The sequence below is a fragment of the Numenius arquata genome, chromosome 4, assembly GCF_964106895.1.
Source record: "Numenius arquata chromosome 4, bNumArq3.hap1.1, whole genome shotgun sequence".
Lineage (NCBI taxonomy): Eukaryota > Metazoa > Chordata > Aves > Charadriiformes > Scolopacidae > Numenius > Numenius arquata.
The window spans coordinates 30,597,057-30,741,235 of NC_133579.1; the positions used below are offsets into that span (position 1 = coordinate 30,597,057).

The following is a 144,179-nucleotide window of genomic DNA, read 5'->3' on the forward strand; positions in this document are numbered from 1 at the left end:
TAGATGAAATGCAATAATGACTCTGCATTGGCAGTGCTATGATGAAGGCTTTGCATAAACAAAATTGTTTTCTTCACTCTAGGTAGAAGGAAGGTTTTTATGCACAGTACTTGTAGTACTTGGAATTCATTCACTTCATCAGGGAAGACTGTATTAGCCCTGGGAAAATTATAATGAAAGAGATGTAAGAGGTTGTTAGAATGATGTTTTGTGTTGAAGACAGAGGTTTGCTTATCAAGGTTTATCAAGTGTTTTGAAGAATGAAGTAACAGATAGCTAGTCATCACTCTGGACCCACAGATATTTACTCCAAGCAGAAACGTTGATTTTCTAGACAGGTAGCAGGCTAGTAGCTACTTCAGTGTAGCTACCGTATAGCACTGGAGTGTACAATTGTGTCCCTACTGACAGCGCATTGTGAACCTATTAGTACATCTGAGAGCCATCTAAATGCAAATAGGATGTGAGTTTGTCAGTGACTAAAAACAGTCTTCCAGGCAACAGTCTTAGTAATTAGAAGCCATCTGGTATCATGAAAGAGTACAATATTTTCAATATATCCACAGGCCAAAAGGATGCATTTTATCTGCTACAATAATAGAAACACCTATGCTTATATATTAGAGCTCTGACAATTAGTATGCAAAGTCAAATCCATCTTGCTATTTTTCCTCTGGGTCACTCCTGGAAAAGAAATAAATAAGAAGTCTGGAAGAGAAAGTTCCATAAACTACAAAGAGGACATTTAAGAACACACACAAACAGATGAGTACCCAACAAAATGAAGGAGCTTTGTTGAAACCTGGTAAGATTATGAAAGACATAAACCAAAAGGTAAGTTTGATAGCTCACCTGTCAGGTCTCCTTACAAAATTATGTTCTGTATTTTTAGTGTGTGGTATGTAGAAGTGGATTCAAAATTAAGTAGTTTATTTAAAACCTCTCTCTTCTCTGGCTCTTAAAAGCTCAGGATTTAAGACTAATACTACAGAGACTGAAATTAAAAAATTCTAGTTTGTCAGTCTAAACCTAAACTACCCATCATCATCTTGTTTCCAAGCTAATATACCCTAGGGAATATATGTAGACACATTATTCTATATTAAAAAAACTTAAAGCATCACACCTTCAGTGCTAGCCTGGGAGATTAAGTGATAGTTCAACACTGACAACAGATAATTTGAAATTTAAATTAACAGTTGCAGTAGTTTTCTTCTTCATCATATTCATGTGACATTTATAGTTTTCAATTTCATTTGGCAGTTTGTAACAGTTGACATCAATATAGAACTTCAGCTCCAGAATTTATTTGTGATAACCATTTATTAAGGATATGGAAGAAAGTAATATTAAGATATTTCATTTTGAGAGTTTCAATAGCTAGAGGAGTAATAGGAGAGGCTCCATGCAAAAGATGCAGTTTTTATGCACAGTGAAACTGTTGAAACATCCAGGTCTGTGTATCTATCAAAATAAAGACATCAGCTTGCATGGGAAAGATTTAACACAGCCAACAATGCAGGTTGCCAGGCTGAATAAATGTCTTCTGCAGATCATCTAAGAGCCTGTACCATGACACTGCTGTGTTTCTGGAACTATATACTATAAAAATTGAAGCTATTCCTACACCTATTCTTACATGTGCCAAAATCCTATCTCTATTTGCTGTTCATATGATTCATGCAAGATCTTCTTTCAAAAATAGAATACATCACAAATACTGAAAATGAGTCACAGAATCACAGAATCATAGAATGATATGGGGTAGGAAGGGACCTCTGGAGATCATCTAGTCTAGCCCCCCTGCCAAAGCAGGTCCACCTAGAACAGGTTACACAGGTTACAGGCGGGTTTTGAACATCTCCAGAGACGGAGACTCCACCACCTCCCTGGGCAGCCTGTTCCAGTGCTCTGCCACCCTCAAAGGGAAGAAGTTCCTCTTCATGTTTAGATGGAACTTCTTATATACAAGTTTGTGCCCATTTCTTCTTGTCCAGTCACTGGGCACCACTGAAAAAAAACAAGCCCCATCCTCTTGACACCCTCCCTTTAAGTATTTATAGGTGTTGATCAGATTCCCCCTCAGCCTTCTCCAAACTAAAAAGACCTAAGTCCCTCAGCCTTTCCTCATAAGGGAGATGCTCCAGGCCCCTAATCATCTTTGTGGTCCTCTGCTGTACCCTCTCCAGCAGTTCCCTGTCCTTCTTGAACTGGGGAGCCCCGAACTGGACACAATACTCCAGATGGGACCTCACCAGGGCAGAGTAGAGGGGCAGGATAACCTCCCTTGACCTGCTGGTCACACTCTTCCTGATGCACCCCACGATGCCATTGGCCTTCTTGGCCACAAGGGCACATTGCTGGCTCATGGTCATCATCACAACAGTGAATAGCAAATGTATCAACTGTGTGTGAAGTTGGTGTCTGTCTGTCTGTGTGTGTGTAGCACATTTCCACAGCTCAGTTAAAGAATGGTATTTTTTCTTGCATAGGTGAATATGGCAACTGATACTCTCTTTCAAGTTCTCAAGACTCAGGATTCCCTACATCCTAGTACTTTGGGATATATCACCTCTGAACAATGAAACTATCCTGGCCTGAGATAAAATAGAACCATTTTTCTTTACAATAATTTTACTTTTCAGTGAAGTCCCTTCTAACTAACTGCACTCTCTGAAATTAATGGCATATTTTTCATATTTTTCTCCTAGCAGACATAAGGCCTGATGTTTATAGTTAATACCAAGTAATGGTACGAGAGAGGCTCTTGCTTATAATTATGGGTATAACAACCAAGGTCAGCTACCTTTGATATGTGCGACTTTGGAGGGTTGGAGATGGAAGAGTGTAAAGGGGTTACACCTGTGGGGAGGAGCAGATAGGACAGGTGACCCAAAACTGACCAACGGGGTGTTCCATCCTGTCTGCATCATGCTCAGTATAAAAGCTGAGGGTTCAAAGCGGTTAGCTTTCTTTTCTTCAGTGACTGGTATCCAAAGAGGACTTTCTCTGTTCATTTGCCTTTGATCCCGTTCTGTGCGTTCCTGAATCCAGTTCTTGAATCCAGTTCCCGTCTGTTGCTGAGTCCAGTTTGAGACTTTCCCAGTGCCTGCCGATGACATGATCATCATCCTGGGAGCTCAATACTGGTTTTGCATATATTTATATTGTCTATATTTCATTGTTTTCTTATTAATATTATTATATTTTATTTTTATTGTTAATAGTTTTCATTTCATAATATATTTCATTAAAGTAGTTTAGTTTCTTTTCAGTCCATAAGTCTCTCTCCCTTATTCTCTCTTCCTTCTTGTTTGGGAAGGGAGAGAATTTAAAGAGAACATCTGTTGTTCACATAGCATCCAGCCCAGCCTAAACCACAACAGAAACTAATTTCCAATGACATAAATCTATTTGAGACCATCAACTGTGACTCAAAATGGTTGTTCCACTTTTCAGGTGTAAACTCACTAGGTTAGGAGGCCTTGATGTGGTTTCTCTTTTAACATGCATCGCTTCTGTACAAAATCAACGTTATCACTCTCTAGTACTCATAAAAATTGTCTCTCCACATTAATAGATTGTTCTATAGCCTTATTTTAATCATTACATGCAATATAAAGAAATCAATACTGTTTGCCAATAACAATGCTTCATTCAATATCCCTGTGTGTAATAGCTATTTAAGTAATTAATTTTCATATCAGTACCCATTTGTTCTCTTTTTGTATATGAGAGGATGGATTATTTTTCTGTATACTTTTGAATCATTGTCCTAAATAAACCTTAATCAATGAGAAAACAAATCTATATAGATATTAGATATCCAATTCCACATAATGTTTCCTTAGTTCTCTTTGTCCACTTGTGCATCAGGATGGTTTTCTAATGTTTAGCCATTTCACCTCTTAGCTAATGCACACACATTGCTTTGATACAAGAAACTAGCAATAAGATAGTCCTGATGTATTTGAAACAGTGATAGTTTCATAGATAGCTACATAGCCAGCATCACTTAAAAGATTCTTAAAAATAAGACTGTAGATAACATAAAGTTCTAGAGATAACATGTAAAGTTTCTCCAGAACACTCTGTCTGAGCTGGAACAATACGCAATTTACCACACCACAGTGGCATACCTGAATGAATTCTTGCATTTCATATTTCTGTGTTATCTCAAAGAAGAAAAGAAAGTTTATTTGGTTTAGGTAGACACCAGAAAAGGAAGTTTTTTGACATCCCTGTGATTTGGTCAACCTGAATCATCACACTCTGTAAAACATATGCATATTACTTTTCAAGCTGAAGATGTAAATCATCATCCTTAATACTAAATACAGTCCTTTTATAACATCTCTCACTCACACAGCTGATCCTCCAATTCCCCATTCATACCTTCAGATGTGTTTTCCTTGCATAACTTTTCCTGCCAAAGCTGTTGAAAGGTTTATCGTTTGTGCCCTTCATAGTTTGTTAGCTCAGCTTTACTGAATTAAAATTTAATAACATAGATGACAGAAATAATTTACACAGTATAAAGGAAAACAATTCCAAAACTTTTCAGCAGTGTTATCATGGCATTTTTTTTCAAGAACATAAAGAGACATACTACCAACATTCTCTTACAAGTTCGGAAAAGAGATTCATTACAGCAGACAATATATTAACGGTTTTAATTGGTATTCTTGCATTAAGTTTAAGAACTATAAATAAGAAAATGATAAACTGAAGAGACTATATCAAATAAACAATTTTTAGGAAACTACAATATAAAACCAACCTTCAAAAACCAGTATCTGAAAGTCAACCTCAAGACAGTATTTACAATTTACATATACAGATTTATAGTTTGGTTGCATTATAAACTACAGTCATGCCAATCTGCCCCACAGAATATAACTTTGCAAAACTTAATAGCGCACCTTTCCAGTGTTCAAAGAGAAATTTTGATGTATACAACATCATAAACTGCATAGGTGAGGTCAAATAGGGTCACATAGTCAAGGGAGATATGAACTATCACAAGTCACCTAGTAAGAAATGTAACTTTTTATAAGAAAACAAATTATCAGGTGAAATAATGATCCCAATTATGATATATTCTTTGATTATAATGTTTCCCATAAAACTTGTGCTAACTGACAAGATTAATGTATTCAACTTGCAATGGGAAAAGAAATTTAGATTAGATATAAAAGCAAGAATTCTTGAGGAGTTCCACTATATCATTCTATTTCCAAAATGGATGTTTCAAGCAGCTCTCTTTCTATTTAAGTCCTGTTGCAGTCAGCCAGGGGCCTCTACCTTTATAGAATTATTGTAGAGGATGGAACCAGCACAGAAGCACCAACAATCTGACCCATACTAATTTTTTAGTAGAAATTATTAGTTTTGTCAAAGATTATGCTAATTACACACTACAGATAATTCTCTTCAGAGGTGCCAGATAGAACAAAAATTTCAGAAGTATTTTATTTCACTGTATGCATCTCATTATGCCTAGGAAATGAGGACAGAAGTTGCTGTTAAAAAATGACAATTTTGGAATGAATAATCTACAAAGTACCAGAAAGTAATTGCTTCAGGCTGTTGGCCAGAAATGGAAGATATGAGCACCCTCACATGGAAAAAGGAAAAGGAGAAGGTATCAGGACTGTCTGGACTTGAAATGTTTCTCAACAACTGTCAGAAATCTTCCAGGCTCCTGCTTCTTCCCTTTGCAAAATACTTCTTTTAGAGCTGTGGAAATTGAAATTGGTAGTGTCCAAGTCCTCTCACTGTTACAATAAGGATTGCTGGAAGTCCAAAGGCTTTCTCAGCCACTTCACTCTTGAACTTCCCGCCTTGATTACAAGCTTTTTGTTGGTCCTGATCACAAGGTTTTAAGGTTCTCTGTTTTAACTGAGGAGGGAAGCTGAAGAAAATCATGTGCTCAAATGTATACATGAATTTTTTAGTTATCATATTTATTCCTTTTGTGTGGAGAGATAGAGGTAGTTTTGGGACATAGTTAAATCATATCTACTTTAAACACCTGCACGAGCATGGTAAGATTTCTGCTACAAAAGCACTACTTGTAAAGGAAATCTTAAGCAACTAGCTTAGACACACAGAGACAGTCCTGCAGATGTGAAAGTCAAACATCCCTAACTTATCAAGACTATGAAGCCAAAAGCCTTGAAGCTTTTGCTCAGGTATTCAGGATTTCAGACTTTTACATGACTTGAAACATAACTTTTTCCTTGGAAAGTATATGCGTTCAAGACGTTGGGGAGGATTTAAATTTTTTCTACTTGCTCTTCAATGTAGGAAAATTCTTTAAAATTAGTCAGAAGAAACAACAGTGACAATAACAACAACAACAAAACAGAAACTTTTTAATCCACTACTATTTGTTCTTTTTAAACAAATCCTTTAATTTCCTTCAAATTTTATAGCATATCTAGATCCCTTATATAGAAGTAGAAATTTTGAAAATGGCCACTCTTTGTAGAAAAAAAATAATGATTTTGTTGTTACTAATAATTTTCTTTAAAGTCATTGTGACAGAAAGTGAACTTCATGAGGTTCACACTGGTCCACTTCTCAAGCCTGTGAAGTCTCTAGTGATATCATTGCTTTTTATTCCTGAATGTCAAGGATTCACATATTAGAGCTCTGGAAGTTTTAAACTTAAATTCTCCCCTTTCCTTTGGGAACTGAGAAATACTCAGAAATTTATCTGCATTGTTTCTCATAGTTTACCAATTTATTATATAAACATAAACCACTGCTTTCTAGATCGAGTATTTCGAATGTGACCATCAATGCTTAGACTTTAAGGGTTTTCTCTACTTTTAAGCTACACTGAGTGCTCCCCATGAGCAGTGAGCCATACTCATGAACGAAGTATGAGTATACTATTGTCTTCAGCATCTTCTAAGATCTCAGAAAATGAGTGCCACTTGCTTACAGCAGACTTTCACCAGGAGTCTATTCATTTTAGGAAGTAAAGGCCTGATCCAAACCCCGCTGAAGTCAATGGAAAAAGACTCCCATTGACTACAATGGGCTCTGGATCATGCCCTAAGTCCAATCTCTTCATTAATGCAGGATTAATATTAAGATGTCTTTCCAGTAGCCTGGAGTACCGTAGGTCCCAGCAATTTCGGCTGAACAGTTTCACTTTAGGTTACCGTACACTGGAATTTGAAAGGTGAAGCTGAGACCATTTTCAGTGACAATAAGACCTTAACTGGGAGCATTTTCAATTCCTAGTTATATTCAATCCCATCAGTTCAGTCCAAATCCTTAGGCATCCTAATAAGAAAACAGTAAGAACAAGTGAAATCAAAGAAATATAAGTTGTTCAGTGCACTCTTCAGAAACATAGTCTAGGCTCTGATTTGATCAATGAACAGATGCACGTTGATGTTTTTGGAGAGATCAGCATGGAGCTTAACTGCACAGAACAAATTAAAAGTTTATAGCACAATTAATTATATAAGCTTTTTGGTTGTATTTCTTTTTAAACTAACAGACAAAGCGAGATACAAGGTTTCTCAAAGTGTTTTTTCAGTTTGCACAACAGGGCTTAATCAGTTCATAAATAATGAAAAGTGGCAGAAAGATATTAACATTATAAACAGCAATAATACCCTTAAGTTCTCAGAACATGTAGATATGAATTGTGAATGTTATATTAGTACAAATTTTGACAGACAGATAATAAATGGATAGAATTACTATAGTGTCATTAAATCAGGTATAAAAAAATAAATGTAATAAAGTCAGTTCCATATAAAATAAAAATTTGAAACAAACATAGGTTGAGATTTTACTGTTTAAAACTTGTATTTCTGATAAATCACTGGACAGATAAGCCATTCCAAAAGATCTCCAGCATTATCCATTGCTCACATTTCATTAAATTGCCATTAGCAGTACTCACTATATTACCTTGGTTATTCATACTGACAAGAATGGCTCCAAAGATGAAACATTTTTATTTTGTAATTGATTACTAATTGTTCCACTAAAAAATATCATGCAGGCTGCCATGCACTTTATAATAAAGATCTTTCCGGAGTTATGTTCTAGCACTAAAAAAAAAAAAAATCTATGCAAGTTTACCATAGTTTCAATATGTTAAGACATCAGCATATTCACTGAACTGTAAGTGCTTGCAGACATTTCACCATTCTCCCACTAAGCCAGTGAAATAGATCAATTTAAGCTAGGTTTTGAGCTCAAGAGCTGTATTTGCCTTCACTTTTATTTCAGATATTTTACTAGAGTCATTTCTGTAATACTGTTTGACCACTCAGATTTAGTTTTAAGCAACTCAAAAATCTGCTCATAACATCTATACTAACAAATTTTAGAAATAAAGGAAACATCTTAAATATTTACATCAAAAAAAAAATGCCAGTTTTCCAAAGGAATAGATTTGGTTTTGCATATGCATAAGTACAAACTTGCTCCTCCAAGGACTCTCCCAAAATATGGAAAACCCTCAGGTTTGAATCTGTGGTATGAATCGCCTCAGACTCATGTATTTCTGTGCAAAACACCTGAATATTATAATGAACTGGTAGGTTTGGATCTCTTTCTTTTCCTTGCTGAATTAAAAAAAAAAAAAAAAAAATCGCATGATTATTTTGCTGTAAAATAAACTTATGACATTTTACAAATCTTGCCAGTTTCTGGGAAAGGAAAATTTACCTTTTTGTACAGCATAACTTTAATCACATCTTAAAGTCACATAGTCATGAGTGGCATCAAGGAACACCTGATTTGAGATAAATGTCTGTGACATTTATTTCTTTTTCTTCTTCATCTAACAAGTTCTGGCCAGATACATAGAATCTAGTAATTAGTAACACAGAAGGTAACCCAGTTGCAAGTCTGTTGAGCAGGTGAAGTACAAGGCCTGTTTTCAGTTTAACTCAGTATCATTTTCCATCCCTTTATTCTTGTTTAAGTTAGTATCTAGTCAGTACTGTTTCAATCAAATTGTAGTCTCTTCAACTTGGTGGAGAAAATGAAAACATCCTATCACCTGGATCAGGTGAAAAAAGAAGAGAATTCATGCAGTTTATATGTCATTGGCTGGAGCCAACATACAGGCAAAATAAAGTTTCACACCTATTTGTTTAAATAAAAGGCATTAATTTGTTTTGATGTGGTTTTCAATTTATCCAAGGATCTCCATTTATCACTTCCAGATGAAAGGTATGACTGTAATCAGCAAATCAATAGACATCAAAGCTCTTTAAGCAAGGTTTAGCAACCGCTTGCTCAAGGCATATATAGCTTGGCTACTAAAATTAGCCTGGATCATTGGATTATAAATAACATCTTGATCTATGGCTCCCATTTCATTTAACTAAACAAGTATTAAATTCCTGCCCTTAGAGTCTCACAGTGACACTGGCCAAAATTCAAACCCTGGAAGTTGTCCAGGGTGCATAGAAAACATTCCCCATTGATTTTCAGACAGAAGGAAAAAGTATTAGTCAAGATAAAATGCTTTGCTAGAGAGGATTCACAGCACTGCTGTATTGAGAAAAATTCTTTCTTGCCCTTAGTACATCTGCAGCAAGGAACTCAAAACATGCAGGAGGACACTCAAACACCCTCATCAGAAGGAAAAGTTAATGTCATGATGACATCCAATACCTTTTTTAAGCTAGTTTTAAGGTCAACAACTCGACAAAAGTATTTGTATATTAAATATAGCATTTTCAGCAATTCTAAGTCTTTCAGTACGCATCTGAGACAGAAATTTCAGATCAGTCTGTAATGTTCCCTAGAGAAATTGATAAACAAGGCCGTAATGAATTCACAAGACAGTTTTGTCATTAGAAAACCTTGTAAGCAGACAACAGTTTAATTCTTACAAGGAGTGGGAATTGCTATCATGCATCTAACACTTTAGACTGTGTAATTTAGGTTTTTAGGATAAAAAGAGTTAGTAGACTTAATTACATTGCACACCATTAGAAATAACTTCTTACTGACGTGGCACGTGAGTAGATTGGATGGGATATTACTTTATCCTTTTCTATGACCCTAAAGTTATTAAATCCAAGTAAAAATTTAATTTTTCATTAGTTTCAGATGCCCTGCAAATGCCTTCAGCTATCATCTTGCATATACCAATATGCTGTGTGTATCTGCACAGAAGAGAGATAACTAATATCCTTTTGGCCTTGCACATAAGGTCTAAGTCAGTAACTGTAGTGCAAAATCTTCACTTAGACTAAAGTTATGATTTTCAAATTTGTACCTGAAAGGAGGGCAAGACAAATTCATTCAAGTATTAGCCAGGCAGTACTACTGGTACATACATTGCAAACCAACAAGTACATGGTCACTAGAAAAAAATCTGAATGAAAATCAAGCCAAATCACTCCCTTTCTCTTCCCCTTCTTCTCTCCACCACTCACGTAAATATCTTCCTTCCTCATGGAAGAACATACCAACATTCATGTATGTTTTTAGAGGTGTTGCTTTGCCCACATTTGCCCATTCACACTCTTATCTGAATCTGTAGTCCCTGGTATCACATTCTTTTCACCCGTATTGTCAATCAATCATAGCAACCAATGCCATGAATTGAATCAAAGAGCATTAGTTTTAGGTGTCACTAATGTAAAATAATAAGAACTGATCTGACACATTTAAAAAGAAGAATGAATGGATAAGAATGTAATGAGGCTTCAGAAATGAAACCAGCTATCAGTAATATTAATCTTGTTTTCACAATGGATGTTCTATGAAATAGAAAAGAGGTTTATCTTCTCTGGAGAGCCTTGATGAGAACAAGGATTCTTATCAATCCAATGCATTTTTTTTTTTTTTTTTTTAATTAAAAGAGGAGAGAGAGTGCATGCTTGCGCTCGTATCCCTTATTCGTCACCTCATTTCCCAATTCATCCTCAGGCAAGCTCATGTGGTAGATAAGGCCTTCACTAGAAAAAAAATCATGTTAATATATTTTCTTTCTTTAGAAAGCATCAAAACTGAAACATATCCTGAAAAGTTTTAAAATAGAACAGCCCCCCTTTACTTATACACAAAGGAACTCTTAATTAAAACTTAATGAAGGACAGACGAAAAAGCAATAACACAATATCAGTGGACAGGTAGATGAGAAGGAAGCATTCAAGCTGAGATATTTAATATTTTAATTGGTTATCTGGAAGAAATAAGAAACTGAGTGTTATCAGTCTGATTCTAACCTTATTAAAGTCAGTGGCAAAAAGCCCAGTGAGTTCAATGGGGCCAAGATGAAGCTCTAATTGAATTAGGAACTGACTTCAGATAAAATATGTTACATTCTTCCCTTCATCTTCTCATTCTAGCAGAAAGAAATGGGAAAGATTTCATGAAATCTTTCACAGAGGCAGGTAATTGAGTTTGTTTTGACCTGGATCAAAAGAAATAAGTACTCATGATGAAAGTAACTTTAACTATGAATTTATTGAAATAACAATGCCGGACACTGAGCTTTCCGATAGAAACAGACTGCCATACTCAAGTGTTTAAAACCTATCCTGCACTAAAACCTGAGGTTTCTAATCACCTTGCTGATAAGGTAGCTCTATTTAAACACAGTAAATATTAAACCATTCTCTGAAAAAAACCCCGCCACATAATTAGTTGAGGGAAAAAGGCACATCCGTTTGTGCTTAGTCCCCTCTGCCAGTCAGCATTTGTTGTAAATTCACATCAGGTGCAAGTTCACACAAAGAATGTAGCCCAAAGAAACCTTCACTCCCTCTTACTTACTGGAGTGTTGCGGCTGGTGAAGGAGCAATAATGACTTATTGGTTGCTACTGGTGAAAGAGCAGTAAAAATAGACCAAGAAAAGACCTCCATTTCCCTTTGCCAACCACAACACCTCAGACACTCATTTCTCCAGCTGATAATGGTTGCTGCCCCCTCGTTGACCTTGGTCATCTGTGAGAGTGACTAAGCTGGGAAGAAGGGAGATTTGGCTAAGGCATATGTTGGGGAGTAGCCCCTCTTCTGTAAGTATCTTCTTCCAGCCTTTGGAAACAGGAGTGTCCAAATTCTACTGGAATAGCAAAACTGAAACATGGGAAGACAGGTGCAATATCAGAGCCTCTCTTCAAGTGGAAAGTTTTAGATAGTGTTACCTAAAGCTGTTAATTCAAGTAACTTAATGGAATTAATGAATTATTCTTAAAATACTTGCCTGCAAGTGCAACACCCTAGTGGTTCTTGCATGGTTCTCTGTTAAATTACCCTCATGAGAGCTATTTCTTTTCTATTTAAAGACACCCATTCATAAGAACAAAAGGTAAAGTGAAGGGAAAGGAGTGAGGAAGAGTCCAACTCCTTGACCCAGTGGCTAGAGACCTTTTCTTTCATGTAGGACACTAAGTTCCATGCCTTCAGGATCGTTTTCATGAGACAGCAATTCTATTGCATGAAAACTAATGCACATAAATAACTATCCAGTAATAAATTAGGAGAATATCAGACAGCTTGAATCTGCCTGTCATAATCTTTTTGATGGCAGCAAAAGAAGTACTTTTACAGAAGAGGGACTTTATTTACAGTGCTTTGGTTTTGGATGTACATTAGGGTGAAGGAGTCCAACCAACTGTAGAAGTTTTCCAGACAAGGCTGTTTCCTTCCCTGCTCTCCCTGAAGTGGCACAGGCTTGGAGGAATGCCAAGTACCCATTGTTCCCTTTGGCTCCTGCTGTACTTATCCCAGTAAGGGTCCAACCTATCCAAGATCCTGAAGCAAGATTCAGTTTTGAAACCTTACACACCTTTGACTAACAGCTTTTAAGGTTCAGTGATTGAAAGACATAAAAAGCAATACCAAAACATAAATAAAGTAAGTGTGGAGCTTCTTTAGTCATGATCTGAGAGAACAGATGTTTTCTAAGTGTCATGACATTTTAGCTAGATCTTTTTTTCTCCCAGAATAAAACACTACCAGCATCTTCAGAAAGAGAACAGATAAATCTTTTTAATTCATGGTCATCATCATAGCAATTGAAATACATTTCATAATGCCAAGCATGAAATGTTCTGGAAATGGATGAAAACCTTCCTTTGTATTTCTCCATCCAACTTCATTGTGCAATATCAGTCCAAATACTTGCAGCATTACCTTGAGCACATTTGCAGTTTTCAGCAATCTAATGACTTCTTATTGCTGACTGGGGACATATAAGCTCTTGTGTTCATAATGGAGTATCCATGTACCTGAGAGATATGCATACAAAGTGATGGAAAGCATGCCACATTAGAATATTGATTGCATATGTCAGCATATGCACTACAATTTAAAGAAATTAGTCAGCATTAAACTCCACTACATGCATGACTAGAGGCAGCGGAGGGATTCATGACTTTTGTTCAAACAAGCTTCTTGCAAATTTTTAATCTAGAATGTATTTCCTGTTGAAAACAAAGGCAAAATGTTTCAATATTCTCATATCATGTTTATTGGATTTATGAATTTTATGAAACTTCAATAACAAGCTAGTGGGAGACTTGCATAAGCATCAGCATTACATGTTATGATCGAAAAGCTGTACCAGCACAGAATTCTCCCCAAACAATACATGACTCAAGCAGTAGATGTAGAGATAAGCATTACTATTATCATGAAAGCAAAAAATCTGGATTAGGCTTTTGTTCTCCCATTCTCCTTCACAATGCTTGCTATCATTTTTGACATCAGCATACAGAAAGAGACAAATTCAAGCTCCTCAGAAATAACTCTGCACTGCCTTTTCACTAAAAGGTGCTTTTCCAGAACGGGGTCCTCGAATGTGTCCTTATATTACATCACTGCATTTTTCCCTGTCAAACAATGCACTACAATTACAGTACTGGCTAGAAACCATAGCTATGCAATGTTTTACTAGGCTCAACAGAAGTTCTATAGCATAGTTCCTGTTTCTAAGTGATCTATAAACTACATAGAACAGAGGAAGGTGTTGGAAATGTCTGGCTAACAGCCTCCAAAAGTATTTGGGAATGTTTAGAGGTCATAATTCTTAGAACTAGATGAAGCAAACATAACCAAAATGTTAGCAGACAATGCCTGACCCATGTCTAAAAACAAACCCCATAAACTCATCAGAAGATCTGCAAATCACCCAAAAAGAACAGAAGTGGCTCCACTCCATAGAATGCTGTACTTTAATTTTATGTATAAGTGTACAATGATTTATTTACTTACCACTGCTGGGGTTTGGGATTTTTTTTTCTTAGCAGCCTCCTTTACTTTCCACTTTCTCTTGTATGTACTTTGAAACTGAGGATAATAAGGACTGTTTTCCCATGGTGAAAATACAACTATGGCATAAACCTAGCTAGTTGGAACTTCAGGTTTTTTTCTCCCCTAACAGTAGAAGAATCCATGTGGTTATAGACTCAAGTTGTTCTTCACATTGACAAAATATATTAGCAGTCTTCAAATGCAAAGATTTTCTTCTTTCTTCTGACCCAGCTGGTCCTCATCACTGAGAAAAGTCAGCTCCAAACTGAACAAACAGTTTCTGAGAGGCTTGGAGAGTTTTAAAATGTTAATAAATGTCAGGGGGGAGTGGGGAGTGGGGTATACAAAAATTTAAATTTTCAGAGCTTCCTGCTCAAGCTTAATGTCATTTGAGTGGTGATGTTCAACAACAAATGCTTCAGATAGGTGTTTATCAATGAACATGTCTGAAGAATGCTAAAGAAAATCTAAACAGAGTAACAGAACATATTTTAAATTAAATTAACTACCCTGTTGTTTCTACTTTGCTAAAATATAGACAGATGCAGACGATACACATATATAGTTAAGGCTTAACTAGACCAAGCTGTCCATCACCCACTAACTTCTGTTATTACCATCATAGCTGGAGGTCGGAATTACGGTGATAACAAAAATAACAGGTGTGTCATGAAGAGCATCACCTCTGAATAATCAGCCCATTTAGTGTGATCAGCAACAGAGGGTGGTATGCCCACCCTCAGAGACTGAATGACAAGATCCTGATTCAGGAACTAGACAAGAGACTCAGTAAGAAATTAAGTTTCCTAGTGTCCTTGTTTGATATTACCCCCTTGGTATGTATCATCTTGAAATCATATGCCTTATAGTAAGGAAACCAAAGGGTGATGTTAAGTTTTGCAGCATTTCAGGGTAGTATTTACTAGGTTCAGTATTGCACATTGTACTTCTAAATACTCACTACCATGATCTACTTCTGTTGCTTCTTAAAGATTGCATTTTATACCTCCTATTAAAATGTTTTGTTCATCATGATGCAGAGATTCTACAGAAAGGAGCCTGTGCAAAGTCTGTCTGACTAATTCTGAGATAGAAGAACCTCTCATTTTCTCAAACCATTAAAAAGGTTCCTAATGTTCCCTTTCTTTTCTCCGTATACTCCAAACAGATGTGTGTTTAAAACTTTATGCTATTTAAAGTTTATGTCCCTGTTGAGATTTCCATAAAAGTTTATGCCTGTTGAGATTTCTGTCTTTGATCAAAGCCAGTTGAATAATAAAATCTTAGACAACTAAAATCACACAGAGCTTCAAGAGTACTTTCTTATTTTTATTTTTATGCATCTTCGATCTAATCATTTTCCAGCAGCACATTAAGTGGTTCAGCTTAAATCTAATGACATCTGATAGCCTTTTTTAAAAAAAGCTGTATATTATGTGTTATCATAGCAAAGATTTTTTTCTTTTTGAGTCCTCACCAGGATACTGAATTGCCAAAGAAATTTTCATCCAATAAACATATCCAGAGTACAAAGTTTGCATTACCAAAGGGGCAGGAGGAGTAAAACTAAGATTTCTAGCTGAATTTAAGAAGAAGCATAGATCTGAAAACCCTAGCATCTGTAATAATAATGTCACATCATCTTTGCTCCCTTCTGCTATGAACTGAAAGTTTTCCATGTTAATATCACTCTCTTTTTCAATCGCCAATGTGATGGTGATAATAACAAATGGAGATGCCATATTCATATAATTTCTAATAATTTAAGGTTTAAGTTATTACTAGCTAACTAACTGTCAATATTTGCCTAGACTGGTGTAGACTTTTCACCAACACACTAAAAGTGAACAGGATCCTTTATGACACTGAAGTTGCTCTCAAATGACAGCAAAAGTCTCTGGGCCTGGATCTTTGCCATGCAACTTAGACAACAGTTGGAAAACATTCCTCCTGCAGGCAAAGCTCCAGTGTACTGTTTCATTACTAAAGGGGTGCCAGACACACTCAGAATATCAAACAAAACTGCCCCATGGGTGTTTTCTACATCAAAACAGTCAGTAAAATGTAGGAGTGAAAAAGTTGGAAAGACATTAAAAATTTCTTCCATTTGGCAAGGAAAACATAAAATGCAGGGACTTGGCTCTGAAAAAAAAGATGACAGTAATTCTTTTTGGCCAGCAAAATCAGTTGTATTTATAATGTCTGTCCCAAAGTAAAGGATATCAGGTCCTTGTTACAGATTTTGTAAATGTTAGATTTATAATTTTAAACTGATATATAAATATAAAATCGTTCGTATTCCTCAGCTGAGCTCCATTTTATGATAAGAAATTTGTCACAAAAATGGGGGTTATGATAGGGTTTGTTTAGTACCATGTATTCATCTGCTAGTCTTGTGACTTAAAAATATTGCATTCATCATCAGGAATATATGCTTACTTTAGATTTCTGGTATTCTCTTTCATTGTTTTACCTCCTTTTCTAACTTACATGGGTCAGTTAAGTATAGAGCATTAAGTTTGCTTTGAATCACAGAATTATCAAACAAAGGGAAAGAGCAGCTCACCTGTATTTTCACTGATGTTGAAAACTCCTCTAGTGCTAAGCAAGAAATGTAGAATGAAGTTCTCCTTCACCAATGTAAATTGTATTCTGTGTTTCACTAAAGACGGTGAAAGCCATTTGTTTTCAACACATTGATTTTAATTAAAATTTTTATTAAACTCAGAAAAAAGCAGGATCTAGAGGGATGATGTGACTACAGCATGAATCAGGCTGAATGAATGCAGTTTTATTAGCAAAACCTCAGGTGAAAGGTGTCTTCATTTACTGTGGCATCCGCAATTTTTTTGGGCAACCTGGGCCAGTGTCTCACCACCCTTACAGTAAAGAATTTCTTCCTAATAATCAAAATCTACCCTCTTTCAGTTTGAAACCATTACCCCTCATCCTATTGCTATATTCCCTGATAAAGAATCCCTCCCCATCTTTCCCATAGGCCCCCGTTAGGCACTGGAAGGCCACTATAAGGTCTCCCTGGAGCCTTATATACAGGCCGAGCATACCCAACTCTCTCAGCCTGTCTTCATGGGAGAGGTGCTCCAGCCCTCTGATCATCTTCGTGGCCCTTCTTTGGACATGCTCCAACAGGTCCATGTTCATTTAACCAGATACATGTATCTAGGATCTGTGCAAAGCCCCCAGCTATTTATTTATTTATTTATTTATTTTACAATGCCTGCAGCAAGTGCCGTAGATGTCTTTGATAAATCCCACTAAATTAAATGCCAAGTAATCACTTTCCAATGAAGCCACCATTTTAGAAATAGTTGAGTGCATTTTCTATGCCTGTTACTGGAGCTGAGGAGGACAGACTGATGAATGGCAAACTTAAAACGTCTATGTAACTAGATATTGCAGAGTTGTCTGCTGCATGTAGCAGCACGAGACTGCCTCTATAGGCCCAGCAAGTCATTGTCTGCCTGCATTTATGCAAGCAGCTGCTAAGTTCTTCCAGAGCTCTGAACAGAATTGGTACTCACAGTTGTGGTATCCTGCTGCCTGGGATAAAGATGTGCTCTTCAGTCTTCCCTGATCTGAGAACGAAGAGATGCAATGCTGCTGCATGGTGTTGGTCAGGCCTGTTACTTCAGTAATGAAATCTGAGAAATCTTTTTCTTTCTGTTTTTATCATGGGCTGCTTAGATTGTCTCTTTACTCCTAGTTACGGTTTGTTGCTTGAAGGGGATAGCAGCTTCCCTTTTTTCCCATAGAACTTGTTGGGAGATTGCAGATCAGCACGACTCCTTTTCCTGGGAAAGAAAATGGAGGGAAGCAGCAACTCCTGCTTCTCCTGGTAGCTGATGTTCTTACCTTGCTGATGATAGCTCTGCCACACCATGGCAGGCTATGCAGCTCAAATGTGTTTTAATGGGCATATGAAGGAGGCTAGGACAGGGATTTATGTTGTCTGGAGTGACATACTAATACAAATACAGCATAGGAGAAAACATAGAAGCACTTGAAACAAAACTCGGTTTGACAATGGTGCAGTTATCACTGGAAGAAGAAAAGGGGTGGAGGGGAGTTTCTCTTCGTGGCACAGTGAGGTATGACTATAGCAGAAGCAGACATGCCAACCCACAGGTAGACGGCCCAGACAACACTGATGCACAGTCATTAAAACACAAATCCAGTATCCCTAATAAGCCCGTACTCCAGTAAATGCATCTTCATAGCATTTGTTGTGCTGCATAAATTAAAGGTAATTAAGACATGCTGTGATGACATGTTTTTGTTTTGCTGTTTGTAGGCAAGGTAGGGTTAAGATGGCTCTGAAGTGAGAGATGGGGAAGAGCCAGGTGGATGCAAAGGTAACACAAGGTCAACGAGCTGATAGGATTTCAGCATTTCCAGTGAACTTGGAGGAGGCACGGGAATGGAGCTGAACTCACTGTGGACAGAAATGGAAGGCAGCAATGATAAAGATGTAAAATGATCATCAAAGAGTAAAAAGAGGTGATGCTAACATAATGATGAGGAAGAACCATGGAGCCATGAGTCCAGGACTTAACATCAAATGTTGAGTCAGGAGCGAGGAGGTAAGAGAGTTCCGGATCAGATACAGGCTTCTGTGTTAAAAAGAGTTTTGAATGGTGCAGTTTTCATCCTTTGTATCACTTAGCTCTTCAGCTGTGCTTCCTCAGCTGGAATATCTTTGTAGTAGCAGGGAGATTGCATGTAAAGTAAAAGACAAGAAAACACAAAAGGCCAACTTCTTGTTTATAGGACAGTGTTCTATAAAGCACAGGTATTACAGCTATCTTTTCGATTTGGGCGCGTACAGTACATTTTTATTTGGTGGCCAAAGAATTTATCTGTCCTAAATGTGTCTGTAAATTTGCGAATGGCTGTGAGCAACAATCCTTCATACTCTTCTTCTAATTAGCATACATTTCTCTATTTCTTTTCTTTGACAGTTTTGTGGTTTTTTTTTTTTTTTTTTGGTTTTAGTGCTTGCAATTTCTTTTGAGAGGAAACCTTCCTACTTTCCGTTATTCCCTCCCATTGATTACATCATTGCTGGGTTCAAGAGAATATCTCCAGCATAAAAATAGAGAAAAATAGAAGGATAAGGTACTAACATTTCTCAGAGGCTTTTTGGTCTTTTTCATCAAGCTGTTTTTAGAATCAGGAAGATAGAAAAGGTTTACACTGGGATAGTTTGCAAAGTGGAATTCTGGAGATTTTTAAATGATACTGCAAAGAAGACGTCACAATCTGAAAAGGACATATTTCCTGGAGCGGAGAAAAATGTTTGGGAGTGGTTGTTCACACTGTCGTCTAAAAAGAAAACTATATACATAACACTACACCCATGGGAGAAAGAAAAAAAAAAAAGCAAAACTATGAACAATGTGTCAATGTACTGTGATAACAAAAACTCATCTTTAAAAGAAATAAGCATACTGTTAACATGGCTATACATCACACACATTGCACCAATCAAACCAAAATGGTCTAGTAACTACCATTCTTAGTTTTAGTTTAAGGCAAACATGATATAAAATGCATGAAGCTAACACTACTAGCTCAGCTGGTAATGTAACAAGCCAAAACCTACTTTCTGTAAAATGGAAAATGTTTAATAGAATAGGTTAAATGTCACTCATTGTACGTGGTCAAATACCAGTTTTGAGTATTCTCTTTATAGCTAATTGAATTTGCGTGAACTTGAAGTTGCTCGAACTAGCTTGTCTGATTGAACTAACTTACGTGAATTGTCTTCTGGTTTTAAAAAAGTGGTTTCATAATTATAAAAAATACTCATAGGAAAGGCAAACTCTTTGCTTTCAGCAACAACCCCTTTTATTTTAATACTTTGAGTTTTATAGATTACATTAAGATATCCTACTATTGTGTGATACCAAACAAAAGTTATCTTTACTGTTAGCAGTATAGTGGACTAGGGTATTATTTACACTGTCAATATACAGAATATAATTACTTAAAATTAAATATTTCAATTATAATCTTTTAATTGGGTTTTAATTTATAGTTGTTTATTTTTTAATGGATAATTTTATAATTTGACCCTGTTCCCTCAGTATACATATACTTTGTCACTTACAATGGGTTTTTGTTTAAGGGTATACCTAATTATTAGACAACATGTTTCTAAAGAAGTTTCCGTGATCAAGTAAGCATTACCATTTTCACTTTGTTTGACCTACTCTATTTACACATTTCTTTTTATGTTTCTTACTCATTTTCCCTCACACAAATAGGTGGGTTTTTTTTCAAAAAGCAAGTACGTGCATGCAGCATAATTATTGATACCCATGTCTTCTCCACTTCAGTTCTCTCAGTCAACACTTGCTTCACTGGAAAAATCATAAAATTGATTTCATTGTGTGCATGTCTAGGAGGGACTAGACCAACTCTATGGTTCAGTGGGATTTAGGCACTTAAATATATAGCAACTTCAAAATCGAAGGCTTCAGCATTTTTCTAGGTGACCAATATAATTCATTCAAAGCTAAATTCCCATATTTAGATTTCTCCTTATATACTTATTTATACACTATTTCCATTAGCAAATATTTATAAATATACATAAATGTGTGTGCATGTATATGCATTTCTTTCAGCAAGTATTTCATTCTTCCTTGATTTTATAATGGATGCATATACACGCATCCATTTTAAGCATAGATGTGGCAAATATCTTAACAAAATATACTTAAGAAAGGATCATGAGATAGGACTTAGAAAGATTAACGAAAATAGCAATGATAAAGTCTATGAACTTGGAAAGAGATATTGATCTGGAAATAAACTATTGGTGCATGTTAAAAATCCATGTAACTAAGAGATGACTCAAGGACTGTAAAGGAGGGAGGACTGTTTTTTGCAGCTAATATATGATAACAAACAAATTAATCAAGCTAAAATCAAATTATGTAAAATATATTGCAAATATAGTGTAGAAAAAAAAGAGACAAAATACCTGAAACAATCCTTCTTCTTCTTTGTGATTCTTAAATGACATTCGTAGAAATTGTTTTGTAGAAAACAGATTTCTAGTATTTTTAATTATGTAAATTATGTACTATGTATTTAAATAGCTTATACAGTTCACCTTATTTCTTATGTCAGTCTCTCAGGTTTTATCTTTTGCCATCTATTTATACTTTGGGAAGATCCATGGAATTCTTCCCACTTTTTCAATAAAACTAGCAAATTTTTTATACAGAAAAAACTAACAACCACGAATGACACAATATGTTTAGGAGGGAACTGGGATTAGTTTTGAAACATAATTTGGAAGATAATTCTTTAAATAGATAACAAAACTATGATTTTAAACATGGTTATTGAGTTCTTAAATGAGGGAGTTTTCCACTTTACATAATTGTGGCTTTTCAGTCTACAATATTTCCTTAATAACTTAACCTGTCAGGTTTGATTTTGGTGCTGGTTACTAATGTTTATAGCTTGAATTATTAATATCATTTTATCTTGCATAAGGAAGTGGTTTATATCTGTATCTCTAAAATTGCCATAACGTTTGTATAACTGATAAAAATCTGCTACTGTGCTACACTGAAGCAAACTTCCTAATAATTGCCATGGAAATAAATTAGGCAAAAGTACAGAATTGAACATAAAGGTTATCACAAACCTTTTAACTGAAATTAAGTGATCAACTTTTTGTGTTATGAATTCATTTAAATCTTGAGATATTAATGTATTTTGCTTTTCAACAAGTGAGGGATGAGAGACAGCTGATTCTCTGATGTATCTAGTTTTCATGTTCCTAGAAGCTACATTTTGAGCTGAATCTTCCGAATTACACGAGATTTATATATTTGGTAAAAGAAAACATTGCCATTAAACTCAAGGTAAGAAATTATTATACATTGTTTTATGTATCTTTATATAAAAAGTTACAAGTAGCAAGCATATGACACAGAAATGGAACAGTAACAGCAATAATTGTGAATGCATGCTTTTTACAATGTATCTAATAAAGGGATTTTTCCAACTCAAATATTCAATAACATACATGCAGATTATTTTCTCAATGTCAAATTCAGTCATATTGCTAGATGCTTATCCAACAAACATTTCTATTGAAGTGACTATGAACAGCTAAATACCTGATTTCAATAAATCGTTCCTGAAATTGGGAATTTAACTTGCAATAAAAAGAAGAGAGAAAAAGAAAAAGAGAAATGACCAATAAGCATAATAACCAAAGTCTTATTGCCTTCTAGTGATTTTACTCAACACTGTTTGCTGAATTTTGTCATGATATGAGAATAGCTGGTCAGAGAGTCCATAAAACCTCTAGCTGGTGTTTCCAAGGACGATAGTTTCACATTTCATTGTAGCATGTTCAAAATCACCCAGGAGCGCACTATTCTCAAGCAGTCTATATAATGAAAACAACGTACATATAACAAAAGTTCAATGTAAATCTTCTTCCACATATCACACAACATACAAATAAATAACAGACATAAAACATATCAACTGAAATAAAACTAAGATAAAAAAAAAAAAAAAGGAAAGGACAGTCTCAGGAGCTAACTTCTTCAAGTTTCCAGCAAATCTCCAAATATATTTAAAAACTAAGGAGCACTTGGTGGCTAGCAAATTACAAAAGAAACATATTATTGTGCAATGGGAATATCTTATCAAGAAAGTAAGATATGTCTGTACTTCTTAGGTTTGGATAAAGGCAATGAAATGAAATTAGAAACATGTCCACTTTCTCTTTCAGACAGCTGAAATGATTCACTATAGGTTTTTCCATTTAGCATTTGCACGACTGCATGAATAGTTGTCTGAAAGCAAAACAAAGTTAAAATATGTTCTGTCTATGAGGAAAAATACAGATAAATATTTACCTAAACTATCTAGAAGCAATAAAAGCATTAATGGATTCTTTCCCAGTAAAGTTGCTCTATACATATATATACATATAAATATGTATATACACATATCTATGTTTTTATATATATACACATATACATATATAACTTAACAGACTAACATCTATCTATAATTTCATTATAAACATCTGAGATTATGTTTATTGAAATTGTTGATAACAAATTATACAGAATAAAAAGCCTAGGAAAAGACTCAAAAGAGGAAGATTAATTTGCAAACATTAACATTAGTGCTACAGAATCTCTAAATTTGTCAGTACTACCACATATTCTTCCCTCCACACTTCACAAGGTTGAAAGAATAAAATGAACTGGAAACGGATAGTTCCAGATCTTCATGGTTTGGGTTAGATTGCGAAGTTTTACATATTGTTTCACATGCTGGGACTCTAAATTCTATTTTCACAAATAAAAAAAATAAGTGAAACACCAGGGCCATGCAAAGCATCCACATTTTTAATGTGTTTGGAATGAAGATTATATTTAGCTAGGGGATGATTATAGTGCTGTCAAGAATAAGGAGTTAATAGATTTTGCTCAGTTTACAATGCCAAAGTGGTCATCTGTCTTTCAGTTTTCCCAGTATTCAAACCTGGCTCTCTCCATACAAGTTGACATATAACTTGAGAACTAACATGCATTTTAGCAATGTAACAAATAAAATGGAAAGCAATAGATGGTTCAATTGTTGTATAGGTATATTTACTTACCTTAAGTTTGTCTCTTAGACCCTAGTTGTGTTGTACTCAGACTCATGTTTGCTTAGAGACCCAATGAGGCAGAACCTGGAATGTTATGGCTATTTCATTCAAAATAATAATGTTTGCATAGAAAAAAAGAAATATATGCATATAGATACTTAATAAACATTATACCATGATAATCTGATAAATATTCATGAAGTAATTTACATTGGCATGCAATTAGATTAAAATAATCTAATAATCTTTTTTTTAAGAGACAAATGCCTTAATGTGCAAAGAAAATATGGAGGGCATGTAAATAGTCACAAGAAGTGCATAAATAATGCATGCAAGAGAAAACACAAATATATATAAAAAGTTTGTGTGGTTTTTTTTTCAAATAAATGGTTCATAAATGTTTCTGATTTTCTTTTTCTTTTACTTGTAAACTTTTAGTCATTCATATTTACAGTCATTCAAAGTGCAATATACAGTAGAAATAGCTTTTATTAAAAATATCATGCTTGACTACTTTTTTATTGAAGATTCCTCTTAACTACATTCTTATATGTAAATATATAAGTATTCTGTGTTCACTATACTGTCTCATGTTCTAATCGAGATATATAAATATGTTAACAGGACAAGTCAAGATACTGTGTTTAATAGTGGAACAGATACAGTAAAGTTTTGCAAATACTGTCATTCATTATATAAAAGATCATGTTTCATGAGAAAAGGGGTTTCCTTACCCCAGGATTGTGTCTCATTATTGTGCCATGCATCAAAATGGATACATGTATCTTTTTATTTATTGATGTATTGATTTAGAGATGTTAGACCAACAGTGGATAACACTCAAGGCCACCTCAATTACAAGGAAACCACAGGTATGTGGCTCTTTCAAAAACTAGATTCACACAAAATCTTCTTTGGTTTTTAAAAAGTTGTACCTGTTCTCTGTTGACCTGTGTGTGTATGCATGTGGGTATGTGTAAAATAGTAAAAGAAAAAGAAAGATAGTATAAAGGTAAAACTGAGATACAGGATCCTTCAGGAAACAGTAGCAGAAATGAGAAAAAGAGAGTCAGGAAGAGAGAGATAATATAATGGTATGTGCTATCAGGAAACAGAAATTTAAACAATAAATAAAGAGGAAAGAAAATATGTCTTTACTGAATAAAGAGTGAATATGGTTGGGCAATCAAGTCCTTACACAATAGTCTTCATCAAAAATCTATTGATACTGACCGCTGAACAGCTTTATCATGTCTGGACAGCCTGTGACTTGTGGTTGGTACCTCTTCAATTTCGTCTATCTCACACGCATCTGCAGCATCTTGTGAGTAGCTATGCTTCATGACAAGGATATTTCTCCTGTTCATGGGCTGAATGAGTGGTTTTACAGGCTGGGGTTGTATTTCTGTCAAGACAGAAGCATCTCTTGTGCTGAGGTTACTACGGCTGCCCTTAATGCTAGACACTTGTGATCCACAGTGATGGTCATGAATGCATTTTGAAGATGATCTCCGCAGTTTATGATAATTTTCAAAGTCATCTGCAACATCAGCAAGGTCAGCTGTAGTCCCTGTCCCTCTGAGGGTGCATAACTCATAATGAGGAGGCTCAAACACCTCCTGGAACACTGTTTGATCAAAGTCTGTTTTCCTTTGGACAAATTTTTTACGAGGCTGCTTGATCTGTACTATAACAGAGATAACAATGAGGATGATCACAATGCAAGAAGACACCCCAATTATAGTCCCACTGGTATTGGTAAGTTGGTCCAATAGGTTAGCTTTTCTTTTTTCTGTGTGACAGGAGAAAAAAAGAACAGCATTAATTGCAGTTCAAAAATAAATGATGGGTTCACAGATTACTGCAAAGCTGAGCCTAGTCTGTGTCTGAGTTCACTTAATCAATCTCACTGACAAAAAGTAAAAAGAAAGAAATCAGGTATATGTGAAAGCCAAATAAACAACACACAGGTCATCCGTGTGCCTATCTACTTGGAAAGTGATTTACTCAGGGTATATTACGGGCTTAATAAGATGAAAGAATTATTTACATTTTTTATAAAAAGCAACCACCATAACAAGCAGATGGCTTTAATGTAACCTCTGAACTCTATTTAGCTACTAAAACCCCCAAGACTGTTACAGATGTTCTCTTCATTATTTTCTGTCTTTTCCAGTAAATATATGCAACTGGGAAATTTGGTCCAATGAAAGGGCAAGACTTTCAGGTTTTAAAAATAAATTCTTTGCATTGGGAACTTCAGTGAAGTCATAATATCTATGAGCTGACTGAGCCTGTTAACAGTATTCAATGAAAAATATAAATCAGGAGAAAACAGAAAAGTTACTCAAATTGAGGTTTCAGAAAGAAAAAAAAAAAAGGTGTGCAAGTTATTTCATTTTTCTTGACCTATTAATTACCACAACTTCTCTAAACACCCATAAAAACCCAAAAGCTGATCCTACCTACTATCTTTTACACAGGGACCTCCAGGAAGTTAGCCAGCAAATTCAACATTGTGAATGAAGGACACCAGAAAATATGCAGTAAAATAATAAAAAAGAAAAATAGTTTCACCCTAGTGTTGTGTATGTTTCTCTGTGATTTGCTTTCAAATGGCTGCAGACATATGAAGTGGTGACTGAGCCTTGTAGAATTACAAGCTGAAAGCATTCACATCAGTCTGTCATAGGCATAGCAAGACTTGACAACTGTGATTAAGTTTCAACACCCAGTTTAGTGTAATTTCTCCTGGCAACCTAAAACATATCAAAAGACTTAATAAAAAGCCTTTGAAATGAAAGTTATTGGCACCAAAACAATAACATCCATCTCTTCTTAATCTCCTAGCTACCAAAAATGAACTTTTCAATACTCCCCATTGCCTACTCTTGTAGATTCACCTGAGCTTTCTCTAACTGACTGACACCGGCTCTGGGGTTGTAGCAGAAAAAGCAACAGAACAGCAAACAATCTTTTTGCTGGAATCAGCAAATCGCCTTTTTCTAGTCAGGAAAAGAACAGAAGATAAATGCATAAGACCCAATAAAAAGATACTTGGCAAATGAAAGATGAAAATCATTCTGGAAATTAAAGAATGGAGAAGGCTTTCTGGTTTTCTCTGTGTTTAATAAGTAAAGAGCAGATAATTATTTCCCAATCGTATTTTTAGTTTCTTTGAAGAATATTATTCCATGCCACAGTTTTTTTGTGTTCTTTTGAAGTATGTTTTCATTTGTGCTTTACCCTATTGCACTGCTTGTCAGGATTTTACAGGCTTCAGCAGACTTATGAGCTGACTGCTAATCCATCTCATTCTGATTTTTTTTTCTTGATTGGTTCCTAAATTTAGCATATCCCATGTTTCCAGGAAAAAATCTGCAGTTGTGGGAGGGGGGAGGGAAGCAAACTGTCTCCCTAGTGTGCAATGTAAGTTAGTTGAACTCTTTTCTCTGAAGACAACACAGATGTTTTTTTTTTTTTTTCCCAGAAACACAGAGCAATATTTAGAAACGATTGTCACCACCTGGTTGGGAACATCAGTCCCTACCTATGAAATAGAGATTATACTTGATTTCCTGTGCTTGTTCCTTGCTCTTCAATTTCACTTGATTATAGGTAGATTTGATTGCTTTCTTACAGTGTTAATTCCACTTCACCTTGGCTTTGTAGCCCACCTGGGCTATTATGGGCATAGCATGCAGCTAAAAGACACCTGCTACCCATATGTTACTCCACTACAAAGGTAACTATGACAAAGGAACAAAAATATTACTTTTAATTACATTTTAGATTGTACGGGAAGCAGAAACCAAGTATCAGAAAGCTTACCAGAAGGACATAACCAGCCAGAAGGACACAGCCAACACAAATCAACAACAAGCAAAACAAATGCAAATACTGAAAGTAAAATTCATCAGTATTTTTACCTCTTTTCATTTTCTCTATTGCTTGATGTATGCTCTCCCTGAATTACTCTTCCTGAGCTTTGACCCATCTGGCACATACTTAACAAGAAACTAAGGATAATATGCTGTATTCCACACAGTCTAAATGACTTGACATTTCCAATTCTACACATTACCTTTGCAGTGATTTTCATCCCAAGGATACACACAATTCTGGAGTCCATTGCAGACCAATGTATTATTAATACACATATTACTGTGGCAAAAGAATGTGTTGGCTTCACAAGGGGCTAAAAACAAGAGAGAAAAAGCTGATATTAAGTAGTAAATCACTCAGCTCTCTGCAACAAACACATCTAGGAGTGATCATGTAATCTGTAATAGGAAAAAGCTATGCATCACAGGTTCCTCGAACATATTTAATATTTGACATGAAGCATTGAGAGCACTCAAGTCACACACTGTTTATTATTCTATCGCAAGAGATTTTCAGTTCTGTCTAAGATGGATGGACTTTTCCACAGTCTGACTCTCATGTTATTTGGCCCCCCAAACGTTGCTGGGGGATCATTGATGGGTTAGCAACAGTTTTAGCCGCAGATCCAAAACACAGCACCCTATGGGCTGCTATGAAAAAAGTTAACTCTATTCCAGCCAGATCAGCTCTATGGGAAATAATTTGTTTCAAAGTTTGTTGCTGAAAGTCCAGTTTTATAAAAAAAGTTGTGTGACAAAGAAAATATGTACTTTCATGCCCATATCAATGGTGCCTGAACTTTTACACACAGAGAAAACAAAATTATTTTAAACCCCTTTGGTTCACAAGAAAGGCTACAGTTAAAAAGTATGCCTTTGATCATAAATGTGAAGATTAAAAAAAACCAACAGTCTTCAGTGTCCCTGAAGCCCACGGTCTAGGAGAATCATGCAGATTAAAGCTGCAGGATGAAGGCTTTACTGAAGGCCATATACTATTACTGTGAAGAAGCAGCTTGGAAGCCATCAGAAGGAATTGTACACACTGCTAAACTGTGCTACTTAACTCGAGTTGGGAAGTCCTTAGGTGTTAGGGCTGTAGAGATACTAGTCCAAAATTATATAAAATAGTAAAGATAAATTACACCTCTCATATTTTTCATTAAAACCAAACCAGAAGACCTTTCTCCATTGAGAAAAAGAGCTACAAACTTTATCAGTATTAAGTCACTAAACAATTAACTGTTTATTTATCTTTTTATCTCAAACAACTCAAAAGCATTATTATAATTATCTTAAGGGAAAGTTAAAAAATAACCTAAGAGACTTAGCTAATCTGAAGGGCGTTATGATGCTCATATTATTGATACTTAGAATTTGATGCTTCATGGCATTTTTTCTCCTCTGCAACTTTAAAAGCAGTTCCTATGACAACATATATGCACAGCGCAGAGACCGGCTCAGAGCAGATGACTTCTTCAGTGGTTTGTTAACTAAGGACAGTACAAAGGATTTATATTGTAGAGCTTAATGACTCCATACATCATGTCAAGAAATGCACTTTTCAATAAATGCTGAAGTTAAGATATCCATAACTGACTATAATGGCTTCTTCAGAGAAGTTATGGCCTGTTAAACAAATAGTATATGCCATCAAAACTTGTACACACCCCCAAATACACAAACATCCACTCAGATATAACAATATATGCAGAAGACTGATCAGACAGACTGGTTCTGCCCACTGTTCAATTTTTTGAAAAATCTGGTATACTACCTCCTAAGAGACACTGTTCAGGTGCTAAATTTGTTACCGGAAAGATTTTTCTTCAAACTGGACAGAAAGAGCAGAACATCATATGTGCATGTTAGCAAGGGAGGGTGTTTTGGGACAGTCCTTGTCTATTGCTGTCATTTGGGGACAGTGAGGGCTGAGCCTGGAGGATACTGTGACATATTATACAGAGGATCACCAGAGGTACTATCATCCTTTCACACTCTAGCTGCAATCCCTGTTTCTGGGAAAGGCGAGGATCTTCGGGCACTGGTTCTTTCCAAGACACTGAAAGATTTTCAGTGCTTGCTCTAAGCAAAAAAGAAACAGAGAAGGAGAAAATTTGTAAAAGGGAAACCTAAGTAGTCCTGAGTAGCCACCCATTCAAAATATGTGGTAATAAGTAGGAAGTGCACAAGAAGAGAAGACCCAAATGACAAATGGAGAAATCACAGGGAGTAACAGGGGACCCGGGGCGGGAAGTGCAGGATTAGGAAAATTTATGCTAATAAAACCATAAAGGAGAAAAAAAAACAACAACAAAACCACTAAAAAACATGCACAGTAACATGAAAAGCCTTAGAAATGAAGTGGTGAGAACAGAGTACTGTGTCTGAGCAGGCAGAACCTCTTAGCTGTATGTCTATGACTTGCTCTTGCCAGGTTAAAATCAGTTTGATTTAATCCTGAATGCAACAACAAAGAAAGGATTAATATTGGAAAAATAACCCCCAATAGGATAGACAACAATTTAAGGGAAGGAAGGACGGTTGTGTGAGGAAGAAATAAAGCAATTTAGAAGTATAGTGGTGCTAAGTAAAAAAAGGAGGAACTAAAGGAAGGTAGTAAAGGAAGTGAAAGGAAGAGGAAGAAAGAGAACTGCACAGCAGAAACAGATGACACAAGGGATTCTGCACTGAAAGGAATGACAAGAGATTTTTATTTCAAATGAAAGTATTAGGAAATGTTTCAGAAATAAGAGAGAAAAAGTAAGAGCAGTACAAAAGACCTTTTTTACAGATTTAAGAAGGGATAGATATGCAAAGTGAGGGCAGGGAGATCTGGAAATGAAAGGGAAAGGAAGAAAAAAGAAATAAAGTTTCAGTTTCTCTAAATTTTGCTGTTGAACTATGGAGGAAAAAGATGGCATGTGAATAAATGTCAAAACTAGATGAATAGCAAGGCAGAGCAATTTCAGAGTAAGTCCAGCAAACTTAGCATGAGAGAAACCCAAAAGTAAGATTCCTAAACCTAATGACAAACAGCCCTCTCTTGTTCATGTTTATAAAATTAGTATGGTCAAGTTCTCTCTATAGTTCCTTGAACCTGGAGTGATTAATCTGGTCAAGAAATCAATATATTTTCCCCACTCTAATGAAGGCTTTTTGTTGGAATGAATGAAAGCATCAAGGGAAGCTGAAAACTTGTCAGTCCCGTTGTACATTGGACGAATTAGGTTTTTTGCCCTTGAAGAGGCACAGCAAAGGGGTTTTGGGATCTTGCATCAAGGACATTCTCGTAATAGCAAAAAGATAAATGAACTGGTAGTAAACGGGGTTCTTTTACAGCAAGATGGATCTGGTCCCGTTTCTTTCCTGAAGCCGTTACAGAACCCAAGATGGGAGTAGAATCAAGCAGACAAAGTATGTGTCAGCAGCACTTGATAGCTTGATCACCTATGACAATGTATCAATATGTAAACTTTTAAACCTAAGGAAAGATTGTGGATGTTTTCACAAAGGAAGCCGCTGCTATTATTATCTTCAATTAGATAAAGCAACACAAATCTCTCCACCCAGCAGAAGCCCTAATCTATCAGTTTACAGTCTTCCTCATGACTGTATAAATGCCTTTTAAATGAGAAAGCAGAGGGAATGCACAGAGCTCTGCCTTGGGCTGGACAAGGAGCCAAGTGAGAGTTTTTGGGTCAGGATTAGTGGTCAGCCCAATGTCGGCCCACAGTTATCAGTATTGTAGTTGATGTCTGTCTGCTATGGACTACCTGATCAGGGACAAGAAGTATATGAAACCTTCTTGAGACAATTGAAAGAAGCCTCACATTTGCAGGCTCTGGACCTTATGGGGGATTTTAACCACCTGATATCTGTGGATATCTGTGGATACACAGCAGGGCACAAGTAATCCAGGAGGTCTCCAGAGTGCGTTGATGATAACTTCCTGATACAAATAATCAAGCTGATGAGGGGAGCTCTGCTGGGCCTCCTACTTTTATAAACAAGGAAGAACTGGTCAGGGATGGGAGTGTCAGGTGCCGCCCTGGCTGCAGTGATCGTGAGAGGGTGGAGTTTAGGATGCTGCAAAGAGGGAATAAGGCAAAAAACAAGATCACTGGCTGGGCCTCACTAGAGCAGATTTCACTGTCGAGGGGTCTGCTTGGAAGAATGCAATGAGAGATGGTCCTGAAAGGATAAGCGTTCCAGGAGAGTTGGTTGACTATGTAAGATCACCTCCTTCAAGCTCAGTAGTTGTCTATCTGGACAAGCAGAAAATGAAGTCAAGGTGGTAGTTAGCCTGCACAGATGAACAATATGCTCCTGACTCAAACCTAAAAAGAACATATACAAGAGGTGACAGCAGGGTCAAAGGATCCCAGCAGAAATATAGGGTCACTGAGCAAAGACGCGGTGATACAGTTAGGAAAGCGGAAGCCTGCTTGGAGTTGAAATTTTTAATGGGTTGTGAAGGGCAACAAAAAAGACTCGTACAGGTATGTCAGCTGCCAAAACAAGGTGGGAGAAAATATGAATCTTATGCTAAATGGGGAAGGTGACTTGGTGACAAAGGACATGGAAATGGCTGAGGTACTGAAGGACAGATACAAGCCCTTGGGCCCTGATGCAATGCCCCCACTAGTTGGCTATTGTCATTATGAGGCTACTTTTGCTTATCTCTGAAAGGTCATGGTGACTGGGGGAGGTTTCCAAGGACTGGAATAAAGCAAATGTCCCCCCATCTTTGAGAAAGGCAAGAAGGAGAATCCTGCGAGCGACAGGTCAGTCAGCCTCATCTCGATCCCTGGGAAGGCGACAGAGCAAATAATCCTAAAAACCATTTCCAAACACATGAAGGACAAGAATGGTGTTGCTTATATTTACTTATGAAAGGAAATCATTCTTGACCAACATGACACCCTTCTACAATTGGATGACTGGCTTGGTAAGTGAGGGGAGAGCAGTGAATGCTGTGTTTCTCTCCTTAAGAAAACCTTTCACCCTTTTTTCCCATAACATTCTCATAGACAAACTTATGAATATGGGCTGGATAAATAGAAAATGAGTTGGACTGAAACTGACTGAACTGCCAAGCTAAAAAAGTTGTGATCAGTAGCATGAAGTCCAGCTGGAGGCTAGTCACTAGTGATGTACCCCAGGGGTCAGTACTGAGGCCAATACTCTTTAACCTCTTAATTGATATCCTGGATGATGGGACAGAGTGTATCCTCAGCAAGTTCGAAGGCAGTGAAAAACTGGGAGGACTGTTCGGGTGGCTGTACAGATCATAGAATCATAGAATCATAAAATGGTTAGAGTTGGAAGGGACTTTAAAGATCATCAAGTTCCAACCCTCCTGCCATGGGCAGAGACACCTCCCACTAGACCAGGTTGCTCAAAGCCCCATCCAGCCTGGCATGATGCCTGATGGGGCATCCACAACTTCCCTGGGCAGCCTGTTCCAGTGTCTCACCACCCTCACAGTAAAGAATTTCTTCCTACTATCTAATCTAAATCTCCCCTCCTCCAATTTAAAACTATTACCCCTCATTCTATATCTACACTCCCTCATAAAGAGTCCCTCCCCATCTCTCCTGTAGGACCCCTTCAGGTACTGGAAGGCTGCTATAAGGCCTCACTGGAGGCTTCTCTTCTTTAGGCTGAACAACCTCAGCGCTCTCAGCCTGTCTTCATAGGAGAGGTGCTCCATCCCTCTGATCATTTTCGTGGCCCTCCACTGGACCTGTTCCAATAGGTCCATGTTCTTTCTATGTTGAGGACTCCAGAGCTGGACACAGTACTCCAGGTGGGGTCTCATGAGAGCAGAGTAGAGGGGCAGAATCACCTCCCGCGACCTGCTGGCTGCACTTCTTTTGATGCAGCCCAGGATGCACGTGGACTTCTGGGCTGCCAGCACACATTGCTAGCTCATGTCAAGCTTCTCATCCATGAGCACTCCCAAGTCCTTCTGCTCAGGGCTGCTCTCCAGCCATTCTCCGCCCAACCTGTATTTGTGCTTGGGATTGCCATGTCCCAGGTGCAGAATGCGGCATGTGGCTTGGTTGAACTTCATGAGGTTTGCATGGGCCCACCTCTCTAGCTTGTCCCGGTCCCTCTGGATGGCATCCCTTCCCTCCAGTGTGTCAACTGCGCCACACAGCTTAGTGTCATTGGCAAACTGGCTGAGGGTGCACTCTATTCCACTGTCAATGTCTCCAACAAAGATGTTAAACAGCACTGGTCCCAGTACCAACCCCTGTGGAACACCACTTGTCACTGGCTTCCACTTGGACATTGAGCCATTGGCTGCAACCCTCTGAGTGGGTGCATCCAGCCAGCTCATTGTTCACTGAGTGGTCCATCCATCAAATCCATGGATTCACCAAGTTCAACGAGTGGTCCATCCAATCTCCATCTCCAATTTTGAGACCAGGATGTCATGTGGGACAGTGTCAAATGCTTTGCATAAGTCCAGGTAGATGACGTCTGTTGCTCTGCCCTTTCTACCAGCGGTGTGGCAATATTGTAAAAGGCCACCAAATTTGTCAGGCACGATTTGCCCTTGGTGAAGCCATGTTGGCTGTCACCAATCACCTCCTTATTTTCCATGTGCCTTAGCAGAGATTCCAGGAGGATTTGCTCCACGATCTTGCCAGGTACAGAGGTGAGACTGACTGTCCTGTAGTTCCCCGAGTCCTCCTTTTTTCCCTTTTTCAAGATGGGGGTTATGTTTCCCCTTTTCCAGTCAGTGGGAACTTCACCAGATTGCCATGACTTCTCAAATATAATGGAAAGCCACCCAGCAACTTCATCCGCCAGCTCCCTCAGGACCTGTGCTTGGATTTCATCAGGTCCCATGGATTTATGCACCTTCAGGTTCCTTAGGTGGTCTCGAACCCGATCTTCTCCTACAGTGGGCAGTTCTTCATTCTCATAGCCCCTGTTTTTGCCTGCTGCAACTTGGGTGATGTGGTTAGAGTCCTTGCCAGTGAAAGTTGTTCAGTAACTCAGCCTTTTCCATATTCTGGGTGACCAGGTCTCCTGTTTCCTTCTGGAGAGGGCCCACATCTTCCATAGTCTTGCCTTTATCCCTGACATATCTATAGAAGTTTTATACAGTTTTATAGATGTGCCTCAATAGGCTGGAGAAACAGGAACTTCAAGTAGATCAATAAAAGGAAATGCAGTCTTGTGCCCAGGGAGGAATAACTTCATGCACCAGTACATAGTGGGGAATAACCATCTGGAAAGCAAGTTTTCAGAAAATGATCTAGTGTGCAATAATCTGACCATGAGCCAGCAATGCGCTTTTGTGGCAAAGATAGCCACCAGTGTCCTGGGCTGCATTAGAAAGGACATTGTCAGCAGGCTGAGAGATGTGATCCTTCCCCTCTACTCAGCACTGATGAGGCCATATCTGCAGTGTTTTGTCCAGTTCTGGGCTCCTCAGCACAAGAGAGACATGGACATACTGGAGTGAGTCTAGCAAAGGGCAACAAAGACCATTAAAGGCTTGGATCATCTTACATATGAGTAGAGTCGGAGAAAGCTGGGACTGTTCGGCCTGGAGAAGAGAAGTGTCAAAGGGGCTCTCATCAATGTGTACAAATACGTGATGGGAGGGAGTGAAGAAGACAGAGCCAGGCTCTTCTCAGCAGTTTCCAGTGACACGACAAGAAGCAACGGGCACTAAATGAAATACAGGAAATTCCCCTTAAACACAAGAAAAAACTTTTACTTTAAGGCTGATCAAACACAGTGCAGGAGCTGGTTTCCCAGAGAGGCTGTGGACTCTCCATCATTGAAGATACTCAAAACCCAATTGGATATGGTCCTGGGCAACCTGCTGTAGCTGACCCTGGTTTGAGCAAGAGGATAGGACTAGACCATATCTCGGAGTCCCGCCCAACCTCAACCCTTCTGTGACTCTCTGAAAAGATGGTTTCATAATTAGATTAAAAGTAACAGCTGGGAACATGCAGTTATGATATTTCTGCTTTGTCCCAAAGCTGCCACGAGTCAAGCTCTACCATGGTACTGGCTTAGAAATAAGTGAGAGAGTATATTCAGCACAATGAACAATCCATATTCCAAGCGAGAAAATTAGAACTATACATATAACCCAATCTGATGTATTTTGATAACTTTAGGTCTTTGATAAGTTGTTGGATTTTTACAGCATGAAGCACTCTAATTTAAATGAAATCACCTTTTAAAGAAAAAAACATTATTAAAGGTTCTTTTTCCAGTTTGGATTTGAAATAATAATTATTTTTATGTACAATAAGTTTATATAAAATAAATCCAAACCAATTTCATTCTACATTATTTTTAATGTTAATATTTTCTTTTTAAAAATTTCTGTACTATGTGTAGGGATACCTTGTATCTTAATATAAAAACAAATTTTATAGTTATTGAATTAATTATAAAGTAACATCTGCTTTGCAACAAGTATTTGTACTGAACTATTTATACTGAACACAAGATGGTGCACTTATCCTAGAAGATATATAAGCAAGTGCATTACCAGGAATAGACATGATATCCTAGTCTTTTTCAGGTTTAGGAAACGTATATTTTAAAAAAATCCAATAATAATAACCCTATTTCTGTTATCTATATGTAAATATATTTTGTATCTAGTACAAGTTAGGAGATCACTGTAATGATCAAATTTTGAGAAGGTTGCCATTACAGTATTAAAGAAGCCTGAGTTCAGTATTCGAAGGTTACTGCTTTCAAAATTTATAAAAATTGAACCAATAGAGTTGTCTATATTTTCTTGCTACTGGAAGGTTTTGGGAATGCACATGGAGCCAATAATCTATACTTTTTCATTTCTTAATGCAAAATTATCATAAATTCTTCTAATCCTGAATAGCCCTAAGGCAGAGAAACATAAAGAGCATTAATAGTTCTTCCATATGCCATGTTTATGAAGTAACATGAAATAAAAACATTCATATTTTATATTTTAAAAAAGTACTGCTTTCACCAGGGCAATAAAATAAATAATCACAAGTAATATATTTTCATTTATACTACAAAATAACAATATTTATAAAGCAATATAGCAATTAAATATTCTCTGTTATTAATACTTATACTATTGTGTGTGTTTTGAAATTAATAATAAAATACATTATCTGCGTGTTGAGCAACATTTTGTTGGGCATCACAGGATACTTTGGGTATAAAATGCAAACATGGCCAGGTCAAAATATTTTTGCAAGATGAAGTCAAAACCTGACTTGTTATGGGCCTGGTGTGAAGCCTGGCTGTTCCATTTCAGTGCAGTGCTTTCCCCAGCATGTTTACACTGTTTCTCAGCACCACACAGAGTTAGTGCAACTCCTTTGTTTCTGGGGTGTGAATTAGCTCTGAGCAAGCTAGCCTGGGTGTCTGTCATACATACTTCATTGAACCATGTGGATTTACTCTTTGAGCCTGTTTCAAGACAGGGATTTCATTCCGAGGTTCCCTAATCTTAGATGAATACCCAACGCTACTTGCTATTTTTAGACTTCTCTCTTCCCCCCTTCCCTTCTAGTCATAACATTTTTGAGAGGTCTTGCTTTCTTCTGAGGGTGAATTCTGAAATCTTAATAATGGTTAAATGTGATAAACATTTTACACTGAACTCGTTAGACATTTCACACCTACTCCTTATGTCCTCAAGATAGCTCGTTGCATCACGCTCCACACATTAATTCTTTAAGTATAGATCATTTGGATTTTCCCACTGTTCCTTACTGAAAAATAGAGCTTTCTTTCCTTCACAAGAGAAAGAAAAATGAAATTCTTCAGATGTCCCTTGAATCATCCTTGAAACAGAGGAAGAAGTTTTCTCTCAGTCTCTCCAAGGAACAGTTTATCAGTCATGCTGAGAGACTATTTCACTTACTTTATTAAAATTATAAAATTATTAGGATGATTTTAGTACTGTACACTACAAGTATATTACCTAAAGTAAAATTACTTATCTTTTCATTTGCCAGTAATGAAAAAAAAAAAGAATCTTATTAAAATACAGCTATTAGAAACTTGAAAGAGAAATGTCCTTAATATTATGTTTTCTTTCTTAGCCACCTTCGGACAGCTCTGTTCAAGACAAATGTAACCTTTACAGATAGTTATTACCAGACACACATCTAGTCTTTAAAAAACACTTATATGTGGTTTCATGGGGTTTTTTGGAATATGAACTCACCAGAGAATGGCAGCTCAGGAGCATGTGCTCAGAGCTCCAATCTGTGTTCAGTTTATACATGCTAGGCATCACAAACACATATTTTGTTCAGGGGCAGGGATGCTTAACCAGTGAGGGTTTTTCACCAGAGATAACTGCAAATAGAACAGCAGGGCAGAAAATCACAGGTGAGTGCCCACCAGTAAGGAGATGATCTCAATGATTTCTTTTTTTATATATGTTAGAGTGGAAGCAGGAAGCAAACCCAGCAAAGCTGCAATCTATTTACACTCACAAGTCCTTTCAAAGGGAAACCATCTCTTCACATATGTTGCACTTATCACTTTGTTGTTCCCTTTCTCAGTAGTTCCCTTTGCATTACCATAATAAAAGCAGGCATAAATACTGCATACCTCTTCCCCATTAGAGAATTGCCCGTGCTGGGGTGATCATCTTCATGGATTCTGGCTGTAAACAAGGACTTGAGTGCTGTTAGTTAATAAAGCTGTGCACTACTCTTGTAAACGTGGCCCTAGATTTCTATCCAAATATGGGGTTTGTTAATAAAAAGTATGATAGAACTTGTGCTGCTTTAGGAAAACCACATGTGACAGGGCTTTCAAAACAGTCTTAGAGCTCAAAGCAAGAAAAGGAATGATATTTTTCTGGTCTTGGGTTTTTGGTTCAGGGTTATGGATGGAGAAGGAAGCAGTGCTACCAAATAGTAGTCAGAGGTGAGAAAACTAACATCTTGCCCGCTGTGCATACAGGGGGATTTTTTTCTTATTCCATACACCCTGGTTCTATGAAAATGCTTTTAGGTTAAAGCCTAGGTGTGTCTCCTTAGGAGCAGCTCTTTGAAGAAGCTGTAGGTGTAGCACGTCTGTCATTAATCAGGCTGGAGATCACTCTCACAGTTGTGGAAAATGAAATGAACAGGTAGCGGCTGAAAAGACAAAGACTCATTTTTCAAGTCTTACCAGATGAACAGACACCTCTTGATGATACCAGCTTTCTTGTTTTCCTTCTTCTGATTCTTAAGTTAATTTATTGAATATTTGAAATCTATTGTTGACAGTGACTACCATATGCAAAAATGTGATTAGATACATATGCTTAGAAGATATATTAAATATTAAAAAGGTAAGGACATAAGCAGACAAAACCCATAATGATAGTCGGAATAGCTAATAATGCTGATCACTAAATGTCAAATCATCACTCTATCAGCTATTAAGAATTAATTGGATATTAAGTGTTACTTAGAGATCTACTACTATTTTGATGATGTGAGAATCATTACTGATTTTCTGGCATGGCATCACTGCTAGAGGTTTGAAAACTTGTAAAACCATTTTTTAGACACAAACAAAAAAGACACATGTATTTCAAATGTAATTGGAGCACACTAATCAAACCATATGAAAATAATCATATAAGAAATGTCTTTAAGATTTCTCTGTTCTACACAAATGTCAAGTCCCCAGGAAACAGCTCTATAACAAGAATTAACACTAAGCAGACTTACATGGAAAGAAAACATTCCTCAGGCTAAGTAGTCTGTTTCCACAAAAAAGCACTTCCAGTTCACAAACCCTTCTGTTAGGGAAGACTGCAATCTCAACAATTTATCTCCACACTAAGGAGGGGAACTTGGGGAGCTACAGATCACACCTCCTGGCCATGCACACGGCAACAGTAAATACAGTGATTTTTACTTTGTCACTCTTTCCCATACACATAACCACAACGTAATGTCATCTTCTATTTTCTTTCTCAGCTGTAGGTGAACACAATAGCTTTTTTCCTCTTTGTCCTGGGGTAGAGACACAGGTATCTGTTCCCTGATGCTTATCTCCCTGAATGAGGACTGACATTCCCTCTCTTCCATGCAGATGATCTAATTATTCCCACATGCTGCTGAAAGACATTGCAGTTTACATGGTATGAGCTGTGTCTCGCAGTGCGCATACGGGACACCTGCTCTAGCTGACTCCTGACAGCCAGCACCAGTCTGCAGCATAGGGCAGCATTTCTGGACAACTGACATGGCACAGAAAGTACAATCGGCATCACCTTTAAATCCTTAAAGTCAACTTCCAGCATTAAAAACATGAATGCAGTTTCTTCTAATATTTATGAGCAGGCTGTGTATCCATATTTAAAAGCACAATTGAGCCCTTAATAAATTTTCAGTTTTTAGTGTGCAATGATTCTGTAGAATAAATTTACAGAAAACACACAGTGTTAATATTTTCAATTCCCAGTCAGAATACCATACAGTATAAATTAGCATCTGTTTACAAGAACGGAGTAGCTCATAAGATGTACGGTGTCAGGTAAAAATATTAGGAATATTATAAGAGAAAAAACCACATTTTTCCTTGCAAACACACACTTATCCAAACCTTCATTTCAAGTTAGTCATCACAGTGCTTCACTCTCCAGTTCTTTTTATGCTGTGAACCTCCAGTGTCTATGCAGTTGTTTCTAAGGTAACAGATCAGGATGCCTTGTGAAAAAAAATGAACCAGATCTTGAATATTCAAGACATCTCCAGTTTCAGAAATGAGAAAAGGGCAGTATCATCTCAGCTGAGGGTTCTCAGTATCTTTTAGACCCTTGCCTGATTTACAGACAAGAAAAATATAATCCACCCGAAGGCTGCAGTGTGAAAGTAGAGTGGTGTATGCAGTTTCAGGCGTGTAGCCTGTCAGAAATTTTTAATCAGAGCCATAATTAAGGAATTACGGAGGCTGTTCTCAACAGAGTCTCATTGCCTCATTGCAGGGTACACATACACAGAATACAGATGAAGAACGTGTTTGGTAGGATTTCGCCTTCATTCCAACCACTGACAACTGCACAGAAATCTTCCTGTCAGACATGTGATGCTCAAACCAAAAAATACATTAAAAGTGAACGTGAATCACTATGTGAAAATAAATGCATATACTCCTTCCTCAAGGGACCAGATATGCATTATTTCCATCAAAGAAAACAAATCAATGTCATTCACAGGTGATTACCTGAATCAATAACTTTCAGTGAATGGGATTATTGGGTTTTGTTGAGGGTTTTTTGTGGTTTATTTGTTTTTTTAAAACTGGCTAGAAGTACATTTTATTTCTTTCAAAAGCTGTTTTGCTTATTATCTGAGTCCAGAAATCATATAAACATATGAATGCAGGCAAGGCATATAGAGAGAATATTAACCAAAACATCAAGTAAGGCTTTTAGGAAATTTCTCTTAATACAAAAAAAGTAACTAAATTATTTGCTTAACAATATCTGTTTATATATGTTAATATATGTTTATTGATATGTGCATTCTGGAATATGCACAAACATACCCACCATCTATGATAAAATAATCATAAGGTATTTTTCAAATGCCCATCATAATAAGATCTAAAAAGTCAAATTCATAAAAAAGGATCAGGCCTGGTAAAAAGCTTCAGAGCCATATTATTTTCCACGTGTTAGGGAAAACTGAGACATAGCGGCTCGATAGCTTGGTGATCAGATAAAATTTGTGGTCATAGGATAGGACAGGTAATGACTACTCATAGTTGTCTTCCTGTCTCTGAATCCTATACACTCTCTACTGTATTACAAATTATTACATGCTACAAATGCGTGGAATAAAAGCTATCCTGAATATTTGCAAAGTTTGTTTGGGAACATTCTTCAGCAACTTTTCTGCATGAAGAAAATACTAAGAGTTTTGGGGATCTGCATCATTTAACAAACTGAAAGGTGGAAATAGTGATTATGGTCTTACGTTCTTGGAAAGATGTGAAGAGCATCTGGAATCGGCTGCTTCGACTGCCTTCATCTGCCCACATGCGGATTACACCGAGACCTGTCCGCAGCATTACATCATTAGCAACAGTGCTGCAAAATTTTGCTTTCAAATCCTCCACAGAGCTGCTTCCATCATAGACAGCTACGAAATTCCTTTTACATTCATTAGAATTCTGCATCTCATAGTCCAAGAATCGCAAATAGATCTATGAAATAAACAAATAACAAAGGTAACATGTACAGACATTTGAGAATGACCAAACAAACATTAAAAACCTTTGCGGAAGAAAAACTACACACCACCACCATCAAAATATTTTTTCTGGAGCTGGTGATCCACAGGCCACTTCCCTGGAAGGGCATTAATATGGAAACTGAGCACTGTTTACTCTTCTTGGTATTTTGTCTTTCTTCAAAGCAGAATCTAGTGAAAGATCTAGATATTTCTGTGCTTCTTTGCAGTAAGGTCCTTATTTCCAAATATATACCTGTCTTTGAGAAGTGTGTATAACAGTCCAAGCTGAAGGACAGACAAGCTAGAAATTTCTTCTTCCGCTGGCTGGCACAATATTGCTCTATTACTTGCCTGACATGGAAAATAATAAGGCAAATAATTGCTGCTCCCTCCCAAGAGTCAATATGTGTCATCTTTGTGATATGACTCAGCTACACTGATTCAGGAAGTGAGAATCTGGGAGCCAGGCAGAACTCAATCATTAATCTTTTTGTTTCCTCAAGCAATTTGGCCACCATCTCAGCTTTTCTAAACAAAGCCTTATGGTATATATCTTCATAATTTAACAGGGTTGAAATCAAGAGTATTTCGTGGAAACTGCTAGAAACCTAGAAAGTTTTTTAGGAAATCTCTTGCATACAAACTAAATTGTCTAGTAAATGTAATAGATGTCTTGCCTTTTGCAAAGAACTCTAAATCTACTTGTAAAGAAGCAGAGGTGAGGAGAAAATGCTATTGTTTGATATTCAATTCTGTATATGACTTTAATAGGGAAAACCACTCATTTTAAAAGCAATTGCTAATACAAGCAGCATCAAGTATTCCAGCAACAGAGAAGCTAAGTAATATATTAAATAAACACATGGTACATAATCAAACTGCCAAGTGTACCCAGGAGACTTCAAGGGAATGATACAGAAAGTTGAAGTAGGGTAGAAATAGCATGAAAAGCCAGTAAACATACCCAGCAACCAGTTATATGCATCTTCACTTGAAAAACTAACCAAAAAGAAATTCCACTGTATTAGACATCAGGTATACTTCTTTACAAACAATGTTGTTAACTTCAGGTAGTTTTTTACATGCACAGAACAATTGTTTAAAAAGCTTCTCTGGATTTGCCTAAAGTACACAAACACAGCATATCCTAGTAGCAACAGGACTCACCACTTCACCTCATTAATATATTAAAGCTTTTATGGTTAGAGAATTATGTGCTATTATCGGTCTGCCACTGTTTAATAATAGCTCAGATTTTTAAATGAGCCTTCTCAGATACTGCATTATAGTACATTTTCATTCCTTGTTACACTTTGAAGCCGGTCTCTCTCCAATGAATATTCATAAAACAATTTTTACTATCATATGAAATTTGGTATACTAAGTTTCATTTTGCTTGCTTAACCTTCTTCTAGTATGTTATTTCTTATGGTAATCCTTACTTCTCTTCCAACATTCCCATTCTCCAGAAATCTTCAGAGGAATAGATCTCAATTAAATTGCACTTAAGTGAATTCTACTTTCACCACATATCCTGTTTTTTAAATACTATAAATTAAGGATGCTTCTTATATTGATCTCTAAAAAATGGGACAGTTAACAGCAACACAGTAAGTAATATTAAGATGGCACCATCTTATATCAAGGAATACTTTTTATAGTGTTTTTAATTTCATTTACTGCTTGCTCCACCCCTACAGTGGAATGAAAAATTACTAGATTTCAGTCATCCAGCATTGCTGAAATTTTATCACAGTATCCTCCACTTTTTATAAAAGTGTTGTCTTGAGATGTCTCACCATTTCCTCTCCTACTGAGGGACATAAAGTTTCCATTCCTGTTAAAACAGGTCACCTACTTCCTTGGTGAAGTCATACTAAAAGCCTTTTCTTGAATTCTGAAGATTTGTTGAGTGCAGAAAATGCATTTCCGAAGTTCCTCTGCACTGGCCACTCCCTCTGCAAGTCTCTCTTTCATTTTCTACACTCTTCCTCCCCTCCCCAGGTGCTCAGGCACCTGACCCTTTACTCCTTCTTGTGCTCCAAATCCTTGTTCTTGGTGTTCTCCAGATATTTGGAGCATTTCTGTCTTAGTCATGCCTGACTACTTTAGCTCCTCAGGTAATTCTTGTCTTCAGCGTGGCTCGCTTCTGCTCTTCTCTGTTTATATAGCATCAGCCACTTCCATGGCCACCAGGCAGATGGCTGACCTTCACTGTGAGCTACTTCTTAGAAAGTAGCTGATCGAAGTGTATGAAAATGTGCAGAAACTAAAATTAATTGGAGCCAAGCAAAAATGAGCGGCAAAAGGCCAGCAAGAGAGCTGCAGACAGGAATTTTGAACCAGTCAGTGACTCAAATGCAGCCATGCAGAACTGGGGTGGGCAACAAGAGATGAGGTTTTAGACTCTCTTGTATTGGTGGCTCTTGGGCTCCAGCTGGCACAGGCATGCTATTGTCCTGACAGAGAAAGATTATGAGGGAGTGATATATAGGAAGAGACAGAGCCATGATACCCACACTCAGCAACTGGACATAGTTGGGACACACCAGAGAGCTGCTTCCTGTGTCCTAGAAACCAGTTGCTCCTGCTCAAACAAAACCATAACAAGAACTGTGAAACCCTGGCACCCAGCCTCTCCTGTAAAGCTGCTGAGATAGTCCATCTCTGCATAATGTTTCACTTAGAATGGAGAGTTGAATGTGCACCTTGCTTTTCTTTCCTCCACTAACAGAAGCTGCCGGCTTCAGATGGGTGCTTCACTGCTTGCCAGCTTTGTCACAGGTAATGCAATAAAATCCTTCTGCAGCTGATTATATGCAATACTGTATACATATGACTGTTTTCCAGGAAGTTAAGCATGTCAGACAAACGTCTTATAGGAACGCACAGAAGGCTTTCAACATGTTATTGTCATGATTTATTATTTTAAAGCCATATATGCCTATCACATGTATACCATATACATGTTCTAATATACCATGTATAGATATGATAGACCATAAAGATATAACACAATGTACATCTATCATATTTTTGTCTTACAACATTCTTCAGGAAAGCTCTTACTGCAGAAAAAGATACCTTGATCTGACTGCAGAACATTAGTAAAACTATACTTCACCTAATGGGAGGAGGACTTCTTAACACTTGTTCATTTGTTCTTTATTTCTATCCTGCTGTCTTATATATATACATTTATATGTACATATGTATGTATGTATACATATATATAAGCACACGTATCTTGTATTTGGTATCCCATTTCAGTATTGAGATGTAATTTATATCAGTTTTCATTCTTACAAGAAATGTGTGCTAATCCTCACTGTGGTTATAAAATACCAGCTCTCACAACAATTTCCAGCATTCATCAATTATTCCTGACCCGTTCAAACAGATTGTTCATATAACAGTACAGCCAAAGTCTTATTTCTATGGGCTTATCATTTGACATTCTCTAGTTTCTGGTGGCACACTACCCTTATAAAATAGTAAAATATTTCTTAAAGTAGCAACTGTAAATGCTGAGAAGGAATCAAGAGAACAATACGTTAGCATTTTACTTTGAGTCTTTCAGTGAAGAAGCCAACACTTCCAGTTCTTCCCAAGCCTGAATTCTGCTGTTGATCATATGAGTCTATTTCTCTCTGTGATAAATTCAGCTAAAATCATAACATATATAGACTTGATAGGTCCTGGAACCACTGGAAAGAAATATTTGGCTTTAAAATCTATGACCATCCTTCAGAAAAAAAGATGGCACCTTCTTCAATAGCATGAAGTTTCATAAATTAAAGAAAATAAATTCCTGATATTCTGACGTGACTTGGAGTTTCATTCTTACAGTTTCCTTTGGAGATGACTATTACCCGGAACTTTATATAAAGTAATGATTACTTGATCCAAAGCTCACTGAAATCAGTGGGTATCTTTCCATTTACGTAAGTATATTTGGATCAGACCTACGGATTAAGACTGCAGTGCATTTTTAAAAACTGGAAACTTGATTACACAAACTGATACCTTGATATTGGATCAGATTTTATTTTAAAGAGCTGAAATAATTTAATTGCATCTGCACACCTCTGCCAATTTTTATGGTTTTATTACTATATATTTGCCATTGTTCCTGTCACTGTCTGTAAGATCCACACTGGCAAAAGAAAATGACTAATAAATTGACTTCCCCAGGGAAAGAATAAAACTGATTATATGACAAACTGTTATCTAATGCAAAATGTTCCTGATACATAGTTTTCTGAAATCAGTGGCAATATTCTCACTACTTTCACTGGTATGTGGATCTCACTAAAAGAAATTAAGCAGAAAGTGAGAGCAAAATTATCAATATTTCTGGTTATTTCATTTACTGAGATCTTAGTCATTACTTCTACCAGCAGTGGATTAGCAACTTTGCTCCCCTAAAAGAAAACAAATGAATAAAAAAGAGGTCACAAACTCAAACGCCACCATCTGCCTACATTAAGCCTTTTTTCATTGATGCCAATGGCAGTTTTTAGAATGCTAACATTTCCTTAGGTACTGAAACACTATTAGCATAATCAGGACATTCTTGTTGAATAGAACATCTCATTTGAAAGAAGCAGCATAACTGCCATATCTTCTTCTTTCATATTTTTGTTGTAAAGTTTTAATAAGACGCTTTACTCAAATCATCAGTTTCACATTACTTAAAAGAACAGGCTCCTAGTGCACAAGTATTACCTTTTCCTGAGCTTCAAGATGTCACTGCAAATACCAATGCCATTAGCAACAAAACTGATAAACCCTCACTGCAACTGTGGCATATATAATTTATGCTCGGTCACAGTATATTTTAAATAATTCTCTTGTCAACTTTAAGGTTTGTATTATCATCTAAGTCATGAAAAAGGAAATGCTGCATAAGTTTAACTATTTTTTTAATTTAAATTTGAAAACAACAGAAATCTCTGCCTACATTAGAAAAAAAAAAAAAAGAATGGTTGTAAACTATGAATAATATATCACCTCAGTGAAATGGTCAGATCATAATCTCTTCATAGTGAATCACTTTTGATGAGTTCTGCTTTTTAATCAATCACTGAAGGTTAGGGCTGACAACATGATTGATCAGGCCAGTCAGGAAAAGTTTCAAACCATATCCCAGAGTATCAGACTTAATATATGTGCCCAGACATCCAGTCCTTTATAACGCTTCAACACAAAACAAAACAAAACAAAACAAACAAACAAAAAGCCATCATTCAACTGCCAGAAGTCATTTAGATGCAAGACAAAAATCTCCTCTTCATCAGGGCCAAACATCCGGATTTTACATATTCAACTTCTAGGTTCAGTGAATTCTCTTGTAAGCACAGGACTGGGTTAAATGGTCCTATGTCCTTCCCCATTGCTCAGTGATCAGTTACAGTGTTTGCTTTATTCTGCATCTTGTTCAGCTTTATGTGATTAACAAAGGACTTTCAAGATGATACCTCTAGAATTTAGGCCAGGGAAGCCCAGTTTTTTTAAGCAGATTGTGCAACACTAATTAATCTCCTTCAAGGCAAAAAGACGACAAGCATACCAGCCTAACAAACATATTACTAACAATGCTGAATTTGTCTTCTAAAGTAGCCTGTCCTGTTGCTTGGATCCTAAACTTATTTTTTGAAAATCAACATTACTTAAGCATGAAAGTGTTAACACTACGTGTTCTGTTTGGTTTTTTTGTTTGAGGGTTTTTTGACATTTTTATGCCTGCTGTTACCAGTCCGGGACCATGCTGTACAAAGAGAGAGCTTCATACCTAATATTTTCCTCTCTGCTGGTGTTTGGAGAACACTCTCTCAGAAGTGACAACCTTATATGGTACTTCTTCTAACACTGTGATTCACAGCCAGGCTCAGGCATCAAAATACCATTTTCCTGGACAAGGGAAGCTCTTCAGATTTCTTTGCTTTGTCCTATTTGTTTCTTCAGACTTCTGCAAGTCCCCAATAACTGACATTTATTCTAACCGTCAAGTCACCTTCATTTTTCTCTCATACAGTGGCAAATTGTTTGCAAGCGACAACCTTTACAGCTCTTTGGTGCTGTCCTGCTTTTTAACACTGAAAACTGTACATCACATCCTGATTCTTCTGTTCTCTTTGGTAGATGCATTATTACTTTCATCAGTAGGTTTTTAAAATTGCATTTCCTAACAATAATTTGGTTTGGCGATGTTGAGGTTGATTATATTTCTATACCTGAATGGAATAGATTCATGCTAACTTAAAAGTGGGTTTTTTTTGTCAGTACTACTCTGGCATGTGTATTACCATGCCTGATAGAAGAGATTCTACATACACAATTCTACACAGGTACTTGTCTTGCATAACACTGTTTCAGAGAAGTTATTTTAATAGTTTAATGTAAGTAAACAATATTTTCTATTTGTTTAAACCTAATTTGTTCACCTTGTTCCAGGGATGCTATATAAATGTGGGTGGGTTTTTTTTTTTCATTCATAATATTATTTGCATTATCTGTATGTTAGCAAGCTTCAAAGCTTCTTCAAAGATGGAGCCTGTAAAAGCGTCTCTGGTTATTAGGTTTTTCGGTCTCTAAATTTCATTTCTTTGTAACATTTCAGGAACTGCCATTCAAATGCCTCCTATTAAATTTTAGTGCACTACTTAAACCTTCTCTTCTACATCTAATTAAGAAGCCTCCAAAAATTAGGGATATGCCAGTCTGCTAGCGCTGACAGCTTAAATGTTTTTTTTCTTACAGGTCTCATCTGACAGCAAAGGTTTTCACTTCACATGTGAGAACAGAAAATATTTTGGTTTAGTCAGATTGGTTCATACAGACTTGTAGCTCTGCAATTTTCTTCACCACATGTTTCTTCCTACCTGTCTAGGAAACGTGTGTGCAACAGCCCATTCTCTCACCAGACTACATTCAATCTGAAAATCAGGCACCTGGAACTGAAAACATCGTCTCTTTGATCAGATATGTGGATACAAGGTCCATCATGAAAACAGTGATAGGTGATTTAGAGCCTCTACTAGGTAGCCTATGCTTTGTAAATACACAAGTGTCTTGGCCCCACTTGGGCGTTTGGCCCATGCCCAGCCTTGAGCGTCACTGCCCCAGCCTCATCTCACTGAGCTGCTGGCCCAGCTCAAGCTATGTCTGGCCCCATTGCCACTGTCGAACTTAGCCACCACAACCCAGCCGCCATGGCTAGGCCTGCCTAGCTCTCCTCATCAGCCACGTCCTGGTCCTGTGGCCACCCTTGCCCTGCTCCCACTCTGCACGCCACACATCCCTCTCCCCCTGCTCCCCAACAGCAGTCTTACAGTGAAGAGTTTTGGGATGGGGAGGTTCTTCCAGCTCTTTACTGTTTTGGGTCGGTTGGCATACTTGGTCAGCAGCTGTCTTCTTCATTTTACATTCTTGCTCTCTACTGATTGAAGTTTGCTTCTATGCAAAGTGCAGAACCCCCAGTATTTCTGAACTCCAGATTCTCAGCTATCTTGCTCAGCAGGAGCTGACTTTGAATGATTACAAGAAACACACACTTTGCAACCAGTCGCTGTCAAATACAAGGCTCCATGTCTTTGTATAGATTGAAGTTCTGCTTAAACTGCCTCCTGCTGTCTTCTGCACTTCCAGAAAGTTTCGGTTCTTCATACGCTTTCAGTATTTTGCTTTTGATTCTATAAGGTAATTAGTGGTGGCTCTAAGTGTGTGCAAGAAATTTGCTGTTCTCTGTCCCATTCTAGCTTGCTGAGGATAGCAGCAGCATTACATCCAGACTGTCAGGTTGAAGAGATCTCAGGTTCATACTCCCTGACTGATCTCATTGCTCATATGTTGAGCTCAGACTTGGCTTGAATCGGGAATTGCAAACCAAGGAAAGGACTTGCATCTTGCTTCTGCAGACAGTTTAGATTGGATGAGCTTAAGCCAAATGAAATTGCAAGCAGCCTGCATTCTGGCACAGTTTAATTAAGAAACTAAAGATGTAAAGATCCAACCCTCAGTCTGTCTGAGAAACTCTGGCCTTTTAGGCATAGTTCCCAGTAACAAACTGTGCAGCCCAGAGTACAGAAACCTGTGGATTTAAAGACGTCTGCTGAGTTCTTACTGTTCTTAGCAGGAGAGCCTGTTTTCATAGGTGCAAGTTGCCATAAATTAGAATGATGTCACTAAATTATTGTACTGAATATATCATTAGTTCAAGGTTAAATATGCGCAAAGGAAGCTAACTGTAAAATATGGACAATAGAATCCAGTTCAATTGAATCGGGCCAATAAACAATCTTACCATAGATCTTACTTCATATAAGGTTTTTAAAAGTTTTAACCACTAAGTCCTTCCTTAATATATGAAAATTCTATAAAACAGGAGTAGCAAGATTCATCAAGAGATGACCCGGGCCACTCCTCTTCCTAAAAGTAGGATTAGTAATGTTTCTCTCATTTTTAATAGAGAGAAAAGACCTGCACTTTAAGACTGCTAGCAATGCTGGCTTAAAAAAATTTTACTGACCAATCACTCATAATCCCCTCCTTGCTGTTTGAAATTTGCTTCCTTAGTATCTAACCCGAATCTTTCTTTTGGAGTGAAAAACCATGACTTATCCTATACACATGGACATCAGAACATTCCTTCCTCATTGTAAAAGCCTTTTATTATCTGGTATCATGCTCCTTCAGAAAATATTCTAGATGACATTGAATAACTTTCAGTCTTTCCTCAGGTTTTCTGGAACTCTGTCATTGCTTTCCCTTCCAGATGCTCTTCAGCTGGTATACGCTTTTTGAAATGCAACATAACTAAATGCAGGTATAGAAGTCCATACTACCAAAGAATCTTTAATCCTATATTAACAGCTGTAGTGTGACATTCTTCTGCTACACACTGTGTTTATGGTTGTGTACCTACACAATTTGTATTGTTACTTCAGAACTGAAGTGTGGATAAATCCTACAGTTAAATAAATATGGGATTTCTAGCAGGACTTTGAATCATATAGAACTTTAGACTTAGGTCAAGTGAGAATATCACAATGATGTTATCTACCAACCCAGCATAAACTGAAATTAAGACTAGAGGACAATATTAGTATCTTATTTAGTTGTGCTGATTCTAATAAGCATAATTCTTTGTTTACCTGTTTTCTTTCTACTAATACCTAAGCATACAACGTATGCAATAATCATTCATCAGTCCAGTCATTTCACATCTATAGCTACTTACTGTAGCAAAGTGGAAAGCTCATCTACTTAATTGAAAACCTCTAAGAATACTGACTTTATCCAAAAGTAAAAAAAAAAAAAAAAAAAAAAAAAAAAAAGAGATTAAAGTATATTCTGGAAGTAATTTATCTGTAGTCTTTATGAGCCAACTATTCAACTCCTCTCCTAAACTTTCACAACAGAAAAATGCTTATACTTAGACTTTTTGTCTTCTGGAAAACCCTTCCCTCTGCTTATTCAATACCAAATGTTGGAACAATTAGATATATTCAGTAGTCTGCTCTGAGATGATATAAAAAAGCATTATCTGTATAAAGACAGCAGAGATTAGTGGATATATTAATTTTGCCTTGTAAAACCTTTCCTGTCCCATAAAAGACAGCTAGAAAAAATATAACATGGAGTTGTCTTTAGCAGAGTGGATGAAAGTAGATGGGAAGCACAAAGCTGTTCCAGTTGCAAAGAGAGGAGGAATGGTAGTGTAGCCAGTAACAATTAATCCATATAATAACTGATAAACCATGGATAAGAGAGGAACTCAAATAGAATTACAGAAAATAATTGTTAAATTCACTGCAGCCCTCTCCTGTTACAAAGGTATGGCTTGTTGACTGTGGTGGGAGAGAAAACACTATCTCTTTTTGTCTGTGGCTCTAAACCAAAGGAACTAAAGATCTCATAGGAACGTGATTTTACCTTGGCTCCATTTTCAAATCTCCCAGGTGAGAAACAATGATGACCTTAGGGACCCAGCAATATTCCCTTAGTAGTCTCCATATTAGGTATTTGAAATATATTGAAAATTAAGGTGATAAGATTACCTCCTGCTTAAGAAAACAGATTGATTCTTTAAAAATGTGAGCAAAATTAAAGATGAATTTAAGAAAAATACTTATGGCACAAAAAGCAAATAAACTCTGCCCACATCATTATTTATTGAGAAAGAAGGTTATTTTGACTCAGGTGACAAATTACCCTTCCACAGCAGAAGGAAAAAAAATAGTTTACAAGTTCAAGCTGTAAAGTTATTAAACAAGATCTGACTGTGCTAAGAAATGTACAACATATTAGAAAAGTCAATTTCTTAAATTAAATAGCAAATCAGCAACTGAATAAGGACTGACCTTGGATCGAGGTGGTGCTCGGATGTACCATTTACAGTCTACTGCTTCAGTTTCAGAAGCTTTTCCTTCTTTAACTATTTGTACCGATTCCACAATTCCTTCAGGTCCTCCCATCTCAAACTCACAAACTGAATAACAAAATACCAGAAAAAATGAAACCTGAACAGCAAACAAAAATATTTTCTACAGCAGAATGCAAAAGCCTTGAAGTTTTAAAATAAAACACAACATACCAACCTGGCAATGGTTTCAAAACTCCAAGGTCCTTAAAATCTGGATCTTAAAAATCGAGAAAGACAAAATTAGTTTTGTTCACTATCTTGGTTGTAATGTCAATGTGCAATGTCAATGTGCTAAAATTTGACAATGCACTTCCGAGTTATGATTATACATATATTTCTTGGAAATAAGAAATGTGTCAGAATTGTGTCAAAACAAACTCATTATTAATGCATAAATTATTGATACTATCATACCAAGGTCTTTTTTTTTTTTTCTGCTATGAAATCCTGCTTTTCTATGTTTCTCTTTTTCAGAAGAGTGAGTTCAAAAATATTTCTGCATACACTAGCAAGCAAGAACATCACACAGCTAACCACATGATATTTTAATACATCAATCTAATGAAAGAGGATATATTTACAGATCCATTCAGAATCCTTTTGCCTATTTTGCATTTTGTATTATGATTATAACACTCCATTTAACTAGAGAAATCTAAACTTTGTTCTGTGTTTATGAATACTCTGCCATCCCTACTGACAAAGAGGAGACACTTTCTTTGGCAGAAACAACCACTTGGTCTTCCTGGAATAAATACCATAAAGATTTACAATGGAATTCATCATGCTAATAAGGTAATAAGTCTAATACATGTGCTATTTTCAAACAGATAAACATGATTATATTTACTCTCTGAGGTTCTTTGTGTCATGCTTTTATAGCCAAATATAACACAGAGATGAAATGAGTTTCGTCTCCGACATATGTTTCAATAGAAAGCTATCTGTAGACAAATCATAATTTCACAAAATTTGGCCCAGTTTGAAGACATTGTCCAAAACCAGAAATGTGCAGAAGGCTATAGTATTTCAAGAGAAGATGATTTCTTCAGGACAGACTGGTCTCATCTGGGAGATTTTTATCACTTGCACTGCTTTTTGACCTAAAATGAATGTTCCGCGCTTTTTTTCTCATTTTCAGGAGTAAAAAAAAAAAAAAAAAAAAGCCTTTACTATTTTTCTGAAAAGTTGATAGTATCTGGTCTTCTGAAAACAATGATAAACACTTATATACAAACACTCTTCATTAAGCTTCTCCTGAGACACATACAGACACATCCAGGCCTCAAAAGGATTGAACAAGAGGAAAACCACAGTAGAGTTTGAGCTGTGTACTATCCTCAAGAAACTGATCTTATTGTTTCAGGATTGGGTCAGTGTAGAAAAAGCTATAAATAAAACAATGAAGAGAAAGTTTGGAAGTAGGAAATGTATCAAATAAAAAAAAAACATTAAAACAATCCACCACCAAAACTTCTCTTTCCCTCTAGCTTTAGATGAGTCATGACAGTAAGAATCACAACTAAGTAATATCCTGGAAAAGTCTAGTGCTCTATAAGCAAGATCATCCTTTTTTACCTGAACAGTGAAAATATGTTTACTTCAAAAACTGGAGTTGTAAAATCACTTTTTTAAACTGGCCCCCTGTAACCAACTTGCTGCTGTTCTTCCCAGTTGTCTTTTATAGTTGCACAATATAAATCATGAGTAAATACCATGAACTTAAGGGACTGCAAATATAATTGAGCAGGCAATTAGCATTAATTGTTAAGCAGTTTTATAGATCAGTAGATAAATAGGATGATCAACAACACTAAATGTAATTAAATATTTCAGCTAATGTACTCAGATGTTGATATCTAGTGCTGAAAGCAAGATACTTAAGGAAGCCTACTTTGACTATTAGTTCAAATTAACATCCAAACTGTGTCTGGTGTAACCATTATATTTCTCCCTTTTGCCGAGTTTGCAAGGATCACCCTGATCTACCGAAAACACTCCACCACATTAACAAAGTACAGAAGAGGAAAGAAGGAGAAAAACGTCCAGACCTGATTTCTCTTAAATGGAGGAGTTTTCATATAAAGGAGTGCTAGTAGTAAGAATCCAGGCTGAAGTGTAATCTAGACCATGCAATTTGACCCAAAAAACAATTCTGAAACTATGTTCTCATTTGTTAACAGAACAGTTAGAATATAACCACATCAAAGTGCACAATCTGTTAAAAATCTAGAAATTCGGCAGATCTTCCTCAGTTTTGAAAGATTATCTTTTTGCAACCTTTCAATATCTCAAGAGTGATAGTGAAATAAAAGCTATAAAACTTGAGGTGATACACTTCATTAAGCATTAAAAGTATACCAATATTATTATAATAAAAATAGCAATCTGTAAATTAGGTATTATTTGAGATGCTGGAAATTCAACCGTGTTTAAGCATATTTACTGAGCAAATGTTTGTTTTTTATATAGTCTACCATTAAACAGATTATACTTTAGTGGCTCTTCTGTACATAATTCAATCAAATTGTTCTTATCAGTCTGGCTGAATCAGAATCCTTTTAATGATATCTAAACACTGACTGGCTAGATCTTCCGATAGTTAGTCCTGATTAAAATCATGTTCCCATTAGGAAAACATCCCAAGACAGGAACATTTTGCTGTGAAAAATAAGATTGATCACCTGCAATGAGAGAGAAAAACAGGAGCCAATAGGTTTTGAGGAGAATGCAATATTCATAGTTTTTTAATGACGATCTCCTTAATGGGGAAACGAAGTATGTAAAGAGGATCAGGAATTTTCATAAGAAATGTGAAAATGTGTAAAGGTTATGTAAATGGAAGACCTTACATCCAAAATAAATTCTGTGACTCTTTTCTGAAGCATTGAATGTCTCTTTTAAAACTAACCAAAACCAACAAAATAAAGGTTATCCAGAAATTTCCTTTGGTGATATATTCAAACCTATTCCATAAATAATAGATTCCTGCAATGTTTATTACTATTAACTTTTCTGTAAAGTCTCTCTGAAGCACAAAATTACAGTAGAAACTTCTTATGAGATGCAAAAACCTGTGCTGGGTTATTTACAGTTACTGGCAAACAAACAGAATGAGAAACTTTAGAGTGGCCCAAAGAGAAAATGGTGATAATCTCTAGATTTCCTTAACTAGTAAAAAAATGGGGTGGATGAGCAGACTATGAGGTGAACTTGAAACTGGCTGAATGAGCAGGCCTGTGACGATGGTGATGAGCAGCACAAAGTCTAGTTGGAGGACAGTAATGAGCAGTGTATCCAAGGGGTCAATACTGAGTCAGATCCAGTTTAACATCTTCATTAATGATCTTGTTAATGAGGCAGAGTGTACTCTCAGCAAGTTTGCTAATGACACAAAACTAGGAGTGGCTGATACACCAGAGGGTCATGCTGCCATCCAGAGGGGCCTCAACAAGCTGGAGAAATGGGCTTCCCCTTATGAAGTTCAATAAGGGGAAGTGCAAATACCTTCACCTGGGGAGGGACAATCCCATGCACAATATATGCTCAGTCCACCCAGCAGCGTTTCAGAAAAGGACCTGGGGGGCCTGGTGGACATCCAGTTTAACATAAGCCAATAATGTATCCTTACAGCCACCAGTAAGGATACATAAGGATACCAGTATCCTGGGCTGCATTAGGAGCACTGCTGCCAACAGGTTGAGGGAGGTGATCCTTCCCCTCTGCTTGGCACTGCTAAGGCCACGTTTGAAGTGCTGTGTCCAGTTTTCGGTTCCCCTGTACAAAAGTGATATGGAGCTACTGGAGACAGTCTAGCAAAAGGTCATGAAGCTGATTAAGGGACTCAAGTATCTCTCATACAAGAAACGTCTGAGATAGTTGGGACTGTTCAGCCTGGAGAAGAGAAGGGTCAGAGAAGATCCTACCAATCTGTATAAATACCTGAACGGAGAGTGCAAACAGGATGGAGCCAGGCTCTTTTCAGTGGTACCCAGTGACAGAAAAAGAGGCAATGGGCACAAACTGAAACACAAAACACAGGAGGTTCCTGGTAAACATCAGAAAACACTTTTCCACTGTAAGGGTGACTGAGCACTGGCACAGGTCGTCCAGAGAGGTTGTGGAGTCTCCAACCTTGGAGATATTCAAAAGCTGTGTAGATGTGGTCCTGAGTAACTGGTTCTAAGTGACTCTTCTTGAGCAGGGGTTTGGACAAGATGACCTCCAAAGGTCCCTTCTAACTCCAGCCATTTTGTGATCCTGTGATTCATTAATAACTAAACACCAGAATTGGTCGATACTGAAACAACTAGCGAAAGACAAATCTAAGGTAATAGCAGAGGTTACACAAGTCTGCACAATGTAGACTTGTTGCACGCTCTAGTGGCCAAGATTGTAGGAGTATTTTGTCTGTGTAAGTTTGGACTCATGATATCAGAGGTCGTTTCCAACCATGATGATTCTGTTTTGACGGAATTTGCTTTGAGTCATGGGAACTTATGTGTCCATCCTGGAGAAATCTGTAATATTTAGGACTGGTTCCAAATGGATCTACCAAGTCTTCATGGGAGCCTCTAAAGTTTTTGAATGCCGGTTCTGGGATCTCTTCTATATCTGGCCCATGGAAATCATGCTACATTTCTTTATTTTTAGTTTCACTGTTAAGATGCAACACATCTGGATTTTCTAAGCAGCTGGCAAGCATGGAATTTAAATAGAAAAAAGAAAAAGAGGAAAATTGTAGTGAGTTAGGGCATCTGATTGCTCAAAAAGCTTATGAAATAAAGAAAATTTTAAAGTTAAAAGGGACTGACTCTTCAAAAAGTATGTAAATTACTCTGTTTACAAGTAAACTGCAGCATCTTATGTGGTTATCCAGCAGTGGCATATCCACAAAGAAACTTATTTGCCCACATATGCACCCACATGTATGTTTGCCCTCTCTCACTCTAAGTCACTTTCACAGAGAGTGAAATTTTTTAAAACTCTATTACCTGAGTGATTTCTGTAAGAGACAGATAGATAGTATCTAACAGAAACAGGGAAAATGAACAAAGTCCAAACTGATTACTAGCAACAAAATAATCTGCTGGTCAGTATTATTACAAATCTATTTAAAAAGATCAAATTTTGAATAAAAAAAACACAGTTATCAAAACTGTTCAACTTGTCTTCAAATACAGATTCCACAAGGCTCTTAAAAGCAATTTTAAGTCATACAGAAAAAATACAGTATTTTCTTTCTCACAAATGCACAAATTTATGAGTAAACCTCTCTTATTCTATTCATCAGTTTCTTTAGCTTTTCATGTAAAGTTCATTTGGACAGTTTCTTACACCGTCAATGTCAAACCTGTTGCTTGCACTGACAGAATTCATATATATCTTAATCTTGGAAGTCAAATGATTTAAGTCAACAGATGCTTGAATATCTCTTTTAAAAAATGGAAGATTGAGCTTGTATGCTCCTTAGCACATCTGGGCTAAAATATACTTAATTACACAGAGTTTTTTATATCTGAAGTACAATATATGCAGTGAAGAATATGAGCAATTACTCTATGGTAAGAAGTCAAGATGAAGGAAATGTGTACCACAAAATCCTGATGCAGACATGAGACCTGATTGTGATTAACTGCCGACATATTTTGTTTATTTTCTTCTATAAATGAGAAATAAATTAATCATTTGATCAACCTATATACTACAAAGGGTTGGTGTTCGAAACATAAATTAGTTTTTGCTGTTTGTGAATACAAACACCTCCTTTTTTAATGGATATATTCACAAAGTAGTCACACTGTGTAGAAACTATATTTCCTAAATATGGAAACTGTTCATTTTTACTCATTGACAGACAGCTGTAGATACATCTTTTCTTTTTCCTGTCTTTGAATGACTAGAAATAGGCAACTTCCTTCTACCAATATTTATGAAATTTTAGCACATGCACATGGTTCTCTGACATAGAACTGATTAGAGCCCTGATTTTACATGTCAATGCTCTGGTAAAGTAAAGAGAATTGCACTATTCAGCAAGCCACCAGTTATTTATTTTGAAGTTTATGAAGTCAGGTTCTTTTACAATGATTTCTGGGAGCCTAAAGCAGCCCTGCACTCTTGAGAGGTGAAATATAATTCTCTGTAAAAGCAGAGCATGCAGAACTCAGTACAAAGCAGAAGAATTATTCTAAGGTATTTTATATGATTTCATCCTAGGATTTGATGATACAGTAAAAATATTGGAAGATGATGACCATAAGATTTTAAAAGCATAAAAGTCTGCTCAAAGAATCACTAAAGCAATTCTAAAATAGCTATTCTGCTGGAAAGAGTAAAGGAAAAATACAAAACTAAAAAAAACCCACAAAAATAACTAAGCGAAATAGATGTGCAAAAATATAAAAATTTTTGTCTTGTTAGCCAAAAGTTAAATTTGTTCTGATGAACCTTTTCAGATCTGAGTTCATGTTGAAACTTCAATATATATGTCTATGTCTGTATTAGAGATATTAAAGGATCTTCAAAGATAGCTTATAGTTTGCTAGTCATCTTGAAAACCAGTTCTATAATAATTATAGCTGGCAACAGCATGTGTTGTATTTGCTCTTTGTTTTCTATGTTCCTTCTTTTAACAACAATATTGTGAGCAAGGGTGGCTATTTTGGAGGATACATATTTGTAATCTAAAACAATGCTTCTCAAAGTTTTCATTCCTTAGCAAAGTCATGAAAGAACTTAAAGGTGGTAAATGCAAATGTAAAAGTGAATGTGACTCTTGGTATTTCACCTTGAAGTTCTACCTGCTATTAGATCAGCAGGCAGTCATATGAAGACAAATAAGCCAAAAAAGTTTTGTACTCTCCAGAAGTTTGAGAAACTCTGTTTTTGAGGATGTAGCTCCAAAAGGAGACACTACTTTGTCTTTCTTTTGGCGATATTTTCATGCACACAATGGCAGGCTGTAAGATATTAGCCTGCTTGCCTCCCTTGTCTACTCTGAACTGTTTAGGGTAGCTTCTTTCTCCAGTGTTCATTTTGTATGGGTGGAAACCATCTCAGAAGGTAAGAGGACTCATGAGAGCCTGGGAATCATCCTCAAATGATTGTACTGCTTGATATGTGCACCCAAATCCCAGAAGTGAGAAGTGCTTCTTGGAACTGACAGTGAGAAAGGAGAGCAAGAATGGGCAAAAATGTCATATTCAGACCTCTGAGTGGAAAGAGGAAGTCTGGGAGCCTTGATGATATGTGTGGGATCATTTTTATTATGTTAAATATTTACACTAGCAGCTGAGTGCTCCAGTTAGGCATCATGTTCCCCTGTGTGTAGAAAGACGGGGAAAAATGATCCTATGACGAATATTTCAGGGCCTGCATATACCTTTATCTGCCAGTTGCTCGGAAACATGTGAAATGACTGAATGAGCTCAGAAGCCCACTTTATCTGAGCAATGCAGCCTTGCTGTGACAGTGCAGCTTACTTGACCACCAGGACTGACTGTCAGTCAAAGGCAGTATCTTGTATCCCCAAGATAATATCCCAATGGCTTCCTGTGACTGACTAATGGTCTCTGAACTTGACTAGGAAGAAAGATGTGCAACATAAAAGTGCTACGGAGTTTTTCCTGCAAGATGTTGAATGCTAAGTATGGCCTAGTCATGCAATATCAGCATAAAACTACAAAGGCTTGGGGTTTGTCTCATTGATTTGTTAGATAGAACTCCTAGCCTAGCCCAAGGAAATAACACTTTAAGTTCATGGCAGAAATGTAGGTAAAAATGATCCAAAGAGTTTATCCACAACTGGTTGCTAGGCATTACTTCTCCAGATTGAACCAATTTATATATGGTTATTGCTTGCTACCACTGAGTGTTAAATCTACATATCCTTTTCAGAGAAGGCGTTCATGATGTATCAGTCAATAGAATGGATTTCCCAGGACAAAAAGGAACTTAACGGGAATAACTTGATAATATAAAGTAACTTCACTTTATCATAGGAGAAATGCTTTCTCCCAGTTTTACCTCAGAACATTCAACAGAATGAATACATTCACTGCAGTGTTCCCATTTTTAAAGAGCTACATATTTTTCAGTTATTATATTCAACAGAATATATTATTTGTGCTACTTAAATAGTATTGAATAAACTGTAGTTGACCATACATTAAGATACATTTCCAATACAAACAGAAATGTCAGGATAGTGTTTACCCCAACTAACATTCCCTTGCTGTCACTGGCCACACCAACTATGCCATGTAGGCTATTGGCATCTTTTTGAAAATAATTGCATCTCACAAGAAAAACTCAAATATGTCCTCTAGTTTCCATGTGCAAAGAGTTCACCTTCTACTTTAATAAGAGGTTTCTTGTGCTGTCTCCAAATATTTTTCTCCTACAGCCTAGAGAAACATCAGGTGGACTTTTGCTAAGGTGAATAACCATGCCAGAGAGCACTGAAAGTTGAGTTGTGTTTGTAAAAACAACTGATTGCTTAATCATCTGGCTATATAAAATACCAGAAAGAGATGAAGCAGACATAATATTTCAGAATAGAGTGGAAAGAAATGAAATAGCCATAGAAAAAAATCCATTAATTAGTTTACTGTGCAACTGCTAGATTTTTCAAAGTTATTGGATGAATCATATTGTAGTGCTCTCCTATAACAAAGTCTTTGTATGATTCCAAAAGCCAATGCCACAAGATGTTTTAAAAATGTATTCTGTATCCAAAGTAGAAATCTGTTGGTGTTAAGTATCAAAAGGAGAATTCTACGTTTTCATTCTCACTGGAGCCTGAATGATCTCTTCCTAAAGGAAAAAAATACAATCAATCAAACAAACAAAAATCCAACCAAATCAAAGGAAGAGGAAAATTCATTCATTAAAGCAAATTGTCAACTCTAATTGCAATTATATGTGCCCACCACAGCCAATGCAATAGAGTTTAAACCTACGCTTTCAGGGAGCAAGAAGAGGAACTCTAAAAGCCATATAGCTCAATGAATTGCTGAGGAAGGCATATCAACGCCAAGTCCAAGAAACAATTGAGGAAAAAATGTCTTTTGTTCTGTTCTCTCAGCATCCATAGCAGTATAGCTTTCAGTAACTGCAGTTTTTCTTCTCTTTTTACTACTTTTAGGGGGTTTCCTGCCTAGAAATTGTCCTTTCAGGGGGCACTGAGCCGTTGACCGCAGCAGTCTTCCCAAATGTGCAAAGCCGTCTCTACAGGATGAGAAGATGGGTTTTCATCAGCTTTAGCTACAGAGCATACAGTGGAACTGACTTGGAGATATTCTTGCACTTACTTTTGCTTCTTCATCTTTTTAGCAGCATAAGGTAGCAGTTTTCTCTGAGGAAGAGTTTCAGTACAGTCCAGTTGTCAGGAAGGAGATAACTCTGCATGTTAAACTGTGAATTCCTACTTAAATTACCCACAAACTTATGAATTTTACATTTTATTACACAAAATAACATTCAGATATTTAAGGAATATAAATAATATATGGGGAGGGAACAATAACCCTTCCACTCTTTCCAGTATTATGAAATTCAACTTCTCCTGAGATTATGGGAGGAAAACATTTTGATAAATTTTTGGTTCAGTAAGGATTTACAGCTAGGTTTTTTGGCCTTACAGTTCATCTGCTTCCTTCTGGTTACAACTTCATGAGTCTGATATTCCCTTTTCTTCAAATAGTTGTTTTTTCTCCCATTTCATGCAATTAAAAGTGCCAAAGAACAGTCTAAACCACGATTAATTGCTAGTACTGACCTAACATAGAAACAAGAAACAGGACAGTAGGCCAGCTAAGACTTTTATTATTTTGAATAGAAAAATGTATTAGACTAAAACAAACAATTCATACAAACCCTAACTCCAAATGGTTTCCACCTAAATTAATGAATAAAGATGGTTGCTTGTCAGTAAGACATTTTTTGCTATATGCCCCCATGAAAAAATAAACAGGATGATAAATTCTAAATCAAAGGGTCTTGTCTTCAGCCTTTTTAACTTTTTCTTTAAACAATAGTGTCCTTCTAATGGCTTCTCAGTCCTCTTTGAGTATCATTTATGCCACATGCTCTGTGTTCATTGGCCGATTCTCAAACTGGTTTGCCATGAACATCAGAAAACATATGGGTTTGTGGATAACTGGAGATCTGTAATCTAGAGTTTGAATAGATTTACATTTGTGTCTAAAAACCTCAGTTACCAGTGACTTTTTCACACCCCAGAAGCTCCAGATCCAGCTATCCCTAAACAGTTATTATATTCAATATAAATTAGTAATTTTTAATTCTATTTTCGTAATTTGGGAATTTAGGTTTTAAAAATAGTTTCCATGGAATTCAATAGATTTGTAGGTTTTCTGCTCTATTCAAAAGCCATCAGTCTGAAGCAACAATTTGATTTCCACTAGATTTACTCACAGTTTTAATATTGACTCTATCAGAAGCAGGTTGATGCCCACAATCTGACCTGAATTTAGGAATTGATTTATTGAGTGTTACACTGATTCACTGCCTCAGCAGTTTCATTGAAATCACACTTTGTAAAGGCAGTGTTCATAAATCCTTATGTCTACCTTATACAATATGCAATATTGCCATTAACTGGCTGAAGAGACTGGGAAAAGAATAGCAAAGTGGGTACTGATTACAGATTCTCCAGTTCTTCTGTTGACGTGGTAGTATTTAGAAGAAATGAGGTACCAGGACAGTTTTCACTTTTAGCAGCAGCAGCAGGTCAAACATGATGGTCAGCCACAGTACTTGGGATTTTTAAGTATGGGTCAGCTACTAATCCAACAAGCAGGCAATAATTAAATTTCATTTGACCAGATCAAGTTTTTGTCTGCCAAACAGCAGGATTTTTCCTAGCTTGATTTGAAAGAGTTATTTAAAGCTCTAGCGATAAAGAAAAAAAATCAAATATAAAAAAAAACTTTCATAAAAACGCACTTGGTAAATCATTGATCCATATATGTATATTGGAAAAAACACTGATAGGTAATATTCTGGAATACAAGCAACTGTATTAATGCTACAAATTACTCTTGTGGGGAGAGCACATACAATTACAGAGATTCAGATTACCCAAATCTGATTTTTAAACTACTAAACCAATATGCAATATTGTATTATAAAACCCAACCTATAAACTTATTTTATGTAATTTCAGTATTGACTTTGCAGCTGGTAGCAGTTAATAATCAACTGGCTAATCCACATAATGAAATCAGCATCGAAGAACAAAATATTTTTAATAATAATTTTTGGTGTTCTCTTTTAATATTAATTTTGACGTACAGGTGAGAAATGAGGAAAAAGGAAGGGAAGGGAAGGGAAGGGAAGGGAAGGGAAGGGAAGGGAAGGGAAGGGAAGGGAAGGGAAGGGAAGGGAAGGGAAGGGAAGGGAAGGGAAGGGAAGGGAAGGGAAGGGAAGGGAAGGGAAGGGAAGGGAAGGGAAGGGAAGGGAAGGGAAGGGAAGGGAAGGGAAGGGAAGGGAAGGGAAGGGAAGGGAAGGGAAGGGAAGGGAAGGGAAGGGAAGGGAAGGGAAGGGAAGGGAAAAAAGGAAGGGAAGGGAAAGGTCAAGAAAAAAACGAGTGGTATCATACAATCTTTTATTAACCCACATACTGCAACCAGCAGATTTGATAACATTGTCTCTTGAGCTTCAACTATCAGATAACATCTGGCAAATGATGTTTGTTAAGTCCTGTTACACAACATCTTCTGGCTTCTCAGTGTCATCTAGGGGAGTGATATGTGACTAGAATAACACATTTCACACTGCCTGCTTCTGTCATGCTAGTACAAATTTTTAATAATGGATGTGCCACAGACATCAGTTCATTTGAATCTGAATTCCCAGAAAATATTTGGCAATTCTGTTCTCATCATCTTATTCATGACTCAAGCAATCTTTCCTAACACAATTTGCTGGATATTATGTGTAGGCTTTTGACATCAAAGTATTCAAATAACTTCTCTGTATCTCTAAAGTGTAATGATATCTGAAACAATATTTAAAAAATGTTGATCAAAATCATTTGCTTACTTATTTTCACAATTTTGCAATGAATTTATTCCTTTCGATGGCATTCTCAATTGTTTGGTAGATCTCATCACCCTAAACATTAAAAAAAATTTTTAATCAAAAGTCAATTTTAGACCATGTAGCACAGACCAAAACATTTTTTCTCACTGAAGTTAAATTCTCCTCTACAAATCTATTTGAGGAAACACTAATGTCAGGCACTTATTTACATAGCGAATTGCAGACTATCCTGTGATCACATAAACAATATGCATTTGACATAACTGAGAGGAATCTTCAGAGCAAGAATAATTCGAGAGCACTGGATCTCTCAATTTCAAAAGATATTTGTGTATTTGAATATTTGTGATATTTATTATATAATGCATTTTTAATCAGAAACAGAAAAAGTCTGCCTTGGGAATTGCTCTCTAAGGGCAGAAGTAATTTTGCTAACTAATACTACCTGATTTGATTATGAATAACTAGCATATATTTAATGAAAGGTTCTCAATTAGACTATGCCTATACGACTGCAAAGTGCTCTTAAATCAGATTGGAAATATCACAGCAGACAAGAATGCAAGACTAAACCCAACCTGCCTGGCCATACATCCAACTTCATTGGTATAAATAGAAGTCTCATTCTTAAACCAGAGAAGAATTTGGTCCATTAAGCTGAAATATTTTTTTTATTGCATGAAGTTGCAGACAATGCTTTTAGGCATCAGATTATATTACTTAAATAAACACTGGATTGCAGTGAAATCACTTTGGGAAAAAAATAAAAAATTTAGGAAGACAAGATGGGTTAAGCAATTCTGTAGTCTTCATTCAGTAATTATAAATGTAAGTTCTGAAAGTAGTTTTAAATATTTCTTTATACTAATAAAGTAAAAATATCACATTTTTATAAATATAATAAAATTTCTAGCAAACAATCTTGTTTTAGTTTTGGGGTTGTGTTTTTTTTAGCTAAAGAGGAAAGAAAAGGCAGAAAATAAAATATGAAAAATGTAATTGAAAGATAACAAAGTGCCAGGTTGACAAAGAAAATAAACTTCTTAAATCTGAATCTTCCTAAATTCAGTTCTTTCGCTTAAATTATTGTTTATTTCAACATACATATCATGACCTAAATGTCTTTACACTTGGTCCTAAATGAGTTAAAACAGTAAATTCACAGAGAACGTAGATGTTTTTAAATGTCTTCAGATTGCTGAATAAATGAATGAGTAAAGAATAAATAAACTAATAATAAGTAGTCATAGCTACCAACAACATACAGCATGGAAGACAGACACCATTCTTTGGAAGATCTGCTGCTGACCTAGTTCAGGCTTAAGAGATCTGAGTTTATTCATTACTGGACAGACATGTGATGAAGACAACTACTCCTCAGTCCTACTGAGTTTCAAAATCAGCTAGAGTGGGAAGATGAGATTTTGCAAAAAAGAGCAAGACACTAAAGATCATCTTAGTTTCCCTAGGTACCCCTTGTTTGTGATTTTTCTGAGAGCTTAACTTCTAATTCTACAGAAAAGTAGAGGATAGCACAAAAAATCACTGGCCTCTTTTCCTATCAATAAATAATTGTACCTTTCCAAAAGTTATCCTGAAGTACTGCTCCATTTTTATTCTAAAAAAACTATTTGGCAATGGAGGCACTACAACAAGTTTTAGTAGCGGGAATGTAGTAATAATCTACTGGAAAGTTTATTTTATGTTTAAAATTTAAAATCTAAGGAGTGGAACCAGTGTTCATTGCAAATGGCTGCGGAACTGGTATCATTTAATTTTACAAGTAGTGAGCCTGATTGACAAACTAAGTTGACCAAAAAACTTATCTGAATTAATTCAGTTCTAAGCATCTTTGAAGAAAATTATATATTTTTACATACAGAAAATAATGTAATTTCAGAAGATTCTGAGGTGATTTTTTAGAGACAAGGATATCTAGAGGAAGATTAGCACAGGAAGACAGACAAATCACTAATCATGATGTTATAACTCCAACAATAAGTCAGATTACTGTATCAGAATATGAAAATAAGTGAAAACTGATAGTGAATAAATTGAACCTACTTAAGGCTATATTAGTGTGATACTGATCAAATAGAAAAATGCTGAATCAATATATCTACCACATAATTCATATAAAGGTAGAAAACTAGTTTTTAATTCATGAAAAGAATTGAAGAAGTAGCAGTTCAGTTCTCCAAAATAAACAAATATTTGGTTCTGACTAGATTCAATAGCTGAAAAGGTAGAGGACAGTATTTAAATGTACTTACAAGTACCCAAGCCTAGAGATTGACCAGATTTATGTACAGGCTTAAATGTAGACTTCCTGAAGTTCTTTGCTAAATTGGGACTAGATTTAGTCACTTGTCAGTGCAGTATTTGAGTATAGTAAGCTTAAGCAACTGTTCTTTGGAATTAACCTTGAGCATATCAGAAAGTAATTTCAGAGACTTTTGATGGATTACAGTGTTAAATTATAGTAGCTGTTATTCATATTTGGCTTGAGGGCCCCAGTGAAATGAACAGGTTTTGCAGAGGAAAAAAAATAAAGACCTAGCATTTGGACTTGCCACAATTAAAAACGCGTGCAAATTGAAAATACCTACACATTGAACATAAATTGAACAAAAATGACTTATTGGCTTTCCCAAACAAAAGAAAAACATTAGCTGTGCTAGTAGCATTCTGCATATAAAGATGATTTCAAAGATTTGCAGGAATTAAAATCATGTGAGAATTTTTTATTTATTTCAAAGCTAACTAATAAAACACAAGATAGAGTGGAAATTACATTATTTGATATTATAGAAAAAGAGCATAGGAGGCTAGAAAATTCTGGAACTTTAAATAGGGATGTCAGACACTTGTGGCATCCTGTATTCAGTTGTTGAACATTTTGTCAGCCTTACCCTGTTGACCAGAAGAATACACTACTTATGAGATTTTAAACCTATATCTCTGAATAATGTGAATTAATATTATAAGAAAAAAAAACAACTTTAATCTACTTAGCATTCACAAACATTAAATAACACTCACAATAAGTATATGACTCTTGGACGAACCCATTATTACCATTATATACCTCGTCATTACAGATTTTTGTATTTCAAAGTTTGGATTCTTTGACTTAAAGAATTCAGCTTCTCAGTTCTTCAACTGTAATGATCATTTTTAGGATAACATACTTATAACATACATATAACTTGTTATATATATAACATCAGTTTACATTACTGAGATGAGGTTTGTTCATAACTCATTAGTGTATGTATAAGGTAAAGGAATATATGGTAAAAAGAGTTTATCAGTAACTTGAGGTAGGTTATAATTGGACAGAGAAAAAATGAAAAAGGGAAAGGGAAAAACCAGATAGGAGTAAGTCCAGATGTTCAAAAGCTTGAGTCAAGCTTTTAATTTTCTGCCATGTTCACATCTAGCAATACATTGGCTAGAATTAGCCATAGAGATGATACCTACTTCTCACAAAAATCTTTGTATTTCTGTTCCTCACATAAAAAGGACTAAGCATGAGGATATTTCTCTGTCTCCACGTGGAAAAGACTATGCAGGATAGTATTTTTCTACCCCATGAGAGCAGTATGATATTAAAGATTGCAGGGTCTTTGATGTCTCATAACGCAAGAGAAAGACAAGACAGATCAAAGGCATAGATAATCTAATGGGCCGGCTAAAAGTCTATTTACAAAAATGTAAGGACAAAATTTCTATCAAAGTTGAAGAAAGCATGATCTTATTTTTGGACCTGAGCACCAAAGAAGATCAAATGTTACATCTCAGATGAAAGAATTACATAGTCTGCATTTCTCAACAGACAATAAATGAATTGACATTGGTCATAGCCATCAATACCACAAAAGACATACTAAGGTGACAACATACACTTACCAGAACTACAAATATACAAAACAATATTCAGTAACATTAACTTCAGTTCTGGTCAGAAAATGAGACTCTCTGGATTGACCCCTTTACAAAAAATAAAAATAATACCCTAAGAAAATGAACCAACACTAAACAGTTGTTGAGTATACACAAAAATGTTGAGAGAGGGTATATTTTGAATTTGATACTTTTACTCATTTACTAATTGTTGCATACTGCAAAAATATTCAATTCTAGAAACAGAAACATGACTGAATTTTTTCCAAAGACTACAGAATCAGAGCTTCTAGTTATTGTGCAAGAACTCTTTTTTTTTTTTTAAGTTAGAGCAGACTGGGAGCTTTTTAACAAGGGTTTGTGTGCATTTCTTTAAGGAAAATTAGCTGGAAGCACTATTTGAAGAGTAAAAAAATCTGTTAAGGAAAGCTAAATATGTCAGTAAAGATCTTTACTTATTGTTGTTAGACCTGAGAAATACTTAATTGAATGAACAGCTGATAATAACAAAATCAACAATCACAGCTACTTGAACCTATCAAATTAACAAATATGGGTGACTGAACACAGGTGATATAAACATGGTTTTGTATCAAACATAAAAGCATCAGTTTCTATACGGACTGCTAAAGAATCAACCCCCTTGCCACTCTGTGGGTAGAATAAAAAATAGTTTATCTGCCTAACAGAAGGGCCACAGTCATGCTGTTTAGACAAAAGCACTGAGGTACTTGTTAAGATTTCTTGGCTCTACCCATAACATCTCAGAAACCTGTAGATACAATACATAAAGATGAAAATTTAATAACTTAAGGGATGGATAAATAAAGAAAAAAACTGTTTCAATGTCAGCAGAAACTCTGGAGACATCCACATTGCCAAGGTCACTAAAAGAAACTACTACAGACAACAGTGTTGCCAGGATGAGGCCGCAACACAATCAGCCAGAAGTGCATCCCAGTAAGAGCTAATAGAAAATCTGGCAGATAAGGAAGCCAGATGGACTGACTTTGAAGAGTATTCAAAAATTCCTTACTCATTACATGAAGCACAAAGTTTCTAATTTTTTCCCTGAAGAAATAAGTGTTAAAACATTTGAATGAGAACTACCAAGTAAGATATTTAACAACAGGTTTTGGAGGTGCTATTCTGAATATGCATATTAGTAATGAAAATTCCCATTGTAAACAAGTTGTTTCCAATCACTTGTGGAAGATGACTATCCAGGTTTTCTGTTCAGTACAAATTCCGTATTATCTTCGCTGCTCTTGTTATTTCCAAGTGCTTCACAAATGTTACAGAGAACTCAAGAATTAATACAGAAAACAAATGCCCAGGGCTCAATGATTATTTCCACATTTTGCAAGTGTTGAAAGCAACGGGTAATCACTCTATATCAAACCTAAGGTTAAGCTAATTCAGTATAGTGTTTGCATAAAGCCAAAAGTGTATCCTTAGGGGAAAGAAAATAAGAAAAGGACCATATTTAAGGAAAATCCTCCTCTGCCTCTAGGATTTAGTTTTAATTGTTCTGTAACAAGCAATAATATAAACTATTTTGAGAATGATGACGATGGTGGTGTAAAAACACAAATTAATCTAAAAATGTTGGTCTTTTCGTATTATTTTTGAATGCACATCTAAGCTTGTTCAAGGTTCCTCCCAGGTGCTTCTGAAAAAACAGGCATTCTGTCAGAGAAACATGGTTTCTCTGTAAATAATATTTAACAATGCAACATCACAATCACCTTTATTGGTGAGATCACTGACATATCAAGGGAAGTATTTCCTGTAGAGGTAGAAAATAATTATTTGTACCCATACTGCAGTACAATATCCTAGTAAACCTCCTCTAGAAGTCTGTGTTCAACTTGTTGTGGAACAGAAACAAAGAAGAGATTCTGAAGGGAGGTGGGATGGTACTGATGGCAAGGGGAACAAAGAGTCTCTGGTATTAAAATGGAATACAAGAATTTGGCTTATGGAGACAAGCAAACTGACATCTTAAAAAAGAGATAACTGCCATCTCTAAGGTCATGATGCAGTGGCATATCATCCTGGTGAGAAAAAAGGTTTCAAAGCTTACAAGTAATGTAGGTATAAGGTGGCAAACACATAGGCTAGTTGTGAATAATTTTAGGTAGGAAATCAGAATAACATTCCCAATAATTTGGATCCTGGAACAGTCTTCCGTAACAATGGCTGAAACAGAAAATACCCATTTAAGATTAACTCTGAAAGTATTTTAAAATCCATTAATAGAGGGGTATGAATTTAAATATTTATGACATGAGTTGGAAACTTGCTGTTTGCAGTCCCAGTGTGTGAGACAACACTACAGGTCTTGGAAAGCCCCTTCCCTCCAATGTTCGTACACAGTCGATACAAATGCAAGTCTAATGTCCCTAGTCAATGCAGCTCTTACCAAACCACGCAATTGGGTTTTTTCTTTCTTCCAATGTTAGTGTATTTAAAACTATATCTTATTTTCTATTGTTTTTACTTTTTACAGCAAAGCTCAACAGAGTAGGAACATAAGTGTTCAGCTTCTTTCTGTCAGTAATACAATACTCCCAGCATGGAGGGATTTCTAAAATAGGAAGTTCTGTAGTTGCCTTTTGGGTATTATAGAAAGAAAAATGTAAGTATGTGATAGCAAGAGGTGGTATGGGACCTGAGGGTCCTGTGAGATTTTTTAGATATTCATTTGCTCCACACAGGGAACTATTTTTCACTTGAAATTTAAAATAAGCATATTATCCAATTATATTCTCATATTTATGGTACTGAAATATTTTGGGCCTAATCCTACAGTTCATGTAAGTTAATGAAATCTATAGAACACCACAACGCAAATCTATTATGATGGAGTGGCTACATCAGTGGACAAGGGAAGAGCAATGGATATCATCTATCTGCCTTTGACACAGTCCCCCACAACATCCTTCTCTCTAAATTGGAGAGATATGGATGGACTGTTCAGTGGATGAGGAATTAGTTGGATGGTTGGATCCAGAAGGTAGTGGTCAACAGCTCAATGTCCAGATGGAGATCAGTGATAAGTGGTGTCCCTTGGAGGTCTGCACTGGAACCAGTACTGTTTAATACTTTCATCAATGACATAGTGGGACTGAGTGCAAGTCTGTAGATGACACCAAACTGAATGTTGCACTTGAAACTCCTGAGGGGCAGGATGCCATCCAGAGGAACCTGGACAAGCTCAAGAAGTGGGCCCATGCGAACCTCATGTGGTTCAACAAGGCCAAGTGCAAGGTCCTGCACCTGGGTCAGGGCAACCCCTGGTATCAATACAGGCTGGAGGATGAAGGGATTGAGAGCAGCCCTGCCAAGAAGAACTTGGGCGTACTGGTGGATGAAAAGCTGGACATGAACCGACAACGTGTGCTCATGGGCCACAAAGCCAAATGTATCCTGGGCTGCATCAAAAGAAACATGGCCAGCAGGTCAAGGGAGGTGATTCTGCCCCTCTAACCCAGCTCAGGTGAGACCTCACCTGGAGTACTGCATCCAGCTCTGGAGCCCTCAGCACAGGAAAGACATGGACCTGTTGGAGCAGGTCCAGAGGAGGGCCACAAAAATCAGAGGGATGGAACACCTCTTCTTTGAGGAAAGGCTGAGAGTTGGGATTATTCAGCCCAGAGAAGAGAAGGCTCCTGGGAGACCTTATTGAGGCCTTTCAGTACTTAGAGAGGGCTTATAAGAAAGATGGGGAAAAGTCCTTAGAATGGCTTGTAGTGATAGGGCTAGGAGTAATGGTTTTAAACTAAAAAAGGGTAGATTTAGAGTAGGTAGAAGGAAGATATTTTTTACAATGATGATGGTGAAACACTGGACCAGGTTGCCCAGAAAGGTGGTAGATAGACCATCCCTGGAAACATTAAAGGTCATGTTCAACAGGGCTCTGAGCAACCTCATCTAGTTGAAGATGTCCCTGCTTATTGCAGGGAAGTTGGACTAGATGACCTTTAAAAGTCCCTTCCAATACAAACTATTCTATGATTCAAGTTGTTATCACTGCTGATGTTAGCTTAGAAGCAGTCAGACCAAGTTCAGAAGAGAACAGGAAAATAAATAAATAAATGCAAGTGAGCAAGTTCCCACAAGTATTCAGGTGTCCCAGGTGACTGGGAAATACGTCTTCCTTAAATATACACAAGGGAGGACATAGATATTAGATGGCAAAATGATCTGACAATATATTATCTAATTTCTTTACAACTGTGATTGAATTTAATAAATTCACAATAAATTTTTCGTCAGTCCTAAAATATGGAAATTCTCCAGTCAGGAAGAATTTGGGTAGTTGTTTTTTTCCTTAAGATAGATGATGCCATTATTCTATTACTCTGACATTCTACAGATACTTGTACGACTGCAACGGAGATGCAAAAGTGCCATTATTCTGATTAGACAGTGTTTTACACTCCACATTTGGGGACATAAGAGTATAATTATTTTTTTCTTTTTCCATTATCAGGCAGTTGAACAGAAAACATTACTGACTGACCTTTATATTAATGAAGCTAAATAAAAACACAGATGGCTTCTACTAAGTGAAGGAACTGAAAGTAATGATGTGCTATCTTAAGCCACTGTCCTGCAAAATCAGGGACCAGGATAAAGAGAAATCTGATTATTCTAGCTGAGTAAGAAAGCTCAAATAAACACATCCTCTCTCTGTCTGAATCTTTGTCTACACTAAAAAACTGACTCATTTAAAAGAATGTTTTTTCAAGAATATGTCCCCTTGTAGTAATACTTGAAATTTTCTACACAAAACAGTGATTCAACACCATGAGACATAACTTTTTAGGAAAGGACACGGAGATGTGAAATGAAATTTCAGCTGTAAGCCTTCCAGTGGGGCCCAAAGAATGACAAAACAAGAGCAAGGAAGAATTATCATGTGACTTGTCTCATATCTTTTCCTAGTCAATCAAATTTGCATTCAAAATGAACCAGAGCAACCTGAAAATATTGTCATCTGATATGTTATTTCTTTTATACATGGCATTTGCAAAAAAACAACAAAATGTTGTTTTGTGAAGGATAGTTCCATTTATAAATTATCACAGTTAATCTGCATTTAACAATAAAAAATAAAATTAAAGTAGAACATAAAGAGTAAATATGTTTTGTTTTGCTTATTAACTCTCATGTATACAAAATCGTAGAAAATCTACTTTACTTCCTAACTGCACCTTGTTTACTGCTAGTTAGTTAAAATAATATAAAAGAAAAAGACAACTTCTTCCCTTAATGCAGAGTTTTGATATTTTAAATAATAATATATATCTGTATACTATTATACAGCTTCATTCAACCACATCTAGCTTAACCCTATAATCTATAAAATCACAAAAATGAAAGCCTAAATTATCCTTTCAATAAGGAACCTTTTTTTTGCAAAATTTTCAGTAGTTTTACCACTTACTGCGTGTGTTTGTGTTGGTTTTGTGTGGGTTCTAGGTTTGTCATTAAAGTTGTTTCTTCTGCTAGATCTCACCTTTTAGAGTGCTGAAAAGTGCTCTGAAAAAAAAATATCTATTTAAATGGAACTGAATTTATGGCAAGAGAATTATGTTTGTTTCAAGATGCCTGAAACCCCAGGCTGCTGTGAAACTACTGAAAATCCACTGGACATTTACATCGATGGATGTAATACCAGGGAGACAAAGAAATTATTAAACAGAAAAGTTCTAGTAATTGCAAAATATTAGTCTGTTCCTCAGGATTGTGCTGTATAATTCTTTTTTTTTGGACTTAGTCCAAACTAGTTTTAAAATACCTCAGGTGACAGGGCTCTTTCCATTTTCACAGACTAATAGATCTTCCTTGGAACATTTTTCCTGATAACATAATTGATCTTTTTTTTCAACTTCAGCCAGTTAGCTGGTTTTGTACACCCTGGAGATATAGTAAATAATTTCTTTCCCTGCTTTTCCAGGTACCATTCAAATAATAATAAATGGTTGCAATTTCAATTTAGTCAAATTTACTTATCTTTTTTTTTTTTTTAATCTTGCCACACACCCACACATTCAACATCACATTTCTTGTCTTTATCAACAAACCAGAGCCTCCATCAAGACATTGAATGCAAAAGTGGCAGCTGAGGAACATTTTAGCGGTGGGTGGGGACCACAGAGGTGGGGAACATCAGAGATTGCTGGTACTAAATAAATAGTTCTGTTGCACTTATCACTGGGATGAAGAAAGCCTGCTATGCAGTTAGGCAGAGTGTGCTGCTTGGTAACAACAGACAAGGAGAAGGCTGAGGTTCTCAACAACGTTTTTGCCTCGTTCTTCACTGCCAACCTCTCTCCTCACACCTCCTGAGTTGAAGGACCACAACATAGGAACCTGGGGGACAAAGTCCCTCCCACTGTAAGTGATGACAAAGTTCATGACCACTTGAGGAACCTGAACATACACAAGTCCATGGGACGTGATGAGATGCATCCCACAGTCCTGAGGGAATTGGCTGATGTAGTTGTCAAGCCACTCTCTGTATATTTGAAAAGTGATGGCAGTCATTCCCCAGTGACTGGAAGAAGGGAAACATTACACCCATTTTTAAAAAGGGTAGAAAGGAGAACCCCAGGAACTACTGACCTATCAGCCTCATCTCTGTGCCTGGGAAGATCATGGAACAGATCCTCCTAGAAGCTATGCTAAAGCACATGGAGGACAGAGAGGTGATTCAAGACAGCCAGCATGGCTTTACAAAGGACAAGTCCCACCTGACCAAACTAGTGGCTTTCTACAGTGGAGTGACTACATCAGAGGACAAGGGAAGAGCAATGGATATCATCTATCTGGACTTCTGTAAGGCCTTTGACACAGTCCCCCACAACATCCTTCTCTCTAAGTTGGAGAGATACGGATTTGATGGGTGGACTGTTCATGGGTAAGGAACTGTCTGGATGGTCCCATCCTGAGGGTAGTGATCAATAGCTTGATGTCCAGATGGAGAGGGGCGACAAGTATTGTCCCTCAGGGATCCATACTGGGACCAGTGCTGTTTAATATCTTCATCAATGATATAGACAGTGGGATCAAGTGCACACCCAGCAAGTTTGCAGATGACACCAAGCTGAGTGGTGCAGTCAATATTCCAGAGGGATGGGATATCATCCAGAGGGACCTGGACAAGCTAGAGAGGTGGGCCTGTGCAAAACTCATGTGATTCAACAAGGCCAAGTGCAAGTCCTGAACTTGGATCGGGACAATCTTTGTTATCAATACAGGCTGAGGAATGATGTGATAGAGAGCAGCCCTGCAGAAAAAGACTTGGGGGTACTGGTGGATGAAAAGCTGGACATGAACCAATAATGCGCACTTGCAGTCCAGAAGGCAAATTACATCCTGGGTTGCATCAAAAGAAGCGTGGCCAGCAGAGTGAGAGAGGTGATTCTCCCCCTCTGCTCTGCTCTCATGAGACCCCACCTGCAGTACTGTGTCCAGCTCTAGAGCCCTCAGCACAAGAAGGACATGGACCTGTTGGAACAAGTCCAGAGGAGGGCCATGAGGAAGATCAGAGGGCTGGAGAACCTCTCCTATGAAGACAGGCTGAGAGAGTTGGGGTTGTTCAGCCTGGAGAAGAGAAGGCTCCAGTGAGACCTTATAGGGGTCTTCCAGTACCTGAAGGGGGACTATAAGAAAACTGAGGAGGGACTGTTTGCAAGGGCGTGTAGCAATAGGACAAGTGGCAATGGTTTTAAACTAGAGCAGGGTAGGTTTAGATTAGACATTAGGAAGAATGAGGGTAGTGAGACATTGGAACAGGTTGTGCAGAGAGGTGGTGGAGACCCCATCCCTGTAGACATTCAAGGTCAGGCTTGATGAGGCTCTGAGCAGTCTGATCTAGTTAAAGATGTCCCTGTTTACTGCAGAGGGGTTAGACTAGATGACCTTTAAAGATTCCTTCCAACCCAACACATTCTATGATTCTATGGCCCATCAGATGCAACAAACTTCATCTACCCTGAGTGTTCAGCTGCTCTAGATGCCAATAGTTTCCAAATGAGTCTTCTATTTGGTTCATTTTCTTGACATCATATATATATATATCTGAAAATTTTCTTCTGATCTCTCCTTTTTTCATAGTTTAACTTCATAAATTGTCACTGCCCAAGATGGATCTAGGTGATTTAGGTGATAATTCCTGGAGGCAATTCCGCTCTATGCTATTCTTTTATACATTCTTGAAAGCCATCACTCTTTTTGATGAGTTGACAGTCACCCCTCCCACTGCACACATTTGGACAACAGATCTCAAAATGTCAAGCCTATCCATGTCTATATAATAAAGGACTGGTCAAGCAATCACCCAGACTAAGAACTGCATTTTGTTACTGGTGATCAAGGAGGCTGTTTTGCACTTGTCAGATTAATCAAATTCTCATTTTGTCCAATATTCCTAGAAACCCTCTATCATTTGCAGAACTTCCTATTGAAATCTATGAAAGAAAAAAAAAAAAGAAGGAAAAAAAAAAAAAAAGAAGACATAACCATTCTGTCTGAAGTCTGGAATAATTTATGCTACCATAGCAATTTACCAGCATTGATCTCTGTGTAGAAATCCACCTTACATCAGTAGAAAAGGAACGAGGATAAAACATGGCCCATGAAATTGTTTTTCACTTGAGAGTTTTTAGACAGAATAAGCTGCAGATTGTGTTATGAACATCTTTTCAACCATAATATATAACCCTTTGAAACAAGAAGGACATGAAATCTAAAGCAAAGACATTTTGGCGGAGGTGGGGAGGAACATGGCAAAAGCCACAGAACCATTGTAAATGAAAGATACAAATTTAACTCATTTTTCAGAGACAGGTATGTGTGGATATATTAGCATTTCATCAATTGTCTTTACATTTACAGCATATAGATATATCTGACTATCAGGTTATTTGCTACAGAAATTCTGTGTTCTGTTGTTGTTGGAACCTTCTAAATATGGTTACCCTCTGGAAGACAGTATCTTTGAGTTAAAAGAAAATTGAACTATCCTGGGTAATTCTGTAACTATTTTCCCTACATTAGAGAAAGAAAACTGCATAGAGGAACATTCAAGTTGTCCTGCATTTTCTATGATGCTACTGGAATAATTAAACAAGCAGAATTTGGGGTCTGTTAATTTTAGCAGATATTCTAAAGACAATAGTTCCACCTAATGCACCAATTTAGCTGAAACAATAGAGACATAATTGACAAAATTACATAATAATTACAGTGCTTTAGAGTGATCTATATTAAGGTATGACTCATCACTCAATACACAAGAAGGTACAGAACCACATCAAATCCAGCAGTGCAGTGCATATAGTGTAGCTGCAGCCAAAAATGAAATTTAAAATCAGCGGTCTTTCGTAAATAAGTGGGGGGAGGAGAGAAATTAATGGAAAGTATGACTATGATTTTTGTTTGACTTTAATGAATTAAATTTAAAAAGTGACAAGGAATAATTGTACAATTACAATTAAGATTTACATTTTTTTTAGAAAAATATTTAATTTTATTATCTGAACCTCATACTTCCTCTGGCAATACTTGTAATAGTTTGCTTTATTGAAAAAGGAGAACTATTCCACACCTCAGCTGGGGAAATGATTGGTGAAGTGGAAAAGAAATGATGGAATTTCCTGAGATAATTGCATTTTTTATTAGAATACTTTATCAATGATCATTTTGAAAGAAAAGCTGCACGGTGTAACAATCAAGCATAAAACACATAACTTCCCATGAAACATTTTGAATTATGTTCTCTAATAGAATTCGATTGAAAATAATTCTTTTAAAAGCTTCAGAGGCTGAATATATGCATGTTGGACAAAACTGTATTGAAAATGTCTTCCCTGAATAAGCTTTACTTGTTATGTAAAATACATATATACCATCTAGCATTTTCCTATCTGTTAATACTTTCCTTGATAATAAACATAGTCCTAGTTAAGGATATTATTCAATAGCACAGTTATACATCATTAGCAAAGTTACTATGCTAAGCTTTTTCTATCAAAATGTGTGATAGTTTGTACTCACCAGGTGTAAAATTATACCGAGCAGAAAACCCAATAGATTCCAGCTCACCATCAGCAAAAAATTTAATCCATAGGAATCTGCCACTGGATTTTATCATAGGTGGATTTTGCTGTCCACAGAAACGTCCAATGATTGGGGAAAAGCCAAAAGGTCCATCTCGTACTTCAATATGGTCAAATTTACACTCCCAAGAAGGCTCTATGGAATATTTTTCATCAAAGTGCAGTTCAATGCATTGTCTAGGGGCAGCTAGAGATGAAAAGAAAAATTATTTTATTATTTTCTAAACCAAGACCCTTCAAACCTCAAACAAAATTAAAGTAAACCAAATATATCAATTGTGTTTGCATCTTAATGTTTTGCTTAAAAATTTGTTTGAAAATTAGTACATCTATATTATTATAGATTTTACCACCAACAGCTTACTCATCTATTCTTCTTTAAAAAAGTGCTCATGACATCAGTTCTTAGCAAAAACAGGAGAGATATCTATGATGTAAGCAAAATGCAATTTAGGACCAATAGGTTCAAACAAAAAATCTTTCTAAGAAACTTATGCATCTGGAAAACCAGTGTTTTCTTATGTTAGTGGGGGAGAATGTTAATCAGAATACTTTTTTACCTAATGTTCACAGAGGTGAAGAAAAAACTGGTCAGAACTGTGTTATAGTAAGAAGGACAAATACTATTTCTGTATGTATTGCAGTTAATGACAGGCTTGAGTGTAATTGCTTATACTCAGAATTACTTATCATCTCATTTGAAACATAAGGATGAGTGTAGTGAATTCTAACTTAAACAAGATAAGGACGAAGCAAAATTAATGTCTAACTAAAGAGCAAACAATATTCTACTGAAAACCTTGAAGAACTTTTATAGTGCTCACTTAATTAGACACAAAAACCATCTTAATTCATAGATATTAAGGCTAGTGGCAGTCAGGATGATGTCTAAAACAAATAATCCCTGGCATCTCCTGTATAAAGCAAAATAGTTATCAGTTGAACTATAGTATTTTCTTAAAAGGAGAAAAAAATAATCATGTTTTTGTCTACAAATTTTAAGATCTGCAGCACCCCTGGGGTGCACCGTTCCTCTGCTTAAACCTGTCCGTAGCAAAAAATGTATGCTTTCAGCGTATAGATTGTGGTGCGGTATAGCCTTTTGCTGACAAAGCCTTCTGCTAAGACAAGGGTTTGTTGTGTCACTGCATGCTGTGCCTCTCATGGGATCGTGTCCTACACTTCACACATATTATAAGAGGCTGAAATTGTTATGAGCTTTGCCTGAGTTACCATTCTTTTCACATTAAAACAATTCATAAGCTTAACATGGAAACTGCTGCCACTCCAGCAGTCAGTATCTTTCCATTTCTTTCCTCAGGAATAATAGCAACCCTATCAGTGTGACCAGAACCTAGATCTTGTATGTATTTTGAAATGTTTTAAATTGGAGCTTTTGGGATGAGGTCATTACTTACTTAAGAAGGGAGACTTTTTAAGATTAACTAAATAAGAAGATGTAAGGTTAATCTCAATATCTTTACATACAAGCACACAGTTACATCCCATTTACAACTATTTAATGTAAAATACAACTTCATTTTATGAGAAGCATTGAAGAAGTAACAATAACACAGGTTATTTGAGAAGAAAGATTATTTTAATGGCTTTACATTCAATGTTAATATAATTGGGTGATTCATGTTTATTGAAATATTTATTTTAGTGTAGGAAACAAACCTTACCTACTGCTCTCAGTTTGAAGAAATTCACATATAGGCAAGTACTTACTATTGGGTCATTGTTATTTATACCAATTTATAGGAAAATTGTGATCTTCGTGCCCATACAAATTCAATAGGAAAATCAAAACCTAAAATTTTACATACAATTGCACCAAATTTACAGCCCATGCAAATGAAACTATTTTGAAAATGTGAAAAAAACCTACAAAATTAAAATCCAATAACAAAACTTGTAAAGAAGATCTTATTAATGCTACTCTTGGTGAGGTTTGAAGACCACAGTAGGTCTTTTAGATTATAGGGAAAGACTGAATAACTGGAAGATATCATAGATTATTTTTTTTTCAAATTTTTCTACCTTTGACTTCACATATTTATAACAAATATTGATTTAAACTTAACTAAGAAATACTAAGGCAGAAGAGAGCAATCAACGAGCAATCAACACCTTTCAATCTGAGATTGTACTTTGTATGTTCCTATTCCATTTCAGGAGATTTGTTGAGAGCTACTCATCATTCACATAGGGACTGCAGATTCAGGTATCAGAAACTCCATCCTGGCAATGCTTTAGGTCATCTTAAGAATCCTTATTAATCATTGAATCACAGAATTGTAGGGTTTGGAAGGGACCTTCAGAGATCATCTAGTCCAACCACCCCTGCCAAAGCAGGTTCACCTAGAGCAGGCTGGAAAGGAACACATCCAGGTAGGTTTTGAGTATCTCCAGAGAAGGAAACTCTACAACCTCTCTGGGCAGCCTGTTCCAGAGCTCTGGCACCCTCAAAGTAAAGAAGTTTTTTCCACATATTCAGACAGAACTTCCTGTGTTCCAGCTTGTGTCTATTGCCCCTTGTCCTGTCACTGAGAAAAGCATGACCCCATCCTCTTGACACCCGCCCTTTAGATATTTATAGGCATTGATCAGATCCCCTCTCAGTCTTCTCTTGTCAAGGCTAAATAGACCCAGGTCTCTCAGCGTTTCCTCATAAGAGAGGTGCTCCATTCCTTTGATCATCTTTGTAGCCTCCACTGGACTCTTTCCAGTAGTTCCCTGTCCTTCTTGAACTGAGGGGCCTAGAACTGGACACAGTACAGCCTTACCAGGGTAGAGTAGAATGGAAGGATGACCTCCCTCGACCTGCTGGCTACACTCTTCTCTGCTTTTATTTATTTTTCAACAAAGCCAAGACGAGGTTTTTCCTAGTGAAGCTCAGATCTTGTTAGACACTCACATCAGCTCAAGAAGCATTCAAGGAAGAGTTTCTACTTTCCCCCAAAGCTCCCATGTGTAGAGGCTGCTCCAGTTTAAGAATGGAGCATTGACTATTCATTAGCATTGTTTCTCCACTGCTAAATAAAACAAGCCTGGGAATGAGTTTAGGGCTGGACCACTGACTCCTTAAATGTTAAAATCACTTCCTGGCATGAGTTTGGCCATGCCAGTCAGAATTTAAAACTTGGTCTTAGGCATGATGAGGTTCACACCAGTCAAATACCATTCACAGCAGTTTGCATCTGTACTCTTGACTGGGAAGGTGAAAGGAGTTGATCTGTACATGTATGATTGTGCCTATCAGTCTCAAGGCCAGTGAACATTTCCTGATCTGTTTTAGGTATTAGTATAGGTACTGCCTGTGTCCCAGCCTTCTATGCAAGCTAGGATGAAGTCCTTTCTCCTAACTCTCTTGAGGAATGCAACACTTTATGTTTCTGTAACTATGAGGACTGTGGTGATAACAAAAGACTGGGCAAAAGCAGGAAGGAGTGCTATACGTGCATTCATGCATCTTTTCATCTTGTGCTTTTAAAGACAAATCCGTGCTTCATTTTGTATGATATTCAGAGTTAAAGGTTAAATGTTTTGTTTGCAATAATTTACATATTTACAATTATTGAAAATTGAAATCTTCCTGGAAAAGATCATAAGGGATGAAAACACACAATTCAAACTCCCTACTTTAACTCCTTTTTAGAGCAAAAAGGTATTGTTTTGGACTTATACTCAGGCTTTAGTAAAGAGTTTCTTTGCCAAATACAAACTATAACAAGGAGGCATTGTATAAATACACATTGCTTTGAGCAACCTGGTCTAGTGGGAGCTGTCCCTGCCTATGGCAGGGGGGTTGCAACTAGATGATCTTTAAGGTCCCTTCCAACTCTAACCATTCCATGATTCTATGTTCTATGATCTTGTGCCACAGTTTTTGCAACAAAGTCTGTGCAAATGTGGCCACAGTAAAACTTACAGAAATACAGTGAGAATGAATCCAGAATAATGACTAATAATAATGTATGTATAGCTACAGAAAACCAGAACAAAACAAGCAAACAAAAAGCCCAAAATACGCAATTCTTCAAGACTGAATTGGAATCTGGCCATCTAATCAGAAAAGGAAGGATGAAGTGGTCATTTCTGGTATCTTTATTCACAGCTAAAGCCCATTCACACTGTCAGAACCTTTTCTGTGGCTGCAATAACCAGAAAATTTGTTGTTAAGTCCAAATAAAATACATTGAGGCTGTCCCATAAAATTATTTTACTTCAAATCTTAAAAATCTTCCATATTTAGCTTCCAATTATCTTTCTTCAAAAATGTTTAATACCATGGAAAGACTACTTAGTGCTTGCATGTCTTGTCATATTTTTCATCTAATTATCTTTCGCAAGTGCTGTCTTGAGATTTTACCATCAATGAAAAAAAAAGCATTGGGTTCCAACTTGTGTTAGAAGAACAGTTGCAGCGAAAACACACAATTAAGGTTTTAATTCTGATCAGCCTCTAAGTCTGTGTAACTGACAGCTGAACTTAAGTGAAAAATCTGTTTCAATTTACCAGACTGCATGGAAATGAAACACTGAACTCAACACCTACCCCCATCTATCTGAGCTGCTGCAGTACTGATAGTTTTCAATAATCCTTGTTCTTTCTGCTTGTCCAGCTAGTATTGATAAGAAAGCTAGCTATAGCCTCCTTTCGAAAGAGGATTCTTTCCTTGTTTTGATGAAAACTTTTTGAACACAAAAGTCACTGTGAAATACAAAAAGACTTTGAGCAGAGATTTTTCATACAGTGATATGTGACCACTTTCAAACACCTGTGAAATATCTAGGATTAAAGAGTTCAATGGTCTTTAGTGAAAACATGGAAGACCTTCAAGAGAACTAACTCTAAATGTAACCCAAACATAATGTGGAAGATTTATTTCATATCTCCATAAAGCAATTTTAGTACATACCTATATTTAAAAATAAGCATTTAATTATTAAAAACTGAAGAATAGATAAAATCTTTCAAGCATTTCACTTACAGGATTGCCAAACCAATTTTTAAGATATATTGTATAAAGTATAGCTATCCCACCCCCCAGATATTTTTAACACAAACAAAAGACATTGTCCCTACAAAATCTCTTGCACAAATTTGTCTTTGGAGTACCCATGCCAAATTTTCTGCAGCCTGGCAAAGGCTAATGCTACCATCGCTGCAGTTGTGCCAGGCAGTTGTGAATTTTGCCAGGTTAGTCATGAATATGAGAAACAAGGGTCAAATTGGGCCCAACAGGGAATTTAATGTGTACACTCAGGTATTTCTTACATTTTATATATGCCCAATAAGACTGAAATTAAAAACAAAGAACAAATTCTCAATGGATTTTGAAAGGAAGATGGAATTCACCAGAAGCTCTTCTATAGCAAAATATTTTTTGTACTGAGTCCATGACTTCTGGATGACCTAAAAGATTTCTTTCAGAAAGGCATCCAATCTGGACTTTAAAATTCCTAGTTGTTCCAATAGTTAATTATCATTACTACTAAAATAGAAGAAAAGAAAAAAAATATGAAAAGAAAAAGAAACTTCTAGCTGTTTGATCTGCTTACGCCTTTGACTGCTAGGATAGAAGCTTCTGCAGTCAGAAATCCTCTTCTCTTTCAGAAACTCACAGTGTATGATCATGGCAATTTTTGTCATCTCCTTTACTTCACCAAAGTAATTTTGAAATGATAAAAGGCTTGCATACATTTAAGAGGAGCAACAATGTGGGGAGAAAAATTGTATCATGAAATTAAATTCAATATTATTACAATACTGCGTGCTGAAATCCTCACTGAAGTCCACTAAAGTCAGTAGGGATTGTGTTTGAGGGAAGCCATCAGACTTTGCCCTAGATTGTCTTTGATTGCAAAAAATGAAGGAAAGCAAGCAAGCCAGCATGAAGGAAGCTGGTGATTCATCCACATATTTAAACTCATATCACACAGATGTCAGCATGGTATATAGTCGTGGTATGCGGAACTCCCTAAGACGTACAAAGGGGAGATAGCAATGCAGGAACGTTATGACGCATCATATTGACCGTCCCTCAAGTTTGGTACTTGGTATTCAACAGCAGCCAGAAGCTATTCGAATAATAATAATAATAAATATAGGAATAAGATGTATATAGAGATGTTTCTGTCTTACTCTAAAATTGAATGTATGTTTATGTCCTGGATTAGCAAGGATTATCCACTCCATAGTTTGTTAACCTACCTCAGAGCTGTTGTTATTAGTAAAATAATTCATTCTTTTTTTGCAATCCTTTAACTTCAATATCTTATGACAATGAGTTGTACAGAATATAAAAGATAATGGAAAGGTTTTCACTTGCTAGCCTTCTTTATCATTTTCTGCCATCTTAATATTTTGTAAAAAAAATAAATATGAACAAATAATCATCTCTAATTAAAAAATATTTTTTTTTCTCTCCTTGAGCGTTTCTTATTTTGCCTCTTCTGAAAAATGCCAGTTTTAAAAATATCATTGCTCAGATACTGTATCTCTGTTTATTTTTGTGACATTTTTCAGACATTACTTTTCCTGATCTTTTTAGAAGACAGAAATGGACAGGGGGATATCAGAGCTGAAAGCGTGCAATATGCATGATTCTCATCAAATTATGTACTAATCGAGCTGCTGTCATCATGGGCTTTAAAATACCCTGGTAAAATCCAAACTGTTGATTATGGCTGGACAGGAAGCAGAAAATATTGATGTCGTAAGAAAATATGTGCAAATGTTTTTTGCCAGATTGATTTTTCCCATAAAATATAATAAGATGTTTTGAATTTGGATTATTCTTTCTGCTATATGTTGCTCCAAACTTCTCAACATGAAATTTCATCTTCATCATAGAACCTGTTTGATTAAATCTCTCCTTCCTAAATTGTTCTTAGACATTTCCAATTTGAGCTATTCTAAATCAGGCTATTTCAATAGCATATCTTGCCACCTTTCAGATTATTAACTATGTTTTATAAGTACTTATCTAATATAATAAAGGCAAAAGTCTTTAAAATAAAGGTCTTTCAGGCACCTTCTTACTAAGATGAGGAACACCTTATGGCCTGAGATATTGGACCCGGTTTACAAAAATGCTTATATTTTATTTCTTTTTCCATGGCCCTTCTCTTTAATAATAAAACACATCTCCGTGTTCCAGATCCTTAAAGATAAAATAGGGTTACTTCTTCCCAGCCTCACAGGAATGTTAGAATGATAACTTGATTAATATATGCAAAAAGACTTGGATCTAGCAACCTAACACTAAGCAATATAACACTAAGTAGTACATATTAAATCTATACATTTACCTGGGGTTTTTCTCCATTTTATTTTGATTTTGAATCTATTACTAAACCATGAAAGAACTCAGATGTTTACTCAAATGTTTACTCAAATGTGCCTGCTTAAATTCTAGACTCAAGAGGGAAGACTAGACAAGCATAAATTTCCTTTAAAGGGCTTGTTTGGCTCCATGATTTATAATAAAGTCTTTACTTCCAGCTTCAGTCAGGCTACCTAGCACTGGTGTGGAACTCAGAAAACTCAGTCATTTTGCTGTGATTTTTTTTTCCTAACCAATACATACAACATATACTATCCATCATTTAGCTGGAAGATTTTTATGAAATATATTTCTTTTAGTAACTCGGCACTAGATTTGGAAAGACACACTGGTTTCTAAAAGTGCCTAGTGGGGTGTTCTAAAGTAGCTAATTCAATTTTAATTAGCTATACACCTTTGAAAATCTCTCTTGGAACTACCTACATCTGTAGTCAAATAAATGTTTCTACAATTCCTGGTTCCACCACTTGTAGTTAATAATTCTGTCCAACTAATCATCGACAGAACAAGCATCAATGTTGTACTCTGCATGTAGTCACAACTCATGAATGAATCTTCTTGGTTCCAATGACTTATCATTCTGTACCTGATTCATCTTTTCTGCTACTAAGCTCTGACAGCATCTAATCTCTATTACTTCCCACAAATTCATTTTTACAACAATCCTTTCAACACCCATTGTTCTAAGACTGATGAAAAGAAACCATGTAACTTGCTTGTAATACACCTCTAGCCTTACAGAACGTCCATGCCTGCAACTGTCTGCTCTTTAAAAACTGTGTCTTATGGCTGTTTGGTGTTAATGTTTATTCTTTCTGGTTTTCTTTCGGTTTGGTTTTGTTTTGTTCATTTATTTTCATTTCTCATGGACACTTGGATGGAAAATAATTTTTACACTCACTATATGGATATTTTCTGTTTGGCTTTTTTTACTGTACTTTTTCTAGCTATGCTTGTCATCCCTGATTCAGTTATGATAAGTTTAAAATACCTATATGAAAGTCAAAAGTATTTTCATTTCCTGTGTTCACTTTTTAAATTAATTCTAAAATATTATTTCTTCTGTCATATTACAGGATTTTAGGTTCTATTCATTCTCTGAATATGCTGAAATAAATTATACTGTGTTTATTATAAAGTCACTCACGCACGCTTACCATCTGAACTAATTTATGAGTGATGTCAGGAAATAAATCAAATATTTTCCAGTATTTCTTAGTATGCTCTGCAAATTTATTTTTTTTTTACCAAAAAAACTCCAAAACCCAACAAAAACCAATGCAGAGATAGAGCTTCTCTAAATCTTGTGTTTTGAAAAGTTTTATCTTGATCATATAGGATTTACCTCACATATAATAAAAGAAAACACTTCTTTTTAACACTGTTGATAATAGAATATAAAGTTTCTGCAGCTGGTCACCTTCTATAATGTAGACGCACTCTCTGTCAGGAGGATACTTGTTGGGGTAATTGGGAGAAGTGAAGATGCCTCCTTCTGCATATTTTGTCCAAGTTCCACACTGCACTGGTTTCTGTCCTTCGGAAGTATTTTGCTTTTCTGTAAAATGATCACATTAAGCATTATATAATTAGCTCAAAAATCATTATGCCCCCATGACAATTAGAACTCTTTCACAGAACAAAGCAGTCCCTTCTGTCTGTGACTTTAGGTTTTTTCTGTTGAGACTAAATATAATCAATTACCTGGGGAAAACAAGACTGTTCTTTAGGGGTGCAAACATATAATTCTTACCCAATTTTTTCAAAGCAGAGAAGAGGCTTGGATGTCTAGGGGAAGACATATTTATGCTGCTTTTAAAATAATAAACTTGCAGAGATAGCATGTGCTCAAGAAGTGGAAGACACGAGTTTCCCAGTCATGTATCTCAGAAAGCTTGAGCATGTGCTCTATCAGCAAGCTACATGCCGTAATAAAGGAATACATCAAAGTTGCAAAATGAAGAAAAAACCCACAGAATTATGGTAGAATATGTGAACTATTTTGAATTCGCAGCAGCTTGACTCCATATTCACCAGACAGAGATAGACAAGGGAATTCCTGGATTCAGGTTCATAGATTACTTTTATTTTGCTGTTTGCTGTTTAATAAATAAATAGCTCTGAGGCCAGGAATCACAGGCCAGAACTTTCCTCTCCCTAGGTGAATCATCAGAGAGCAGAGTCAGAGCTTCTTGTTTGCTTTTTTCCTAGCCCTGAAACTCTTGCGCTCCTTTCTGCACATTGGCAGAGAGCCTGGCGACAAAGGTTTGAGTCTGTTCAGGCTGAAGAAGATGAAGGATCGTTTCCTGGGCATCCTGCTTTAACAAGTAGGCTAAAATAAGATGGATTGTTCTGAGGGAAAAATGCCTAAGCTTGTACTAAAAGGAAGGATAGTAGATTCTAGACCTCACACAGGCATCTGAAGAGGACTCCTGTGTTTTGATCCGAATGAGATATCTATATCCAAGGAGCGTCCCATCTAACTTAAGCCTCTGATGCGTAGAGCTGAGTCATTTGAGGGTCCTTCCTATGATGAATGGAAAGAGACAGGAACCTTTGAAGGATTATCTTAACCACCTGAGATCTGCCTTATGCTCTGCAAGTATTTCTCTTTCTTCCTGGTCTGTATCCAAGCTGAGTATGACACAGATGCTAATTCCCTGAAATGAATTCAGGTCTGCAGGGACTGAGCATTCAGACACACACTGTGCTTTGCACCTCTCCCTGCTTGGCTCTCACCACGCTCAGCATCCAGGGCCTTTAAGAACCTCTTTCTATCCCCTCCAATATCAGATTTGGAATTCTACTTCAACAAGCAAGAAGATCTTAAAAGTAGATAGCTCAATGCCCAAATTGGACATCCCAATTTGAAAGCAGAGGCACTTTACAGTCTTTAGTTAGAGTCAAGCTAAGTCTTTGGTTAGATCTAGCTGTGGATCAGGTCACTAACTTGTTTAAAAAAGTACCACTGGATTTTTGTGTGTGTACAAGCACAATAATACTCAGATGAACAAAGGACAATCACTGGAAGTAGTTGAACTACTAAAAATCTCAAGAACTAAACTAACAATTCAAATTCATACTTTGGACTCTAATACATAATAGCTGAAAAAAATGTCTGAAGTTTACATACCTGTTCCTTTTTTGGTTGCCCCAGACAAATGTAGAATGATTAGACTTGCTACAACTGAAAGAGAAATGTGCATTAGGTATCGCAGTGTGATAGTGCCTGCAATCAAATCAATAGTAAACATCTGTCTTAGATGAATACGAGTTGAATAGAATTACTGTAAAAAAATGTTTCATGTTTACTTGCATCTTTAAATTGCACATTTTGTATAAACAAGTTTCTTTGTGATCTGTCCTTGGAAGCATTTATCATTGTAAGTGTATCCAAATAAAGAGATCTTTTGGCTTAAAAAAAAAATCCCCAGGCACTGATGTTTCCCTCCTATTTTTCTTTTTTCTTTTTTTAATAGTAGAGAAAAAAATTTCGCCAGTATTTCTTTATATAATCATAGCTTGGGCCAGTAATAGAAAAGCGGCTGACTTTAACAGAGGGAGACAAAGGCCTGCTAAGTTTCAGTGCCACTGGTCTCACTTATGTCTCTCACTATGGCATAATAAAATTTGGAAATGAGTACTGGGACTGTGAAAGAAGTGAGGGGTTGGGTTCTTCACATCCATCAAAGCATTTGTAAACCCCTAGCGAAGTAAATTATTGTGGGTGCTTAACAGTCTCATTAATCTAGTTTGTTTGACTTGTTGAGAGGATGTTGCTTTGTGCTGCAGTGAATCTGCAGCCTGTTTTACAGAGAGAAATCTCCTATCCATGATAGGACATCTGTGCCTCTTGGGAGAAAATGTGGCCTTTCTTAGATGGAATTTAAACTGGAGCTAATTCCTGAGTTTCTGGGAGTTTCCGAAATAACATTTTAAGTAGAAAAGGCTAAAAGGCAAACACTTAGGCCGGTTGTAACGAGGTCGCTTCGGAAGATCAAAATGACTAGCTGGCTACCTGATGAAGAAATTATGCACTGATTTTCTTGTCATCACCCATATCTTCTTTGGTTATTGGAGAAAGTGGGATAGCAAGAGCAAAAGAGAACAGATCCATCAGTTCCTGGAGTGCTTGGGGTTTTGACCCCAGCTAGTTTGGCATTAAGCCCAGACATAGTGCCCAGACTGCACTAAAGTTAGAGTGGAGATGAAGTTGTGTGTTTATTCTGAGTATTTTGGATTGATCAGCTACCATTTCTATTGTTGACTATGATGAGGAATTGATGGACCTGTGGTCTTTAACAAATATAACTGAATGCCATACTTTCCTCTTCTTATTCCCAAGGCAAAAGGCATCATGGGCTAGTAACTACCTACTTAAATGATCCTTTCAGAAGTGGTGCTTGCATTATTTTCAGCTTTTATACTGCAAATTGTATGCAATTTTTACCCCAAAGGAAGCCAGTCTCTCCATATTTCCAGTATTCTGATGTCATTGCGATCTCTATTTCTGTGCCTTTGACCCTTCCCACGTGACAGAGGGTTTGAGGCATGGATGATGGCTATCTTTTTAAACAAGGAGAGGCTGAAACACTGGGAAAATGAAGTTTTGGCAGCATATTCACTATTTCTTGGTCAGGCTCAGAGCCCCTGTGTCTTTGAATCCCCCAGCTAACAGAGATGGATATTGGCAGATCTGGTAGTTAAAAACTCTTCTGTGTCATGGGCATTCAGTAAGAATATTACATCTTCTGCTTGGATCTGAATGCTTCCCAACCATTCATGCCCCTACTCTCCTCAGGGATGGATTCTGGAAATACATGCTAGCTGAGACTCTGCCCGCCGGCTGTGTCAGAATCTGAAAGCAATAAAGGATTCACCCATTTACTAAGTTGCTCATTTATTTTAGCTGTGTTTCACGCAGTGAACATAGTGCATCTATGCCTGTAATCCTCATCAGTAAAAACCTAATTTCTCAACAGCGTAAGGTGGACCGGTGTTAGAATACAGAACCAGCTGTTGTTTTCTTTCTGCCCATGATTTTATGGAAGCTAGAATAGAAGGCACAGCATGTGTTAATGCCATGCCATAAACCCCATGTGAGAAATATTTTTTCTCAGTCAATTAATAACAATTCATATCTGATTCTTACAGGTTCATTTTAAGTGACTTTATTTATTAGCTCTCCCTCCTTTTTTATGTGGAAAAAATTGAAGTTCAGAGAAGTTAAAGAGTTGGTCCAAGTCACAAGGATATTATTACCAAGATGACAGAAAAAATATTTTTTTTTATACTTTTTTATACTTTTCAATTCCAGTGGTACCTGCCGGAAACGTTGCTTCCAACTTGCACAGCTATGTTATTCCAAAGCGGGGGGCTATACTTGCATATCATGTCAGTATTGATTACTCATAAGGAGTCAAAATAGTCTTGAAAATAAAATTTAATAGACAAGAGACTAAGAAACTAAGTTTTTTCTTAGGGTTAGACCCTAACCCTAGCGTACCATGTCTAACATTTGGACAGAAGGAGGGAAATACGCCTCCCATATTTCAAAAAACCAGAAAGCCTCTTGGTTCAGTGGCATTAACACCAGCATCACAAAAATCTGTATATTGACAGAAAGTAATAAAAATTATGGGCTTTATGGGAAAAGATAACACAATTTTTTTTTACTTCCACAGTCAAGGCACTCCATTTTATTCTATGACCCCTTGTCTTTTTTTGTTTCTCGAGCTACAGGAAAAGAACAATGCTTCTCATAGGGAGGGAGAAGAAAAAAAAAAAAAAAGGCCCCAAAGACAACAGTAACGCACTCTTCACTCACTCAAAGCTGTCACTTGGGGAAGCTTTGACAGTATGGCAACAATATTGTGATTATCTGGGCTTGGGAATATTTTTAACGAAGTCTCCATCGAATTTCTTCTTGGTTTCCCTCTGTCTTCCTCCTCCCCCTTTCCCTCCTAATCACGGGTGTAATTATAATCATGCTTTCTAGTGCCACTCTGATTACGCATCTTTGCATCTTTTTGGATCTGTGCATTTTTCCATTACAAGCTGTACATTAAGAGATTTATTTCTTGGCCAAGCAGCTTTTTTGAGGCTGTGATTTGGCATGGATGTGGCTTAGCCTGGCGAAGAGTTGTTGGACAAACAATACCTGGCCACAGTGCTTCTGTTTTATAGGTGCGGGTGCAGAGAGAGGTGCTGGAAGGAACTGTGGTCAGTCAAGCCCCTTCAGTAGAGTGGGCCCTCTGCAAAACTGAGGCAGAAGGGGGGGTCCCTTCCACGCAGGCTGACCTCCCCCCCCCATAATTGTTAGCTTTCGGTGCCTCCCTGATGCTCCTGGAAGATTTCTCCCGAGGGGGTCGCCCCCGCCCCGCAGCCCGCCGAGATCCACGGCCGCCCCCGCCCCGGCGCTCGGCGCTATCCCGCTCCCCCTCGCCCCAACCCCACCGGTTCGAGCCCCGGCTGGGGCTGCACCGCACCGCCGCGGGCAGCGGGGGCCGTTCTCCCCTTCTCTCCCCCGTCACGTCGAAAGCCATCAGACCCGTCGCGCCCAGGTGAAAACCTCCAGCCCACAGGAGCGTGCCCCTCCCCACCCCACAGCGCTGACAGACACCGGCTCCCCTCCGCTGCAGCGCAGAGTGGTGAGGAGGGGTACGTTGTGTGTGCGAGGGGTGAGTGTACCCCCACGCCGCGGAGGTCTGGGTGTCCCGTTACGTTAGGTGTGGAGGCAGCCCGCAGGAGCCCGTGGCCGGCGGCGGAGCTCAGCCTGGGGCGGCGGGAAGGGGGAGATACTCACTGTGAAAGAAGCTGCGCCCATGGGTCATGTCTGTTCCTTACACAAGGGGCTTCGGTCTCCACTAATTCCATTTAGATACGGGAGGACTTTCAGTGGCGGGGAGAGGATGGAAGTAGGAAAAGAAGAAAAAAAAAATAAATCCCGAAGCCCACACACAGCAGAGCGGAGCAGCCCTTCCTCTCGCTCGCTCTCCCTCACCGCCTTCAAATAATCACCGCCGGCTCAATCCCGTAACACCCGAGCTACCATCAGCACCACCATAAGCGTTGCATCGCGGCGGCGGGCAAGGCGGCGGCGGCGGCGGCAGTGGCCCGCGCATCCAGGTGCCGGCGGGCGGCGGCGGCGGGGCGAGCTGAGCCCCTAGTCACCAGTTTCGTACAAAACCAAAAGCAGATCGAAGCATTTCCTGCAGGACTCCGAGCCCAGCGACTTCCAGCCCTTCGGCTTCTTTTGATGCATTGAAGAAGGGATTAATGGGTCCGTCATCAGCTCCCTGTGCTTGCTCCTCTGAAGGGGTGGGGGCGGGCAGGAGGGAACCCAAAGAGGAGGGGTGGGGGGAAGAAAGATTTACCAAATAGGGGATTTAGTCATATTTGTGTGCAATGCGATCCTTATTAGAGAAGAAATCCTTTAAAATCGAACAAATCCATTTTTGCAAAACGCTCTTCCTGTGCGTAGGATAGTATCAAGTGGTAGCAACAGCAAGAGGCTGAAAACACATTGCACCGTCTGAAATCCTCTCGGGAATGGATGAAGCGAGATAGAGATGGATGAGGATAGAGAGATGTCCCCTCACTTCTCCACTCCAGGGCGAGAAGCACAAGAAAACCCTGGAGACCCTCCCATTCATTCAGTGCAGTGGAAGGGGAAGGGGAGGGGAAGGGCGGGAGGGTGGCGGGGGGGGGCAAGAATGATTTCAAAACTGGTAAAGGAAGAGTAAGAGGAGAGGGATCGTTTCCCCTCCCCTTATCAGTTCATGGATCAGACATGAGTTCCTCCTTAAACTGCACCTGCCAAAGGGAAATTGAACAGATTTTCCCCTTTGAGAGGCCGCTTCTCCATTTACACACCCACACACGCGCACGCACACCCACACACAGACACACGCACACCCAGAGACGCACAAAAGGGAGCAATAAAAGTTTAGCTGCTCATCCTCCGGCCGCAGATACAATGATTGCCTCTTCCAATCAGCCCAGAGACGACAGCAAAATCTTCTCCCTCCCAAAATCACTCCCCCCTCCCTTTCTCAGGCTGGTCTTCCTCCCCAGCTTCATCCCTCTCCAAACACCCACCCTTTTGACGAGGTTGCGGAGGGCTAGTGGCCAGGGCGGGAAGGGAGGGGGGAGAGTAGGGAAAACATATTAATAACAAGAGAACTGAGAGGAGCCGAAGTGATCTCAGAAAAAAAAAAAAAAAAAAACAAAAAACCCACAACAGAAGAGGAGGAGTGGATGGAGAGAAAGGGCAGCGTCCCCTTTTGGCCCCGGCAGCCGGCCCTGCAGGGCCGCGGCAGCCGGCCGCTGTCTACCGCAACGCCGCGGCCCCCGCACCCCCGAACCGGGCAAGGGGAGGGCGGCGGGGACAGACAAGGAGGGGCGGAAGACCACTACGGGGGCGGCGGGGAGAGCCGAGGAGAAAGGAAGATTGGTGCTAAAGAAATGTGAGGGGAGCAGGATGGGATCCCCCCCAACTCCTCTGCACCGCTGCTGCGGCGGCGAGGCTGGGACAGAACCGGCGCGGGAGAGCCGCCACCGCCCCCCGCGGGGATGGGGGGCACAGCCGGGGGACGTGGGTCTCGGAGCACAGCCAGCCCCTTCCCCGGGCTCCCCATGCCGCAACCAGCACCTCGGAGTTCGGGGCGCGCCCGCTCCTCTTTGCTCGCACCTGATGCTCACGCCGTTTGCAACGCGAAAAGTGTCTGGAAGGGCGCAGCCGGGGCGAGGAGGGGTCGGGAGAGTGTTGGGGAGGAGGCTGGAAATTCATTAAAAATAAAGTACCGTCCAGGCTCCACCTTTGCCCGGATGAGCAAAAGCAAAGCGGGGGCGAGCGCAGGTTAGACGGAGGCGATCGGTGCTCGCAGGGGCGCCCCTCGCCGCCGGGCGCGGAGAGGCAGTGTGCGCCCGCGGAGCCGGACTGCTCGCGGGGTCGGGGTCCCCAGCCCGGGGTCTGTCGGCTACCTGGTGGGCGATAATTACGTAGTGGGGTGACCTATTGTCTTTAGGGCAGCTTTTTAATGAGGCGGGTACCTATGCTGCCTCTGGGACAGCAGTGAACGGCGCAACTGCTATTCCAGAAGGTGAAGGATAAGGAAGCCTCGATTTTTTTTTTTTTTTTTTTTATTTTTTTGGTAAATCGCAGTGTTTTAACAAAGAATCTCAGGGTTCGGTTGTTTGGTTGGTTGGGTTTTTTTCATCGTGTGGATTGTCTTTTCTGTACTCTGAAACCAAGAGTATATCTGCCATCGATGCTTACGAACGCAGACAGTCAGTAATAGAGGCATGCACATTAAGATAAGTCTGAAGTGATCTTGGCTAGCAGAATTCATCCATTCAACCAGCCGGCCAGCCATTACCCCAGCCAGTCTGAGCATTTAAAAATCCTACTGAGTGAGAAGGGCACAGGATTCAGCTACAGGGCTCTGCAGTAAGCTCCTTGCAGTGAGGAATATAGAGGATATAGGACTCCATGAAAGGATTCACCTATGCTTTCTGTAATCTGTCTTGCCATTAGAAACATCGTCTGCAGCTGTTAATCTTAATAAACTGTCCTACTCTGCTTTCTAACCCTCTCAGCACTTTCTCTGACCTTCCCCATACTCAAGTTAAAGAACTTCATTTGTTCAGTAATTGAAAGTCATCTGATTTATCCATAGGATAAACTTCTATAATACAGATGTGTAGTCTGCTTTAGTCAAGCAACAGTAGAGTAACTTAAAAAAGATAGTGTTGAAAACAGTCATAGGAGTGTTTATAGACAGATATTTCTTCTGCAGGATGATGCAGACATCCATATGGCTAAGTTTCAAGTTATAGTTGCTTAAAAAAAAAAAAAAGGTTATAGAACAAGTAGGCACAAACCAGCTGATTTTGCTGTTCTGGGAAAATGTGCTGTGTCACACCATATAAGAGCGAGCTTTAACATTTTTCCTTTTCTGAAATAGGATGCTTTCATCTTTAAAGGTCTTAGATCTCTTTTGATTGGCACTCTTAAAGACACCATTGCAACAGTATTGACAAATAGCCTGTGGTGCATACCAGGTATGCTTAAAATGTGCCAAAATGTAATCGGTCACTGCCATTACGGAGTGAGACATCAACAAAATAGCTGAGGAATGGCCACAGTGCCCATTGCATGTTCTGCTAATGAGACCTTAAGGGGATATCTCAGCATTTACAAAGCTGGATGCTAAAAGCTTGTTTAACTGTGTTTCTAAGCAAGCACACAAGGTTTGTAAGTTAGAGACTGGTCAAAATCACTTTCTACCTCAATAGATCTCCATCCTGTAGAGAGTCTGAAATTTTGAACTTTGTACAACTACTAAAGTCTTCACTGCCACATTTTTTGCTTTGTGTCTCATTTTGTTACAAAATCTGTTTATATCAGCTTTGATAAATACTCTTTCTAAAAGGGTAGTAGCTCACCAGCCAGCATGCACTTTTCACTACCATGGTTTTGTATGGGTAAATATTTATATACTTAGTGTGTATTTTTTCTATCCTTAAGTAACGAGTAACTGTATTCTTATATTTCTACTAGGCAGTAAACTAAAAAAAAGGGAGAAAGGGAGTCACATTTAATAGAACATGAAATGTAAAAAAAAAAAAAAAAAATTAATGGAAAAGAATATTGACCATAAGCAATTGTCTCAAACAACATCTTAGTATTGTTTGGAATCCTTTGGATTTTATTTGGCAAGAGTCCTATTGATTTTTAATGGGTTTAACTTTTTCTGAAGTTTTAAGTTTTGCATTTTCCTTAGAGTAAGAACATTGCCTTATTTTATTACATGGAATGACAGCTACACTTTTAGATTAGAAATGTACTTTTATTAGTTCTTTATTGGATGTCAGCTGAAATCTTATTTTTAAAAATAAGCAAGACAACCAAACACAATTATGTTCCTTGATTCAGTACACAAAATGTTACTCTCTGTAGTTTCAAACCATCCATTACATGGTAATCTTTTCATATAGCGCATTCTGTCAGGTGCTCTCTTTCATTTTCACAGCTGAGTTTTTCTATCGACTTTTATGGGAGTTTGCTTGAACACAGAATATTTTATTCAGCAATATATGAAGCACTTCCTTCCTGTAGCCAAACATCTTTAGGGTAACCTAAGACACTGATCAGCCTGAGGATGTTTAGCACAGCTGACAGGAGATCAATTTGGAGACCAATTTAAGCACTATGGAACATTTTCAAATTGAGATTACAAAAAGAAAATAAACAAAAATAAAAATATTTCTAACAGCTTTGTCAGAAACAGTCATGTACAGTCTCCTACTGAGAGCCTCTGAACTTTGTTACGCTGGTTTTCAATCACAAGAAAAGAAAAAAGAATAATTCTGCCTTTCTTTCCCCCTTCTGTGGTTAATCTATGTGTTTATATGAAAAATAGCAGAAGTAAGTCCTGGGCAACTGGCTGTAGGTGGCCCTGTCTGAGCCAGGGGTGTTGGACCAAATGACCTGCAGAGGTCCCTTCCCACCTCATCCATTCCATGATTCTGTGATTCTGTAAGTAAGCGCTGAGGGACAATGGACCATAAAGGAGGGGAATGGTTTCATTTTTATGGTTAGTGAGAAAAAGAAACTCCTTAATATTCAGGATTGAATTATCTTGCTTTCATTTGTAACATATAACAGAATTAGACTATGTATCTGGATTATTTTCTCCTTGAACCAGAGGAGATTATTCAATTTCACTTAAAATGGCGAATTATTCAGTCGCTGTTAAAAATTCCCCAACGTGGAGACATCCTAGGTAAATTGTCCCTGTACCTTTCTCTGTTAAAATCTTTCTTACGAAACCATCATTTATACATTTTCTTGGCCATTTCAGATAGTGTTGTCCTATCTTTCCTCTGCCATTGGCTACTGTTCTAACTATAGCTTAATAACTTAGTTATTATACAACTTAATAACTAAGTTAATTAATTCCTCTTTGTGTAGAGAAAAGACTCAAAGGATTCAAAGTAGCCATGAGTTACTCCCACATTCCTACCAAAAGACTCCTCGAACTGCAAGAAACAGTGAAGTTGTGAAATGGAGAAGACATTGGCTTCCTGATTTATGAAGAGCAATCTACCCATCTGAGGGTGGAAAAGAAGAAATGAGAGAGCGATATTTCACTTCTCTACACTTCTTTAAAAACAGTGTGAATTCCATGCTGACGTATGTAATCACAGATACACTTTTTGTCACGATCTCTTTGTGAATGGTGTTTGTAGCTAGAACGTAGCAGATCCAAACCTTCAGGCTCAGAATAATACAGCTATACACAGTGTGACATTTGGAAACACTAAAACGAGCCACCAAGCTGATCAGCACATCTATGTTCATGTTTTAGTTCAGATTGGGAATGTGGTTTTGAAGTGAATCTTCCAATTGCCCCCACTTACCATATTTTGGATTGCAAATTGAAGCAGTCTTGAGTGTATGAGCTGTATTACTTATGGATGAAACTAAACTGAGAGATGTGTTCCACAAGCAGAGTCTGTTTTCCAGCTTCTAAAGGGCGTGCAGTCCACAGGAACAGTAAAACTGATGCTAAATAAATTCCCCTTAAAATAGATACAGAGAAGGCATGGAGATCTCAGTATCAACTATTTCACCTTTCAGATAAGCTTCTTTTGCACTGAGTTACTTATTAATGTGGATTTACCCACTATTTCTTTCAACTGGGATAGAAGCTGAAACAAAAAAAACCTGAAATACGCTCCATTCTTTTTGTGCTGAAACACCTACTGAGAGGCATAATATATACAGACACTGGTCCCTGTTGGATATCAGGATAATGGCACCTTTTGGTCCCTTAAAACAAAATCTATTCTCTCATTATCCATTTTCTGGGCATTTACAGACCTCTCTCCTGTAAGTGCAGGAGGACTCCAGGTCAGCACCTTCCAGCAAAACTTTCCTGAACACAACAGGGTTAGAACAAGTCTTCTCACAATCTTTTCTTGGAAACTAAAGTGTGTTTCCCTTCTACAAGCTAGTCTGGGTGATAATACTTAAACATGAGAAGAAAGTGTTTTAAAAAACGAAGGAAGACAAAATTGATACTTCTTACCTGGAGAGTTACCCATAATTAGACCAGGATTTATTAAGTGCAATTTGGATTTACACAATACCCCACAATTTCAGTGAGACAATAGACTTCTACAGGATGATTATTTTTTTCTTTTCTTTCTTTTCTTTTCTTTTCTTTTCTTTTCTTTTCTTTTCTTTTCTTTTCTTTTCTTTTCTTTTCTTTTCTTTTCTTTTCTTTTCTTTTCTTTTCTTTTCTTTTCTTTTCTTTTCTTTTCTTTTCTTTTCTTTTCTTTTCTTTTTTTCTTCTCTTCTGATTTGATGTAGTCTAACTTTGAAATGGAATGAATTAAAAAGTATTTGTTGCGCAATACAGGAATTGGCAAAGTTGCCTGCTGTACTCAGTCTTCTTTGCTTTATCTAGAACAGTGGTCTCCAAGATGGGGGGAGATTGTGCACTCACAGGGTACACAATACAATCCATAGTGGTGCGAGAAGAAAATATTTTTGCACCCTTATTAAACAAAATTAAAAATATTTTTTAAAATAGTGTTTATTTCATCCTTAGCTGATCCTTTTTAATTTATATTTTTGTATGATTTTTATAATGTAAAAAATACATCAGTGCAGTGGTATTTGTGTGTAATTTATAAATAAATAAATATACATGGTGCATGCTCAAAAATCTTTTACTGATATGGATTTGTGATCAAAAAAAGCCTAGAGACCACTGACCTACAAAACCACTGCCAACTATCCTCTCTGGAACAAAGGATACCTGCAAAAGTGTTAGCCAGGATTCCAATTTTTAGACTGAGATATATTTGGCACTTAAATTAAGGGTTTCAAGAACCTTTGATTTTACCATTTAAAGAGTAAGGGTTATTCCTAACAGAATTTCTTAGTACAGAATATGGGATTGTTTTTGTACTTCACATGTTGGTGAGTTGTTCTATGAATTAAACATAGACATACTGCTATCTGAAAGAGCTCTTGAAATTCCATGCTTATTATTGGCAAAATCTGGAAGAAAAGCTGTTAAACAGGAATATTTTAAAATATTTTCTCCTTTCCAATTCATCCAGTAGGAATTTTTTGATTACTGCTCTGTGGCCAAAATAACTCATGCTAAAAAAAAAAAAACAAACCAAAACAAACATACAAACAAACAAACCAACCAACCACAAAAAAACCCAACCCACCCCACCCCCCCAAAAAAAACCCCCAAAATTATACTCCGTCTTCAAAGAAACAACTGTAAGAGCACATGACTCTCATGGTAAATCTTTCCCAAGATTATATTCTGAATCATCAATCACAGACTAAGAATCTGAAGAATTGAAGACAACCGTGGAAGATAAAGCATGGGAATATGCTTAATTGAAAATCGAAAACTGAAATGTCAGAACCTAAAATTAATTTTAAAATGGATAATTTACTCCTTACAAAACTTCTATGACTTACCACTCAATTAAAACTTATGCTACTGGCATTTCTTCTAAAGAATAACTTCCAGCTATTTTCCACACAACGGTCATGTTGTATGGAAGTTAAAAGATCTCTTTTACGTAGATCAGTCTAATCCAAACCACTAATATTACAGTAAGAAAGTTCTACTAAATTTTGGTACCACATAGCATTGACCGGCTCACATTTGAGATGGAAGACTCAGATCTTTTTATCACCGTTAAGGATGACCCTTTAAACCTGATAACTACCATATAATAAATCAATATCTATCGCAAAATCAACTACAACACTGTTTTCAGCAGAATGTTCTTGGGCAAATGCAATAAAGAATTAAAACTATCTGATATTTATAACAATTTAAAAATATATCATTATATATTAATAGTAACTATTTTAACAGTCCATCTGTAATTACTTTATTATTAAACCTGCTATTTCATACTAAGAAAGACTATGTTAGATTCAAGAACAATATTATATTAAAGGGTTCAAAGAATTATTTATAATGGTTCAAAATGCTTACCTACCTACCTATTTTTAAATCCTGAAAGTAATCCCTTGGATAGGAAAATAAGCTCCTCTGTGATTCATATTTACACAAACAAAAGTTTGTGAATTTTTCAAACTAGTAAAATATCTAGGGCATCTTTCACTTGTATATCTTAAACTACATTTGACATTTTTAAATCTTCCTAAAATAAATTGCTACATAAATGCATAAACATAGTCATATGCATATGCAGAATTTTGAAATTAGGTGTTCATAATAGTACTGCTTTATCTTGTGTAATGAAGACTAGAAATGAGCCAACTTCGAGGTTTCTAACTTCATCTTTTTTGAACTATGCCAATTCAAGTATGAATACTCATACAAATGAGAGCATTCATTTCCATATTTACCGGAATTAAAAGGAGTCATTACAGAGATTTTGCTCAACCCTAAAAAAAGGGGGAAAAAAGAATCCTCCCCATATGACACCAGCTGTAGAAAATGTCAACCCAAAATGAAAGCATCTGATAAAATTGCAAAGTTCCAAAGTGGAGGAGTGAAATGTGAATTGTAGAATGGATTTCTCAATAAAATCAAGTGACTGCATACTCCATAGAAGGACTTCAGTGCCTGTAGATAGCCAACAGAAGCTGCTGATGAACGGCAGGAACTTTCTGCTCACACAAGTAAGACAGTTCCGCGCCTTGTTCCCGTTGCTCTTCTGAAGAACTTTCCCTTTTGAGTTATGCGGAATAAAAAATTCCTCCTGTATCATCTTTAATTAGTTATATGCAGATACGATAACAGAGCATTCCTTTGCCTATTGGTCTGTGTGAATAGAAAATGTCTGGAAATAAGGCAGATAACTATTGTGGTAATAAATTATAGCCTAATGATTGATGCCATAAGGACCTCAGCACAATGTGCAGATAAAGTAGACTCTATAGCCATGTTTTGGTGACATTAAATATTAGCTGATTCATCTGTACTTACCTCTGGGCCATCCTATTGCAGCTTTCTCTGCGGTCTTTTCCTATAGCTGTATTTAGAGTAAATATATCCAAATACCAAATGGGGGTCCTACCTGAAAACTGTATTTAAAAACAATGTGACATATGTATGGACTGCATGTACTTGTTCTTCACTGCATCTTAAGGCAAAGTTTAATCTACTTATAAGGATACTTGCATGTTTTCCTGAAGCTCATTAAATATTCTCATTGGCATTGACTAAAGAAATTACCTCCTTATTAAGACAAAACAGCACCCTTTCTCCTACCTAATAGTATGGAATGTTAAAAGAATTAACTGGAAAGTTCAACTAATTTTTATTTCATTAGTGTTCCAGTGGAACACAGTGATTAAATGCATTTTTCCAGAGGATTGCTAATAGGACTCAATTTACATTTTAAGACAAACACTTTTTTTTTACACTAGGGAGGCAGGGTAGGTTGCCTTTATTATTTAAACGGAATGTTTGCAATATCATGCCATGTAAGAAGAGCATGAAATGTACTGTTACCAACCTTTTCATCTTTGTGAGAAACTAAGAGAGGCAGTGGCAGGTCACACATTTTGGACTCAAATTAGTTATTGCTAGGTACCATGAAAATATTCATTACTGTAGACCTGGTTCAAAAAGGGCATATATTTATAATATCTTAGAGAAATGAATTTGACTGCTGCATTCAAGTCAGCATCTTTGCTCTATCTAGCACATGAGCTATATATGTAACATATACAGCAAAGTTACAAGTAAATAAATGATGTACTAAAAACTAGATTGAGATCACAGTTAATTGGATAGGGAATTGGCTGAACTGACTGGAGAGCTGCAAGCAGAGTTGTGGTCAATGGCTAGATGTCCAAGTGGAGACAAGCAATGAGTGGAGTTTCTCAGGGGTTAGTACTGGGACTGGTGCTGTTTAACATCTGTTTAACCGTGGGACTGAGTGGACTCTCAGCAATTTTGCTGATGACACCAAGCTGTGTGGTGTGGTGGACATACTGGAAGGAAGGGGTGCCATCCAGTGGGACCTGGATAGGCTTGGGAGACGGGCTCGTGCAAAACTCATGAAGTTCAACAAGGCCAAGTGCAAAATCCTGCATGTGGGTTGGAGTAATCCCAAGCACAAATACAGGTTGGGCAGAGAATGGATTGAGAGCAGCCTTGAGGAGGACTTGGGGGTGTTGGTTGGTGACAAGCTCAGGATGACCCAGCAATGTGCGCTCGGCAGCCCAGAAAGCCAACTGCGTGCTGGGCTGCCTCAAATGAAGCATGGCCAGCAAGTTGAGGGAGATGATTCTGCCCCTCTACTCTGTTCTGGTGAGACCCCACCTGGAGTACTGTGTCCAGCTCTGGAGCCCCCAACATAAGAAGACATTGACCTGTTGGAGTGAGTACAGAGGAGAGCCACGAAGAGGATCAGAGAGCTGGAGCACCTCTCCTATGAAAACAAGCTGCAAGAGTTGGGCTTGTTCAGCCTGGAGAAGAGAAGGCTCCATGGAGACCTTATAGCGGCCTTCCAGTGCCTAAAGGAGACATAAGGAAAGGATGGGGAGGGACTCTTTATCAGGGAGTGTAGCAATAGGACAAGGGGTAATGGTTTTAAACTGAAAGAGGGTAGACTTAGATTAGATATTAGGAAGACATTCTTTACTCTGAGGGTGGTGAGACACTGGAACAGGTTGCCCAGAGAAGTTGTGGATGCCCCATCCCTGGAAGTGTTTAAGGCCAGGCTGGATGGGGCTTTGAGCAACCTGCTCTAGTGGGAGGTGTCCCTGCCCATGCCATGGTGCTGGAACTTGATGATCTTCAAGGTCCATTCCAACTCTAACCATGCTATGATTCTATGATTCTATAAAAGAGGAAGTTACACAGGAACACTGAATTAGAAGCAGAAACCTAGCTTTGTCAGCAGGTGTAAATGAACAAAATTTCACCAAAGATGTTGGATACACATTTATCAGTCTAAATGAAGTCCTATTTTAATTACCAGCTTCTAGATTAACATTATAGATAACAGTTTAGACTTTAATTGTATTCTTCTGTTCTTAATCTTGAGGTAGGAAGAACACGGGATGGAAACAGTAGATATATGAAGGCAAGTGTGACATACTCCTAAAGAAGATACTTGAATATTAACAGATCAAATTTCAGACTTAACTCTTCTTGGGTAAAACTGCTTCATTACAAATACTGAAGAATCTGGAAAGATCCACTATTAAATATCAGATCAACATTTGACAGTAGAAATCCAAATACTTCTGTCTTCCCACGTAACTGTTCTGCATGATGAAGCCCTGCTTCCCTGGAGATGGTTGAACACCTGCCTGCTAATGGGAAGTAGTGAATGAATTCCTTGTTTTGCTTTGCTTGCATGGGCAGCTTTTGCTTTACCTGTTACACTGTTTTTATCACAACCCATGAGTTTTCTCACTTTTACGTTTCCAATTCTCTCCCTCATCCCACCAGGGCTATTTCCATCCTCACCAGGAGAGTGAGCCAGCAGCTGTGTGGGGCTGAGCTGCCTGCTGGAATCAAACCACAACAGTACTGCATGTGGTTCACACATCCAGTCCCTGCCTATAATGGCACAGGACACACTGATGCCACTTGAGTCTTTTTATTGCTTACAGAAGCCAGTTGCCTTATGTAGGAGCCTACTTTATTAATGCCTGAAGTTATCTGGAGTGCTTTTCTTGTTATGCATACATGGGAGTTTGACTTTTAGGAGACTGGCATCAAAATATTCTAAATGAGGCAAAGTTATTGTATTACACTTTAGGACAAAATGTTAGTAGGTATTAAGGTTGTAATTTCTCCAAGAAAATAACTATAGAGTCCTTTCTTGACTATTATTGACATCAGTAAGTTTTTACCAGTTGAAAACTTTTCTCAATTTCTAGTTTAAAATGCATGTCCTGTCATTTAACATTCTTCATAGTCTATAACATTTCTTCATAGTTAAGGAAAATATGCTATACCCCTGCATTTTTAGTATATATTTCCTGTAAAATTCCTGCAAACTACTTTCCAAGGGCTGAGCTCATGGAAAAATAATCAGCTGTTTTTAATGTCACAGATAGGGCAAAAATTAGCATCATTAGGTCAATAGTGTTAAAATTAGCTTCGATTTCAATCTTTTAATGGCCTTTCATTCACATTGCACATATGTAAATTTTCACAGAGGTCTTAATGGTTAAACGAATAGCATGCACTTGCACATGACAGTTTTTTAAATTATAGTTCAGCTTACTCAGTGTATTTTGCATCAGCTTTCTAAAATGAATAGCCTCAAGTTTAGTTATTCTGTTTTAAAGCTGCCAAACATTATTAGTTAAGCAGAGAAGCAGTTCAAAAAGTAATTAATTCCAGGGCTTAGAGTAAACTGCTATTTTAATTAAAAGAGCACTAAATACTAGTGTCCTGCTTCTTTGTATTTAGAACATGAAATAAAGAGTTTAAATCAGTTACATTTAATAAAATTCAATTGTAGGTTGAAATATATTAAAGGCATGTGTCCAGGTCCTGCTCTTTATAAACTGACTCAAAAGAATAATATCAAAAGTTAGAGAGATCATACAGCATATTTCTTGGTTATGTTGTGTTATTTTTGCTATTGATTTTCTCCCAACTTGTGCCGAGTAGAAAAATCAACTGGTACATCTTTTCACCATATTTATATTGCATAAGACACCAGGCCTCAGTTGTGCAGGTATGACAATTGCCACCTACAGTTCCACAGAAGATGTAAGGTGAAACATACTTCTCAACTGAAGCTGTGGAGTAGTGCTTTCTATGCTTTGTACATTTACAACTTCTCCAGGTTGTCCAAAATGTAGGTTATATAGAAGGAAGGCACTCTACATGTGAAGAAATGCAAGTTTTAGGCAGTTTGGTTTCTGCTACAATTTTACAGTCCTCCATTTGGTGACACTGTCTCCTTATGGCGTACATGAAAGTACTCATGGAGTACTCTCCTCACGGAGTACTCCTCATGAACTTCTCAGCAGGTATGTCTTCAGTGTGCCAGGGAGCATAGCATGGCTATTCCCAAACTAGCACTCACTCCCAAACAGGAACGTTCAACAGGATAATCCTAAAGGAGCCTGAGCTCTATGTGCCACATGATTGTCTCAGCCCTGCTTGGGTCTAGCTCAGGTGTCTATGTACGAAGCTCCTTTGCACACCATAGATGTGTGTTATTACTTATGCCAGTCATGCTTATCTCACCTCGTAGCTGAACTGCAGCAATACAAAAAGTGTCACCACAAAATTTCCCACATGGATAACATTCCATCTTGTGCAAGATTTAAAAGGTACATATTTTTGACAAGAACAAGAGACTAGGCTTGTCCTTCCCTCTCCATGATAATTGACTTTACCTCTAATTTCTAATTCAATTGCTACTTTATGGACAGGGGCCAGGGAAACTAAAAGATCAATTCAAATTTTGGGGAGAAAGACACAGACAACAGGCTTACTCTTCTAGTAAAAAAAAAAAAATATCAAAAATTTGTTGCAGATTACAGGTCTACCCAGATAAAGTTTAAGAAACTGACACAAGGTTTTATCATTACTATGAAGCAAAGGACAGAAAAAAACTCCCCTTTCTTTCCAGCCACAAGGTTCATCTCTTTGACCTTGTCTTCTATAACATAGTTTTAAAGAGCTGGACAGGAAATCTGTATCTGGAATCTGAGAAATCTTGGTTCAAGTATTTTTTTTTCCCGATTCAGACTGGAGATTTAATCTAGAGGTGCTGCATCCTAAGTAACTGTCAAGATGGTGACCATGGCCTTCTGTTTTACTTGTTTACTTTTCCTGTAAAATCCAACATTGGGTAGAAGAAACTTTTCCCAAAAGATGTTTTCTTGAAACCAGTTCATTGCCACAGTAAGTTTCACTTCAACAATTCATTATGTTTTAATTAAAAAACCCAACAAACAACCCTCTTCCATCCAACTGCTGCACTGAGGAAATCCTAGCCTTTCCAAAATAAAAGATAATGTGTACACAAGCTAGAAAAAACAAAGCATAGCATTCTGCTGCGTACTCAAGACAACGATTTATCAAATACTCAAATTATGTTAGTCACACTAATTGGTGCAACACAAAAACTGCGTTGGACAGTCCATGAGGCTTCAGCTCAGGTGTCAGGTAGGATCAACTGCAGAATTAGAGACTGAAACACTAAATGTAAAGCATAAATATCCATACCAAGAGCATTCTTGAATTTGGTCCTGAATTTGTATTACCAGCAGAGATACTCAGAGAGGCATGTTCAATCATTCATTCTCTGCTCAGAGAATGAGTTTAACTATTCAATGAGTTGACTATTTCTGATCCCAGGATCAGTGAAACTTGCTTTTGATGTACTGCACATTTGAGTAACTGTTCTTTGCCTACAGATAAAAGTTTTTGTCATCTTTTTTATGGGAGAAAATTTTATCAGTATTCTCATGGTGTTATATGAGACAAAATTTTTTGCAAGCTACACTAATGTCACTTGACATGTTAATATTGGCCCAGTGTCAATGATATGAGTGCATATCCTGGATGGTGTATCAAGGCTTATCTCAAGTTTTTCATTGTTTTCAATTTTAAGGTCCATTTCCGGTTTCTTATACTTTTCTAAGCTTTATCCATTTGCGTAGACTTTTTCTGCCAAGTACCTGATTCTATCTTCATACTTTGGAAAAATATCAAGAATCGTTCAGCCATTTCTCAGTCTGATATAAAGGAAAAAAAAAACACAGTAATTAATTCTTTATCTTTATGACAATTATTTTACTGAAAAGCTTTATAGAGACCTTATTTTAAATAGAGGGATATGAATTTAAGTTAAATTTCTAATGTCTTATACCAATAATAAAAGTATACCCATATTTGACCAAATTAGGAGACTGAGAAGCACATTAGGGCTATCACCACCCAGTAGGAAGGAAGGAGGAAAAAGCATAGATGTGAAAAGACTAACACATATCTGAAAGTATACTTCTTCTAGATGGTGCTATTGCTTCGGTCTTGTGGAAAAAAAAATCTTTTAAGAAAAAAATAGATTGTGATAATTGAATTAAGGTCTGTACTATTGTTATACAAAAAAAGGGGTATTATTAGTTTATCAAATAATCTCACATACTGCATACCTAACTTCTGAATATATTATATTTATGTTTTCAGGTACTTTTAAGATAATTTTCAATTTTCTACTTATTGCCATAACTAAATTAAATTGCAGTAATTAACACTGTTAATTTGATTTCATCTTTCAAATTTATACCAAAATGAACCTTTTACTGCAGAAAACGTGCCTTTTTCCACCAACGATATTAAAAGTCTTGAAAGTTAAAAAAGACTCATACAACCCTGTGAAATCTGCATGTACATGTTACTAATCGTGTTACCTGCACAGCGGTCAGAATTGAACGAGGTCTCCAAAGGTCAAAAAGCAAATGGACTAAATCGGAAAAATGTTCTTTATAGAGGTATTTATATTTATTAGCACTTGTAGCATACTAATCAGTTCCTAATAACCAGAATGTGTTCCCTTCTGTTCAGATGCCTAATTTACTTATATGGATTTAAGAATAAAGGCTTCGCTGGAAATAAATTGAGGGATTCAGTAGTATAAGTGTTCAGAAAAGCTGTAGTTCAAAATCACTTGCCTGGCAAAAGTCCCAGGAAGACAGCACTGGTGTCATCTATTCAAAACATTATATGGCTCCATTACTGCAGTCTGTGAGCATCTTGAAGCTTTTATTATATTTACTTTCAAATCTTCGTAGGAACATAGGAAAATAAAGCTGAGAGGGACTTTAAGAGGTCACTGAGTTCTCTGGCAAAAGGCAAAATGAACTATATTTTTGTCATTCCTGATACATGTTTGTGTAGCCAGTCCTTTAAAATCTCTAATGAAGGAGATAACAAAGCTTTGATGGGCTATTTCTCTCCATGCTTCAGTAACCCTATTATTACAAACAGTTATGTTAATATCCAACCTGAATCTTTCTGGATGGAAATCCACTATACACTGACAAAATGCTATGGGCCAGCTAAGCATGTTTCAGCACCATGAAACTGCAGGCTCACACTGCTCTGGGTGCAGTGGTGCTGCTCAGCTGGAGCTTATTCCCCCATTAAGGGAACTAGATTTTGCACTTAAACATTATGATCATTCTAGGCTTTGGCTCAAAGAGAGATCACACAAGAAGAGTACAAAAAAGAGGTATCCCAAAACATAAACTGTGGGTTTGACACTTATAGTCCCTCCCTCCAAACTACCTGCAGAGGAGCTCTGTGCCAAGCTACTGCTTATATATGGGGTACTTAAAGTGATTTCTCACTGGTTAATGGAAAGCATTGTAGTTTTACTTCAGTTACACCATTTATGCTGTTTGTGGTATAGGATATAGCATGGCACTACATACCTGAGACACTTGGAGTGCCAAATAATCCTTCCTCATTTCCCTCCTGGCTGCCTAGTGCAGCACATGAGACTAATGCCCCTCACTATTGTTCACATTGCCCATTTTGGTTACTGCTCCTAATCTGAGTTTTGTTCTCATAGCTGACTTCTGCATAAAGCTTTAATAAGCAGGAAAAAAAGATAAATCACAAAGTAAGCACAAAGGTCTATATGATTTCTCCACAGCATATAATATTAAGGTACAGTCTAGCACAAGGGTCTGTGATCAGAATATGCTTACTGGAATCTAAATAATTCCCAAATAATCCCTAAATTTTCTAATAAATCTCAGGAACAGATATATGATGACATCTGTGAATATAGTAAAGCAATAATCCTCATAAATCATACCAGTTCACTTTCAAAATATTTAGAAACTCACCTGCCATACAGAAAGGGAGGAATCCCAGATGAACATTTCTGAGATCATTCAAAAGTTAATTCAAGAATGCTCTGAGAGTTATAGCCTGCCTACCCTGTTGTATGATGACTATGTTACAAAATTTATACTGTCCTTAGCTTTTCCTTGAAATGTACTTTTGAAAATGCACCCAAATTCATCACTAAGTTTTCTTTACCCTTGTGAAATAAGAAAAATCTTACTGATCAGGTTTAATTTCCACAATAGATCTGAACCAAATAAACATATCATTTGTTTAATTTAATAAAATGCTGTATTTGCCAAAAAAGTCACCACAAGCCACATTCACGTTCTGAGTTATAAAACGAAAATTTTAATAGGATTAGCATTGGATTTCATACTACTTTCAGAATCAGAAATACGCAATGTAGTGGAAAAGGAAATGTGTTCATTTAGTTTCCATTGCTTCATAGTTTAATGAAAATCTGACAGGGCAGATATATTAGACATATATATAAGGCAGATACAGAAAATATATAGAGAATATGCAAGAAAACTAATTTCTTTATCAGAAAAAAGAAGTAGATAAATTCTATGTATTGGTTTTCAACAGAGAGGAGGTATCTTGCCTCTCTGGAACTATCCTTTATGGGTGAGTTTAAAGTACTGCTTAAACTGCAATTGGCACTAGAGGAATAAAAGGTGATAGTAGCAATGCCAGCTTGTAAAAGAAAGCTGGATAATGATTTGGGTAACTATAGATCAGCCTGAGCTCCACAGTGGGAAAAATAATAGAAACAGGAGGAAAAGGTGACTTGAGGATAAATACAGCATGCTACAAAGAATCAACATGACTTTTGTAGAAGAAAGCCATGTCTGATACATCCACCAGAATTCTCCAAGACAGTAACAGACTTGTGAGAAAATAAAAGGCAATTTGGTTAATAGATCATTCTCGGCTTTTCAGTATATTCTACACAGAAGTTCCTAAATAAACTATGATGCCAGAGATAGCAGGTAAGATTTTCCCATAGTAAGAAACAGAATATGATCTCTAGAGGTCCCTTCCAACTCTGACAATTCCATGATTCTGTGAACCTTTTGGCGTTTCTTTTTTTTTTTTTTTTTTAATATGTTCACAAATAAATCTGAAAATTGTAAGAGCAAAGATGTGATATTGCTTGCTGAGAATACAAAATCATGCAGAAGAGTCAAAGCTGAATGTGAAGTATTACAGAAGAACTTTATAATATTTGGAAGAAGCCTCAAGAAACTGGAAGATAAAGTGGCAGATTAACTCAAATGAGATAATACAAGGTAATTAATTAAAAAAATAATCACTCAGTGACATACAGTAACAGATTCTACTTTATTATGATGAATGAAAGAGCTCTTGAAGTTTTTGTAGGCAGCTCTCTGAAACTATCAGACAGGATTTTCAGCAGGCAAAAGGCAAAATGAGTGTTAGCTGTGATCAGGAACAGAAAAAAGAACAAAATAGGCAACTTGGTTAGAATGCACATTCTTATATGCTGCCTACAGTCCTGTTCCTCCCATCTCAAAATACTTACATTAACATGAAAAAATATGGATCAAAACATAGGAAGTTTGTTGAGAGAAATGGAGTAGCTTCTATAGGTTTGGAGAGAGACTACTGAACACAGATATGATGGGGGCTCCACAGAATTACTAGAGACGTGAAGTGGGTGAATTGGGAAAGCTGGAGGATAAATACTGTATTTCTTGTTTTCCTTTAAAAATCTGCTCTTGTTGATTTTGAGGGACAGGATATTGAACAAGATTTTGGTTTGATGCAATGCATAATTTTTTAAAATATTCTTATTAGCATGCTTTTCAGGTTCTGTTACAAAAAATGCATGTCAAAGTATCATTTGCATGCAATCTGTATGATAAGTCTAAAAAGAAGGAGATTTTTATCTGGACATGGTCATATCACATGAATTGCTGGACAAGTACTACTATGTGCTGGTACAGGCTTCCATTGGGTGATGCTGGTCCTTTCAAAGCTAGCTGTTACTCCATCAGGCACCTGGCTAATCCAAATGCTACAAAAGAACTGAAAGATTCTTCCTTTCTTCCTTTGTGTATTCTCAAGCAGGTCACAAGGACTTGAAAATGTTCAGATTCTCAAGTCCCGAGGAAGTCCTGCCAAGCAATGCTCCTCTGCCTTGATGACCACAGAGGTCTTGCAATGTTAGAGGTTCCCTGAGGTTCTTGAAAGTCCCAAGGGCTCTCTTCGCTAAACATTCTTCCTGGGGTTTCTGGAGTCCCAGATTTAACATGGAGCAGCTAAAGAGTCTGGAAATCCTGGCTTCTAAACTCACTGTCAGTACACCAGTAATGTCTCACAGCCTGTGCTTATTCTGCAATTTGCAATCTAAAAATCTGTAGCCAGTTACACAGCTTTACTGCTTGAAATACATACTCAATTATTTGATCTGATTTATTTACATTCCCAAAGACAAAATCTCAGCTTAAATTTAATCAATATAGGGATCGAACTATTAATTCTACAACTCAGGTCTGCTACAGACTGCTGTGAAAAGTGCAGAGAAACCTTACCCAACCAAACAAAACACCCAAAACCCAACCAACCAATACTCATTCTACAGAACTTTACAGAAAAGTAAGAATTTTGGCTAGAATAAAATCTGCATTTTGAGTAAAATCTTTTCTGTCCCACAATCTTGGGTAAAAACGAACTTGTTTAAGTTTTGTCTTTTATCATTATGTCACATTAGAAGACCATATTTGAAAAAGAAAGAATGAAATTCACTTGCATTGTAGGACTCAAGGTGCAAAAGGAAGGAAATGTAATTAATTCAGAAGTTTTGCTGTTACTTAGTCCACAATGCAGTCTGCATTTATGTGTGTTCCAATGCACTGAATGAACAATATTCCCAAATTCTTGATATAACCACAATATAAAATGTAATACTCTTATATATACATTAGAAAAAAAGCTATTTAAATTTGTGGCTTTCATCTTTAATTACTGTCTGAGTTTCCTTTCTTTTCTTGATTTAACATGGATCCATATCTGATATTCATATTTTCCCCTTTGCCTAATTACAGAGTTACTGGATTCTTCTTTTAAACTGCTTCAGGTTTGGACACTGCAGTTTGGATGGGAGCAAATGTTCTATTTGTATGACTGAATAAATGAAGGGAGACCAGAATAAAAACAAAAACAAAAGCATGATGAAGACACCAGCTAGTGCGTTTGTTTTGTCATGTGTCTTACAGATGTCATTGATGAAAGAGTGTTTGTTCCTTAGTAAATCTGACGTTTTTGAGAACTGCATTAATAAGGTTTAGCCATATTCCAGAATAATCAGAACTCTTTATGGAGTGTCTGTCACAACTTCGCTCTCATTTTCCTACAGCAGAAGAGGAAGCCCCTTCTCTCTTAAAAATCTAACACAGCCATCACATCTACCCTTCTTAAGGTATAATATAGTTGTGGACCATCTGATTTGAATTGCATGGCCAAGCTTGAAGAGCTATTGTACTTTCACAGATAAAATAGACCCATTTAAAAAAGAATAGGTGCCTCTGCATTGTAGTTGTGTGTCATCAACTACAGGAGTACAGGGAGATTTTTTTTAATAATTATTAAATTGTGGAATTTTTACTTGAGCAATAGTTGTGGCTAGATAAATACTGAAAGGTGCAAAATGTAACTGTTACAGGATGCTTTAAATAAAATAATTTTGACTGGGAAAAAGTAGAAAAAATAATTCACTGGGTGAAATTCTAAACAGCTGTGAATGAACAGACATCACACAGTGCATTAGAAATGATGCCGAACTTATTTTCAGCATTAATGTAGCATAAAGCTATTTCAAAGAAATTATAACATGAGAGCTTGAATTAGGATGACAATCATTTACCACACATTAAACACATAGAAGTACAAGATGGCTTTAGCCTTCAAAGTTGCAGAATCCTGACATGCATCCAAAAGATCAAAAACACATGACAATGCATGTGAAGATAAACAGACTTCAATAGCAGACTACCCACTTACCAAAATACAGCCAAGATGACTGTGTGATCAATTGACTCCATGAAGAAAATAAATTATTGTACAAACACTTGATGATAACCAAAGAACTTCGCGAAACTAAGACGTCAGAGTCACAGTCTTTTCCTCATGGCTGCCCATATTGATAGTACAGGGGGAAAAAATGGAGAGGGTCATTTGCATCATAAGAGAGTGTAGATGATCACCTTATGCAAGCTACAAAAAACCTCTTCTTCTGACCTTGAGGTGGTAAAAGGTGACAAATTAGTTTTCTCTGCTTTGACACCTACAGTTCACTGTTCTTGGGGCAAGCAATGTGTGGCAATTTATCTCTGCATTCTTTAGTAGCTTGAAAAATGAGATGATAAGACATATCTAGGTTTGCGACTAATGTTCATGTGGTCGCAAGAGTGTCTTACATTGTCAGATATATTAACATAACATTAGGGTTTCAAAATCATCAGGGTATTCCATAACGTAAAAACACAGTGCAGAAAATGTCTTTCTGTCTGCAAAAGAGCCTTGAGCAGTATATTCTACTATTTCTACAGGATAGCCATTGCAAAAAGAGAATGTAGCTCTTCCAGGATGTAATGAAAATTCAGACAAGATTTCATTTAGCAATTACACCTGCAGATTCTCATTTTGAAATCTTTCACATGGTGTCAAATACTGGTGGTGTCAAGAATAATGAGACAGTTCTGAATATATTAAAAAATGTCATGCAGGAAAACAGACATTGCTAATGGTATATAGTCACATGTCTGGGGATATGAAAGTTTTGATACTGATTTATTTTTGAGGGAAGTACATATTATACAAGCTGTTCAAGTGCCAGTTCATGGGTAAATACTACTCAGAATGTTGTCAAAGGCAGCCTAATAATGGTGACATTAATAATAAAGTGATACTAATAGCAGGTCCTCGGGCCTTTTTTTGTTACAAGTTGAAAGTAAGCGACCACTTGAATTTCCGGTGTCTTATGAACTATCAAGTCACTGCTGTAATCCTCTGTAAAGCTGATATAGATCATTGCCTTAAGCTGCAAGATCTGTGAGTAGAATGCAGCACAAGAAAATAATTGCATTCTTCTTATGATTTATTTTCATTTTTTTGATTCAAAATAAAATAGAAATGTTTGAATGCTTTAAGTGTGTGCCTTTTAAGGGTAAAGGTTAGGGTATTCACTCAGATGATAAGATTCAAAACAGCTTTTGGTCTACACTGAAAAATCTCACTCAAAATATCTTATATCTGCAGGTCAGGACCTTGAGCAATCAGCCTGAGATAACATTTTCACCAACATAGGGAAACAATGCAATACAACAAAAAATGTTCTGACATAAGATGAGGTCACAGTTACTTCTTTCTGAGCACATTTTTGTCTCAGAGTCTCCACTCTGATCTATTTTTATCAAAACACTTTCAGAAGACCTCTAAAAGTGTATATTTCCTGGCAAGAACTTTTTTCTTTCAAATGCAGTAAAGCAAGAGTTCTCTACCATATGGTTTAACAGTCCAGAGAGAAACAAGTTTGATGATATTTACTGTCAGTACAGGGTTATACTTCCATTCATTTCAATTTCAGTTAATCAGGACACTGAATTTTAAAGTACATAAATGAAATTTGTTAGGATCCAAGAAAAGGAGCTACAATACTCTGCGGCTCTTTATCTTCTCAAAATACTTTCTGAAAGATTTATGATCGTATCTGCTTATGACTAGGAAAGTATCCTGCATATGCAGGTGGTGGCACAGAAAATTTGATCTCAAAAGTTCTCCTCAGGATCTCAAGCTACCAAGCAATATCAACACACTCAGCTTGCATTACTCCATGCACCATAACTTGCATTTCACTCTTATGTGGATTATTATCCATGGGTGCAGTTCTATTTTGAGACACATTGAGAAATGACAAGTGGAAGTAATAAGAGCTATCTTCTCCCTGATCTTCCAATGCAGCTTCATGTTTCAGTTGCTAGACTTTGTTTGGATGAATCTCTGTAAATTTAAGCTGAGGAATAACTAAGGAAACCATTCTGTGTTCGCCAGCTGGATAATTGGAGCCTTAAGGGAAAATCAACATAAAATCAAGGCCGATTAAATGTTTATCCTGTTATAGAAACATATCCATAGAAATGGCTTAAAACTTCATGGCAGTTTTGCTAATTTCAGAAGGTTACAAGGTTGTGCAGGTACTTGTCTTAAGGCACTAATAGAAATTATTGAGCCACCTTACTTTATCAGTCCAATGACAGTCTGGAAGAATGAATGGGGATTATGGCCAAGACAATGCCAAGTAATTCTGATTTCTGAATTTACCAACCAGTCTTAACAGCACAACCAAGAAGATATGATTAATGAAGTGCTTACATGAACAAAAAATATACTAACAAAAAAGTCTTTTCTTCATCTCATTATCCTTATTTTTACAGCTCATTTATTGTAACCACCCTAGCCTTTTATTCAAAATTACAAATACTTTCTGACTTTACTCTCTCCCAGTTAGGGATAACTAGCTTATTCCTGAATGGTTTTAGAGAAGCAAAAGTAGCATCTTCCCAATAACAAATCCCTGTAGATTGGCCACCTGAAAAATGAGTTACAAACCATCAAACATTAGAGAAAGAATAAACCATAAGTTAAGGTCTTCCAGACAGCATGCTTCAATAGACAAATCAGACAAGTCAATTCCTTAAATTGTAGGCAGACAGAAACTTCTTGACTAGAAAGAGGAATGAGAAAATGTGTCTTGGTGCTATGTGACACAGGTTTCTACTATCTAGAGAAATCATCTGCCATGAACATTCAAAGTTCAATTACCCAAATATACATCAAATTTATTGCTTAGTTTCACTGCATTTTCAGTGCATTTGGTTTCAGCAAATTCTCAGTCAGTAAAAATTCAGTACCCTATTTCCAGATGTATTGCAGTAATTGCAAAAATCATCTCATTATATTGTACAAGGTGAGGTGAAATACACCAGAACTCCTTTAACTTCTGCTGTTCATGAACTCCTGTATACCAGTTTTGCCATGTAAATGTCATCTTGTTTCCATGAGTAAAGTAGTGGTTCAGTTCACACTGACAGCGAGTGAGGAGTCTGTCTCAAGGATTCTATATCTTTTGGGTTTTAGATTATGAGGCTTATTTTGGCGCAAAATGGAAGCTTTTTACTGCAAAGATCTGACCAGATCTTGCCATAATCTGATTTCAGGAAAATAATATATCAAACCAATCAAATATAAATCTAACAAAGAGACATATTGGCAAACAATGTCACAGATGTTGTTGATCTTATTTCTCTTTAGGCCTTTGGCAATGAGTGTAAATTTACAGTCCCTTGATTATTACAGGCAAATCAAGCTAAAATTTAAATATCTCTGGTTTGTATTTACAAAAAATATTTGCTTATATTTATTTTTTCCAATAATATTTTACTAATTATCTTGTCAGATTGTTGCAAATGCCAAAGAAAGGTTTTTCAGTATTATAATCACATGATACTCAATATTAAGTTCTCCACAATATCAGGTAGTAAAAGCGCTCTTTTTCCTCTTTCATGCTTTTCTGCTCTTAGATGAGTTGCAATAGCACTTTGTTAGAGCTGCATCAGACGTAACTGATATGAGAGATTTCCTTTTTTTTCAATCAGATACTAAAGCAAACTGGAAGCTTTAGAAAAAGGAAAAATAAATATAGAAAGGTGAGTGGAAAAGTATACTTTAAAATATAATCAGTTTGCTGTTTAAGACTGCTATGATATTGACGATTAATGGGTTCTTCTTGATTTATTCCCTTAAGTTCCTGTTACTACTTATTATTTTTCTAGAACCTTAAAATTCTTCAGCATTCTCAATCTTTCCTATCATCTTCATCATTTGATCAAGAGATTTCTTAACCTCAGACAAATACTGGTATGTTACACAGCAGATCCCTGGAAGCTCCTCTGTTTACAGTGAAGACTTCAGTAGACATATACTGTGACAAATGAAATTATAAACCTGCATTGCTTAATTAAAATCTTGATTATACTGGAATAGTAGAGAAAACATGATTTTGCTGTTTACCTTTCTTTCCAATGAGCTATTATACAATATATTTTAAAGATAAATTGTTTAACTTGTCACACGAATCATATTCATTTATAGTTGATAAATTCACAATTATTCTTTCAACCTAGGATTTACGTTTACTGTATATATAAATACGTGTGTGTGTACATATGTGTGTCCTGGTTTGTGGTGGAGCAGAGCCAACTTTCTGTTCAGTGAGACAGGCCCTTGCTTACACTTGTTGCTGTGGCAACCAGGGTCAGCTGACTTGGTTGTTTGCCCTGCGGAGTGGCATACCTGTGGGGAGGCGTGGACAGGTCACGTGACCCAAACTGACCAATAGGGCATTCCATCCCATCCGCCATGCTCAGTATAAAAGCTGAGGGACCAAAGAGTCTTTTCTTCTATGGCTCTCTTTCTCTTTCTTTGATGACTGATGTCTGAGGAGGATCCTGTCAGTTTGTCTACCTTTGATCCCAATCTGTGGCTCCTGAAACAAGATCTGGAATCCAGTTCCCATTCATCACTGAGTCCAGTCTGGAACTTCCCCAGTGACTACTGGTGGCATCTTTCTGGGAACTTGATACGGTTTTGTATATACTTTTCTATATCATATCTATTTCATGATTTCCTTTTTATTTTAGTATTTCATTAAAGTAGCTTAGTTTTTTCTAAACTCTTGAATCTCATTATCTTTCTTTTTCCTCTCCTTGGAGTGGGAGGTGTGGGGGAACATCTGTCATCTTTGTCATTGGCTATCCTGGCAAAAACTGCAACAAATACATAGAGTTCGTCATTGACATCAGAAAGTCTGTTTTCCTCTTGTGCAGGGAGATTGCTTTTAGGCACAGGTGGACATGGACTACTGCCAAGAAGAAAAATTACTTAACTGCAAGTGATTTTCTTTGCCTCCTACTTTCTTTCCATATGCAAACTTTATGGCCAAACTTCTTCTGAATTGCTGTAGTTGCAACTGTAGGGTAGTAAGGAGAAAAAGCATATGAAATAAAAAAGGTGCTCCGAATTGACAGAGGAACTTTTGGCTCAATGGGAGTTGAAAATGGTAAGCTGGGTTTAAAGACACTCTTTATGCCTGTTAACTGGACATGTTTCAGATGAGACTGAAATATAGAGAAGATAAAAAGAGATGTTAGTTACACTTCAAATGGCAGATGGCAAAATTGTTCTGACTGTTAGTGTCATGCACAAGGGTTGTGCATGATTGAATGTGCCTTTTGTGAAATAAGTATGAAAACTGGTTCTTTTTTTCTTCTCAGGGGCACTCTGGTAGGACCTGGGGATTAGGTAGTGAAGAGAGGGATGGAGAATGGGTTCCTTATTTGTTGGGTGAGATATATAGTGGCCTTGAGGCTTTAAAGAACGTAAGAGCTGGTATTCACACTGTAAGTGGTATCACTTCTAATTCAAACATCTTGGCATACTAGTAAAAAAAAAAAGAAAAGCTATAATTCAGCCAGAGTAAGTATTGCAGCTATCTGCAATAAATATCCTTGCTTTACTACTAAAGAATAACAAAAGATCTCAGTGAAAATACTAAAATCCACATTTTTCTCTTTATGTAAAGAGTTAGTGAAATATGAGCAACTATCCCATTCATTAAACTATTTTATTCAGACTCAATGAAAATAAGAAGAGACTTTTGAAAAACTATTAACTTTGTCACTCATTCTGTAAGAATTAATACCCTAAATGCAACCTCTTATTACGTGTATACTAGATTTCATTGAAGCTGTAAGCTTTTCACCTTGCTCTATGACCATCAGTTTGAACCTTCAAAGCCCTTAATGTGATATAATAGATGTGGTTTCATAGTAGTGAAGTAGGGTAAGTGCAAGTCTGAAACAGGATTTAGATTTGTGTCATCTGCTAACACCACACAGAACGGTAATTCAGTGTTTAAGAGAATTACCTACTGCCCTAAATCAAACTCCAGCCTGGCTGTACTTGGCAACAATAAATATGATTTTTAGTGTGTCCTATGGCAAGCTGATCCTCTGGTACTTGCATATAAAGAAAAAATGATTCTAGAACCAATTTCCTTTAATTCAATACCAAAAGGTGTTCCGTCTCTTTTTATTCACAGTCACTGTGTGGTGGAATTGTGGGATGGAAAGCTAGTTCTTGTTTTTAGTTTATGCTGTGTAAACGTGCATGCAAATATTAAAGACTGCAGCATAAAAATTGATGAGGTGGTTGGAAGCACTAGCAAAAATTATGAGCAGTTCTTTAAAAATGGGAGAAGAGCCTCAAAAGACTGCAGTTGATGGCTATTTTCTCAAAGAAGCACAATATGAAAAGTCTTTTAAGGAACCAAAGCTAAAAGTTTCTATTGCAAATATACATCCTTCACAAAGAGGCCAATTTCTGTTGGAAATGAGATGAGCACATGGAGGTGTGCTCCACAATACCAATGACCTATTCCTTATGTCCTATCTTATTAGTCTTCTCTAGTGGTATCAAACAACAGATTTGTTGTGATCAGATTTCTCTCATCCCATGGGTCGCAGAGTGCTCCTGGTCTGAACTGTGAAAAGTAGCAATATATGGTTGTGCTTAGACAGATCAGGGACCAGATGAGGTATGGAAATTCAGATGAGCTACTGCTGAGCAAGACCACAGGGGTTTATTACCTTTCCGTAGTAAAAGACTTACGAGCAAAAGGAAAAAAAGTCCAACAAAAATAGGGTAAATTCAGATGAGTGAGTGTTCTTAACAAGGCCACGGTCTTGCTGTGCTCCAAAATGATGAAGTGCAACATTTAAAGTCTATCATCATAAGAAAAATACAGTTTTATTTTAGTCATAAATGGGCTGCCAGTGATTTTAAAATCAGAATTTAGAAAACAGAAGGGCATAGGAGGTGGTGATGGGTAGGAAAGGTAGGGAAAAGAAGGGAAGTGCAGGAGTGGACAAGTCTTGGCTCTCGTATGTTCCAGATGAGGTCTCCAGCTGAATTGTAGTTTGTAAGAAAAGCATGCATCCTTTCAAGTTTGGGCTAGGGAGGTGGAGAGGTAGCATTGGACACACCTTTTGAACCAGGAAACACATCTAAATCATCAAGCTGTGAATGTCACTGGACTCTCCATGTAAACTCAGCATCAAACAGTGGTCCAATTTAGTCAGGTAGAGTTATGCCCCATTTCAGAAATGTTTGCTTGCAAGGGTTCTTTTGGCATTAGAATTTGGCACTTCAGAAATTCTGGAACCTCTGCAGCTACAAAGAGATTTTAAGGATCTAAACTTTGGATTTAGATATCTAAAATGACAATTATCAGTGAAAATCTTTGTCTCAGTAGTCTTATCTCTGTCTCTATTTTAAGACAAAAGCTGTTCAAGATAAATAAATTCTAGCACTCTTCTTTAGGGTGTTGTGATCTTTGAAAATATGTTTATATATTCATTTAAATTGATTTCACCATCTGTTCAGATATGAGCGGCTGCTAAATTATGATCTGCATAACAATACTTAAAGTTTCCTTCACACATTGGAAGCTTTCATTGCAAAACAATCTTTGGCTGCTGCCCGACAAACTAATAGAGTCACTCACTGAGAAGGGCAGGACAACTTTTTAAAACTGGTTTTATAAAGGTCTTTAAAAGCTATGAAAAACCTGAATACATAGTGTAGTCAGTCTAGCTCTTACTATATTGGATGCATTTACATGCAGTGAAGTAAAAAACATACTTAAATTAAGAAATATCTTCCTTAATTTGAAGTAAAATTTTAATGATTACACAGTTGTGAACTATTATATAATCTAGACATAAACATCAAAAAGATGTTTATGTCTAGATTATAAAGGTGTAGAAAGAATATTGCACACCCTGGAATTGTTTCACTTGAAAAAAAAATAGTGACCTAGGATGTCTTGCATGTTTTTTATCAACCAATAGCCACAGTAATTTACTGACCTGTCATTCTTCAGAAGGTTTGTCAAGCGGTGACACGCAAAGATTGAGGCATGTTACCCTGGCATTTCACTCGGATATTCTGTGACAGGTGGGTCAAAATTAATTTTATAGTCCTTCATTTTTTAATATGAAAATGTTAATTTCATGTGATTTAACTTAAGGATGAGATGCAAAAGCTAATTCTGGATCCAGACACCACCAGACAGTTGTAAGTGGTTCAGCTCTGGCTGCATAGTCCTAATCTTACATTCAGTCACACACATAACTGATTTCCACTTCTGAGGTTTTGAAGTATGCTGAAACCCTCTGGGTTTCTTTCTTTCCAATGCATCTTTTCTCTCCTTTTACTTTACCTATGACTTGCTCTAGATTCATGAGCAGATTTTGTTAGCAGAGCTATTGTTTCCACCATCTTAACCTGTGAGAAAATATTCTGGTCTTTGGTGATTGGTAGACAGGGCACCCATACATTTTCTGCTGAAAATGTTGAGCTAAATAGCACCCTGCTGTAGTAAGTGGACTGCTTTGAAGAGACTTAAAGTGTTTGAAGTGATTGTTTGGAATGTAAACAAACAAACAAAAAAAAAGTGACAGGGAGAAGCATCAGGAAGATTTAGCCCAAAATTTCATGAAAACATTAGACAGCATGGAGTATCACTGCCTCTGTAAAAGAAGCCTTGTCTTTTTTTCAGCTTAGTAACTCCTTTTTGCCTTTGTGTGACACTGAACCAGTTGTAGGAACTGGTCTGGCTCTATTTTTTCTTATTCTTCTTGATTTAGTTCACCAGTTAACTATCAACTCATGGTGAAAGTCTGTGTAATGCCAATCCTCTCAGGAAAAGTTGGTTTCGTTTAGAGAGGGACTTCCAAGGTCCAAGTGAAACTCAAAATTGAAAAAAAAATAAAATCTGAATTGATTTCTCTATTGAAATTGATGAACATCTCACTCTTAACAGATTGGGTTTTCCCAGCAGATACCGTTTTTGCAAGCAAATGTCTCAAGCATTGTGAGGTCTTTATTATTTGTTTATAATGAGGCATTTCTGTGTCACTTTGGAAACATCAGCATGCTAGCAGCCAAGAAGGTTCTGTCTGGATGAAGACTATAAAAAATGGTCAATGGGTTATTAAACTGGCCACTGACAGAAGCAGAATAGCCTCAGGCGTACAAGGGTGCAGAATAATAACAGGAATTTTGTTATTTACAGTGTACGCCTTTTTGCTCTCTAATGGTCTTTCATAGGAAAAATCTTTACAAATTTATTGTCTGAGTCTAACCACACAAGAAACTTAGAAGGTCATTACTGTATTGGACAGAACTGTCAGGATTTTGGTAGTAGAGGGGCCACAGGGGGAACCTGTGTAGGAGGTGCCAGGGACTGCCCTGTGCCAGACACAGACATTTCCAGCCACCTCTGCAACAGAGAGCATAGATGCACTGTGTGCCAAAACTGAAGCAAAGCGATGAGTTTATGGTGCCTCTGTGAAGACATTTAAGTAATGATTGTAAACCTCAAGAAAACAGCACCAAAGGAGGGATGCTGGACAATGGAGGAGACACGAGAGTCAATGTCAGGGCAGGGGCAAGAAAGAAGCAAGAAATAGGCCTAGGTAGGAGGAATAATAGAGCAAGAAAAACATCAAAGCAAAGCTAACTGCCCCAAGCAGCACAGAAGCAAAAGAGACGGCCAAGAGGGATCAGAGAGGTGACCCAGGAGGAGACGTAACCACAAAGATACTGCAGCTGGTGGAGGAACCCACACTGAAGCAGCTGAGTAGGAACCAAAATGTGCTGACCCTCATATTCTGCACCACCCATCGCCTGCCTGAAAGGGCTGAGTGTAACCTGCAGCAGGGGACTGGAGATGGAGCAGTGGGGAGGAGATGTGTCCAGGTGGAAGCTGAGATGTTGCCGTAAGCGTTTATTTGTTTCTTTAACTTTTTAAACAGAAGAATCAGTAATGAAAAGTTTGCTAATTGGCAATAAATTAAATTGTTTTAATTTCTGTGACTCAAAACTGGGTTTGGGAAAGAGAACTACTAAAATAGAAGATTCTGTACTTAGGCTTTCTAGAAAGAGAACAGAAACTATTAAGAATATTTTTTTCCTTGAGTGTCAACCTTGGTGAATTCTCCTTACTGAAGTAAGAAGTATATTTCTTTAGTTATTTTAAGATCAAGCACCTAGGACTATAATTCTTAATTTGTGAAATATGTTCAATGACTCTTTGATCTGATTTAGTCAAGCAGTCAGAGGGAGAAAGTATTTTCAGAAAAAAAGTAATTCTACATTCTCTCTAGTTCTAAAATATTGGCCTGAAAAAAGGTAAAAGAATGGGGCATAAATTTCCTTCTGCCTGTAAAAATGCTGAAATCGACTGAGGCTACACGGGCATGGTCAAAAAGTTAATTAAGTTAAATAAAGTTGTGAGTTTAAAGTAGATTACTTAAACCCATCTAGTACTCACATGTGCATGTTCATTCAAAATTTAAATGGAATAATTGATTTGGTGCAATTCACTTCAAAATACATTAAACTAAACTGAACTCAATTCTGATTAAACATCACCACACAAAGATTTAATGTAATTTAATTAATCCACTTGAAATGCTAATTGACAATAACTTTGGGATGTCTTTGGATACCCTTTTTGGAGAGTGAATGGCTCATGAAGTAACAACTGTTTGATATCTTTTTCAAGAACCTGGTTCAAAGTCTGTCCAGACTGATTATAAATAGAAGTCATTCAGTGAAAATTTGTTCAGGAACGGGATTGTATCATTGATATACCTAGAGGGTAAGTTAAGGCTGAAAAAATTATTACCATGGTTGAGCTCACTTAGCAAGGGTCCACAACATAGCTAACAGGAGAATAAATTCTTCTTTCATGTACTTCTAGGACAGAATTAAGGGAAACTGACAAGGCAAGACTCGGAAGTGGCATATTGCTGATTCATTAAACTGGATACATTTGAACGAGAAATGTGACTTTTGCCCATTTGTTATGACTAGTTATTTACACATATTGAAGCAGAGCTGCCCCAAAACATAGAAATTAGAGCTCTTGTTGGAATTTAGGAGAACACATTTGAAGTTCTGTGTGTGGCTCAAGAAGAATGGAAATTTGAGCCTTGGAACACCACAGTGAATCTTTATGTGAGTCCTTCTTTGTGGAATAAATAAATAAATATTTTTTTAAAAAAAGAATGTTCTGAAATCTCAGAGAAAACCCTTTTCCTCTAAGTCATCCTTGTGTGTGCATCTGTTTGTCTGTTGTACCTAATGAGATTTCTTTCCTCATTATATTTGATCAGGTCCCTTGATAACTAGTGGCTTAAACAATTTGACAAGTAGATAAGCCACCTTCTTTGTGTGTGTGCATGTTATGTGTGTTGCGCTTCCAGAAATCTTACTGAATCAATGAAAATGAAGCAGTGGTAGGGATTATTCAGATCAATCACTATAAATTGACAAAGAGCTGTGATCCATACTTCTTTGATTTGTTTTCCTTTAATTGCAGTTTAGTTTGCTGAAAAGCACTTGAGTTAAACTCTGGAAATCAAGGTCATTTATCTGTGGTTGTATTTGTCATGCAGAACAAAACTGTCAGCAACAAGCTTCCCGTATTAACAGACAGCAGCTGACTAATTTTTGCTTGCAATCAAAGCACAGTTTAAATACTTTTAGTTCTCTGATCTTATCCCGAAGGTAATTTTTCTTAATGGTCAAATTAAATTCTTTGTGAAGATTCCAGTTGTGAAGATAAAGCAGGACACACCAGCTTTTCTCTTGCTCCCTTAACAAGCACTGAGTATTGTTTCTTTATTAGGGCATTGCTCTTCTCATAGTGAGTCTCATGAGGAAATGAAGTACTATTTCTCCTGTGGAACTCACTGGAGATCAGTAGCAAGTATAACATCACATATGAGACTACATGCTCATAAAATTGTATATAATTTTACCATATTTCTTCCTATTTGTAATGTAATATTCTACTGCAGTTCCCATTTTACATGGATTTCTATTTCGGATCCTGATCACTTCTCATCTAAAAGTCTGAATTGTGCAAAACGCCATCAAAACCAGGTACTGACAAGTGTATTGCCTTGTTTCTCTACATTTTCTTCTTTCCATTTCCACTGGGAGAGGTGGATGAAAAAGAAATGAAATGGGAAGAAAATGCAAGAAAAAAGTTGTTAATTATATCTACTAATTCACAAATTTCAATGCCATAGAAATCAGCCCAAGCAGTTACATTCATACCCAGAGCTGTAAGTATGCAAAAGACTGAAATTCAGAAAGGTCTGGATATAAACTTTTAGTTCAGCACACTGTGAATATAAAGCTGCCTATATGTGTACTCAGTTAAAAAAAAAAAAAAAAAAAAAAAACACACACAAAAAAACCAAACCAAAACAACCAAAACAGAACACCCCCAACCAGAAAGAAGATAAAAAATTCCACCAAAATTACCCAGCCAAACTCACAGGAAACTCCAACTCCCATAGATTATAGACAGGATGTTGTAGCAATGATTTCTCTCAGGTTCATTTCTAAAATTTAATACTAATAGTCAGGGAGTACGGTAGGAAAGATTTACATAGTGCTGTCAGTGAGAACAAGTCTTTGAATTAACTTGTGTGTACTCAAGAACCATAATCCTATTTTAAATTCACATTAACGTAGGTTTTTGCTTTTAACTCTGTAAAACTTCCTCGGTGATTTTCTGCTGCTAACTGAAGCCTGAAGGCAAATGTGTGATTTCAGAAGCTGCCAGTACAGACCCTATGGATTTCCTACATAAATATTTTACAGAAATCGATTGTATGAACCAATAAGAACAGATATAAGTTACCACTTGATTAACATTTTGAAATGGTAGCATTCAAAGACCATCAAAGAAAATGACAAGAATGGGGGTTTGTTTCCTGGGACTGAAAGAGAACATAAATGTCTTGGTAACCAGGTTGATGAGATCGTGTATGAACTAAGAATTGGGAGCATAAGAACTTTTGGAATTCTTGAAAAATCTAAAAGAAGTGTTTTGTCCAATTCTCTTTGTTCAGGTTGCTTGCCTGAAATTATCAGGCCAGAAGCAAAATGAGGATGACACTTGAAATAAAAATTTGCACTTCCATACCTAATGAGGTTGAACCTTGACTCAAGAAAGCCCTTCAAACATGGTTTTAAACAATATGAAGAACAATCCCTCCTATATCATAACAGTCCTCATTTATTATCAGGAATCCCTTCATTTTTGGTGACGTGTCTGCTCTGCTTTCTCTCTCCATCAGTCTTTCTAGCACTGCGAGTTCTTTTCATGTTTGCAAAGAATTTGGGGATATTATCCCTGTCTAGTAGTGTGGGCAGATGGGAAAAAATGAGGTACATCAACTTAAGCCCAACAGGTCCTTCAGGTAATAACGCTGACAAACCAGTAAGAAAACTACTCTGTAAAATCTCTCCAAATGTAACAGCCCATGACTAGCTCTAGGAAACAGAGCATTTCCTTTCAATACCCCCTTTAAAGCCTGTACAAAAATTCAGAAACATTGATGTACAGTTAAGGACTCTACAGAGACCATTTGAGAGGAGCATCCTGGGTATCTGTTTTGGCTCAAAGTGATTCTGATTTTAGCAGCAAATGCATCTCATGACAGACAGCTGTGTTTAAAAGGTTTAAGGAGCGGTGGCTTTTTTTCTTTTTTTCTTTTAACTACAAGAATTTGGGCTTTGTACTGAACAAAGTTTTCAGATAAAATTATCTTGGCACGTTTTCAAAGCAAGACATCAAGTCTCCAATTTTTATGGCCCTTTAGGATACACTCCTGTCTAAGGAATTCACTCTAAGTTACTACTTTCCCCTCCTACAGGTAACTGAGCCTTTTGGTAACTGAAAAATGAAAAAGAACATTATTCAATTTTATACTACACTGGTTTAGAAAAGGACATGAACAATTGGTGTCCAAAAATTGGAGTTCTATTTGGCACCCTTAAATTACAAGAGAAGGAAAAAGAAGTGAGAAACTTCAGTTAGCTCTGCCCATCCGATATACACAATGGTATGTACATGTTGCAGTGCTTTGAACCAGGTTGTGCTCCATAGAAGTTGAATATGGGGGAACCTACACAATGCAGATACGAACACTTCACTAATTTTTTAAAATTTTTTGCTTGACTGAGAAGACTGGTAAGTAAAGGAATCAGAAAAATATTTAGTAGGAAGACACAGGCTGCTCTGAAGCAAAAGAATAGACCTACTGCCACAAATTCACAAGGAATGAGGTTTTTTTACCATCACTTATCATGCTTTGCACTTTGAAAGGACTTAGGCATATGACCAAATTTCTCCAGGAATAACAAACAGTGTACATCAGGAGATCTCTGCTAAAATTAGCATCATTCATGTCATCAGTCTCAGCAAAGCTGAACAAAATATATCTAAATGTTTCACAGTTCATGAGATTTTGATAAAGATATTATATAGGAAATAAACAAGTTATATACACAAAATTCAGACTCAGAAAGGAATAGCCATGCTAACTGACAGAAGATTTTTTTCAGACCACGACAAATGGAAGCTATTTCCATTTTGACAGCTTCCGTCCATTGCCCTGTAAAAATCATACTTCTCCACAGAGATTATTGCAAATAAATATTACCACAGTTAAAAGTAGGATGGATATGATATGGTAATACTAAGGAAAAAACAAATCAGAGTCTGACAAAAGAAATTAACTAGTTCAAGAAATATATGTGATACCCATTGCAGGTACACAGTGATACACTCTCACACTTGTGCTCATTCCTCTAACTCTAGCACCCACTAGTTACTCATTGTAGGATGACAGGTGGGAAAGAAAACAGGCAATTGTTTGTACAATTTGTTTAAAGCATGCACTCCTACAAACTCGTGGCAAGTTCAGTGCCAGCCTTTCCATGAATGCAGTCCTAGCCTAGAGGGACTTCAGCCCAAGGTGAAGGAGGAATATTTGTGTTCTTTGTCGACTTGCAGTGTTTTCCCTAATAAGAGCATTTTCAAAGGAGGGCCAAATTACAGGGAGGGATCACACAGCCCAGATGGCAGCTCCTTGTCTTTATCTCTAGTTAACATTTGAAGAGAAATGTGCAAAATGTAGTCTACGTGGAAACAGGGAAAGGGTCTGAATTTGTCTCTGTTCCAAAACCTCTCTGTAACCAAGACACTGAGCTGTGAGTTAAATGTGTAAGACAACTCTGAGGAGATCACAGGTTCCTCATAGGCTCACAAACCCCGATTATTGTTGTTCTGGAATTGCGCTTACAAATCTTTTCCCAAGTGAGCTGGCAAGTGGGGGCTGGCAAAGGACTGCTTAATGCGCCTGACAGCAGCTGCTATGTGTGGACTAGGAGTCTGGGCTCCTAAGGTCAGTCATGTCTCAGACACTTAGAAAAGAGCTTCTCACTTTGCAGGAAGTGCAATCCAGTTGTATAGTGAAGGTCTGATGAAAGAAGCGGAGATTTATATGTCATCATTGCTATATCTTAAATGAAACAAGACATTTCATCCACTGCTTACAAAAATACACAAAATGGAAAGACAGCTAAACACTATATAGACAAGACTAAATTGACGGAAAATATGTAGATCCCCGCAATAGCTACTAGTGCAGTCTCCTTACCTTCTGCTGTGGTCCTTGTGGTGTGGCTGTGTTATTCACTCAGCAATGATTGCGATGACACATTAATTCAGTTTGTTAAAAAGCCTGCAAAAGAAAAATACGTAAAGCAAGCAAGACAAAAGCTAAAACTCAACAGCAGTTGGCAAGCCTGACAGGAAATTATACAGGTCCAGTTGCACACTGAAAATACTAGAAGAATAAGATGCAGAGGCCATTTTTCTGAAAGAACTGTTTAATTGAGTATTTCTGCTGTGTTTCTCTAATCAAAGCCAGCCTGACAGGCCAAGAAAAACAATTGCTTTTCCTATGCAGTATTAATACTCATTAGCAGCTGCTGCATCCCAGATTGCATCATATCTGTCAGTACTTGAAGGCTGTGGTTTAGCACTAAAGCACCTGCAGCATACTAAATGCATCCAAATAGTAGCTGTGTCTTGTACAGTGTAGTTGAATACTGTATGAGTAAATTGTGTGAAATGATTGGAATTATCTAGTCTTCTGTCTGTATCTTGTCTTACATAACTTGCATTAGGCTTGTGAGTTTGGAAAGTCATGCTGGCAGCTTGCCAGGCCTCAAGAATTCATTGGGATCTTAAAGCTCCTAATGATCTTAGTGGATATCACTGCCAAATATTTGTACAAGTGACTTTGGTTTGTTGCTCTTCAAATGAAAAGATAATCAGATGAGAGATTCTCCTAGGTTTTTAAAAGTACGTTTTCCTAAAATTATCTAGCAAGTACAGCTATCTTACTCTTTTAAACTATTATTTCTCAAGGGGAACATACTGAAGTAATAAAAAAATTTCTGATTCACTACTTGTAAATTTGTGGAAATGGAGGAAATTCTTATCCTTATTCAACCTTCATATCCTCAGGACTACATTGGAGAACAATAGTTCTCTAGACATCTATTTGCAGTGCTAGAAGCAGCAACTCTGGGCCACTGTTTCATATTAGCATAAATGGCATTTCCTACTAAACAGTCCGTTTTACCCCCCGAACTACTGTGGTATGTAATGACAGAAATTCAAGTGGCAAATGAAAGACATTAGTCTGCCATTGTCTAACCTGAAGATTAGATTCCAAGATATCTCCACATTTTTTTACACTTTTTTATAGAAATTAGATAAACCTGAACTGATACTCTAATTGAATTACAGTCTGGTTTGTTTATTCTTGCTTATTGCAAAATATATGAAGAGTCTGATATACATAAAACAAGACTGGAATGGTATAGTTGAAATACCTCAGACACTTGCATATTTGTAGTCACTGATTTATTTCACTTCAACAAGGTCGCTCATCCTCAAGGAGGTTAAGCCACGAGGTAAAGCTCCAAGACCTTGCAAAGATTTTCTCTAAGTTGACTGTTCTACCTCTGTGTAAGTGTGTTTCACATATTTGAATGGTCACATTTAAATATTTCTATGCCTTTTCAGCTCAATTTGAGAAACTGCTTCTTAATGAGATATTTAAACCTTTGTGCACTCTTTTCACAGAAATAATTGTTCCTCATCTGTTTGACATTCATGGCAGAGGATGGAGCCAGCCACAATTACAAAGGCTGTTTGTCTGAGCTGGGATTGTAGCATCAGGCCCTGGAAGGGGTGGAGTGAGATGAGGTGCTAAGGACAGTGTGTTCTTATTTGTTTTGTAGTTGTGTTTTAAATACTTTGTACTAACAGTAAATAAAAACTTGTGAAGTTTGGCAGGCTAGGTCAATGGTAGGGTATAAACACAGTTTTCTGATAGCAATCTCACAGCTTTGTTTCTTAGTGTTCATTAAGAGTCAATGTCGAGTCAAAATATGATTACAGGACTGGTGCCACAGCCAGGGGTTCAGCTACTTAGACCATGGCACTTGCTTTGAGGTCTACTGGGGACTAATGGGGTCCATCTGTCAGAGAAGGGAAAGAGCATCTTTGGTCATAAGCTTGCCTATGATCTTGGAGAGGGCTTACAACTAAAGTTGCCAGGGGAGGGGAACCTCAATCCATCCCACTCCTACCAGTTTGATGCCAGTGCGAATGCCACAATAGATGCCCAGAGCCTGGAGAAGGATCTCAAGTCAACAGGAGAGCACGTACAAAGGAATTCCAGTCACTCTAGCCAGTAAGTCATCTTCATCGGGGGCTCAACTTAAACGCCTCTGTACAAACGCCCGTAGCATAGGGAATAAACAAGAGGAGTTAGACACATGTACACCTGCAGGGCTACGATCTTATTGGAATCATGGAGACATGATGGGCTGGCTTCTATGACTGTAGTGTTGGAATGGAAGGATACAGGCTATTTAGAAAGGACAGGCAGGGAAGACAAGGAAGAGGTGTTGCCCTCTATGTCAGTGACCAGCCCGACCGCATGGAGCTCCACCTCGGGATGGATGAGGAGCCAGACAAGAGTTTATGGGTCAGGATTAAAAGGAGGGCAGGGTCAGGTGATGTTGCAGTGGGGGTCTGCTACAGGCCACCTGACCAGGAAGACTGAGCAGGTGAGCTCCTCTATAGACAGGTAGGAGCAACCTCATGTTCACAAGCCCCGGTCCTCATGGGGGAATTCAACCACCCTGAATCTGTTGGAGGGACAATACAGCACAGCATAAGCAATCCAGGAGGTTCCTGGAAAGTGTTGATGATAATTTCCTTCTTCAAGTGATAGAGGAGCCAACGAGGAGAGGTGCTATGTTGGACATTGTTCTCAACAACAAGGAGGGGCAGGTGGGGATTGTGAAGCTCAAGAGCAGTCTTGACTGAAGTGACCATGAAATGGTAAAGTTCAAGATCCTTAGAGCAGGGAGGACAGTGCATAGCAAGCTCACTAACCTGGACTTGAGGAGAGCAGAGTTCGGCCTTTTCATGGACCTGCTTGGCCGAGTACTGTAGGATAAAGTCCTAGAGGGAAGAGGGGCCCAAAAAAGATGGTTAATATTCAAGGATCACCTCCTCCAAGCTCAGGAGGAGGTTTGTCCCAACAAAGAGAAAGTCAGGCAAAAACGCCAGGAAGCTTGCATGAATGCACAGGGAGCCCCTGGACAAACTCAAACACAAAAAGGAAGCCTATAGAGGGTGGACACAAGAACAGGTAGACTTGGAGGAATACAGAGAAATTGTCTGAGCAGCCAGGGACCAGGTTAGGAAAGTGAAATCCCAGATAGAGTTAAATCTGTCCAGGGACATCAAGGGCAACAAGAAAGTTTCTACAGGTACGTCAGTGATAAAAGGAAGACTAAGGAAAATGTGGGCCTTCTCTGGAAGGAAACAGGAGACCTGGTTACCCAGGATATGGACAAGGCTGAGATACTCAATGACTTTTTTGCCTCAGTCATCATCACCAAGTGCTCTAGTCACACCATCCTAGCCACAGAAGGCAAAGGCAGGGACTGGGAGAATGCCCACTGTAGAAGATAAGGTTTGAGACCATTTGAAGAACCTGAAGGTGTACAAATCCATGGGACCTGATGAGATACATCTGTAGGTCCTGAAGGAACTAGAGGATGAAGTTCCTAAGTCATTATCCATCGTATTTTAGAAGTCATGGCAGTCTGGTGAAGTTCCTGCTGACTGGAAAAGGGGAAACATAACCCCCATTTTTAAAAAGGGGAAAAAGGAAGACCCAGGGAACTACAGGCCAGTCAGTCTCCCAGTCTCCCAGTCTGCCCAGCAAGATCATGGGGCAGAACCGCCTGGAAACTCTGCTAAGGCACACGGAAAATAAGGAGGTGATTGGTGACAGACAAAATGTCTTTACTAAAGGCAAATTGCATCCGACAAATTTAGTGGTTACATTACAGTATTGGTAGATAAGGGAAGAACAACTGTTGTCATCTACCTGGACTCGTGCAGAACATTTGACACTGTCCTGCACTGTCTCTAAATTGGAGAGAAACGGATTTGATGAATGGACCTCTCAGTGGATAAAGAATTGGCCGAATGGTCACACTCAAAGACTTGTGGTCAATGGCTCAATGTTCAAGTGGAGACAGACCAATGATGAGTGGTGTTCCTCAGGGGTCAGCACTGGGACTGCTACTATTTAGCATCTTTGTCAGTGACACAAACCATGGGATTGAATACACCCTCAGCAAGTTTGCCGACAACAACAAGTTGTGTGGAGTGGTCAATATGCTGGAGGGAAGGGATGCCATCCAGAGGGACCTCGATAGGCTTGAGAGGTGGACTCATGCAAACCTCATGAAGTTCATCAAGGGCAAGTGCAAGGTCCTGCACGTGGGTCTCTCTACTCTGCTCTCATGAGACGCCACCTGGAGTACTGTGTCCAGCTCTGGAGCCCCCAACATAAGAAGGACATGGACCTATTGGAGTGAGTACAGAGGAGAGCCATGAAGAGGATCAGAGAGCTAGAGCACCTCTCCTATGAAAACAAGCTGCAAGAGTTGGGGTTGTTCAGCCTGGAGAAGAGAAGGCTCCATGGAGACCTTATAGTGGCCTTCCAGTGCCTAGCAGGGATGGGAAGGCACTCTATCAGGGAGTGTAGCAATAGGACAAGGGGTAATGGTTTTAAACTGGAAGAGGGTAGACTTAGATTAGATATTAGGAAGACATTCTTTACTGTGAGGGTGATGAGGCACTGAAACAGATTGCCCAGAGAAGTTGTGGATGCCCCATCCCTGGAATTGTTCAAGGACAAGTTGGATGGTGTTTTGAGCAATCTGGTCTAGTGGGAGGTGTCCCTGCCCATGGCATGGTGCTGGAACTAGAGGATCTCAAACGTCCTTTCCAACCCAAACCATTGATTCTATGACTCTGTGATTAAGGAGGCTAAACTTGACTTTTCCTGCTCTTGTTAAAGTCCAATTGTGATTTCCTGGAGTGAATTTTATTAAGTATTCACACCCTGAAATTATACCTCTTTTTCCAGAATCCTTTCCCGTAAATTACTGAAGGGGAATAGTTTGGTACCTAAGTAGCTCTTTTCACACTCATGGTACTCAGATGTATTTTACCAAGTATGGGTTAAATACTGAAGGGACACTAACTGGAAAAATAAAGCGGTCATTACGCTTTCAGCAAAGGTTGGACAACATCCAAAGATATAGGCTTATTTTAGCAAAAGAGGATGTTGGCGAGAATCCTGCAGTTACTTGGTGGCCTGATAAGGAAAAAGAACAAATCCAGAAATCAAATCAGATTCTCTCAGGCAGGCAGTGAAGAGTGTTACTCATAGCACTTCATTGGTATTGACTTTCTGTAGTTTTGCCATTTATTATATTTCAGGTCCTCAGTTTGCTGGAAGGTTTTCTATTTTTTGATCAGTCCTTCAGCACTTTCACTGATATGAGTGAATGAATTCTTATTTACCAATACAAGAAGGTTCCCTACCCATTCTTCTACTTCATGTGGGTGTTCCCTCTATGCAAAATTCATTTTCTTTTTCCAAATTTGATACCTGTCACTCTGAATGGACAGTCCTTCATTTACATATTCATATTTTCAAATGTCTTTAATTATTTGCTATACCATACATTTTTCAAGGATTGTGTTAATTTGGAATAAAGGGTGGTTTATGGCTCAGGAATAGAATTAGCTAAATGTGTTTAACTTTGCATATGCTTTTTAATTAATAAACAATTATTCATTTTAGTTCAATACACTAGAAAGTTATATTGAAAGAGTATAAAATGCTCACATACAGGACAATGCTAGGATGATGAAGTAAGATTTATTTCAAATATTAATTAGTTTTGAATTTTTAATTTCAGCTACAATAGAGTTCATATTTCATTGCAGTCACTCAAACATAATAACGCAATTCCAAGCAGTACAGAATGCTACAAAAGGTTTCTGGCATGACCAAGACACACTGTGTGAATGCTGTTGTCTATTGCAGTTTAATGAGCTTCAATAACTGTAGCTAGTAGGTCGTATTATGCAAAGAAAAAAAGGCATAATTAAATGCTATTTCTATGTAATTACACCATCCATTATTCATTACTAAAATTAAGACTATTTTAAAAGCCTTCTATGACAATGAATTATCAGAGAAAAATAAAGATAATTTGAGATGAAACTTTGTTTTTATGCTTTATTATATTATGTATCTATGGGAGTGTCTGTAGTCTATCCCAGAAAAGGAACTCATTAACTTCTTGAGACAGGAAAGTCACAAGAGCACACCAAACCATCATTATCGAACATTATCAGTTATACATGGAAGAGGATGCAAAAGAGACATAAACAACACCCATATCAAAAAAACACAAGATATCGTGCACACATTTTGTAGTATATGATGGCCATGCAGGACGAGAGTTATACCTACAAGGTAAAGAGGTATGGAAAGCGAGGTGTGTAACTGATATGCTATGAGGTAAAATTAAATAGCTTAATTTTTGCCCATGCTAAGCAGCAAACTCAGCCAGTGAAAGAATTTTCCAGGTGATATGAAAAAACCCTTGGAGTTTAAAGAGTCATCTTATTGCTTCTATTTCATTCTTCTTTTACCTTCCCATGGGTGTCTGGGAATTGGAATCATAGAAATTGAAGTTAATAAAAATTGCTGTATCGATCAAAATATGGAATATAAATAATAAGTAACAAAGTTTCCTATGAAATTCAGTAGCATACAAGACCAGTCAACCAAGTGTGTTAAAGACATTTTTCAACAACAAAAATAAACAAATACCTTTTCCCTTTTTTTTCCCTATGACCCCTACTGAAAAAAACAAAACATTGATGAAGTGCCACACAAATTCCAGAGAAATGCTCTCAAACTTCAAGCATAGGGACAGTCTACTTGCCTGTTGCTATCTTGTTTAAATTCTGTAGCTCAAAATGGCAGTAGCGATAGGATCCTCAAACTGAATTCTAAAGCTTAATATTACTTATGGTCAACAGTACCTGCAAGATAAACAGGCTGAAAACACTCCAAGAACGAGTTTATCAGCAGGTCACCTATGTTTCTAAGAACATATTTTGAACACTAAGGTCTAGTGAGAGATATTTAAAACATCTACACTGGAAACTTTCAAAGAAGTTTGGTTCCAGCTCAGCAATTAGGCATATACCTTCAAGGACAGGTGAAGACCAGGAAAAGCGTGGGAGTGAATCATAGAATCATAGAATCATAGAATGGCTAGAGTTGGAAAGGACCTTAAAGATCATCTAGTTCCAACCCCCCTGCCATGGGCAGGGACACCTCTCACTAGAGCAGGTTGCTTAAAGCCCCATCCAGCCTGGCCTTGAACACTTCCAGGGATGGGGCATCCACAACTTCCCTGGGCAACCCGTTCCAGTGCCTCACCACCCTCACTGTAAAGAATTTCTTCCTTATATCTAATCTAAATCTCTTCTCTTCCAATTTAAAACCATTGCCCCTTGTCCTGTCACCACTCTTCCTGACAAAGAGTCCCTCTTCAGCTCTTCTGTAGGCTCCCTTCAGGTATTGATAGGCTGTTATAAGGTCTCCCCGGAGCCTTCTCTTCTCCAGGCTGAATCCAAGTTCCTTCAATAAGTTATGTTTCAACCACCTAATTATTCAGATGGTGAAGATGGGAGGAATGATGCAGGAGGAATGATGCCCTCTGCCATTCTAGACACTGCCTGGCAGTGAAGGAATAAGTGAGTCAAGCTGTTCAAGACATTTTTGGGAAAAAAAAAATGTACTAACCTACTTGCTGATCTACTGTTGTAGTGCAGCTCTCTACAAGAATCTCAGCACTTGAAAGACAGACTCCGGAAAAGGAACCAAGAAGAGACTCACAGGACAGGGCAAAAAGCACACGGGCAGTGCCAACACGGTGGCACATTTCACATTACTGAGAAGACAATTTTTACTCTTAGAATAGCTTGAGTATAAAAAACAATGGAAGCAGAATACCAAAGCATTTTTCAGCAAGTACCAGCAAAGAGACAATGAACCCAATTATACACTGATACCAGAAGAAGAAATGGGCATTTATAATGACAAATAATGTGGAACAGAGAGAATTAGAGAACCATGTCAAGTCAGTTACAAATGGGAAGATGGATTACATCTAGAGAGAAATGAAATGAGCTACAGTCATCAACTGAAGAGGATTCAATAGCATGTACAAATTCTGTGGTCGGACTTGTCTCACATAGTGAATATTAGATTTGCTAGAAAATGGGTAAACTCCTGCCAAAATAAGATGGACAACTATTCATTGAAAGTGATGTTTTCCAGGCTGATAACAAAATGTTTCACAAAACTTAGAGTCAATATACGAGACTTATAATTTCCTCAAAGGGAAAATTAGTAATAAACAATGTAACATTTCAGATGATGCTAAAAATAGAAGACATTCTAAAGACAGGAGAGGCAATAAAGAGAGAGAAATGTTGTTCTTTACATCATAGATTAAATGGACATAGATCATGGTCTTGATATTAGTCTGAGGCTGATGAGTCAGAAGCTTGACTACCCCACTGTAATATTACATGGAATTGTGATTTGCATCCATTGTAACTGATTCATACCTGTACTTCATATTTAGATGAAATATTTTTATTTTACTTGGAACATCAGGATTTTTTGAAAGCTCAATATTCTAGAGAATTAAATTTCTGCCAAGACAAAATTGCTGCACTTTGTAAACCACTGTTAGCAACTGAGAATTTAAATAACAGTGAATGTGTAAAGCATATTTCAATCTGTTGTTGAGGTATCTTCTACTGAATTGTTTTTTTTTTTATTGATCACTTTTATTGCACATAGATTGCCAACAAATTACAATATTTGAACTCGGAAAAAAAAATCCATAGCCAGTGTTGCTTTATCAAAATTTCCCATTTTACTTGCTAATATAAAGAAATGCTACCATAGGAAAAAGAAATGTCACAGAGAGTGACACAGAGTGACACCTTTGAAATATATTAACTAGAGGAGTATTGCATTAAAGGTCCAGAAAGCTGTGCAGAAAATACAGGAAAATAAAAGGAAACTTTAGTTAATCTCTAATGTATAGTTCACAAATAAGGATAAAATCAAGGGAGACTATTAGCTGCAGCCATGGTCAGTTGTGCTCTGTGCCTTCTGGCTAGAATCCAAAGCAAGTCATGGGATGTTATAATAAGGGAAAGAGATCTTGCTCTCTCACCTTACATACTGTTACCTGTCATTACCTAGAAACATAAACATGCAACCATCTGGCCTTAAATAAGCCTTTTACTACAAGAGGAGCCTAATTCTTAAAACATCTTTACTTTGATGGTGACAGAGCACTGGAACAGACTGTCCAGAAAGGTTGTAGTCTCCTTCTCTGGAGATATTCAAAACCCACCTGGATATGTTCCTGTCCAGCCTGGTCTAGGTGAAGGTGCTTTGGCAGAGGGCTTAGACTAGATGATGTCTGAAGGTCGATTCCAACCCCTGCAATTCTGTGATCCTGTGATTCTGTGAATTTCCAGTGGAAGTCAAGATGTAATATCAATCCTGTGTGGCAAATATCCCTTATGCACTTGTCAAAATGCCATCTTTCCCACCAAACACCAAACAAGCTTTCTCATTATCTGCTTTAGAGGTCCTGCAAACTAAGCGTCATGCTGCGGTACTTCTTAAACTCTTCCAAAATGTGATGCTCACAAGTGCTCTGAGTAAACCCTTGCAAAGCTGCAAAGCACTGCAAGGGCTGTCAGGAAGCAAAAAGCACCTGAACAGTAACTACAGAGTTTTTAAAGCTCCGTTGGCCTAGACAAAACGTTGCTGCTGCTGTTACATGGCTGCAGACCTGAAGAGCTTGTCCTGGTTTGTGGTGGAGCAGAGCCAACTTTCTGTTCAGTGAGAGAGGTTCTTGCTTATACTTGTTGCTGTGGCAACCAGGGTCAGCTGACTTGGTTGTTTGCCCTGTGGAGGGGCATACCTGTGGGGAGGCGTGGACAGGTCAGGTGACCCAAACTGACCAATAGGGCATTCCATCCCATCCGCCATGCTCAGTATAAAAGCTTGGGGGATTAAAAGGTGTAAGGCTTCTTCTTCAATGGCTGATGTTTGAGGAGGACTATGTCTGTTTGTCTGCCTCTGATCCTGGTCTGTGATTCCTGAATCCAGTTCCCATTGGTCACTGAGTCCAATCTGGAACTTCCCCAGTGCCTTCTGGTGACAGTTTTTTGTATATACATAGTATCTATTTCATTACTTCTTTTTTCTTTTATTATTAATATTTCATTAAAGTAGTTTAGTTTTTGTAAACTCTTGAATCTCATTATCTTTCTTTTTCTTCTCCTTGTAGTGAGAGGTGGGGGAGAGCATCTGTCATCTTGTCATTGGCCAACCTGGCCCAAACCATGACAGAGCTTGATAATCAAAATAAGTCATTCTCTGGGCAGTCTCAATTAAGTGGCTTCTAGTGTTCAGCAAATTCTTCTTAAATGTATTTTCCTTCACAGAAGTGGATAGCCAGTGATGTAACATTGTTTTAACCTTGTAGGAAAATGTCAGGCTCCATTAGTTGTTTTATGAAGATTTACATCTTCAGTTAATGACACCATCTGCTTACATATATTTTTCCCAAATTATCTTTAAAAAAGCACTGGTTTACAGGTTAGGTAGTTAAGGGTAGCTTAAACTGTTTTCTATTCTAATCAACTCATGTCTGTCTTTCATTACTTTCACTTTTTGTATAAATCTTTTCTAGGTTTCTCTATTTGACACAAACGTCAACATTCAAGAGGAGTATCATAAATTTGTCAGATGTATTTATAGAGTAAAAGCAAACTGCCTTCTCAATATTTTTTGCTGTGTGCTTGAAATATCGCAGTCCATTTTAAAACTTCCATTTTAAAGCAATATTCTCAGTTGTTGATTTGGGCTTGGAAATTTAGCTAGCCTATGTAAAATTGTTACATTAGATGAGACTGAAAACAAATTATGCAAGTCCAAACAAAATTATCCAAATCTGATGTAAGTTGCAGCTAACTTAAAGTATTACTGCAGTTTGAAGGGTTTAGGGTTTAATGTCTTGTTTAATTTCATGCTCTGACTGGCTGGTTCTCTGGTAATAAAACCATGACTGATGCAGAGAAGGAGGAAGGAAATATTTATTTTTCACTGCTTTTTGTAGTCCAAGAGCAAGAGGGCATCAAATAAACTAGCAGATACAAAAGAAACTAAAGAAAACATGTCCATGCACCATGCATAGAGGACTTGTGGAACTCCTTGCCACAAAACTTTTCCAGTGCTAAAGGATTCAAAAGTTTCACAGAAGAGGATCCATGGCCCTTTATGTACACTTGAAATGCTTCTGTCATCGGGAGCCCCTGGGTTTTAGCTCTCTGATTATTGGGAATGCATTCGGTGTATCACTAAATACTTGCACTATAACTGTTAAAGGTTAAATTTCAGAATGGAAATAATCTTCACCAAGATATGCCTTTGGGTGAACTGCCATAAACTGGTGTTTCTGGAATTGGTTTATACTGGATAAAGCCCATTCAATGTATTCTGCAGCTTTTTGAACTTAGGTGTTGCTGCAATTAGGCATGTTGTCATCTAATTCAAGTTAAGTGTATTGTTAATGTGACTTCCATTGTCCACTGCAACACTTAAGCCTTGTTTTCAGATTTGATATGGTAGCCTGGCACCTAGGTAATAGGACTTCTCCTCTAGGCTAAGGTGCAGTAGTGCTGGGGACCTAAAATACCAGTTCTGCTCTGTCATCTTTTTTTTTTTTTTTTTTTTTAAATTGTTATGAGATCATAGACAAGTTATTTGGAGTTCCTGTGTTCCCCCTTTCCTAGGGATTAGCATTTATGGCACTGATGGTTATAATGTCAATTAGGCATGTTTCCTTAATTATTGAGAAGACACAACCCCAAAATGAGTTATTATTACTACTTGCTCTTTGGAGTTTAAAGTAGCAGGACAGAATCATATTCTAGAAGACAGAATTTCCTCACCATATTCCAAGTCTTCTGAGGCGGTAGGTCATCTCAGGGCACATAAACAATTTCAGACTGACACTTTCTTTTGCTGCCAGAAGACAAATCACAGGCAAGGCACGAAAGAGTAAAATTAAGCTTTTAGGAGAAGTTGAAATAATAGCTAGGAGCTTATGGTTTGAATATTTACTGTAACAGAATTGTTAAGGTTTATACCAGGCAAAAGCTGTCTTGCATCACTTCACTTGAGGGACGAACAGGCAGTTAAGAGTGATGAACTGGTGACTGATTTTCAGACAGAGCCTAAACAAAGGTTTTTTTACTACCTCTTTCAAAAGTGCTGTGCAACACATATTTGTGGAGGGTGGTAAGGGAGAAGAGAGAAAGATAGAATGATATCCTTTTGTCTTGCCTTTGTGGAAAATAGTAGTCACAGGCCTCCCTCTTTGAGCAGTGATCTACCAACTTTCTGTCTGTCTGGGCTACAGCACAACTAAAATCCTAGGACACAAGCATGATGCATGCACAGAACATCACTACACACAAAGAGTGAATCCAATACATCCCAAACATTTTGAATTATTTCAGGATATGGTACAAGTCAATAGATAAATGTGTGATCGATCTCACATCATATGTGATAGATCTGAGATGAGGGATACACTGGACACACTTATAAACTCTACAACCAAAACTGTACTCAAAACTGACTCAGCTTACACCAAAACTGTGTACTTAATGTCCTCCTGTACATGCGAATATAGGCTGGATAAAATGCCTTGGGATCAAAAGTTCTACTATGATTAGGTTGAAAATACTAGCTGGTAGTGAGTACACTGTATTTGGACATTGTTAACATAAACTCAGGTTGTGCAATAACTTAAGTGTCAAGAAAGTGTGAAATGTTTAGAGACACCTCAATTAAGACTGAAGACTGCATCCAAAGGATTGGAAACTTTGGAAATACCTAGTTCAATACAACTTCACATCTCAAAAAGTGTAGTTTGCTTAATGTTTATTAGAAGCAATAGAATTAGATACACTGAAACATTTCTTTCTGTTGGTAAGTCCCCCATTTCTTTTTGGTGATACGAAACAGCTAGCTCGTTCTCTAAAAGACAAAATTTAGTTGAGTTTCTGAACCATAATGAAAAACAGCCTTAACTTGATGCCTTCTGCTTTCAGTACATATTTCAAAAGTATACAAAAACTAAAATAATTTCTATGAAAATACAATATATGTCATTCCTTTTCAAGAAAAAATGAAAAAGAAATTTCCTTGCTTTATTTTTTCATAGGAGATAACTTTCCTTGAAAAGGAACAGTTATTACAAAGCTGTTGCAAGTAGGACATAAGGAAACTAGTTGTTCAGAGTGGGAGAAGCCACTGGAAAATCAAAATTCAATTTATGTTATTGAATACTCATAGGGAAATGCCTATTGTGTACAATTTTATACCATTTTCCTCCATGCTTTTCTAATCAGTATGTCACTTTTAGAGTATATACATGGAGATGGTTTGTGAAAGCCATGCACATGATAAAAATACTGGAAATGGAAAATATGCTATCATAAAATGGTCATGTAAGTTATTTTCATTGTTATCAATAGGTAAGTATAAGCAGATGTTTGGAATACAGGAGCTTAATAAATGCTGAGGAAAATTAGGCTCTAGTTACGATTGTGCTCAACAGTATAATTTTTTTTTTTAAAACTTATGGATACATCAGGTCGGTGACCCATGCATATTATTGATCAGTCAGTGAGACCGATGTGACAGCATAGTCAGCTGTAAAAAAGGCCAGAGCACAGAGGATTTTTTTTAGTGTGCTTCAAATATCTATCACAGACTTTCTTAGAATGCAAAGGCAATTTAATTTGAGCCCTGATACAACAAGCAATAAAGATTCCTTAAGACAAATGGTCATTATTTCTGAAGTCAACAGCTATTGTATATTTTTAAAAATACAACCAATGTCTGTAGAACATTTCCAAGAGAATGCAGCCACTGTGCTTCCTATTCAGTGATCAGGCAAATTTATCCTCCACAATTTTTCATGAACTCAAATAAATTCTGAGCATCTACTGTCTGCTCCTTGGAGGCCTTGGAGATCCAGATAAAAAAAAAAAAAAGTAATTTTGAGCTTTTATTGTACAGTTCTTAGTACTTGGATCTCAGATTTTGGATATGAAATTAAAAAAAAAAAAAAGTATCAAACAAAAACTTCTAAGAAATATATCCGAATTCTATAATACAACAAAATTAAACGAGAAAGTATTTTTTTATAATATAATTTTATTATTGTTCTACATAATGCTGTAGGAAATTAAAGCAAATAAAACCCACAAACTCCCACAGTACAGGTATTTGTAGGAGTTAGATATTTTTACTGTTCATGACTGTTCATTATTAGGTACTTAGAAGGGTTTAGAGATATTGAGCACATAATAGGTTCCATCAGTTGTGAAAGAGGATAAGGACAGCAAGAAAGAAAGGGATTGGACAAATTTTGTAAAGTATGGGTAGTCCAGAGTAGATACATTTCTCATCCAATACTTTTATTTTTAAGAAAATTAATTGATTTACTCTAAGAATTTAGTGTCAACCTGTCAAACAATGCCAACAACAAGCAGCATTTGCTTATGCTGTTTGCTCATCAGTTATGATGACTGTTATTCCATAAGCAAATAAGGGTGATAAAAAAATAGGCAGAAGGAACTCGAAAGGATAGTACTTCTGAAGAAAAACAGAAGTGGAGAGCGGGAGCCCAAGCAAGAGTGAGAGAAAGAAGGAAACTAACACAATGGCAACAAAGGGGGAAGAAAGCATGCAAATTATAATATGTAAGG

The 144,179-nt window shown here is 37.3% G+C and overlaps 1 protein-coding gene across 1 annotated transcript; it reads right to left on the reverse strand.

Moving 5' to 3' along the window:
- Window positions 1–23,941: 23,941 nt before the first annotated feature.
- Window positions 23,942–92,764, reverse strand: NETO1 (neuropilin and tolloid like 1). The gene is made up of 10 exons (XM_074146512.1): window positions 92,737–92,764; window positions 89,065–89,118; window positions 87,352–87,489; window positions 78,515–78,763; window positions 52,644–52,685; window positions 52,407–52,534; window positions 41,785–42,013; window positions 28,003–28,116; window positions 25,152–25,710; window positions 23,942–24,002 (listed from the first exon to the last, which is right to left on the reverse strand). The coding sequence occupies exons 1-10, from the start codon at window positions 92,762–92,764 to the stop codon at window positions 23,942–23,944; spliced, it is 1,602 nt and encodes a 533-aa protein (XP_074002613.1).
- Window positions 92,765–144,179: the final 51,415 nt, after the last annotated feature.

Excerpts from the sequence above, each read along its gene's own strand:
- NETO1 (XM_074146512.1), bottom strand. The coding sequence starts at position 92,764 with ATGACCCATGGGCGCAGCTTCTTTCACA. Across the intron at positions 87,490-89,064 it reads GGCAACCAAAAAAGGAACAG|AAAAGCAAAATACTTCCGAA; the intron begins GTATGTAAACTT and ends ATCATTTTACAG. Across the intron at positions 78,764-87,351 it reads GTGCGTCTACATTATAGAAG|CTGCCCCTAGACAATGCATT; the intron begins GTGACCAGCTGC and ends TTTCATCTCTAG.